The following is a 144179-nucleotide window of genomic DNA, read 5'->3' on the forward strand; positions in this document are numbered from 1 at the left end:
ACAATAATCAAATTCAGGAGGTTGGTACAATACTACTAACTAAATGACAGACTACATTCATATTTCAACTTAGTCTTTAATTTTATTTATATTAATTTATTCTTCAACTTAATTATTTATTGATGCTTCCTTAGGAGAAGTTTCAACATGTTTCTGTGTAGCTGTCAATAGGTGTCAATCTTTATATTTACAGTCAGAAATTAGGAGTGGAATAGAAGACTTTTTTCTGGGGAGTAAAAGAAAATTCTATGAGTTATTCCACGGGGGAAAAAAAAAGGGAGATCTTGTCTTCCCTTTTGTGAACTAGCTAATACAGAAACTTCCATCTTTAGGCTGGCTCACTATAGCCAAAAGAATAGAAAGAAGAATAAAAACACAATCCACATTGAATAGAATCTCGTTTACAAAACAATAAAATATATTAAAATATAAAATATATTATATCATCATTAAAAAATCATTAGAAGACAAGCAAGAATTCCTTATGGAAATTGAAATACATAAAAGCTACTGATAGAGGCACCACTCAGATTAGGCAATGAGGCAGGGTTATTCATTTATTTTAAGAGAACTTCATGATATGCTTTTAGGAAGGCCAGCTTCTCTTGGCTGTTCTCTGGCTGGAACACCTGGGGCAGAAAACTCTTAACTGGTGACAGTATCATTGCAATTTAAATGTCCAGAATTAACTGTAAAATCACTAATAAGATCATAATTTGCTTTTAAAATCCCTGTCCCTGAATTTTAAACTTTCATTTGATTATACTTTTGATCATTTCTCTTGTATTTTTCAACACTGAAAACTATTTAACCTGCAATATTGAAAGTATACTATTATAAAACAATCATTCAGATTGAAGTTATTCAGTTCACATCAATATAATCAATAAACGGCACAACTTTCTGTATGTTAAAACATTTCCTGATTGTGATACATAGCCAAATAGTGGTTTAGTTCTGGAAAGAAAAGGTCAATAAAATCAATATTTTGATATCACCGGTCTTGAACCAAGCAATGATAATTTTCAGTAGAAAACTATTCAAATATATTAGAAATGTTAAGTTTGGCTCTATACAACTGATTTGCTCATTAAAAAAACTGAGTTAATTTTTAATTTTATTTACTCAGCATTACTTAAAATTTTATCCCAACTTGCAGAGGGCTATTTATATGTCTAAACTAGAGAAAAATAACCTTTTAAAGCGCACACTACATAACAGAAATTATTCTAAGCATTTTACACAGACAACTCAATCATTCTAAAATCATCCAAGCAGGTATTTTTATATTTTCTTCATTTTTTTCGGATGACTATACTAAGGCAAAAAGGGACTGAAGGGAGGATTCCTCATATTGGTTGGAAGATTGGATTGGGTGAATCTGTAATCTCTTTTAACTCTAAGATTCTGCAATGTTACTAAAAGATATGTATTAACAACAAGAAGGATGGGAGGAATACTAAGTATCACCACACACTTATCCTGTTAGAAACAGATCATCAGTTACACTTGCTGATTTACTCACAAGAATTTGAAATTAGTTCTGTTCTCACTTTTTGGGAATGAGATTTTTAGTAAAGTAGTCTCTACAATAACATCTTCTACAATTAAGGCCTAGGGATCTGGCCTCTTAAACTATTTCTCATAAATAATAATTTAAAAAAATATTAAGAGTATAGAAAGAGTGAATATAGAATGCCCATACTTCCCAAAGCCATCTATAGATTCAACACAATCCCTATGAAAATCTCAATGGCATTTTTTCCCAGAAATGAAAAAAGAAATTCTAAAATTCATAGGAAATCACAAAAGACCTCAGATGGCCAAAGTAATCCTGAGAAAGAACAAAGCTGGATGGATCACACTTCCTAATTTCAAACTACACTACAAGCTATAGTAATCAAAACAGTATTGTACTAGCATAATAATAGATGCATAGGTCAACAAAATAGGATCAAGAGTCAAGAAAGAAACCCCCACATATGTAGTCAACTAATATTTGACAAGAGAGCCAAGAATATGCCATGGGAAAAAGGTAGTCTCTTCAAAAAGTGGTGATGGGAAAATTAGATAACCACAGCTGAAAAATGAAATTGGACTCCTATCTTACACCACTCACAAAAATTAATTGGAAATGAATTAAAGACTTAAACATAAGACTTAAAACTGCTACAAGAAAACATAGGGAACACTTCTTGACATTGGTCTTGACAAAGATTTTTTTGGATATGACATCAAAAGCAAAAGCAAAAATCAGTAAGTGGGACTACATCAAACTAAAAAGCTTCTGCACAGCAAAAGAAATAATCAACAATACTAAAAAAACAACCTATGGAATGTTAGAAAATATTTGCAAACCATATATCTGATAAGGGGTTAATATTCAAAATATATAAAGTACTTATACAACTCAATAGCAAATAAACAAATGATCTGATTAAAAAATGGATGGTGAATTAAATAGAAATTTTTCCAAAGAAACATACAAATGTCAACAGAATACATGAAAAGGTGCTCAGGTACTCAACATTACTAATCAACAGGGAAATACAAATCACAGACACAAGAAGATCCCTGTTGGAATGGCTGTCATCAAGATGACAAGAGGTAACAAGCATTGGTGAGGATGTGGAGAAAGAGGAACCCTTGTGCAGTGTGAATTGGTACAGCCACAATGAAGAATAGTATGGAGATTCCTCAAAAACTTGAAAATAGAACTACCATATGATCTAGCAATCCCACTTCTGGGTATATATCCAAATGAAATGAAACATGATTTTAAAGAGATGTCTGTGTGGGAGGGAGGGAATATGGGGATATGTGTATAAATACAGCTGATTGACTTTGGTGTACCTCAAAAACTGGTACAAGAGTGTAAAGCAATTATATTCCAATACAGAGCCAAAAAAATAAAAAAGAGAGATATCTGCACTCCCATGCTCATTGCAGTATTATTTATCATAGTCAACATAGGCAAACAACCTAAGAGCCTGTCAATAGATGAGTGAATAAAGAAGATATGGTATGTATATACAACAGAATATTATTCAGCCATAAGGAAGAAGAAAATCCTTCCATTTGAGATAAATGGATGGATATTTAGGGTATTATGCTACATGAAATAAGTTAGAGAAAGACAAATATTATATGATCTTACTTATATGTGGAATCCAAAAAAGCCAAACTATAGAAAGAAAGTAGAATGGTGGTAACCAGGAGCTAGAGATGGGGAAAATGTGGAGATGTTGGTCAAAGTGTATAAACTTCTTGTTAGAAGATGAGCAAGTTCTGGGAATCTAATATACAGCATTGAGAATATAGTTAACACCACCATATAATATACTTGAAAATTGCTAAGAGAGTAGATTTTAAATATTCTCACCACAAAATGAAATGGAATTTGTGACACTGTGGAGGTGTTAGCTTAAGCAGTGATGGTAATCATATTGGACTATATAAATGTATCAGGTCAACAGGTTGTACACCTTAAACATACACAATATTATATGTCAATTAAGTCTCAATAAAGTGAGGGAAAAAAGAAAATACATATGTAATAAATACTAGATTATTTTTCAACCATACTGAAAAGAATTAAATGAACATTTTTTAAATTAATATGTCTGTATGAAATAAATTATAAGTTAAATAATGCATAAAAAAAGAATCAAAACAACAGACCTGGGTGTCATCCCAACTTTGTTCTGCAAGTAATTCACTTATCACTCAGCTTTGATTTTGTCTTTTATAAAATATAAATCATGATACAAATCTTACAGGACTTTTTTGAGGATGAAAATTAAATAAGTGTAAAAAACATGCCTGATAATTAGTAGAGAATGTCTTTCCTAATCATTATTACGTGCTAAAAGAATGTCATTACAATGGAAACACATTAATGTTGGATGAAGAAGACTTACAAATTCACATATTTAGAAAGGAACCACTTGTCCAAAGTAACATGAAAAATGAATAAAACTTGTCCTCCTGAGTTTCAATTTATAATTTCAACTGTGAGACCTCAAAATTTTGGTATTTCTGCTGTATTTTAAGGTGCTTTATTGTATTTATTCCCATTTCTTAACAAACCTTAGAGTTCATCTGGGACGGAAAAAACATATTTCTGATCATGCTAGCACATTAAAATTGGCATTTAATCATCATAAAACTGGATAAATTTTGAATTCAGCTTTAAATCCAGAAACTTACTGAAGTGGAGGGCATTCTGTGCTTCATCGTATGTTGTTCAAATATTCTTCCCTCTTAGGATTGACTCTATATCATCTTTCTTAGATATTAAATATTTTAACTTGGTTCATGATTTATTCTTTTATGGAAATATTGTAGAGAGAGCTACATTTCAAGAAAATGATGTCTTGCTTATGGAAGGGAATTCTATATAGGAAAAACTGAAGCAATCTTGTGCAAAGAAATACCCCATGGAAATTTTCCGTGTGTGTTAAAATTGATAGAATATTTCTAAAATAATTTTTTTTAATTTAGGAAATGTTTCATCTAGTAGACTCTATAAATCAGCTTGAAGAGAATTTAATTTATCTCCAAGTGGGATGAAAAATAAAAAGACTGCCTTCTCTGTCCTCCTACATAATACTCAATATTCTAATAAGTAGTTCCAAAGCAGTATTTCAAAACTGGATTTTAGGCAACAAGAGCTTATGTCAGGGGGCTGTCAATGCCTTTAGGATGTTAACAAAAAAGTTCGTAGGTTGGTTGCATAATATTTTCTAGTTTACTTTTGCTCTTTCATCCAAAAGAATGTCCTTAATGTACACTTTTTCAGTCCATTGACATTTCTAATTTCAATCTTGAAGTTCATTTATTCTCTTCTCATTTTTTTCCCCAGTCATCATCATGTTATGGATACATGAAATGCATAGCTCTACAATACAAATCTTTATGAATTCCTATAAAAGCCAACATTTTTATTTCTATGTTAGAGAAGAAGAGATGCTCATAAATAATTGTGACCGAACTTGATTGCTGGGTAAACCAGTGAGAGGATGGAAATAAAAATTCAAACAGCATTTTGAAGACAGAGTTGTTGGATAGACTAACTGCTTCAGTAGGAAGCTGTATGCAGGAATTTTACAGAGACAGGTCAAACTCAGCAGAAGGTGCAACTGGGAAAAACATGGGACTGTAAGTTTAGTGAAACAAGTTTTATTTTTGGTTGCACTATCTGTGACCTTAGCCAAGTTACTTAACTATCTTGAGTTTGTATTATGCCATATATGAAAGGATAGAGTTGGATTCATAGAACTTTAAATACATTTACAACACAAAAATTTATATTAGTGTTGTTCACTGAGGCAATAAAATGTATCACTAAAAGAAATTTAAATTATATAGTTTTTTTGCACATGAAAGGAAAGAAAGAAAATTGAATGAAGACTTTTGCTACATATTGCTTGATTTGTTTTATCCTCATTTTCAGATAGGTAATATTTAGAAAAGAGCATCTTATAACTTGCTTAGGATCACACGGCTAGTAAATTGATGGACTGCCATGCAAAGTCTTGAATTGTTTCCCAATACCAATCTCCTTCTATTATATAGCAATTACTCTCAAAAGTCAGTGACTATGCTTGTTTTACAATAGAAATTCAAATTTGTTTCAATGTTTTCACCTACTGGGGTGTGTTTGGGTAGTCAGGAGTTAAAAGTCTTTAGTTCCACTTTTCATGTTACATTTCTTAAAAATTAAGAAAGTAGATGGTTATTAATTAATAAATTTAAATTGTATTAAATGGTTTAAACTAGGTTGGCATTAAGACTTTTACTATACATTTTACTTAGAATAACAATCTTTACATTTTAAAGACAGTTTAACAATAGAAATTGTTTATGAGCCTTGTTATATAGTGGAGTTGCACAGCAGAATTTCTTGTATTATTTGATAACAAGTTCAGATAGAATGGAAAACTCAATAACTAGGTCTACTTTATAGGAATACAAACTTTTTTCAAATTTTGGCAAAATATATATTTGATTCGAGCCTCAGAAAGTGGATATAGATTAAATATAGCTCCTAAAAAGAATATTATTTTGTTTTAGTTTGTTCTCAGGAAAAAAAAAAAGAATTTATTAGGATTCTAGATGTGAAGTTTTTACTTCATACAAGGGAAGACTCCTTCAGAAATGTTTCTGATTAAGGTTACTTCATTTGCATTGTGCCTTTCTTTGTTTCTGTACTCGGAATCTTGTTAGGAAATTCCTTTGGATTATGCCTCATGTCCTAAAGCATTTAACATTCGTAACCCATTTTCTTAGAACTCGCTTTTCATTTCCTGTGCTGAGCAAGCCAGTAAATTTGACCTTTGATATATAAAGAATGTACTTCAAGAAAGATCGAGCAAGGAGAATTATGGTGCCCTGTCATCTTTTATACATTGAAAAAAGAAGATTTTTAGAAAAATTGTGAGCATGCATACAACTGAACAAAATATATATTTAGGTTCATAGCACATCTTCTTCCCAGCAGATTTATTTATGGATTAGATTACAGTCAATGCCTAATGCACTTTTTAGATTACTACAAAGATAAATAGCATTAATTTTCATTCTTATTGTTTTCATGTATTCCTCTAGCCATCTTAATTATTATTCAGAAGACAAGAATATTTAAACAAGTAACTTTGTTGCTATGTATTTCTAATATATTTAGTTTACTCTTCAGACAGAATATACAAGCATTGTATGTATGCATTTAGGTCTTGTAATTGAAAATAAATTCAAGGCATTTTAATAATAAATATGTTTTGTTCATTTGAAATATTCTAAGAAAGCATCTACTTGATATACCCAAATGTAACAAAATTTCTGCTTACTTTTCTTTGCCACATATGTTCAATATAAATCACACACAAAAAAAGGAAAGAAAGCATACTTAAGTAGCAACATTTACTAGTTTTATTTTACTGTATAAGAGTAACATTCAAGCAGGTGGCTCTGCCATGGTGGTGGTGGCAGTTGCAGAGGCAACAAGGCTGGAGGCAGAGAATGAGGGACAGCGGGCCCACCATCACTGTGGGCGGGGTCACAGCCAACAGCAACCTTCCTCCTGTGCCCCGTATGTCCCTCTGTTCCACTCCAGCATAATAGCTCAGCAAGTCCAAGGATACCTCCCTCTGATGACAGCCCTTACTCCAGGTCTGTCCACCCTTTGCAGCCACCCTTCCCCACCCTGGACCACCGCTGGAACACATGGAAGAAAACAGGAGAGAGGGAAGAAAACAGGAGAGAGATAAGAAAGATGGCAGTGAAGTAGAAGGATGTGGAATGCATCTCTCCCCACAGGTTCATCAGGAAAACACCAAAAGATGCACTAATTCTCACAGAGAACCAGCTGAACACCAGCAAACGACCATGGACACCAGAAAGGACTGTAAAGATCCTGATATAACCAGGACAAGCAACCTCTGAAGTCTGGACAATTCCATCAGAAGTCAAGTAGGAGGCTCTGGGGAGGGGGCACTGAATCCAGGATGCTAGACTACTAGGGAGTCCGCAGACACAGGGAAGATTAACTGCAGAGAACTCTCACAGAGCCCTGTATCAGAGTCTAAGACTAGGCTTCTTCCGACTGTCTGCAACTGCCAGTGCTGGACACCTCACATCAAACTACAAACAAGACGGGAACACAAAACCACCCATCAGCACACAGACTACCTAAAGCCATATTAACCTCATAGATACCCTAAAACACACAACCTGACACAGTCCTGCTCATCAGAGAGAAAAGACACAGAGCCACACACAAGAAAGCAGACACCAGACGCGCCCACCAGGAAGTCTACTCAAGACACTGGACAAACCCCACCATAAGGGCAGAGGGCAGAAACAAGAGGAATTACTACTAGGCAGTATAGGGAAAGGAGACAGCAAATACTATAAATTAGACAAAATGAGAAAAAAAAGAAACACCATGAAGGCAAAAGAGCAGGAAAAAAAACCCACAAGACCAAATAAATGAAGAGGAAATAGGAAAATTGCTTGAAAAAGAATTCAGAGTAATGATAGTAAAGATGATCCAAAATCTCAAAAACAAAAGAGAGAAAATACAAGAAACAGCTAATAAGGACTTAGAAGGATTAAAGAGCAAACAAACAGTAATGGACAACAAAATAACTGAAATTAAAAATACTCTAGATGATATAACCAGCAGAACGACTGAGGCAGAAGAACGAATAAGTGAGTTGGAAGATAGAATGGGGGAAATAACTGCCAGAGAGCAGGAAAGAGAAAAAAGAATAAAAAGAATGGAAGACAGTCTCAGAGACCTTGGTGAAAACAATAAGTGCACCAACATTTGAATCATACACATCCCAGAAGAAGAAGAAAAAAAGAAAGAGTCTGAGAAAATATTTCAAGAGGTTATAGTGGAAAACTTCCCCAACATGGGAAAGGAAATAATTAATCAAGTCCAAGAAGTGCAGAGAGCCCCATACAGAATAAACCCAGGTAGAAATACACCGAGGCACACAGTAATAAAACTAATGACAATTAAACACAAAGAAAAAATATTAAAAGCAGCAAGAGAAAAGCAACGAATAACATATAAGGGAAAACCCATTAAGATAACAGCTGATCTTTCTGCAGAAACTCTGCAGGCCAGAAGGGAATGGCAGGATATACTGAAAGTCCTGAAAGAGAAACACCTACAGACAAGAATACTCTACCCAGCAAGGATCTCATTAATATTCAACTTTTCTAAGTAGGAAACACAAGAGAAGGAAAACACCTACAAAAACAAACCCAAAACAATTAAGAAAATGGTAATCAGAACACACATGTCACTAATCACCTTAAATGTAAACAGATTAAATGCTCCAAACAAAAGTCACAGACTGGCTGAATGGATACAAAAACAAGACCCTTATATATGCTGCCTACAACAAACCCACTTCAGACCAAGGGACACATATAGACTGAACGTAAAGGGATAGAAAAAGATATTCCATGCAAATGAAGTCAAAAGAAAGCTGGAGTGGCAATACTCATATCAGACACATTAGACTTTAAAGTAAAGATTATTACAAGAGACAAGGAAGGACACTACATAATGATCAAGGGATCCATCCAAGAAGAACATATAACAATTGTAAATATCTATGCACCCAACATAGGAGCACCTCAATACATAAGACAAATGCTAACAGCTATAAAAGGGGACATCGACAGGAATACAATAATAGTGGGAGACTTGAATACCCCACTTACATCAATGGACAGATCATCCAAACAGAAAATAAAGAAGGACACCCAAGTTTTAATGACACATTAGACCATCTCGACTTAATTGATATTTATAGGACATTCCATCCAAAAACTGCAGAATACACTCTCTTTTCAAGTGCACACAGAACATTTTCCAGGATAAATCACATCTTCGTTCCCAAACCAAACCTCAGTAAATTCAAGAAAATTGAAATCATATCAAGCATCTTCTCAGAGCACAATGCCATGAGACTAGATATTAACTACAGGAAAACAACTGCAAAAAATACAAACACATGGAGGCTAAACAATTCACTATTAAACAACCAAGAAATCACTAAAGAAATCAAAGAGGAAATCAAAAAATATCTGGAAACAAATGACAACGAAAAAACAACAACCCAAAACCTATGGGATGCAGCAAAAGCAGTTCTAAGAGGGAAGTTTATAGCAATACAGTCCTACCTTAAGAAACAAGAAAATGATCGAATAAACAATCTAAACTTACACCTAAAACAATTAGAGAAAGAAGAACAAAGAAACCCCAAAGTGAGCAGAAGGAAAGAAATCATAAAGATCAGAGCAGAAATAAATGAAAAAGAAAGGAAGGAAGCAATAGCAAAAATTAATAAAACTAAAAGCTGCTTCTTGAGAAGGTTAACAAAATTGATAAACCATTAGCCAGACTCATCAAGACAAAAAGGGAGAAAATGCAAATCAACAGAATTAGAAATGAAAAAGGAGAAGTAACAATGGACACCTCAGAAATACAAAAGATCATGAGAGACTACTAAAAGCAACTATGTGCCAATAAATTGGATAACCTGGAAGAAATGGATACATTCTTAGAAAAATACAATCTTCCAAGACTGAACCAGGAAGAAGTAGAAACCATGAACAGACCAATCACAAGTACAGAAATTGAGGCAGTGATTAAAAATCTCCCAACACACAAAAACCCAGGACCAGATGGATTCACAGGCGAATTCTATCAAACATTTAGAGAATAGCTAACACCTATCCTTTTCAAACTCTTCCAAAATATTGCAGAAGGTGGAACACTCCCAAACTCATTCTACGAGGCCACCATCACCCTGATACCAAAACCAGGCAAAGATGTCACAAAAATAGAAAGTTACAGACCAATATCACTGATGAATATAGATGCAAAATTCCGCAACAAAATACTAGCTAACAGACTCCAACAGCACATTAAAAAAATCATACACCATGATCAAGTGGGGTTTATCCCTGGGATGCAAGGATTCTTCAATATATGCAAATCAATCAACATGATACATCCTATCAACAAATTGAAAGATAAAAACCATATGATCATCTCAATAGATGCAGAAAAAGCTTTTGACAAAGTTCAACATCCATTTATGATAAAAGCTCTCCAGAAAATGGGCACAGAAGGAAATTACCTCAACATAATAAAAGCCATATATGAGAAACCAAAAGCCAACATCGTTCTAAATGGGGAAAAACTGAAAGAATTCCCTCTAAGAACAGGAACAAGACAAGGGTGTCCACTCTCACCATTATTATTCAACATAGTTTTGGAAGTGTTAGCCACAGCAATCAGAGAAGAAAAAGAAATAAAAGGAATACAAATTGGAAAAGAAGTAAAATTGTCACTCTTTGCAGATGACATGATAGTATATATAGAAAACCCTAAAGACTCTACCAGAAAACTGCTAGCACTAATTGATGAGTTTAGTAAAGTAGCAGAATACAAAATTAATGCACAGAAATCTCTTGCATTCCTATACACCAACAACGGAAGAGCATAAAGAGAAATTAAGGAAACTCTCCCATTCACCATTGCAACAAAAAGAATAAAATACCTAGGAATAAAGCTGCCTAAGGAGGCAAAAGATCTGTATGCAGAAAACTATAAGACACTGATGAAAGAAATCAAAGATGACACAAACAGACGGAGGGACATACCATGTTCCTGGATTGGAAGAATCAACATCGTGAAAATGACTGTACTACCCAAAGCAATTTACAGAGTCAATGAAATCCCGATCAAATTCCCAATGGCATTTTTCACAGAACTAGAGCAAGAAATCTTACAATTTGTATGGAAACGCAAAAGACCCCAAATAGCCAAAGCAATCTTGAGAAAGAAAAATGGAGTTGGTGGAATCAGGCTTCCTGACTTCAAACTATACTGCAAGGCCATAGTGATCAAGACAGTATGGTACTGGCACAAAAATAGAAAGGAAGATCAATGGAATAGAATAGAGAACTCAGAAGTAAGCCCAAACATATATGGGCACCTTATCTTTGACAAAGGAGGAAAGAATATACAATGGAAAAAAGCCTCTTCAATAAGTAGTGCTGGGAAAATTGGACAGCAACATGGAAAAGAATGCAATTAGAACACTTCCTAACACCATACACAAAAATAAACTCCAAATGGATTAGAGACCCAAATGTAAGGCCAGACACTATAAAACTCCTAGAGGAAAACATAGGCAGAACACTCTATGACATACATCAAAGCAAGATCCATTTTGACCCACCTCCTAGAATCATGGAAATAAAATCAAGAATAAACAAATGGGACCTAATCAAACTTAAAAGCTTTTGCACAGTGAAAGAAGCCATAAACAATTCTGGAAGGCAACCCTCAGAATGGGAAAAAATAGCTGCCTATGAAACAACAGACAAAGGATTAACCTCCAAAATATACAAGCAGCTCATGCAGCTTCATACCAAAAAAGCAAATAACCCAATCCACAAATGGGCAGAAGACCTAAATAGACACTTCTCCAAAGAAGACATACAGATGGCCAGCAAACACATGAAAAGATGCTCAACATCACTCATCATCAGAGAAATGCAAGTCAAAGCCACAATGAGGTATCACCTCACACCAATCAGAATGGCCATCATCACAAAATCTGGAAACAACAAATGTTGGAGAGGGTGTGGAGAAAAGGGAACTCTCCTGCACTGTTGGTGGGAATGTAAGTTGGTACAGCCACTATGGAAAACAATTTGGAGGTTCCTTAAAAAACTACAAATAGAACTACCATATGATCCAGTCATCCCACTCCTGGGCATATACCCAAAGAAAACCATAATCCCAAAAGAAATATGTACCATGATGTTTATTGCAGCACTATTTACAATAGCCAGGACATGGAAGCAACCGAAATGCCCATCAACAAATGAATGGATAAAGAAGATGTGGCATATATATACAATGGAATATTACTCAGCTTTAAAAAGGGATGAGATGGAGCTATATGTAATGAGGTGGATAGGCCTAGAGTCTGTCATACAGAGTGAAGTAAGTCAGAAAGAGAAAGACAAACATTGTATGCTAACTCACATATACAGAATCTAAAAATGGTACTGATGTACTCAGTGACAAGACAAGAACAAGGACGCAGATGCAGAGAATGGACTGGAGAACTTGAGGTTTGGTGGGGCGGGGGGTGAAGGGGAAGCTGAGACGAAGTGAGAGAGTAGCATAGATATATATATACTACCAACTGTAAAACAGATAGCCAGTGGGAAGCTGCTGTATAACAAAGGGAGTTCAACTCGAGGATGGATGATGCCTTAGAGGACTGGGACGGGGAGGGTGGGGGGGAGTTGAGGGAGGGAGGGAATATGGGGATATATATATAAAAACAGAAGATTGAACTTGGTGTACCCCCCCAAAAATAATAAATAAATAAAATTTTTAAAAAAAGAAATAATTACATGTATTCCAACATAAAAACTTTAAAGCGATCTTAACTTGACATTTGGTGTCCCAGGATCCCATGCACTTTAGCATCTGTTCCAGAGTTTTTAATTTTTCAATGAAATATTAATTTTGTTGTATTATGATAAAACAGGATGTGTTGTATAGATCAACAATATGTATCATCAGCCTTGGTCATGGTCTGATTTAGTGGCATAAGATACATGTACAGTGAACAATTTTTATTTTAACTAGGTAAACCTGAAAGATGACCAGAGAAACTTTCCTAAGTGAGGGAAAAATGAAGTAGCTAACATCTTCTTTTTAAGAACAGTGTTTACGATGTGAACTGATAAATGAAGTGCTTTCAAAATTAAGCAGCCAGATGAAACTAATTCCTTCTAGTCTAGATAGGATTAGGAATTCTTGACTCCATTGCCCCTGCAATGTACCAACCAGTTTAGCTGTGGCTTCTGTTGTACCCTCTGAGATTCACTAAGTCATTTGGTCACTAGTCAGTGAAGGCAATGAGAAATGGGTGAAAATTATACTTTTGAATTGTATACTGAATATATTTAGAAATTAGAGGTTGAGCAGTCCTGTCCTACAGCCTATAGAGAAAAAGCTTGATGCCGTTGCTACAGTGATTTTCTCAATTTTTCTTAATTTACAAATATTTATTCATTTTTGGTTTGGTAACACATATCTTTATTTTACAGTAAACTCTTTTGGCAACAATGAATTCATGAAGTAAACAGAAGTCAATGTCTAGGAAATGTCTACTCCATTTTAATTTCTCTAGAAAGTTGATAATAAACATGTAACTTTCACAAAATGTTTGCTGATGTTTACCAATTACTATGGGACCCACAGTGATACTGCTGAACATATGAAGACCAGAAACTGCTGCAAAGCCTCAGCATTCTACTTCAAAAGTTAGAAGTTATTTTAAGAACCCAGACAACTTCAGCAAGTATGTTTACAATTTAATTTGTGAAGATTGATTTTGCATTTAGATCAAATTGCTTGTTTTCAATTCTAAGTTTTATGGTGCACATATGGAAAGTGAAGTAATAGCTGTTATTATGCTAGTTCTAGTAACAGAATTTCACAAACACTCAAAAAATATAAATTTTATGTCATTAGATACTTCAAACAGAATGTCAAAAAACTAATTCTGATAAATGTGATATTGTTTTATCCAATTCATGTAATCTAAGTAAAGTTTTAGGGTATTCATTGGTTCAAAGGTGAAATATGACATTATTTTGAATGCTAATGTAAACTCAATTAGTGCTCAAAATCGAAAATGATGTTTTTTGAGGTGACAATGTGGATACAATTTTGGGTAGAGCAATTGTGAAGCAAAACCAGATTCTTATTAATTAAGAAAAATCTAAAAAATAGGAATGCACTTAAAATTGATAGTGATGAACACCTAACTTGTAATTGTATAGAAACTAGCAGTAATATACCAATCCAAAAAGAAGTTGAAGTGTCAAAATGTACAATTATGTTTGTATATACATAGCGAAAGTAACTTTGTTAAACTGAAATCAATGTTGAACACAAAAGCATACTTCAGTTTTATGGTGTATGCTTTCTGACCTAAATTCCTTTCATCAATTTGATTTTAAACATATATGAGCTTTTGAAGTTGACTTTGTAAATCAACCTACATGTACTATGATAATTTTTAATTTTTTTGGTATATCAGCCCTCTACATTGTGTTTAAAATTTCTTTGAAATTTTTAATCAAAGTATTAACAAATAGAGTGCCAAATAACTGGCTTTTAAAGCTTTTATTAAATCAAAGCTTTATTTAAAATAAAAGAGGCAAACATTAAAATTTACCCCCACAAAATCAAGAGAGGAACTGAACAAATTAGATGATGAAAGTTTACTCAGTGTTTAAGATTTAATTTCATAATTGTACTTTAGAATAATTCTACCTGTACAAGTGTCTTTTGATTGCATTCCTATTTTTAATTTGATAAATTTATATACTGTAAAGGGAGGAACTGAAATTAAGAAGCCCTACAATTTCACAGCACCTAAGTTTGGCAAACCAATTAAACATAAATAGAGATATCTGATGAACTTTATCTTGCAAAATTATTTGTCCAAGAAAGGCATTCAGTGAGTCAAAAATACAGTACCTATGAAAACTCATGAGCTAAAATGTTTACCCATTCAATTGAAAACAACTAAAAATTGAAATTTCATTTCACAGAATTTGCTATGATATTGCTAGATATCTTAGCACCTATAGAGGAAGTAATTTCGTCAACTGAAGATGCCAGTTTTGTTTTGGATGTCAACCAGTCCTAGTTTAGATGATCTGGTCATCCTACTCTGAATAGGCTGGACATTTAAAAGTCTGGAGCCCTTCAGCTTTTGCATGGGCAATAATGCACATTACACTGGTGGGTGTTTCAGTGGGAGGCATTAATAATCTTACACTGCCTTTTTTATGTTGAAGTACTTTTTATTATGCACATATAAAAATGCACAAGTTAGAAGTGTAGTTATGTGAATTTTTACAAAGTGGATATATCTATGTAACCCAGACCATAAACAAGACATAAGCAACATTCTGGAAACTCTCTCCTGTTCCCTGTCAGCTACTACACTATTACCCTCAGGGTAATCTATGGTGTAATTTCTAAGAACATAGATTTTCTAAACGCCTGTTATCATGTGCAGGTTTTTGAGCTTTCCATATATCACACATTATGCTTTTTGCATCTTATTTATTTTATTACATCTTATTTTATAAATAAGAATAAGGTTTACTCACATTGTTTTGAATATTAGTAGTTTTTAATATTCTCAATCCTGTATGGTATTCCACTGTAAAAATAAACTACAATTTGCTTATCTATACTACTCTTTTTTTAATAGTTGTATATTTTAAAACCCCATTTTTAAAAATACTACTCAATGACATTAGGCTGTTTCTAGTTTGGGGCCATTGTGTACAAGATTATGAAAAATTTTGTATCTGTCTTTTAGGAATTTATGCATTTCCCTAAAGTAGACTTTCAAAACCTTGTTTTATTTTAAAATTTTATTGTAAATAAATTAAGTCCTTTTTAAAGCAACTTCTCTCCGCCCCCACCCCCACCCCCCATCCCGGGTTAAACAGAGCAGTTTAATGCCTTGAGTGCATTGATAAACATTTTATACTTTTTTATTTTTATTTTTTTATTATTTTTTGGGGGTACACCAAGTTCAATCATCTGTTTTTATACACATATCCCCATATTCCCTCCCTTCCTTGACTCCCCCACCCTCAAGTCCCCCCCACCCTCCCCACCCCAGTCCTCTAAGGCATTATACTTTTGACTGTAGCCTCTTCTGCCATGAATTTGTTTTTACACACATCCATGTATTCACTTATTTTATTTTCTGCTCATACATACATGGTATCTCAGTGGCAGTCACCTTATAGTGGAGAGGCTATTTCAGGAGCACCCTCAATCTTCAACTGATCCTCAATCAATCTTTAATTTATTGCTTTCATAGTTTTGCAGAAAAAAATCCATCTACCAGTATAAATCTCAATGATAGTATTTTGGCTCCACCAAAATATAGGTTTTGCTCTTTCGGAGCAAGGTGAGTTATAAATAAATAAATTAGTCATACAAACAGGCTGTCTGAAAAATATTGATTATACCTTTTTCTGCAAATGCCGAGAATAGTTTAGGTGGAACAACTAAATTATAGTTTCTAACCCTTTATACAGCATCTTCAGGAAAAAAGTAGTTACTCTTACATAAAATATATACCAATATAGGTTGGATATTGAACACCTGGGAATAATTTATGATTCAGAGATTTTTTTCTTTCATCTTCTGAGCAGCAGGGATTTTTAATTGGAATGGCATCAGTTGTTTTGATATTATACTTTATCATTATTTTAGCATATTTACCTCTTTAAAATATGAAATTACTTGTTTGAAATCACATGAACTTTTTGGAAAATCAAGTCCTGGAAATGAAGTCTGTTTCCTCAAGATATTTCTGTCTCTAAGAGTCATGTTAGAAATATAATGAAGTTAAGGAAGAAACTACCAGTAATTGATTAATTATAGGGAAAATTCAGCCAATTTAATTTTGTTTAACTATCATTTTACATGCCTGAATCACGGTATACTTAGTAATATTCTGTTTATACATTTTTAGTAAATTCATTTCAACCTCTATATTATTGAATTTCAGGTAAACAAAGACATATTTGGCCATTCTGATGTAAATACAAGTTATGAAGTCAAATAGTATTATATAAAATATTAGTTTCCCGATATTTGAACAAAAAATGATGGAGTTTATGCAAATATTTTTTAGAATAAAATAGAAAAGCTATATCAAATCAAATCAAATAGATTTGGATCTGACAAAATAATCATAAACATAGTAACAATAAAAACAATAATAATTCAAAATGTTTATTGGGAGACTATATCTACCTGCTGGGCCTGATGCTAGCACAGCTTGCTTTTACATTGACTGATTTTATTCCAGCAAAAACTGAGATTCAGGGAAGCTAAGTACTTGCACAATGATACATAGCTTGTAAATAGGACACCTACAACTGGAGCTAAGATTATCTAATTTCAATGTCTATTCTTTTTTTAATTATATTTTTATTTTATATTAGAGTATAGTTGATTTCCAATGTTGTGTTAGTTTCAGGTATACAGCAAAGTGATTCAGTTATACGTATACATATATCCATTCTTTTTCAAATTCTTTTCCCACACAGGTCAGTGTCTATTCTTTTAATGAGTGCTAATCATTATCATTAGAATCAAGAGGGATCTTTAATAAGAATCAACAGAGGGAAGAGAGAGTTTGTTTTTTTTTCTGTATCATGGTTTTTTAGTCTTTATCAAATAATTCTACATTTCATAAAGTGGCCATCGTGGAAGGATGAATTCATTGCTCGAAATTACAATGGTAGACAAATTTTTCATGCCTGCTGTGAGGTAAGCGGGTGTGCAGCACCTCTCACAGAGCTGGGAACAAGTTCTAGTGCTGTTTCCACGTGCACTTGACATTCCTCCGTCTTTAAAAACTCAGTTTTCTTCTAAGCGTCTCATATTTTTAATTCCCGTAAGACATTTCCCTGCCTACTCCCCACCACCCACATCAAGGTCGAATATCTCTTTGCCACTGCTGTGCTTTTGCTCCTGCCTGCATCATTCACTCATTCCTCCTACCTACTTTTCTAATGTCTCCCATCATTTTAAACAATCTACCTGCATGAAGATCTGAAGATTCCCTTAGAGAATTCTAACTACTAGTACATAAATAGATATATTTTCTCCAGACCAACTTACTCTGAAAAGTGGTGTTTGCTTTTCCAGTCAACTATAAGCCCAATATTCTATATATATTCTTCTAAATGCAAGTAATAAATGAATACACTTCCTAATTGAGTCTTAACATTAAATTCTGAAACTCTTCTTATCATTTAATATAATCATGACTTGTTAGTTTATTCTTCACCCTTTATAATTAAGAATAAGAATTCTACTACCATGTTTTTGTATTAGTAGCTTTCAGATAGTTCATGATTCTTATATTACCCCATTATTAGCTAACAATGACAAAAGGTTGAATTTTACTTATTGATATGTCATTCTACATAACTTTCGAATTTCTAAAACTGTTACTGCAAATAAAAGGACATTTTCTATAAGACGGATTTTATACTCTGGTCAATTCAGTCATTAATTTATTCAACAAGTATTTTTTGGCACCTAATAAGTGCCAGGCAACATTGTTTGTGCAAGAAATACAGTGGTATGAGAGCCTGAAAGTCCCTGCTTTTATGAAGCCTATAGTCTAGTAGAGTACACAGTAAAAAGTTAACAAAAACACAAAATAAGATATTTAGTATATTAGAGATACTAAATTTTTTTCAGTTAGTGATAAATGGCCCAAGGAGATAAGGAGAAGGAGAGGGATGGAGTATAACAGTGGTATGATAAAGTACAAATAGTTTATTGCTTAATTTAATAGGTAGTAACTTGCAGTTTTTAGATTCTTTTAAGGACCTAACAAAGCACTGCTATATGTAATGTTGTCCAACAGCATTTCAATGTACGGCCCCTCTTGTACCTACTGTATGACTGTCTTCAGAGATTGTGTTTTGGCCTTTCAGCACTGGACTAAGAGTAGGGAGAGTAGATTTCCCTTCTCACCTAACTTACATAGACAAATCCATAAGATGTAAAAAGTATTTTTTACCCACAAAATGCGGGACTTGGACTAGTCAGGGTGTTTAACCAAGGCACCATAGAATCCTACAGTGTCTTCAGGTAAAATTCATGGAAACTATGAAATTAAATGAGAAAAATTATCTTTATTTTCTAAAACCTCCAATTGAATTTTAGCATTTCCTTCAATTGTGAAAAAACTGATTATCATATCAGCACCCACCTCTCAGTTTTTCACCAATAGAAATCACAGATATTTTTGTATTATATAATAGTTGTTATGGATATTTCAAGCTGTCATCTACTCCCATCACTATTAAAAAATTATGATAATTATTAGACCCATAGCAAGATCATCTCATTAAATGCATTAATAAAGAGCAGCAAAGATGGCGGCGAAGTAGAGAGACGTGGAGTGCATCCCTCTCCACAGATGCATTGGGAATGCACGGAAGGACACAGTCATTCCCACAGAGAACCAGCTGAACACCAGCAGACGGCCTCGGACACCGGAAAGGGCTGCGGAGAACCTGACATAGCCGACTGAATATTCGTCTAATCCAATACTTGGACATTAGTCTGAGGCTTGGACAGTCTTCTATAAACACCTCTATCACCAGGACAAGCAACCCCAAAAGCTTGGACAACCATGAGGAAACAAAGAAACACCATGCAGGCAAAGGAGCAGGAAAAAAACCCACAAGACCAAATAAATGAGGAGGAAATAGGAAAAATGCCTGAAAAAGAATTTAGAGTAATGATAGTAAAAATGATACAAAATCTCGATAACAAATTAGAGAAAGTACAAGAAACAGTTCATAAGAACTCAGAAAAACAAACAGCAATGGATAACAAAATAACTGAAATTAAAAATACTCTAGATGCTCTAACCAGCAGAATGACTGAGGCAGAAGAACGAATAAGTGAGTTGGAAGATAGAATGGAAGAAATAAACGCCACAGAGCAGGAAAAAGATAAAAAAATAAAAAGACTAGAAGACAGCCTCAGAGACCTCAGTGATAACCTTAAACGTACCAACATTCGAATTATAGGCATCCCAGAAGAAGAAGAAAACAAGAAAGGGTCTGTGAAAATATTTGAAGAGGTTCTAGTGGAAAACTTCCCCAACATGGGAAAGGAAATAATTCACCAAGTCCAAGAAGCACAGAGAGTCCCATACAGAATAAACCCAAGGAGAAATACACCAAGACACATATTAATCAAACTAACGACAATTCAACACAAAGAAAAAATATTAAAAGCAGCAAGAGAAAAGCAACAAACAACATATAAGGGAAAACCCATCAGGATAACAGCTGACCTTTCTACAGAAACTCTGCAGGCCAGAAGGGAATGGCAGGATATACTGAAAGTCCTGAAAGAGAGAAACCTACAGCCAAGAATACTTTACCCAGCAAGAATCTCATTCAGATTTGAGGGAGAAATCAAAAGCTTTCCAGACAAGCAAAAGTTAAGAGAATTCAGCACCACCAAACCAGCCTTACAACAAGTGCTAAAGGAACTTCTCTAAGTAGGAAACACAAGAAAAGGAAAACACCTACAAATACAAACCCAAAACAATTAAGAAAATGGTAATTGGAACACACATGTCAATAATCACTTTAAATGTAAATGGATTAAATGCTCCAACCAAAAGACACAGACTGGCTGAATGGATACAAAAAAAAGACCCTTCTATATGCTGCCTACAAGAAACCCACTTCAGACCAAGGGATACATATAGACTGAAAGTGAAGGGATGGAAAAAGATATTCCATGCAAATGGAAGTCAAAAGAAAGCTGGAGTAGCAATACTCATATCAGACAAATTAGACTTGAAAGTAAAGACTATTAAAAGAGACAAGGAAGGGCACTACATAATGATCAAGGGATCCATCCAAGAAGAACATATCACAATGGTAAATATCTATGCCCCCAATATAGGAGCACCTCAATACATAAGGCAAATGCTAACAGCTATAAAAGGGGACATCGACAGTAACACAATTATAGTGGGAGACTTGAACACCCCACTTACATCAATGGACAGATCATCCAAACAGAAAATAAATAAAGACACACAAGCTTTAAATGACACATTAGACCATCTCGACTTAATTGATATTTATAGGACATTCCATCCAAAAACGACAGACTACACTTTCTTCTCAAGTGCACACGGAACATTTTCCAGGATAGATCACATCTTGGGTCACAAATCAAACCTCAGCAAATTCAAGAAAATTGAAATCATATCAAGCATCTTCTCAGACCACAACGCCATGAGACTAGATATCAATTACAGGAAAAAACCTGCAAAAAAGACAAAAACATGGAGGCTAAACAATTCACTATTAAACAACCAAGGAATCACTACAGAAATCAAAGAGGAAATCAAAAAGTATCTAGAAACAAATGACAACGAAAACACAACAACCCAAAACCTATGGGACGCAGCAAAAGCAGTTCTAAGAGGGAAGTTTATAGCAATACAGTCCTACCTTAAGAAACAAGAAAATGATCGAATAAACAACCTAACCTTACACCTCAAACAACTAGAGAAAGAAGAACAAAGAAACCCCAAAGTGAGCAGAAGGAAAGAAATCGTAAAGATCAGAGCAGAAATAAATGAAAAAGAAAGGAAAGAAACCATAAGAAAAATAAATAAAACTAAAAGCTGGTTCTTTGAGAAGATTAACAAAATTGATAAACCATTAGCCAGACTCATCAAGAAAAAAAGGGAGAAGATGCAAATCAACAGAATTAGAAATGAAAAAGGAGAAGTCACAACGGACACCTCAGAAATACAAAACATCATGAGAGACTACTACAAGCAACTATATGCCAATCAATTGGATAACCTGGAAGAAATGGATACATTCTTAGAAAAATACAATCTTCCAAGACTGAACCAGGAAGAAGTAGAAACCATGAACAGACCAATCACAAGTACAGAAATTGAGGCAGTGATTAAAAATCTCCCAACACACAAAAGCCCAGGACCAGATGGATTCACAGGCGAATTCTATCAAACATTTCGAGAAGAGTTAACACCTATCCTTCTCAAACTCTTCCAAAATATTGCAGAAGGCGGAGCACTCCCAAACTCATTCTATGAGGCTACCATCACCCTGATACCAAAACCAGGCAAAGATGTCACAAAAAAAGAAAACTACAGACCAATATCCCTGATGAATATAGATGCAAAAATCCTCAACAAAATACTAGCTAACAGACTGCAACAGCACATTAAAAAAATCATACACCACGATCAAGTGGGGTTTATCCCTGGGATGCAAGGATTCTTCAATATACGCAAATCAATCAACGTGATACATCATATCAACAAATTGAAGGATAAAAACCATATGATCATCTCAATAGATGCAGAAAAAGCTTTTGACAAAGTTCAACATCCATTTATGATAAAAGCTCTCCAGAAAATGGGCATAGAAGGAAATTACCTCAACATCATAAAAGCCATATATGACAAACCAAAAGCCAACATTGTTCTCAATGGAGAAAAACTGGAAGAATTCCCTCTAAGAACAGGAACAAGACAAGGGTGTCCACTCTCACCACTGTTATTCAACATAGTTTTGGAAGTGTTAGCCACAGCAATCAGAGAAGAAAAAGAAATTAAAGGAATCCAAATTGGAAAAGAAGAAGTCAAATTGTCACTCTTTGCAGATGACATGATACTATATATAGAAAACCCTAAAGACTCTACCAGAAAACTGCTAGCACTCATTGATGAGTTTAGTAAAGTAGCAGGATACAAAATTAATGCACAGAAATCTCTTGCATTCCTATACACTAACAACGGAAGAGCAGAAAGAGAAATTAAGGAAACTCTCCCATTCACCATTGCAACCAAAAGAATAAAATACCTAGGAATAAACCTGCCTAAGGAGGCAAAAGATCTGTATGCAGAAAACTTTAAGACATTGATGAAAGAAATCAAAGATGACATAAACAGATGGAGGGATATACCATGTTCCTGGATTGGAAGAATCAACATCGTGAAAATGACTGTACTACCCAAAGCAATTTACAGATTTAATGCAATCCCGATCAGATTACCAATGGCATTTTTCACAGAACTAGAGCAAGAAATCTTACGATTTGTATGGAAACGCAAAAGACCCCGAATAGCCAAAGCAATCTTGAGAAGGAAAAATGGAGTTGGTGGAATCAGGCTTCCTGACTTCAAACTATACTACAAGGCCATAGTGATCAAGACAGTATGGCACTGGCACAAAAATAGAAAGGAAGATCAATGGAACAGAATAGAGAACTCAGAAGTAAGCCCAAACACATATGGGCACCTTATCTTTGACAAAGGAGGCACGAGTATACAATGGAAAAAAGAGAGCCTCTTCAATAAGTGGTGCTGGGAAAATTGGACAGCAACATGTAAAAGAATGAAATTAGAACACTTCCTAACACCATACACAAAAATAAACTCCAAATGGATTAAAGACCTACATATAAGGCCAGACACTCTAAAACTCCTAGAGGAAAACATAGGCAGAACACTCTTTGACATACATCAAAGCAACATCCTTTTTGACCCACCTCCTAGAATCATGGAAATAAAATCAAGAATAAACAAATGGGACCTCATGAAACTTAAAAGCTTTTGCACAGCAAAAGAAACCATAAACAAGACTAAAAGGCAACCCTCAGAATGGGAAAAAATAATTGCCTATGAAACAACGGACAAAGGATTAACCTCCAAAATATACAAGCAGCTCATGCAGCTTCATACCAAAAAAGCAAATAACCCAATCCACAAATGGGCAGAAGACCTAAATAGACATTTCTCCAAAGAAGACATACAGATGGCCAACAAACACATGAAAAGATGCTCAACATCACTCATCATCAGAGAAATGCAAGTCAAAGCCACAATGAGGTATCACCTCACACCAATCAGAATGGCCATCATCACAAAATCTGGAAACAACAAATGTTGGAGAGGGTGTGGAGAAAAGGGAACTCTCCTGCACTGTTGGTGGGACTGTAAGTTGGTACAGCCACTATGGAAAACCATTTGGAGGTTCCTTAAAAAACTACAAATAGAACTACCATATGATCCAGTCATCCCACTCCTGGGCATATACCCAAAGAAAACCATAATCCCAAAAGAAACTTGTACCATAATGTTTATTGCAGCACTCTTTACAATAGCCAGGACATGGAAGCAACCTAAATGCCCATCAACAAATGAATGGATAGAGAAGATGTGGCATATATATACAATGGAATATTACTCAGCTATAAAAAGGGATGAGATGGAGCTATATGTAATGAGGTGGATAGAACTACAATCTGTCATACAGAGTGAAGTAAGTCAGAAAGAGAAAGACAAATATTGTATGCTAACTCACATATACGGAATCTAAAAATGGTACTGATGAACTCAGTGACAAGAACAGGGAAGCAGATACAGGGAATGGACTGGAGAACTCGAGGTATGGGAGGGGGCGGGGGGTGAAGGGGAAACTGAGAAGAAGCGGGAGAGTAGTACAGACATATATATACTACCAACTGTAAAATAGTCAGTGGGAAGTTGTTGTATAACAAAGGGAGTCCAACTCGAGGATGGAAGATGCCTTAGAGGACTGGGGCAGGGAGGGTGGGGGGGACTCGAGGGGGGGGTGTCAAGGAAGGGAGGGAATATGGGGATATGTGTATAAAAACAGTTGATTGAACCTGGTGTACCCCCCAAAAAAATAAAATAAAATAATAATAAAAAAAAAAAAAAAAAGAATCACATATATTACTCTATCAACATTTCTTTTAAATATCATAATAAAATCATTTTGATATACTTTGTTTCCTTTATAATCTCATGTGTTTCATTTTGTGAAATCAAAGAACACGAGAGAGAATGGTTATATGAAATGAAAACATATCAATATGAAAAAGAATATATATATATTTTATTTTAAATTGTCAGTCATAGAGGGGCTGTGTAGGAAGTGGATATTTGAACTGAGAGCTACAGAATGAGGAGCAATGAGTAGTATAAAAAAAGTGAGGAAATAGATGCCAGGTCAAGGGAATAGGACAAAGGCCCCAAAACAGAAAAAAAAATATAGTGAAATTTATGGGTGGCAGGGAAAGACAGTGTGACAAGGTCGAGAGTTGTGTGTTTGTCTCTGGCCATGCTCAGCTGCATGGGTGTACCAGGAGAATTGTGGATAGATTAACCAGGGTTGTGAGTTAGCCAAGAGTTTGGCAAATCAGGAGAAGAGGATATATGCTTTAGGTTGATAACAGTGATCACCACTGAAATTACACAAACTAAGAACTGTGAATAATGGAGATGGAGAGGTAAAAGAGGAACAGTAAGAGGATGGTAAGATTAATGAGTTGTAATTTCCAGTGAGTTCTAAGGATTGCTGGAGGAAATAGGTAGGAAGCCTACTTTAGTCCTATCAATGAGAGATGACAATGGCTATTGTAATCAGCTCAGGTTGCTGTAACAAATACCATAGACAGGGTGACTTAACAGAAATTTATTTCCCATAGCTCTAGAGACTAGAAGTCCAAGATCTGGGTGCCAGCAAGGTTAAGTTTTGGTGAGAGCCCTCTTCCTGGTTGGTAGATGGACGGCTTTTTGCTTTTTCTTCATGAGGCAATGAAAGAGATCATGTCTGTCTGTCTGTCTCTTCTTATAAGGCCACTAATACCATTCATGATGGCTCTACCCTCATGATTTAATTACCTTGCAAAGGCCCCCACCTCTAAATACTATCACATTTCGGGTTAGGGTCTCATTATATGAATTTGGGGGGGAGGGACACAAACATTAAGCCCATAGCAGCTATAGAGATTCAGAGAAGAATATAATTAAAGGCACCTTTGTGTTATTATTGCTAGAATACTGGAAAGTAAGTTCAAGTGAGGTAAGGAGTTTTTCCTTTACCACTTTATTCCCAGCTCTTAGGTTGTGCCTGACACACAAGAGAAGGTGCTTAATCAATGTTAACAAATTAAATGAACTGATATATGTGTAAGCAAGATGTAGAATGATTACCAGCTTTCCGAGTGGATGCAATTTTTAAATTAGGGAGGAGTGGATGGGAACACTGGGAACACTTAAACACTGATAAGAAATCATATATATTCTCATCATCTTCTAATCAATAACACTCTTTTTGGAGCACCTATTCCAACACAAATACCGTGATAGGCACCATAGGAAAAAATGTATGAGCTATATAATTCCTTCTTTCCTAGAAGTCAGAACATGTGGGGTTTTTAATTAATATTTAGGCAGGCATGGGAGAAAAGGGCAACAGATTTCTCCACAGCAAAACTGAACACTTAAAGAGAATGCAGAAATACCTTCAGTGTCTTCACTGAAACTGCTTTGAATTTTGAATTCCATTCCCAGCTAAACTATCAATCAAGTTTGAGCAAAATAACAACAGTTTTAGAATTTGAAGAATAAGAAAGACGGGCACACTTCTAAAAATTGTTATTTGAAGAAACACTTTAGCAAAGCCAAAAATAATTCAAGTGATCAATAAATTTTGGAAAGGTCTCAAAACTTCAGTTAAAGAAAATTTCTGGATTATAGACTTTCCGAAGCCTAAGTAGTCTTCCTGTTATTGTCCTTTTTAACAAACATCTTATTAAACAATGGGTCAACAGTGATTTGTTGAAGATAATTACTTATTCTATAAACAATCAGGAAACAAAAGAAAACCAAAAGGAATTAGAAATTCCAGGAAAAATAAACAACTATTTTAGAAAGTCATGATCCAAATAAGAAGTACAAAAAGTGTACTATTATTTTTAGCAAATTAATTAAATATAGAAAAATATAATGCATTTGGTTTTAATAATTAAAGCGTCTCATTTAAGTGACACAGATATATCAAGGTAGACTTTTCTCTTCAAATCCCACTAGTTGTACAGAATTTCAATATTGTATATACTTGGTATTGCAAAAACTATTTTCATATTTAATAATTTAACTTATCCCCAAGTGAGGAAGACTTACTCCACTAAATTGGAGGTTCTTAGAGTACAGAAAGTCTTGTTCCCTGCTATGTGGATATCACCAAGAGCCGTGCCTGCCCTGAAAAACAATAGGCGCTCAATAAATATTTCTTGATATAATCATGGGACAGAATGTACCTGTTATTCACTGTGATAGAAGTTTAAGGCAAGGGAGATGGAGAAAAATGTAGGAAATAATTTTTTGTAAGTATTCCTTGGTGAAATGAACAACTATAGCAAGAATATTGATTTAAAAAGTTAAAACAGGACATAGCCCCTATCCTTATGGAACTCACAGCCCAAACAGAGACCATATATTAATAGCTGAAAAAATAAAATGTGACAAGTTCTATGATGCTGGCATTTAACAAATCATAATAGCCAAAAATAAAAGGAAAGGTTAATTCACTCAAGAGAGGCTAAGTTGGCTGAGGAAGAGAGACACATAAGATAAACCTTGAAAATGAGTAAGACTCCCAAGGAAGTTTAACGTGGAATGTGGCAAAGAAAACAGCATATCAAGAGGAATATCACAAGTAAACAGCACAGTATATAAATAATTTGGTGTAGAGCAAGGGCTGGACACAAGATTGGGGCAGGAGAGGGATGGGAAATGAGGACTAAGCCAGCACATAGAAGTTTAAACTATATGCTTTGTCCCTCTGCACAAATACAGTTCTTTCTAAAAACCTGTGAACTTATAAAAAAATGTTTGTGGGGACTTCCCTGGTAGCACAGTGGTTAAGAATCTGCCTGCCAATGCAGGGGACATGGGTTTGAGCCCTGGTCCGGGAAGATCCCACATGCCATGGAGCAACTAAGCCCGTGCACCACAACTATTGAGCCTGAGCTCTAGAGCCCTCGAGCGACAACTACTGAGCCCAAGTGCTGCAACTGCTGAAGCCCATGTTCCTAGAGCCCATGCTCTGCCAGAAGAGAAGCCACCACAATGAGAAGCCTGCGCACTGCAACAAAGAGTAGCCCCACTCTCTGCAACTAGAGAAAGCCTATGCACAGCAACAAAGCTCCAATGCAGCCAATAAATAAATAAATTTACATAAAAAAATGTTTGTGGAAGATATTCCCAGAGAGAGGCAACTTGGCAAATGAAGTTAAAGCTCTCACTGAAATAAGTGTAAGAATGGAAGAAAGACATTTATACAGATGATCATGATAAGAGGGATCACTTTCCTCAAAATAGTGACTTAAATGATCCTTCATAGAAAGATACTTATATATAAAGAACAGCTTCTCTCCTTCAGACAAAACACAAACAAAACACCATACGCATATAACAAATACACATTATTTATGAAAGTTACTCCTGGACCCAATGGTTCTTGAAACTCAATTTTGTTATATGTGTTTTTCTTAAAATTCTCTACGAATGTAGGATTGTAGTGCATCCATGTCTAATATCTATCCCCTCTAAACGCCCTTGTATTACAAAAGTAGAAGCCACCACTAAAGCAAAAGAAGTAAAGAAGGAAGAGAGGCAGAAAAAAAAGAAAGAATAAAAGACACAACAAAAGAAGAAGAAAAATCAAATTGATTAATGTACCAGGAATTCTGCACATTGCTATACTTAAGCATTTATTGGCAGAAAGGCAAATATGCATCTTGCTTGCTTTCATTTTCCCAAAGCACAACTTAATTAATGCTGTCATATAGCTCCTGGTAACAGACTCATACCATAACAGTCCTCCCACGCCACAAGATCAATGGAACCCTGGAAGCTACAACAGAAAGAAATTAGAACGTGCATCAAATTTGTGAAGCTCATAAAGAAAACACATTTGCCCTTCATGTATTTTTAAAGAGATTCCTGCTTCATTATATCTTGTAAATGGTTTCTCTGTTCAGTACAGCTGATAGAATTGAACTTTGGTGGTGTCCTATTTTTCAGAAGAACAGAATGCCATTCAATTTTAATAAAGATTTTAGTGGTGATGTTATTATGTTTAGGTGCCCAGTTATTCTATAGAGGCTTTGTAATGTCTGAGAAAGAACTTGGCATATGAGCTCACTTATGTGCCTCATTTCCTTCTTTCCTTACTCTTTAGCACTCAAGAAACAAGTCTTATTTCTAACTTTAGGATTAACTTTTTGATCAGCTATACCTCATGCTTTGTTTTCAGTAGCATATTGGATTATATACAAGAAAAATAAAACTGATAATTTAGGACAGTACTTAAGAATATATATTCACTTAAATCAGTTTGCCTTTAGATTATATAACTTTTAGATGAAAATACTAGTTTTAGAGCCATGACATTTAATTAATTAATTTAACACCAGGACCAAATTCTCAGTACTGATGGAATACACTGTATTTTAAAATACCATCTCATGCAAACAAACAAAAAATATTGTCTCTCTCTCATTCCATATGTAGTTATTTATTGCATTAACACATTTCTTTTTCCACATTAGGTATTTAACATTTGCTTTCCCCACACTGTGTCATTCCAAAATGGTACGATTAGTTGAAAACCAAATAATTAGTTGGAAAATTCTATTTTTAATTAGGTTATTTTAATATTTTATGTTATTGTCAGCAAATATTATGTGAGAAAAACAGATTTAACTTATGCTTTATATTTTTGAAATTGTTGAAAAGATGTTGGGCTCAATATTCTTAGATTTATTGAAAAAAAGGTTTTTTTTGATTAAAAATGTTTAAAACAGTACATGATTTGTGACATATAAAAATTGTTTATAGCTACAACAACTATTCTAAAGAGATATGATATACCTACTACCTCTATTGATGTGAGATTTCTTGAATTGGTTGGACCATCTAGCATTAGGTCAAGACCCCTCCACATACAGTTTAGTATTTTGGAGTAATAATAGCAATTGCATTATATGCTCATCTTTGTTGTTTTTGACCTCTGCCAGATTTGTTTCCTTATTCAATGACTAATTTTAGTGAGCTATAGGATTTTTAATAATAGATTTTATGAGTTTGTATCTACATATTCTGCAGAGACTATTAAACTAATTTTACTTCATGCTATCAGCATAATGTAGAAAAGAAAAGAGGTCCATTAGCTTTCTTACTACCAATTTAAGATTAGGTTTCCTTATTTTCCTTCTATTCTAAGTAATGATGCACAACTTCAAGAATGTAGTTTGCAAAAGCTGTTTCAGTTATTTTGGAGCAATAACTTAAGAATTTTAAGAGCCATTCATTTATAATATTTCTAGCATCTCCATAACATTGATAAAAATATTGACTTTTTTTCTGTAGTTAAAAGAACCACCATTAAAAATGATCAGAAAATGTATGTCCTCTTGATTAATACCAGCTACTGTTAATTTAATATATGAAATCAATATTTTGTCAGAGCAATGAAATTCAGGTTTTATAGTTGAGTGTGAATAGGAAAAATGATATCAATAATGCAATGAAAAATTATACTGAGTTAAGACATTGCACAATTGCATTATTGTATTACTTCATTACTGCATGCAATGAAAAATTAATGCTTAAATATCCTAATGGCTGCATTGCTCTCTTTTCTGAGACTGTGTGAAGACAATAGATAAAATTTTCATTTTTCTGAAATAATAATAAAACACATGAAGAAAATAAAGTTTTTCAGCTATGTTTTTTCACAAGCTTTATGCATAGATATTGTGTATACAATATATATATAAATATATATATTTTTACACACAGAAAACACAGTTCTTAATTTTCTGAAATTATTTAATAGTTACATTTAAGAAATGTAATAATATTAAAAACTTAACAAATGTAAGTGCCCGTTTTATTTTTTTCTATTTTTTCACCAATCTGCTCATTTGATATCCTAACATTTGACTAAAAACGGACCAGTTTTAGGGGTAGCCTAGAAGAACTAGTTGTATAGCATATAGCTGAAGCTGTGGAGTGAAGACTGAATTATTTGGGGGGATATTAGTAGCCTACCAAAAATCTTAGCTCTAAGTTAAAATTTAGCAGGCAAACTCTTTACTTGTTTAACCAGTACAATTTAGGTGGAGTACACCTATAGTATTGACAGCATGAACCATTTTTACTGCACATGAGCCACCTGCTATTATTTTCTGTCAACTTAATTTATTTTTTGTTAAAAGTGCTTTCCAAGCAAGTGTGTATCTGTGTATATATACGTGCATGCTCGGCTGTGTGTGTATGTGTGTGTCCACATCAAGGATTTGGGTTGGGGTTTAGATATTCCCAAGTATTTCATGTATACCAAAACATGTTGCCATAACTTTGACTTTTCATGGCAGATATAGTTAAAACCGGAAGTTCCATAAATAGAGGAGTTCCATAAAATGTCATTTATAATGGATTCTTGTCTGGTCTCAAATGGAAATTCAGAGAAAAGTTTTTCCTATGAAAGCTTAAATAAATAAAGCTGAAGGAAAGGCTAGAGATGGTATAGAAACAAATTAGGAAATGTTGAACCTGACAGTCTATATTTATTTTACTAATAGAGGCAGCACTTACTAATACCACTTAATAAGTAAATACATACTATATGTCAGGTATTTTAATAAACTCCTTACATTTATTATGTCATTTAATCCTCACAACAAACTCACAAGATAAAGTATTATGATTACACCCATTTTACAGTTGACGATACTGAGACACAGAGCAGGTAAGCATTTACAATGCCTGGAAGTGTCATTCACATTCTTAAGAATACAATATTCAATAGAATGTAAATTCTACCCTCTGATATTACACAAGTAACCCTACCAGATGACAGCTAGTAAGAGAAAGAAGCTTAAGTTGAATCTGTGTAATCCAAGTTCTGAGTCTGTATTCTTAAATACTTTACCCAGCCTAGAAAATATTGCTATTCTAGAAATGTAATTTTATTTTTTCACTCTATTTTTATTTAACATTTTATTGGTCATATGCAATATATCATATAAATCTACTATATATCCATATAAATTTAGTAATGTTGGTAAAAAATTACTATAGTTACTTCTTTCCTATTGCAACCACTGTGATTATTGAATTGAGGGATCCCATGGTCTGTCAGTTTGAACATCAGTTCATCAGCTTTATTCTAGCAAACTATAGCTCATCCTCCATACTATTTTAGGTGTCTCCTTCATGAAACAATTTTAAATATTGAGAAAAATTGCTATTTCCCAGAATTTAGAAATATTCCTACAAAACACTGTGCAGATCCATAATTCATAGTTCATCATACATTATTTTCATTATTAATTTTATAATTTTGTGCCTCAAGCCTTGGCCAGGAACTGTAACATCATTTAAAAATCATGCTTTTCATGAAAAAGAAATCTGAGTTTATTTTTACTTATGCCTCCTTTTAAGGAACTCTGACGGCTAAGTTTTTGAGAGTTGATGAGATACATGGTATCATAAGGACAAAATAAACAGAACTCTTTAAGAAAAAAGAATTTAAAATAGTGATTTAGGAAGCTGTTCTTTAAGGTTATTGTCAGTCATTCTTCTGTGCTCTTTAAGGTACTAAAACACTTTTTTTTTTTTTTTAAGGAGAATCCTTGTCTATGAAGATTATTTCATTTACTTTTCTACCTATTTAGGCACAAGTTCTCATCAGGCATTTCAAATTTCACAGTAACCCCAAATCTAGTTGTTCATTAGGCATAAATATGTACTTACCTGAAAACACAGAACTATTGTAGTCTATATAGTTTCCAGAGAATATGTCACTATCTTGTTAATAGTCAACTTTTATTGATCACCTGAGAAAAACATTATTATAAAAGGATAATCTAAAAGGCAAGTTCTTTACAAAAAATTGTGAAATGTATCCTACAAGTGTAATATTCTTGTTGGAAATTTTTTTATTAAAAAAGTACATTTCTAGCTTACAATATAGTCAAGGTTCACTCTGATGTTCATAAGACTTTAATGAGCAGGTTGACTCAAATGTGCCATTCATCAGACCTAGAAGAATGTAACTAATTCACAAGAATAAAAAATTCCCATCATGACAGTATGTAATTTATCAATCACTGATATTAAAAAGAGATCAATATTGATTATCAATAGAAACTTGAATTTAAATGGAAAAGATTATATGTACTAGAAGAATTGCAGAGTGGGCAAATAAAAATTTAAAAATATTTTATTATTCGAATGTGACATAAATAATGCATCCTATTAATTTAGCTACTCTTGACAATTGCTACAAATATCCATGCATATCAACAGTAATACAGGGACTAGTGGCTCAGTGATTATGAATCCGCCTGCCAGTGCAGGAGACATGGGTTTGATCCCCAGTCCCAGAAGATCCCACATGCTGAGGAGCAACTAAGGTTGTGCACCACAACTACTGACCCTGTGCTCTAGAGCCGGCGAGCCGCAACTACTGAGCCCATGCACCACAACGACTGAAGCCTGTGTGCCCTAGAGCCCATGCTCCACAATAAGAGAAGCCACTGCAATGAGAAGCCAATGCAATGCATCGAAGAGTAGCCCTTGCTCGCCACAACTAGAGAAAGACCATGCACAGCAATGAAGACCAAAAATAAATAAATAAAAATAAAATTTAAAAAAAAGTTAAAAAAAAAAAAAACCCAGTAAAGCAAGTGTATGTGTTGTAGATATTGCCCATTGCTCAATGTCTACCGAATGCTAGATATTCAGAAGTGGATTGAATTTTACTTGAGGTGTCAATAGCCTGCTTAAAACAAATAAAAAACTTGCTTCTTGATTTCCTTGCAAATATGGCTGGTCATATAACATATTTCTGGGTTAATAAGACATAATGTGATTTATTGCAAGAAAGCACCACCACTTCCTACTCACTCCTCTTTCCCCTCATATAACTGTGGTTAAGTGCCAGGCTTAGAATTTCAACAACCATTTTGTGATCTTAAGGATAAAAGTTAGATGATAAGGGTAGCAGAACAGCATAAAACAATTCTAACTGACATAGTACATAAAGGACAATCAGAAAAGAGTAGAGTACTGATCAGATGATGTCAATTTAGGGAGCAGTGTCAATGGATCCTGTTTTGCTAGACTCCATAATATTGTGGGAAGGCTGAGTCAGGGCCTGGGTTCTTCCATTTATGAATAGTGCAACATTTGACAAAATAGCACACTTCTCCACAACTTTTATTGTGTCTAAAATCAAGACATTAATCTAAATAATTTATTTTTAACTGAGAAGATGGAACGGCAACATTTCTAGATTGTAGTTTTCTATCATATATTCAATATTATGTTCTCTTAGTTCCAAAATAAATTATGTGTATTAAAACTTTACCTCTACACCAGTTTGAATAGGAAAACATATTCCAGTAATTATCAATAAAAAGCAGCAAATATCCCATGGAAGAGTTACCATACTCTGACAGAACATCACATTTTCAAATTTATCAAAAGAAGACATAGCTTATAATACACTGAACCATTATTCTGATGTTTTTTTTGGCCATACCTCGTGAGATGCAGGACCCAACCAGGAATCAAACCTGTACCCCCCGCAGCGGAAACGCTGACTCGTCTCTGCCACAGGACTGCCAGGGAAGTCCCCTATTCTAACCGATTTTTAAGGAACATTTAAAATTCCATAATTTTGTAATTAATGATTATGATCAATATCACAATTAGTTGGTGATGGACTTGGAAAATTCTTGATTTCAAGCTCAAAATTCATTTCTCTGCCTAGTATATTTATGTATTTATTTATAACAATATAAGCCTTTATTTACAATTGGATTCAGAGCATAATGTGGACATATGAAAATTTGGAAATCATTTCTTAGAAATTTGAATAAGGGATTTCTCTAATTCTCATTGCCTTTTAACTTTTATAGAGATGGAGTGGCATATTTTTGTTTAAGAACTTACAAGTAGACTAGTATAAAAGTTGAGACCTGGATCCTTTATTGCTATGACCTTGCATTTCTCTATGAAAGTGCTTCTTTATGTGTTTTTCAATATACTCTCAAATTTTTACAGCCCAATCTAATAACTGTCACAGAAAGGTTAGAGGAAATATGGGCATATATAACCAGCAATCTGGAATAGTGGCTTTGATTTCAGATGAGCTTCAAATGCTCTTTTGTTCACATGTAAACATTATGTAGTGCATGATGTGCCTTCTCTCAACTTCACAGTAAATATCTGTGAAAATATACAAAAAGACCAAAATGTCAAGGACTGAAAACAGAGTAAACTAAATGTAAAGGAAAACAATAGGGATCTATTCCTATTTAGTGCATATCAATGGTTATGTGTTGAGAAATATATCCTTGGAATACCACACCACCATCCTCTGAATTAGAACACAACAGAGAACCACCTCTCTCCTTACCCCCATTCACGTCCCCAAACTTAAAAAAAAAAAAAGAGAGGCTGAAAAAGATATTGATCTCAGCACAATTTGCTGATATTTGCCTGTTGACCCCTCTAGTTCCATGACACACAAAATTGTCATTCATACTCCCAAACAGGAGGGGACAAACTGTTGACCTAATGAAAAATACAAAAGCTAAGTGCTGTGATTTTATTTTATTCAGGGTCTTACTGAGGACTATAGCCAGGGAGACAGCTCTGATGAACTGCTCTGAAGAGGTAGGGGAGGAGCCAGCATATATATGAATTTTGAGGGGATAGGAAATACATGCACTCAAGCAAATATTTTGGTAAAAAATTACAGCTAATCACAAAGAACAGATATTTCAAGTTCATGATTTTAGTGCTTTTCTATGTACGGGAAGATGCAAGAATCTGAGGTTATTGAAATTTTTACTGAGATACGCATCTAACTATCTAGGGACACTTAATCCAAAGAACAGATTAACTCATCTTGCTTTTTCCCTCTGAATTCTCCACTAGGTACACTGTCTTGGGCAACTGCAGTAGGTTGCAGCTTAACCCTTTTGGAACTGAATGATGAGCAACCCTCTTTGTTCCTTTTTTTGTTCACATATCTTTGCAGACAGAGCCAGTCACCTTCAGCCACTTCTATTAGCTGTTTTTTGCCTGGACTCCTTCAATGATATAACACCTAGTAGGGTGACACGGCAGGAAATTGGATATAAGATATAGAAACACATTGTAACATGTAATACTAAATTGCCAAAGAAGAAACTGTTGTCAGGAAAGATAGGAAGAGCATCAGAAGCACTGCATGGTTTGGGGTATAGTGTTTCATATCTTTAGTCTTATAGTGTAAACTCTTAACAGTTGTGTTTTGTTTTGTTTTTTTGTCTTTTTTTTAATTTTCATGAAAATGCCTGACAAGCTTTGAGTGCTGAGGCGTCCACTTGAAAGAGGCATCCACTTCAGAAATGTCTATCTTGAATAAATACATTGTCAGCCACATGTCTAGATAAAGAGTCAGCCACTATCCCACACCACCCCCACAGGTTCTTTTATTTAAAAGATCTTTGTTGATTTCAATAGCTGACCATTTGGACCACTTGTTTCTTCTCTTCTTGCACTTTAAATTCCCACTCTTATGTTTTAAATTCATCAATAAAGAGTGAGCTGCTAAAACCCTAGACCCTCATCCTTGACCTTAATAAAAGCAGAACCGCTGGCCCATAGGCGCACTTCCTCTCCCCTCAATCTCGCTCTGTGGCCCCAGGTGTACCATGTAATTTTCAGGACTTGTAAGTAATAAAGCTTGTCTCTTTCAAAGTTTCCTAACAGTTACTGCTGAGGGCATCTTGCAATCATAGTAACCACAAGGACTGGTTCAGCCATAACATTAGCTATAGATAGGCTGAGACCAGCACAAAATATGAGTAATTCAATAGAAAAGAACAGGAAATCTCTCAGTTTGGAAAAACCAGCATGAGGTTGAACCTCAATCTACCGGTACCACTTTCAATAAATCTCTACTGAACATCATATAGTGAGCTAGAATCCTTGTGCATCAACCTGGCCTCCTGGTCTAGTTCTGAGTGGGGACACTTGTAGTACCCTAGAGCAGAATAAGTACACAGTGAAAGGGCTGAAATTCTCAGCTCCACCAAATTCTAAGTCCAAACTCAGCACAACACATCCAAGGGTAACTAAATATTCAACTAACAAGCAAACAATGAAATGAGGCCCTAGAAAAGGCAAGAACTCTCATGAAGAATTAGAGTAAGAGCTTAATTTTGAAAAATTGTTTTCTGAGAGAAAAAGGACCTTTAGAATGACAATTTAGAATGTCAATTGCATGTTCTCCTCAAAACACAGGAAAGATTGGCATCTATAGGAAAGAAACATAAATCAGCCAGTGGAGACAGGGCTGAAGTTGGTTATTCAACAAATATTTATTGTGATGTAGGAGATACAAATACAAGCACACAACTTAATTCCCAAAATTTCAGATTTATTTCCAAAAACAATATAAGAAATTAAAATATGTAATTGTTGTTAAAGGCAACAATTGACGTTGCAAGGAGTCAATTTGGAGGAAGTGTGAAGGGAAAGGACAAAATATGAAAGCAAGGAAAGAGAAGAGAAACTAAAAGCAATTTTAACTCAAATACTTGAAAAGTATAATCAGAAAACAAACAAAAATCCTTAGATGAAACAGAACAAATTGAAAGAAAAACTACTTCTGTAGGAAAGGAAAAGGGAAAAAGAGTCTACACACAGTAACTATCATTCCTAAAAACAGAAATAAGGCTCACATATCCTGATAACTTTCTCTTACTTTCAAGGCTACCAAAAATATTCTGTATTTACCCACAATAGGATTCTCCAATTGAACCGGCTTCTAATCTAGAAGTTGCATCTCAGCATCCCATTGCCTTGTTCTCATGAATGAGAGCATAGTCATGGTTTGCTTTCTTTATTTTACAAAGAGCAGAACAGAGGGCATACCTAAACGATAAGTTTAAATAGTCAGTTAGAAGCAGAGCAGAGATTACATGCCTGGTTCAAATGAATGTTTGTTCAGAATTTTTTCTGCAATATGCAATCCTTTCCTACTTGTTTACTACAAATCTGTTCAACAAACGATTTTGGACATGAAATCTACTTTAATCCAACTGATTTTTCCAAAATAAAACATATAAATGAAGAAGAAGGAGAACTGCATTTAATATGCTGTTGATAAAGAACAAAAAGACTAGCTTTTCCCACCTTTGTTATTTATTTTCAGTGATAGTTTTCCATACAGCAAAATTTAATGTTGTTCTTATGTCTACTGTAAGTACTCAGAAATTTGTAAATGACATGTCTAATTCATTATTACACTTGAATCATAAGAACATTGATTGAAAAATTATATAGGCCAGTGTACTTACTTCCAACTAATGAAATCAAAGTATGCACTATAAGATTTCTGTTTTCTCGAGAGCATTACTTTAAAATGAATATTTCTATACACCCCTGAGCAACAGTGAATTATATGAAATATTATACAGAATATTAAGTGCCGACCATAGTTTCTGGTGTGTAGTCAATTTTCAACAATTGTTTGTTTAATTATCATGTGTTTTAGTAGATGAAATATCTTGTGACATAGCCAATTCACTTTTGAAAATTGCCCTCATATGGTGGAAACCTGGGTGCTATTGAAAAGAGTCTTTGAGGGATACTCTATTCATATCTTCTAATAGAATGTCTTCAACTCATTCATTGTTTTCCACATGGAGTGAAATAATGCACCATATTTTTTCCTGTCTTAAATGTGCAAATAGTAACACATTGTAACTACTGTTAATTTATTTCTTTTTCATTTCTCCTGTCTAATGAAAACCATGAAGCTCCCACATAGGTGATTTGCCATAGAGTTTGTCTTTGTGAAACCAACAGATGTTAGAATCTTAGAAAAAACGTTACTTTTATCTCTGGTAAGAATAAGTGGAAACTGTTAGCTGTTTCATAATTTTTTTTCATAAAAATTTCTGCTCTATTCAAAGCTTACTTCCTCATTCTAATAAAAAAGAATCAGCAAGCATTGATATGAACTAACAAAAATTGAAAGAAATAAGAACAATTTGTCTTTTTTCACATTTGTTTCCTACTCCCTTATCCTTGGTTTGTTTTTCCCCCCTTTTGGTTTCCTAATTTTACAAAGGGAATTTTTGCTAACTAAATAGAAAAGAACAAGTGTTACTTAAAAAATTCACAGCCAATATTTTCACTGTACTTTGTATGCATGTGTTTTTAAATTTCATCATGATACTTTGTTTTAATAATGCTAGAAAGTCAAGAATTTGAAAATAAAACATCTTTAATCTTAAGAGTAAAGATGATACAAAAAATGTTTCATAATAAATTCATTTTTAAAAAACAGATTTTAGATGATTAGGTACAGCATGATCTCATTTTATGAAATAAAAAACGTTTCCCATGTAAACACACATATATGCATATGTAAACCTATATATACTTGGTCACACATATATGATCTATATAATTATAGGATAAACTCCTTAAATCACTTTTTACTCTTAACTCACAAGCTACCATATTCAGCTAGTATTTTCCTTAAATCTCTGGTTCCTTATTCTTGTTTTCCTTTGCTAATTTCTCTACTCCTTCCAGTTACCTAAACTTTAAAGTTTGCCAAAGATCTGTCCTTAAATCAGTTCTCATGTCATCTACAATCACATCCTCGGTAACTGAATCCATTCTCTGTCTTTAAATACCATCTAAATGTTTAAAACCCAGACTTGTAGCTCCATTCTGAATCTCTTCTCCCCTGACTCAAAGCTCACATCCAATTGCTTACTTACATCTCCACCTGAACAACACATAATCATCTCAAAGTTAACATGTCTAAAATTGAACTTCTGATCCTTAAGCCATCCCAAACTTGCTCTAACAGTTGCCCCATCTCACTTTATGACAACTCTGTCTTTCCAGTTCTTTAGACTCAAAATGTTGGGGTCATCCTTGAATCCCCTATTTGTCTCATGCCCCACATCTAAACTATTAAGAAATCCTTTTGGCTTTACCTTCAAATTATACTCAAAATTCAATTACTAGGATTCCTAAGACTACACTATTCCAAACTCATTCCTGGCCTTAATTTTTACAAATTTTTGTTGCCTCTCTCCTTCACACTTTGCCCCCTTTAGTATTTTGTCAACACAGCCATCATGAGCCTTTAAAACTAGACTGAGATTATGTCACCCTATTTTCAAAGTCTTCCAAAATATCTTTCATCTGCCTCAAATAAAACTCAAAGTACTTTGACATATATCCTTGGCCCTCCCCCATCCCACTCCCATCTGCTAATAATATCACTTCTTTTTTACCTTTACCCTCCACTCCATCCACACAGGTCTTCTTGCTGTCCTCAGAAATTAAAGTCACACTCAACTCAAAGCCTTAGTTCTGGCAATTTCATCTGCCTGGAACGTTCTTTTCCAGAGGTTTGTATGGTTTGATATATCAATCCCTCTGTCAAATTTTCCCAGCTTCACAATCTAAAATTTCAGTATATACTCCCTAACACTTCTTTTCTCCATCCCAACGTTATTTTTCTTCTTACCACTTATCATTATTTTTTCACTTTTCTTCCATTTGCATTTTTTCCCAATCAAAATATAAGCTTCATGAAGGTTTTTTGTTTGTTTGTTTGTTTACTTCTATATCCTCAGGGCTTACAGCAGTTCCTAGCACAAGATAGATATTTGATAAATACTAACATTTTCTCCAGGCAATAGGATTAGAAAGAGTAGAGGAAAAAACTTTCAGTTCTTTTTCACACCATTTTAAAGAATAAGATCATGGGTGAACTTTATTTTCCTTTCCTTTTTGTTTCAAAAACAGTATGATGCAAAACTTCTTTGTGGTAAAATCAGAAGTCCTGATAACATTTTTCTCACTGGTTGTTAATTTCAGAATTTATGGTCTAAATACTTATTATTCTTGTCAGATCATGTTCTCATAGATCCAAAAATGGAAAGCACTGTTAATTGCTTCAATAGGTGAAACCAATGTTACAACTCAGAACAACTTGGCAGATGTGATGATTTATTTATATCAAGCTACAGAAGTTTTAAGCTGGCTTTCATGTCAGGTCTATCTGTAAGTGGAGATTCCCTCAGAGGAGCAAGGCAGCAAGAAGGCTGCATAGGAAGGAGTTCCAAAAATAGCCACAGGATGGAAAAGGCAGGTATGTGATATTCAGAACTCTAGGCAGATAAGATAAGTATTAGAAGGAGGAAACTGAGGACCATGGATAACAGGACCTTGCTTTAAATTGGAATTTAAGCGAAGGGTTTCTATACACAGTTATAGGAATCTGAAAAAGCTACTCCTGTCCCCAACTACAACTGGGACATGGTGGAAGCTGGCAACTTAGTGTAATCATAATGTATAGGAGTGACCAAGGTAGAAACTTGACTCTGAGTGACACTCATAATAATGGGGAGATAGAAGACTCGGGCTCTGAAATAAGGCAGCAGAGGGCATTACCAGCAAAAGAGGCTAAGCTTTGGTTAATGCAGAAACCTACTCATCAGCACTGGGATTAAATGCTTCTACTCAATGACTGGGGAACCAATGTAGGAATGCAGTGGTCACTCATGGACACAGTGCCTTGGGTTGAGTCAGAGACTCAAAATCCACCTCTTCTCTGCACTGGCCTGCATCCTCTGAGAGTGGAGATGACATGGGATCAAAGGAAGCTAGTGCAGTATTTTACCTTTTTTTTTTCCTTTTTTTTTTTTACAAACACTTTTTTTCACTGTAACAAAGTATATGCATTTATTCGTTCAACCAGTAGTTATTTGATTGCTTCTTATGTGTTGCTCTGGGTCAGGCACTGGAAAGAGAGAAATAAATAAGATAGACTTATTCCTTGCCCTTTCTCTGTAATGTATTTTCCTATATGGAATAAGTGTTTAAAATATTCCTTTTAGTTTGATGCTTATTCTATCTTGAAACATTTTTATATTCCAATCTGACATGAGATGCCTTTAGAGGGATTTCACAACGGACGAGAAATTGCCCAATGGTCAGAAGGCTCTTTACTTCTGTTAATAGTTTGTCATTCCCAACTCTACATGGTCATAGACACTCATATTTGGAAGGGATGTTAAATATTTTCTAGATGAACCTTTTCATTTTATATGTCTCAGGCCCAGAGAAGATATAACACATGCCAGAATTTATGTAAAAAATAGTCAGCTCAGCTGGAATTAGAATGGAGATCTCCTGATATCATAGATGAATGCATTTTCCTCCACTATGCTTTTATACTAAAAATCACATCTTAGAGTAGATTCTGTGCTTGCCAATTACATTAATACACACCCTGCCATTCCCTTTAAATTAGAGCTTTCCTGTTATTTCTCTGGAGGAAAACTGCCTTTCATTTTTCTGGCTGTATCTCTATACAACACATAAAAGGGATTGCTGAAAAAAATGAGACCACTGAAAGCTATTAAAAAAAAAAAAGTTATGCTATACATTTCAACCTGAGACATTAAAGTTTGTAGTTAGTCTTTGTATACTGAAAAAAGTTGGCACTGTTAAATAGCAGATTTTTTTAAATCAAAAGACTTTGCATAGAAAAGTTGTTTGAGTAAAAGATCAATTGTATTCACAGCTGCATCCCTCATCAACTTACCTCTTTGTTTTCTTTTTTCTTTTTTCTTTGCATCTGAGTTTTTTATTCCATAGATGATTTTTGTTGTTGTTTTGTTTTGTTTTTTAATTTTTAATTTTTTCATTTTTTTACAATAAACTGCACATACTTAGAGCATACAATTTGGTATCCCAATCTCCCAATTCATCCCACACCAACCCTCCCCGCTTTCCCCACTTGGTGTCCATATGTTTGTTCTCTACATCTGTGTCTCTATTTCTGCCTTGCAAACCGGTTGATTTGTACCATTTTTCTATAGTTCGCATATATGTGTTAATATGCATTATTTGTTTTTCTTTCTGCCTCACTTCACTCTGTATGACAGTCTCTAGGTCCATCCATGTCTCTACAAATGTCCCAGTTTCACTGCTTTCTACAGCTGAATAATATTCCATTGTATGTATGCACCACAACTTCTTTATCCATTCATCTGTTGATGGACATTTAGGTTGCTTCCATGTCCTGACTATTGTAAATAGTGCTGCAATAAACATTGGAGTGCATTTGCCTTTTTGAATTATGGTGTTCTCTGGGTATATGCCCAGCAGTGGGATTGCTGGGTCATATGGTAGTTCTATTTTTAGTTTTGCAAGGAACCTCCATACTGTTCTCCATAGTGGCTGTATCAGTCTACATTCCCACCAACAGTGCAAGAGCGTCCCCTTTTCTCCACACCCTCTCCAGCATTTACTGTTTGTTGATTTTCTGATGATGCCCATTCTCACCGGTGTGAGGTAATACCTCATTGTAGTTTTGATTTGCATTTCTCTAATAATTAGCGATGTTGAGCAGCTTTTCATGTGCCTCTTGGCCATCCGTATGTCTTCTTTGGAGAAAGGCCTATTTAGGTCTTCTGCCCATATTTTGATTGGGTTGTTTGTTTTTTTGATATTGAGCTGGATAAACTTTATATATTTTGGAGATTAATCCTTTGTCTGTTGATTTGTTTGCGAATATTTTCTCCCATTCTGAGGGTTGTCTTTTTGTCTTGCTTATAGTTTCCTTTGCTGTGGAGAAGTTTTGAAGTTTCATTAGGTCCCACTTATTTATTTTTGTTTTTATTTCCATTATTCTAGGGGGTGGATCAAAAAAGATCTTGCTGTTATTTACATCAAAGAGTGTTCTTCCTATGTTTTCCTCTAGGAGTTTTATAGTGTCTGGCCTTACATTTACATCTTTAATCCATTTTGAGTTTATTTTTGTGTATGGTGTTAGGGAGTGTTCTAATTTCATTCTTTTCCATGTAGCTGTCTGGTTTTCCCAGCACCACTTATTGAAGAGGCTGCCTTTTCTCCATTGTATATCCTTGCCTCCATTGTCATAGATTAATTGACTATAGTTTATCTCTGGGCTTTCTATCCTGTTCCATTGATCTGTATTTCTGTTTTTGTGCCAGTACCATACTGTCTTGATCACTGTAGCCTTGTAGTATAGCCTGAAATCAAGAAGCCTGATTCCACCAACTCCATCTTTCCTTTTCAAGATTGCTTTGGCTATCCGGGGTCTTTTGTGTCTCCATACAAATTTTAAGATTTTTCGTTCTAGTTCTGTAAAAAATGCCATGAGTAACTTGATAGGGATTGCACTGAATCTGTAGATTGCTTTGGGTAGTATAGTCATTTTCACAATGTTGATTCTTCCAATCCAAGAACATGGTATGTCCCTTCATCTGTTTGTGTCATCTTTGATTTCTTTCATGAGTGTCTTATAGTTTTCTGAGCACAGGTCGTTTACCTCTTTAGTTAGGTTTATTCCTAGGTATTTTATTCTTTTTGTTGCAATGGTGAATGGGATTGTTTCCTTAATTTCTCTTTCTGATCTTTCATTGTTAGTGTATAGAAATGCAAGAGATTTCTGTGTGTTAATTTTGTATCCTGCAACTTCACCAAATTCATTGATTAGCTCAAGTAGTTTCCTGGTGGCATCTTTAGGGTTTTCTATGTATAATATTGTGTCATCTGCGAACAGTGATAGTTTTACTTCTTTTCCAAATTGGATTCCTTTGATTTCTTTTTCTTCTCTGATTGTTGTGGCAAGGACTTCCAAAGCTATGTTGAATAGCAGTGGAGAGAGTGGACATCCTTGTCTTGTTCCTGATCTTAGAGGATGCTTCGAGTTTTTCACCACTGAGAATGATGTTTGCTGTGGGTTTGTCATATATGGCCTTTATTATGTTGAGGTAGATTCCCTCTATGCCCACCATCTGGAGAGTTTTTATCATAAATGGGTGTTGAATTTTGTAAAAAGCTTTTTCTGCATCTATTGAGATGATCATGTGGTTTTTATCCTTCAATTTGTTAATAGAGTGTATCACATTGACTGATTTGCATATAAAGAAGAATCCTTTTATTCCAGGGATAAACCCCACTTGATCATGGTGTATGATACTTTTAATGTGTTGTTGGATTCTGTTGGCTAATATTTTGTTGAGGATTTTTGCATCTAAATTCATCAGTGATATTGGTCTGTAGTTTTCTTTTTTTGTAGTATCTTTGTCTGGTTTTGGTATCAGAGTGATGGTGGCTTCATAAAATGAGTTTGAGAGTGTTCCTTCCAATGCAATTTTTTGGAAGAGTTTGAGAAGGATGGGTGTTAGCTTTTCTCTAAATATTTGATAAAATTCACCTGTGAATCCATCTGGTCCTGGACTTTTGATTGTTGAGAGATTTTTAATCACAGTTTCAATTTCATTACTTGTGATTGGTCTGTTCATATTTTCTATGTTTTCCTGATTCAGTCTTAGAAGGTTATACCTTTCTAAGAATCTGTCCATTTCATCCAGGTTGTCCATTTTATTGGCATATAGGTGCTTGTAGTAATTTCTTATGGTGCTTTTTATTTCTCCGGTGTCCATTGTAACTTCTCCTGTTTCATTTCTAATTTTATTGATTTCAGTCCTCTCCCTCTTTTTCTTGATGAGACTTGCTACAGGTTTATCAGTTTTATTTATCTTCCCAAAGAACCAGCTTTCAGTTTTATTGATATTTGCTATTGTTTTCTTTGTCTCTATTTCATTTATTTCTGCTCTGAACTTTATGATGTCTCTCCATCTACTAACTTGGGGTTTTGTTTGCTCTTCTTTCTCTAGTTTCTTTAGGTGTAACATTAGATTGTTTATTTGGGATGTTTCTTGTTTCTTGAGGTAGGACTGTATCACTACAAACTTCCCTCTTAGAACTGCTTTTGCTGCAACCCATAGGTTTTGGATCATTGTGTTTTCATTGTCATTTGTCTGTAGGTATATTTTGATTTCCTTTTTGATTTCTTCAGTGATCTCTTGGTTATTTAGTAGCGTATTGTTTAGCCTCCATGTGTTTGTGTTTTTTACAGTTTTTTCCAAGTAACTGATTTCTAATCTCATAGCGTTGTGGTCAGAAAAGATGCTTGATAAAATTTAAACTTTCTTGCATTTACCAACGCTTGATTTATGACCCAAAATGAGATCTATCCTGGAGAATGTTTCATGTGTACTTGAGAAGAATGTGTAATCTGCTGTTTTTGGATGTGATGTCTTATAGATATCTATTAAATCAAGCTGATTTATCGTGTCATTTAAAGCTTGTCTTTCCTTATTAATTATCTGTCTGGATGATCTGTCCATTGGTGTAAGTGGGCTGTTAAAGTTCCCCACTATGACTGTGTTACCGTCGATTTCTTCTCTCATAGTTGTTAGCATTTGCCTTATGTATTGAGGTGCTCCTCTATTGAGTGCATATATATTTATAAGTGTTATCTCTTCTTCTTGGATGGATCCCTCGATCTTTATGTAGTGTCCTTTCTTGTCTCTTGCAACATTTTTTATTTTAAAGTCTATTTTATCTGATGTGACTATTGCTCCTCCAGCTTTCTTTTGATTTCCATTTGCATAGAATATCTTTTTCCATCCCCTCACTCTCCGTCTGTATGTGTCCCTAGGTCTGAAGTGGGTCTCTTGTAGACAGCTTATATATGGGTCTTGTTTTTGTATACATTCAACCAATCTGTGTCTTTTGGTTGGTGCATTTAGTCCATGTACATTCAAGGTAATTATCGATATGTATGTTCCTATTACCATTTTCTTAATTGTTTCGATTTTGTTTTTGTAGACCCTTTTCTTCTCTTGTGTTTCCTGCTTAGAGAAGCTTCTTTAGCACTTGTTGAAGGGGTGGTGTGGTGGTGCTGAATTCTCTTAGCTGTTGCTTGTCGGTAAAGCTTTCGATTTCTCTGTTGAATCTGAATGAGATCCTTGCTGGGCAGAGTATTCTTGGTTGTAGGTTCTTCCCTTTCATCACTTGAAATATATGGTGCCACTCCCTTCTGGCTTGCAGAGCTTCTGCTGAGAAATCAGTTGTTAACCTGATGGGAGTTCCCTTGTATGTTATTTGTCATTTTTCCCTTGTTGCTTTTAATAACTTTTCTCTGTCTTTAATTTTTGTCAGCTTGACTACTATATGCCTTGGTGTGTTTCTCCTTAGGTTTATCCTGCCTGGGACTCTCTGTGCTTCCTGGACTTGGGTAGCTATTTCCTTTCCCATGTTAGTGAAGTTTTCAACTATAATCTCTTCCAGTATTTTCTCAGGTCCTTTCTCTCTCTCTTCTCCTTCTGGGACCCCTATAATGTGAATGTTGGTGTATTTAATGTTGTCCCAGAGGTCTCTTAGGCTGTCGTTAGTTCTTTCATTCTTTTTTCCTTATTCTTTTCTGCAACAGTGATTATCACCATTTTGTCTTCCAGCTCACTTATTTACCCTTCTGCCTCAGTTAATCTGCTAGTGGTTTCCTTCTAGTGTATTTTTCATTTCAGTTATTGTGTTGCATATCTCTGTTTGTTTGTTCTTTAATTCTTCTAGGTGTTTGGTAAACTTTTCTTGCAACTTTTTGATCTTTGCATCCAATCTTTTTTCAAAGTCCTGGATCATCTTCACTATCATTATTTTGAATTCTTTTTCTGGAAGAGTGCCTATCTCCTCTTCATTTAGTTGTTTTTCTGGTGCTTTATCTTGTGCCTTCATCTGGTACAGTCTTTTGCCTTTTCATATTCTCTTTCTTTCTGTGGCTGTGATTTTCAGTTCCACAAGATGAAATTCTACTGACACTGCCTGATTCTGCTGTCTGCCCTCTTGTGGAGGAAGCTGTCTAGGAGGCGCATGGGTGCTTCCTGATGGGGGAGACTGATGGTGGGTTGGGCTGGGTGTACAGAGCTCAGTAAAACTTTAATCTGATTTGGTGGGTGGAGCTCAGTGACACTTTAATCTGCTTGTCTGCCAATGGATGGGGCTGTGTTCCCACCCTGGTGGTCTTTTGGCCTGAGGTGACCCAGCACTGGAGCTTACAGGCTCTTTGGTGGAGCTAATGGTGGACTCTGGAAGGGCTCATGCCAATGAGCACTTCTCAGAACCCCTGCTGCCAGTGCCCCTGTCTCCTTGGTGAGCCACAGCTGCCCCCCACCTCTGCAGGCAACCCTCCAACACCAGCAGGTAGGTCTGGTTCAGTCTCCTATGGGGTCACTGCTCCTTTCCCCTGGGTCCTGGTGAGCACACTTTTTTGTGTGCCCTCCAAGAGTGGAGTCTCCATTTCCCCCAGTCCTGTGGAGGTCCTGCAATCAAATCCCACTGGCTTTCAAAGTCTGATTCTCTGGGGTTTCCTCCTCCCATTGCTGAACCCCCAGGTTAGGAAGCCTGACATGGAGTTCAGAACCCTGAGGACTTCTGCGGTATAACTGTTCTCCAGCTTGTGAGTCACCCACCCAGCATTAACAGGGTTTGATTTTAACACGATTGCGCCCCTCCTACGGTCTCACTGTGGCTTCTCCTTTGTTTCTGGATGTGGGGTGGTATTTTGGTAAGTTCCAGTGTCTTTCTGTCAATGGTTGTTCAGCAGTTAGTTGTAATTCTGGTGCTCTTGCAAGAGGGAGTGAGCTCACGTTCTCCTACTTCGCCATCTTGATTCTTCCCATCTCCTCTTTGTTTTCACTAGTCAGAAACATTTCTGTGTGAGAACAGAAGAATCTGAGGAAAATCAGTGTGGGGAAAGAGGAGGGGAGAGGCAGGTACCTCTTTGCTTAACTGGCCATTGGTATAGTTTTCTGTTGGTTGTTGGTGTTGCCTCTGGTAACCATGATTGGCCATGGGTAGCCCTACACAGCAGGTGAACAGTCTACACTGCAGGTGAATGGTCTACACAGTAGGTGAATAGTCTATACAGCAGATGAATGGTCACTGGATCCTGTAAGCACTTGTGAGGGTTCTCCTGATGTCCTACTCCCTTGAGGTGACCCTCAGTCTTTATCACTACTTTATCAATCTGCCCTTATCTTCTTTCCCCTCACATTTCCACACAGGAGAAATCAGTTCACATTGCATGCAGCTCAAGGCCAGTATGGAAGGTAAAGGAGGCACCAAAATGATAATATACACTTATTACTGCCTCACGTCTCATTTGAGCTGTATATTTTATACAGCATCTTGGTTGGTCCTTTCTCAGAAAGCTTCATTGTCGATTATTCTGAGGAGGGAGCTCCTTGGTACTACAGAACTTTCCCTCCAACCACCTGATCAGAGTTGTCTTCAGGGTCATTTGTTTCTGATCACAATCCAATTTTTAGCATTGAAGTCTGAGGCCTCTAAACCAATAGGTGTAGCTGTTGATTCCACGGAAAGAAGCATTTTCAGTGCTAGTCAATTATTCAAGTTTTTATGCTAAAAACCCTAGGCCAGGAGAACTTCTCTGAAAAACATCTTTTGGAACTTGGAGTGGACTGCTGTATAATCATACCAGGTGTCTGAATACTTGATTTTCAGTCTGAATATGCCTATAACATCAAATCTAGCTTCTTCCTCTGTTCTTTTCATTACATTATTCTCAACTACCACCCAAAAGGCAAAGTCCCATAGTCATCTATACTCTATTTCATGCAGATTCTGTTGTAAGCATTGTGGATACAGAGGTAACACAAGGGTACATGGATCATACACATTAAACTAATAAGCTGTAACTAGTGTATTAAGAATGTCAAATCTATGATATAAAAATATGAATTTTTTCTCCTATCTGATTTCTGTTGAATTCATTTTTTGTAACTTAATCCTTTCTTGGGAAGATTCCATATTTCCCTGGTAAATATTGTTTATTAAACATTAGCTTTTTCCAATTTAAAACTCCAGCATTATATTTTATTCAGATCATTACAGTTCTCCTTTCCTTCTATAGGTAACAGCTCATTAAATTCTTGGGAGCAGGAAGGAGTGAGGGGCAAAAAGGCAAGTGTCTCTTTTCCCAACTTGTGTTTGTTTATTGTCACTTTTCTGACAGGTATTGCTTGGCAGTTGGTGCCTTTCATATGGCAGTATCCAAATTCTGCCTTTCTTGTCAGGGTATGGTATGAGATTTTCACATAAAATCCTGAGGTCTCTGACCATAGAACCCAATAATTTGGGAAAATATATTTCTAATGCTACCTCTTTCATTGCCTCAGCTCCCACCGCTACTGATACACTCCACAGCCACTCACTGCTGCTATCACCAGTTTGGATGCCATCAAAATGACTAAAGTCCGCCTACAACATGGGGTGTCTGCTCAAAAGAAATATCCATATACTTGCCTCAACAATTAGTAAGATTGCAGGTGGGTCTGATGCTGTCCTTCCTTTCCTTTTGCCAAGTCACTTTCCTCATCTTTAGGTAGGCACATTGTCACTATAGCCTGAGTCGACATACAGTGGGGAATGGAATACTAATACCTCCTTCTTGCAGACACCCTCAGTTTCTACACTTTATCATATTTGGCTTTGGGAAAGGGGTGAGGAAAACACTTCCCTGTCTGTTCCCTAGTCATCTTTATATATTTTTTATGGGATGTTTGTATATTGTGGTATTGAGAGTAGGGCCAGTTTTATTGCCTTTGAATAAACTTTAAAAAGAATTGTCTGCCTCTAGTTATAGATTCAAAAAATTTCTTTAACAAAGAAAAATAATACAGGGAATTTAATATCTCTTATTTTCAACTATGAGAGCAAGTTGCCAATTCTAGAATAGCAATAAATCCCAATCAACATTCTATACTGACCAAATAATATACACACAAATATCAGATAATAATAGATATATGAAGATAAAGCAACACTATGAGACAGAGCTATTGGGCTGAGAGATTATAAAAGCTCTCATTGAGAATACATTTAGCTGAGACCCAAATGACCAGAAAGGTGAATAATATAGAGAGCTGGGGGGAGGAGGGCAAAGATAATTGTAGGCAGAAGAAATAACTAGTGAACCAGTAAAAACTTGAAAATGAATCTAGTATATGTGAAGGAAGGAAAAAATCGATGTGGCAGTAGCAAGGTTTCAGACTATAATAATATAAGAGTAGTTGAAGAGGCAGACAGAGAGAGATGACAGTGGCTTAAGGCAGGGATGTAGAGTCCACTTAATTGAATTGGGATATATTCTAAGGTAGAGTTAAAAGAGTTCGCTAATGGATTAGATGTAGGTACAAGCAGCAAGAGTAAAGGAAAATTTTTAAAAAATTGCTCCTTGGTTTTTTACTTCAACAGCTGCAAAGACGATCATACCATTTACTGAAATGACAAAGACTAGAGGAAGAACAGATTGGTTTTGGAGTTTGTATTAGTTCACTAGGGCAGCCTTGATGAAGTACCACAGACTGGATGAATTAAACAATAGAAATGTATTTCTCACAGTTCCAGAGGCTAGAAATCTGAGACCAAGGTGTCAGTACGGTTGGTTTCTTCTCAATCATTTCTCCTTGGCTTGCTGATGATTATCTTTTCCCTATATTTTCACATAATCTTCCTACTGTACCTATGTCCAGATTTCCTTTTAAGGACATCAGTCATACTGGATTAGAGTCAACCTTAATGATCATTTTAACTTAATTATCCCTTTAAGACCCTGCCTTCAAATACAATTACATTCTGAGGTACCATGGGTTAGGACTTCAATATATGAATGTTTAGGGGATACAGTTTGGCAAATAACATTGTTGCTGTTAATTGTATATATTTTGGTGGGAAGAAATGGAGGAAACCAAGAGCTCTGCCTTGAAAATTACTTTAGGACATTTAAGAAGAGATAAAAAGTAGGATGACATCTTAAAAGAATACCTCATACATCAAATACTATAAGTACTGTTGCAATTCCTCTATTTCCCCAAGTATCACCAACAATCTAACTTCTTCATGGAAAACTCTTTATATGCAGCTTGTGCCAGCAGTCTAAACCAGTCTACATATAAATGTCTTCTTATGCTTTGGGTTCATACTTTTTTCTCTCCTGAGAACGTTGACACCTGATTCACAATTTTCCTCTGCACTTTAACTACTCCCATTACTATGCGTGTGACTTCAACACTGAAGGGGACAAACCTACCAACAGTATATTCTAATTATTTGAAAACCACAGCCACAGATAGATAGAGAAAATGAAAAGGCAAAAGACTTTGTACCAGATGAAGGGACAAGATAAAACACCAGAAAAACAACTAAATGAAGAGGAGATAGGCAACCTTCCAGAAAAAGAATTCACAATAATGATAGTGAAGATGATCCAGGACTTTGAAAAAAGATGGGATGCAAAGACTGAAAAGATGCGAGGTAAGTTTAACAAAGACCTAGAAGATTACAGAACAAACAAACAGAGATAAGCAATACAATAACTGAAATGAAAAATACACTAGAAGGAACCAACAGCAGATTAACTGAGGCAGAAGAACAAATAAGTGACCTAGAAGAGAGAATGGTGAAAATCATTGAGGCGGAAAAGCATGAAGAAAAAAGAATGAAAAGAAATGAAGACAGCTTAAGAGACCTCTGGGACAACATTAAATGCACCAACATTAGCATTACATGGTTCCCCGAAGGAGAAGAGAGATAAAGGGCCCAAGAAAATATTAGAAGAGATTATAGTTGAAAAATTCCCTAACATGGGAAAGGAAATAGCTACCCAAGTCCAGGAAGCACAGAGAGTCCCAGGCAGGATAAACCCAAGGAGAAACATGCCAAGACACATAGTAGTCAAATTGACAAGAATTAAAGACAAAGAAAAGTTATTAAAGGCAACAAGGGAACAATGACAAATAACATACAAGGGAACTCCCATTAGGTTAACAGCTGATTTCTCAGCAGAAACTCTGCAAGTCAGAAGGGAGTGGCACCATATATTTCAAGTGATGAAAGGGAAGAACCTACAACCAAGACTACTCTACCCAGCAAGGATCTCATTCAGATTCAACAGAGAAATCGAAAGCTTTACCGACAAGCAAAAGCTAAGAGAATTCAGCACCACCAAACCAGCACTACAACAAATGCTAAAGGAACTTCTCTAACTGGGAAACACAAGAGAAGAAAAGGACCTACAAAAACAAAATCAAAACAATTAAGAAAATGGTAATAGGAACATACATCTCGACAATTACCTCAAATGTAAATGGACTAAATGCTCCAACCAAAAGACATAGAGTGGTTGAATGGATACAAAAACAAGACCCATATATATGCTGTCTACAAGAGGCCCACTTCAGACCTAGGGACACATACAGACTGAAAGTGAGGGGATGGAAAAAGATATTCTATGCAAATGGAAATCAAAAGAAAGCTGGAGGAGCAATACTCATATCAGATAAAATAGACTATAAAATAAAAAATGTTGCAAGAGACAAGAAAGGACACTACATAATGATCAAGGGATCCATCTAAGAAGAGGAGATAACACTTATAAATATATAAGCACCCAATACAAGGCAAACACTAACAAGTATAAAAGAGGAAATCGACAGTAACACAATAATAGTGGGGGGCTTTAACACCCCACTTGCACCAATGGACAAATTATCCACAAAAAAAATTAATAAGGAAACACAAGCTTTAAATGACACAATAAGCCAGCTAGATTTAATAGATATCTATACAACATTACATCCAAAAACAGCAGATTACACGGTCTTCTCAAGTGCACATGGAACATTCTCCAGGATAGATCTCATTTTGGGTCACAAATCAAGCCTTGGCAAATTTAAGAAAATTGAAATCATTTCAAGCATCTTTTCCAACCACAACACTATGAGATTAGAAATCAATTACTGGGAAAAAACTGTAAAAAACACAAACACAAGGAGGCTAAACAATACGCTACTAAATAACCAACAGATCACTGAAGAAATCAAAAAGGAAATAAAAAAATACCTACAGACAAATGACAATGAAAACACAATGATCCAAACTCTATGGGATGCAGCAAAGGCAGCTCTAAGAGGGAAGTTTATAGCAATACAGTCCTACCTCAAGAAACAAGAAACATCCCAAATAAACAATCTAATGTTACACCTAAAGAAACTAGAGAAAGAGGAGCAAACAAAACCCAAAGTTAGTAGCCAGAAAGAAATCATAAAGATCAGAGCAGAAATAAATGAAATATAAACAAAGAAAACAATAGCAAATATCAATAAAACTAAAAGCTGGTACTTTGAGAAGATAAACAAAATTGATAAACCTTTAGCAAGACTCATCAAGAAAAAGAGGGAGAGGACTGAAATCAATAAAATTAGAAATGAAACAGGAGAAGCTACAATGGACACCACAGAAATCAGAGAACAAAAAGAAATAAAAGGAATCCAAATTGGAAAAGAAGAAGTAAAACTGTCACTGTTTGCAGATGACATGATACTATACATAGAAAATCCTTGGTACCTATATACAATGGAATATTACTCAACTGAAAAAAGGAATGAAACTGGGACATTTGTAGAGACATGGGTGGACATAGAGACTGTCATACAGAGTGAAGTGAGGCAGAAAGAGAAAAACAAATATCGTATATTAACAGACATATGCAGAATATAGAAAAATGTTACAAATCAATTGATTTGCAAGGCAGAAACAGAGACACAGATGTAGAGAACAAACATATGGACATCAAGTGGGGAAAGCGGGGAGGGTTGGGGGGAATGAATTGGGAGATTGTTATTGCCATATATACATTACTAATAAGAAAAAAATACCAAAGTGTACACTCTAAATATATGCAGTTTATTTTCTGTTAACCGTATCTCAATAAAAGTTCTTAAAAAAAATAAATTGAATAAAAATGTAAAAAAAAAAAAAGAAAATAGAAAATCCTAAGCATGCCATGAGTTTGCAGATGACATGATAGTATACATAGAAAATCCTGAAGATGCCACAAGAATACTACTTGAACTAATCAATGAATCTGGTAAAGCTGCAGGATACAAAATTAATACACAGAAATCTCTTGCATTTCTATACACTAACAATGAAAGATCAGAAAGAGAAATTAAGGAAACAATCCCATTCACCATTGCAACAAAAAGAATAAAATACCTAGGAATAAACCTAACTAAAGAGGTAAACGACCTGTACTCAGAAAACTATAAGACACTCATGAAAGAAATCAAAGATGACACAAACAGATGAAGGGACATACCATGTTCTTGGATTGGAAGAATCAACATTGTGAAAATGACTATACTACCCAAAGCAATCTACAGATTCAGTACAATCCCTATCAAGTTACTCATGGCATTTTTTACAGAACTAGAACGAAAAATCTTAAAATTTGTATGGAGACACAAAAGACCCCGGATAGCCAAAGCAATCTTGAAAAGGAAAGATGGAGTTGGTGGAATCAGGCTTCTTGATTTCAGGCTATACTACAAGGCTACAGTGATCAAGACAGTATGGTACTGGCACAAAAACAGAAATACAGATCAATGGAACAGGATAGAAAGCCCAGAGATAAACTATAGTCAATTAATCTATGACAATGGAGGCAAGGATATACAATGGAGAAAAGGCAGCCTCTTCAATAAGTGGTGCTGGGAAAACCAGACAGCTACATGGAAAAGAATGAAATTAGAACACTCCCTAACACCATACACAAAAATAAACTCAAAATGGATTAAAGATGTAAATGTAAGGCCAGACACTATAAAATTCTTAGAGGAAAACATAGGAAAAATACTCTTTGACATAAATCACAACAAGATCTTTTTTGACCCACCTTCTAGTGTAATGGAAATAAAAACAAAAATAAATGAGTGGGACCTAATGAAACTTCAAAACTTTTGCACAGCAAAGGAAAGTATAAGCAAGACGAAAAGACAACACTCAGAATAGGAGAAAATATTTGCAAATGAATCAACAGATAAAGGATTAATCTCCAAAATATATAGATATTTCATGCAACTCAATACCAAAAAAACAAACATCCCAATCAAAAAATGGGCAGAAGACCTAAATAGGCCTTTCTCCAAAGGAGACATACAGATGGCCAAGAGGCACATGAAGAGCTGCCCAACATCACTAATTATTAGAGAAATGCAAATCAGAACTACAACTCAGTATTTTTTTCAATGAATAAAAGTGAATGAGGTATCACCTCACACTGGTTAGAATGGGCATCATCAGAAAATCTACAAACAGTAAATGCTGGAGAGGGTGTGGAGAAAAGGGAACCCTCTTGCACTGTTGGTGGGAATGTAAATTGATATAGCCACTATGGAAAACAGTATGGAGGTTCCTTGAAAAACTGAAAATAGAACTACCATATGATCCCAGCAATCCCACTAGTGGGCATATACCCAGGGAAAACCATAATTCAAAAAAGCACATGCTCTCCAATGTTCATTGCAGCACTATTTACAATAGCCAGGATATGGAAGCAACCTAAATGTCCATCAACAGATTAATGGATAAAGAAGAAGAAGATGTGGTACATATATACAATGGAATATTACTGAGCTGTAAAAAGGAATGAAATTGGGACATTTGCAGAGACGTGGATGGACCTAGAGACTGTCATACAGAGTGAAGTGAGTCAGAAAGAGAAAAACAAATATCATATATTACCACATCTATGCAGAATATAGAAAAACGGTATGGACCAACCGGTTTGCAAGGCAGAAATAGAGACACAGATGTAGAGAACAAACGTATGGACACAAAGTGGCAGGGGGAGGGTTGGTGTGGGATGAATTGGGAGACTGGGATTGCCATATATACTAGTAAGAAAAAAAATATCAAATTGTATACTTTAAACATATGTAGTTTATTGTATGTCAATTGTATCTCAATAAAAGTTCTTAAACCACAAACAAACAAAAAACAAATGGTCATTCTGTTCATGCAATGCATCATCCTCCTGGAAAATGCTGGGGGTATACAAAGATGATTAATAACTACTCTATGCCTTCCAGGAGTTTTTAGTCTTGAGGAGGAAAGAGATAGGTAAAAAAAAAACTTTACTATACAATAAATTTATTATTTTTACTTATTGACTTACTGAAGAAATATTAAACAATAATAGCCAACACTGTTGAGTGTTATCATTGCTCCATGTGCTTGACATATATTAACTCTTTTTTAATCCTCACAAACACACTGTGAGGTAGGACCTGTCATCATCCCTGTTTTACAATTGAAAAAACTGAGCTATTCAGAGGCCAAGTAAGTTGTCCAAGGTTGACAAAATGACACACACAGCTTACAAGTGTCAAAATTAGAACTTGACCGTAAGCGGTCTGGCTCCAGAGAAGTACAATTTCTGTAAGTACAATTACATCACAAGTCTAAATTATTATCCTTGAAATGATACCTATATGCCTAATGTTGCCTGGCTTAAAGAAGTGGCAACCATGCCTATTGGTCAGGCCAGCCTAGGGTCCAGAGCCGCCCCTACTTCCCGTCACTAGCCTGATGATTTTGCAGACATCCATGCCCTGCCAATAATACACCAGAGAGACAAAAAGAGCTTTGAGCATTGTGAGGTTAGAATTTTGGTAAAGATTAACCAGAATAACATGCAATAAAATTGGCTGGAGCTTTAGGGAGTTCACCACATTGTCAAGAAGAGCTCTCCTTTATTATCACAGGCAAGCCAGGACTTGCCCCAAGAGTGTAAATTGACTTGAGTCTAAGGGTAAAGGGAGCAGAAACACTAGGGTGAAGAAACCACAGAAGAATGGAGCTGACCATTCCTGATAATGGGTGCAACCTCAAAATACTTCCCTTATTTGCGTCTAAATTAAAATGGATCCCATTTCTCTGCTAGGAAAATTCCTTCTCTGGCTCTATACTGCTTGTATTCAGCAGCAGCATTTGAATTTAAAATTAAATTTGGAAGCTATGAAAAAGAAAAAAAAAAGAAAAAGAAAAATTGGACACAGGCCAGGGGCAGTCAGAAAGTGAATGAAGATCTTTCTGAAAATTTTGTTGATGATGGAAAATCTGGCGCAGGAAATATGTCTGGCAGCAGATCCTTTTATAACAAGGAATCAAAAGTGCACGACAACTTTCTTTGTTTTATAATAGATTATTTATGCCTCTGCTATTAATGCTTTCAGAAAATATATTTATTGAGGGATAATCACCTTTGTATCTCTATACTAGGCACTATGGCAATACGAATGAGAGCTGAGGTATGCATTTGAGGTGGAAGAGCTGTGTTGGAGGAGGAGGCATGTGACTCATGCCTTGAAAGAGGAGGGATATTTGGCTAAGTGACAAAGCACACACGTTAAGAGAGGAAACAGCATGAACTAAGGCACAGAGAAAAGAATAAGTCAATACTAAGTATGTGGAAGAGTCTGGTCTGGTTCCTTTAGACTGAGTACAGAGGAGGTTTTGAGGCATGTTTGAATATTGTGAAGTTTGGAGCATAGTGGAAGGTTAAGAACAGTGCTTCTGAATCACATAACCTCAGATTTGACTCAACTTCGGAACAAAAGAAGTAGGACACAAACCAAGTTTAGGTTACCTCTCACAGCCTGAGTTTGCTCATACATGTATTTTTTAACCTCTGTGAATTAAATGAGATAATGTGGCATATTTCTAGCATAATACCTAGGGAAAATATTAGCTTTTATTTTTTTTCACATCATCCTTACTATTTTAAAAGCAGCAAGGGCTAGTATGTGAAGGCCTTGAGAAATGTTTGAGGTTGGATTTGATATTGTAGACAGTGCTAACTTCTTGAGCAGAATAAAGTGATAAATTCTGAATACAGTGATAAGATTTCATCTGATAGCACACTGAAGCTAAACTGAAGAAGAATAACATATGACTTCGATCTCTTGCCAGGGATGTGAATCTTCATGAAGACAGATTCCTTAATTAGAAGTTGGAAAAACCACCTCTTGGTTTTTCAGAAATACTTTATTTAAAATTTCTAATTTTCAATAATTTAGGCACTTAAACTGCTCCCCTTTTTCTTTGTCTGTTTGGGGCCATTTTATTAAGTATACACATCTTCAAAGGCACAGAGTAGGGGCTTGGAAAGGAGGTAGAACACAAACTAGAATTTTCTACTTTCCTGGAGAAGTATAACACTTTTGACCAACTGAAGAGTTCTTTGTGGTTCTCAGTGTTTCTTAATATTCCGTTCTCCCTGAATGTAACATATGGATTACTCTCACATGCTTTGGAGGAAGGCACAGTGAAGGAAATGACCACACAACGGACAATTATGCAATTTCAGAGTACAACATTCTGGTACATATTAAGTTTTTTGAATTTAATTAGTATCTTAATAGATCAGATTGCATATTATCCCAATTATGCAAAGCTGTATTCAAAATAAATGATGCATGTATCTCATTCTTTTTATAAGAACACTGCTAATTACTAAATAATGGTTTAAGGATTTGCAACTGGGTTAACCACACACATGGCATATTGTAATATGTCAGTTTTATATAAATCCCAGGCAGTAAACAATCAAACATATTCTTCAAATGCATATATTTAATACAGAACCACGATTTCCACTAGATGGAAAATAGGATTATCCAATTATACTCATATTTAGTTTAAAAAAATCCTATTACTACCAGAGTAATTAAATTTTGCTTTAGCCAATTCAAATTTTCTTTATATATTTTGGGGCTTATTTTTGTCTTAAATGTTGATTCTCTATTTGAAAAATTTGAGAAAAAAAATCATATCATGAAATGATTTGAGAATAGAAACTATTTAATATGTTTCTGATGATAGCTGTGAAAAAATTAAGCCTCTAGCCTAACTTAAATGAATTTATCTGTTTTTGCATTGCTATAATGGCATATCAATCAGGCAGGATAGCTTATTTTTTTTCTTAGTAGTTCATTTATTTGTGCAAAATTTATATTCAAATCCATGCTGTTGGAATCAGAGTCATTGTCAGACTTATGGAAGACTTCCTTAAATATTCCTTGCAATCTTATTGGGTCACATTTTGTGTCCACATTCCGGTTCTATCGTTCAAAAATTTTATTGCATTTTGATTTGCACAGATGTAAGAAAAATAAGTAACTAAGATATTGGTTGAAAAATAAAACATTTCTGTCTCTTCAAAAAAAATGTTAAAATATTAGAAGATACAAAGACCTGTAATGATTTTTCTTACCTTTCTCAGCAGTGTGACATTAGGCATTTATACTCCTAGATGGCATCAGTACAGAGTGCGAGCATCTCTTTGAAATCAGGTATTTCCGTGGCTCGTCAGAATCTAGGGAGGTTCAAAAAAAAAGAGCTGCCTGGGTATAATGAACATACTGAAGAATTATGGGAAATGTAGTAGGAAATAGTAACTCAATACCAGAGATAAAAGAAAAGAGGAAGGGACAATAGCATGTGAAATGTAGAGATCCTAATATCTAAACTGACGTGGCTGTGCCGTTGCTGTGCTCAATCAGGAGGGTCAAATATAGGAAACAAAGCAGAAGATTATAAAACTATTTTATATAAGCTATTATCACCATGCTTCTGGACTCAGTACCCTGGGAACCGGATCTGAATATGCTTATGTGTTAGCCTGGACTCTTGAGACAGCCTGGCATGAAACTAAACTTCCTTAAGAACTTATTGAGATTTGTCAGTCCTGCAAAGAGCACTTAGAAGGCTTTAAAACTCTGCTGGTCTCTGTTCCACATTCACTGAGTGTCTTTGGTTTGGCTCACACTATATCTTTAAAAAAAAAAAAGCCAACATGTTAATACTGTGATATGTCATATAATAATAAATATAAATACTTAATTTCTGGCTTTTCTTATAAATTGGTACTAGCAATACTGAACCCAGATTTCCTTGTTGCCATGATAGGTTGGAAATGAGAGAGACATATTCTTGGGCCAGGGAATGCATCCCCACAGTACACATTATTCCCTCTTGTGTCCGTGATACTGGGACTAACTATTGATTGAGGTCTATCATCAACCTTATAGTTTATCTTGCAGCATTTTTATTACTAGAAAAAAATTTCTTTTTAAAAATTTGTCATATTTTTGTCACCTTCTTAGGAACCTACTAGGAATCTGAATTTGCAACACCTGTTTTTTTGGCTTCCCATTATTCACAGTCCATGATTAAACTACTCAGCCCGACATACATTTAATGTCCTCTGATTGTGTCTCAGTCATTCATTTAGCATCTGTCGTGGTGCTACAAACTGGAATAGTGGTGGTGGCATGAGTGGAGGGGATACAACAGTGAAAAAGGCACAGTTCCTGCCCTCAAGAATCCCAGAATCTATGAAGGCAAATTTCATAGAATTTTAATTCAATAAAGTGATGTTTTCTAAAGGGGCATGTTCATAAAATATTATTGTTATAGAAATACACAGAAGATCAATGTCAATTCACACTCAGGCTGGGAGATTTAGGAAACTTTGACAAAGGAGATGACACCTGGACTATACTCTGAAGAATTTTATGAAGGCTTATAGGTAAGAATTTAAGGTCTATAAAAATAATAATAATGTTCACAATTTTTTGATACTTCCTTTTTTTGAAACTATTCCTTCTCTTTGTTACAGAAGCAGCCAGATACTCTGGGTCCTCCCCATCCTCCTTCCCTCCTCTTCAGGATAAAATCTCTGGAGGTTCAGCACTGCTTCCACCTTCAAAGTGGCTCTATGGTTCTCAACTCATTCTTGTTTAGCTGTTGTATGGATAAAATTATCTTGTGTTGGGCAGTCTAGAACAATTTGCATGAGTATATGTTTTCTAAGTTCTGACCAACTGTCAGATAATTTAGGATGTGTTTGTGTGTGTGTGTGTTTGTGTGTGTGTGAGTGTGTTTGTGTGTGTGTGTCCGTCTGTGTGTGTGTGTTTAGAGAGTACAAAAATAGACATGATGGAACATCTTCTTAACTCTTAGGGGAATTTGAGATTTAAAAACACTGACATTGAGAAATTATTTCCTAACACCTGGAGTTACCATTAAGTAAGCTCTTTGTCCTGTAGGATCAAACAGTATGCTTTTTCTTATATTCTATTTTTCTGAGTTAATTCAAGAATGATTATTTATCTTTAGTAGTTTATAATGTACAAGACAGAATTAATGAATCTTGGGCTATTTTGGTTTTAAATGATTTGTTTATACATTCCGGAAGAGATGGTATTTATGAAAATAATTGACAGAAGATGAATGGCCAATGTTAGAATCTGTAGCAGGACTGACAAAAGTATGATGCACAGCCTGGGAAATGGATTTGTTCGCCTTTGATATGAAGCACATACTATTAGTTTGCCCAAGTGTAGACTTATTTATTATATCTTAACAGATATTGAATTATTAAATTCATAATTTGAAAAAGTGTAATTTTTATATCTATATATACTCTTAAATAATCAAAAAGGATTAAGAAAATATACTTTTCAATTCTCCAAAGACATATATAAAGTAATATAGGTATTATATATCAAATATCTATATAATATCATATATCTATATAATATCATATATCATATATATATGTACATATATACACATTCTTTTGTTTTGGTTTGTTGTCTATTATGAAAAATACCTCAAATGAACTGTATAAACATTCCTTTAAAAGTGAATCATAAAATTAATAATATTTTCCTAAAATATTCCTAAATTTAGATATTTTAATAATTTTTGTTGGCCCTTTACATATCAGAAAAGGTATCAAATGTACTTCAAATTCAAGAGTTTTAGCTACTTAACCTCTAAACAGTATTTATAAACATATGGACATATTAAGCCCTGTACTTATGTTCCTTTTTCCCAATAATTCAACTTAATTCAACGGCATTAATTAATGAAAATGTATGTACTCTTTGTGAGGCACAAGTACTACTAATATACTTGGTCCTGAATCATAATTTGAACGCTATCAATCAAGGTACTGGAAGAAGCAGCCTTGGCTCTACCATTTTGAAATAAGACCAATACTTAATGGAGGAAGATTGAGTGGAGAGCACTTTCCACTCAATTTTGGCTTCTTTGTAAGATACAATTCACAATTGGTGCCAATGATTTTAGAATTCAGAGAAGAAAAGGAAATTCCACTTAGATTGCTGCCCACATTCTTCTGTTTCTCCAATTGAATTGCTTTGTATTGTTTGTACTATTATCATGTTTACACTCTTGATCCCACTGTGTGGTAGAAATGCACATCTTTTAAGTGTCTATTGTTAGAATATGAAACAGCCTTGGTTGTGAGACATCATTGGTTACTTGAATAAGCATAAAGTGGTAGCCGGGGTTATAAGCAGGAATCTGTTGTTCAAGATAATTACGAGCTAAAAGAAACTGCTTTGGTTTGAGGGACCAATTCCAGAAAGGTTGACGGGCTTCCCCAGGCTTATAATATATTGCCCAAGTGTCCTATGCTTATGTAGTGCCAGGATATCCAATCATATGAGCAGGGTACAAGACTGGAAAATTTAATAGAGTGGTAATTATTATCCCACATCATCTGGCTATACAAAACCAAACTCCAATCAGTAGACTAGGGAAGGTCTGGAACTAGTCTTATGCAAGTGAGTGGCAAGACATAAGTAGGGTTCAACAGATACAGGAAAATGAACTGAGTTTCAAGGTAAGTCTCTGTTACTTCAAGATAAGCAGTTTACTCATTTGAGACATATTTATAGATGATTACTGTTAGTCAAGTATCTGCTATATCTGGGAATGAAAAGGAAGACACCAGCCCCAGTTCTCAAGGACCTCATAGTTTAATGAATTATTTAGGCACTTGCACAGATGTTTGTGTATAATCAAGCAAATTATTGATTGACAAAGGAATGAGAGATTATGCATGTTTTGATGAGAGACAGCTAATTCATCCTGAGGGGTTATGGAATAGGAAGGTGAAAGGTGTTCCAGATTAGAAAATAGAATGAGCAAAGACACTGTACATTAATTTTGTATCCTGCTACTTTACCAAATTCTTTGATTAACTCTAATAGCATCTTTAGGGTTTTCTATTTATAGTATCATGTCATCTGCAAACAGTGACAGTGAATGGAGTGTTCAGGGTACCAGAAATGTTTCACTCTTGGCCAAGTGTAAAGTAAAAGTCAGTGAGTATCCAGAGTTGAAGCTGGTGAAATAGGCAGATTCCAAGTCAGAAAGACCTTATTTTTCTATTCTATGATATTTCTACCTTGAATATAATGGGAAGTTATTAAGGGGATTTAATCAGGGGAATTTTATAGGTAAAATTTTCATTTTACTTGATTATTCCTGCAGCTGTGTAGATGACAGACAGGAAGGGTTAAACCAGAAGGGAGGTTAAAATCTATTGCAGTGGTTCTTCTGAGAAATTATGAGGTCAGACCCATGAGAATGGGTTTAGTTGGGTAAAGACAGAGGTGGTAGCAGGCTTGAAATTTATTCAAGAAGTGAAGGAGAAAAAAGAAAAATTGGCAGGCAGCCATTACGGCAGAGACGATGCTGTGTGTTTAGCACACCCCTTTACTTTTCCTCCTAGGCTTATGGACTGACTACATTTTACAGTCCTTATTACAGTTCAGGTGGCCTTATGACTTGGTACTGACCAGTGGACTATAGTTAGAATTGCTATTTACTACTTCTAGTCCTGGCTCATCTAAACCTTTTGCAATCTTGCTGTTATTTCTCTCACTCTTTTGGGTGCATAGGTTTCTGAGAAAATATTCCAAGACCCCAGCACTTGATAGAAGGAGACTGCATCCCTGAATGACTCCAAGAAGCAAAGCTTCACTAGTGACCTGTTATGAACTTTATTGCATTTAATTAGGTGTTTAACAGTGAATTACCTTACATAACTTAAATAAGTGAAAAAAATGAACCCACAATGATCATATTTAGATGGAAAAGGATCATTTCAGTTTTGATATGGTGAATTTTAGGTAATTATGAGGTGAATAACAAAAAGGTAAATACTGTAAGAATAGATAAGGTTATTCAGGAGAGTGGCTGACTAAGGAAAATAGTAAATAAAGGATGAAATTCTTGGAGCACCAAAAGTTAGGAGTCAGAAATATAAAAAAAAAAACCAACAAAGCAAGGAGCTAAAGCTGGAGAAAGAGTCAAGGTCAAATCTAGAGGGACTTGACTTTTACCTTTTTAAGGTATTACCATTTTACTCTTTAGGTAATGGGATGTCTCTGATTGATTTAATCAAGGGAGTGATTTGGTAAGGTTTGCATTTCAGATTACTTCTGTAGCTCAGGAGATGACACGTATGGGCCTTAAAAATTAAAGAAGAGTTGAGAGTCTACTACAGTAGTGTTTATGTTTAATGCAAAGTTGTCTTGGAAACAAAGTAAGTAAAGTTTCAAGGACAGAAAACAGAATTAATGGAGAGAATGATCAGAGGTGCCTAATACAAGAGACAGTTTCATTTTCATAATATTGAGTTTGGCAAAATGACAATCAACAGGGACGTTAGCCATATTGGGGGGCGGGGGGTGGGGGTGGGCGGTGGTTAAGAATGACCAGCAGTAAGCAAACAGAAACTGCAAAAAGTAGACAACTTTTTGATGATGTAATGGAAAAGGATAAAAACAAAAACCTGGATCTTAGCCAGAGGTATGTATTTAGGGTTAAGTGATTTTTATTGTTGATTTTTGTTGGGATGAAAAAGATGGTTCCTATGCTAACGGGAAAAAGTCAGAAGAGAAAAAAAAGAGCTTAAAGATTCTGCAGGAAGAGGAGAAAACTGACATAGCAAAGTCCCAGGAGTAGGAGAGGGAGTGGAATCAACATCCAAATCGGTGGTGGGTTAACTTGAATAGGACATGAAGTAAACATTATCATCAGAGACTGGAGGAAAGGAAGTAGGGAGCTCCAGCATTAATGTCTGTCTGCATGGATAGTAGAAAGGTGAGATGGTTCATACCCAATTTCCTCTATCTTCTGTAGAAGAAATGAACAAAGATATTGAACAAGGTGCTGTAAAATGCATGTACAGAATGGTCATTGAGGGCACCAGAACACTGTAACCAAGGACAAATAAAAAGATCTATACAGAATACTGAAATGTATCTATTTTTACCTAGAAGCCAAGGACAATAATTGGTGTGAACTTTCCAAATTGTAATGTTTAATTCAAGCGTTAGATTTCAGTTTCTAAAATCAATTATTTGGCAGTGCTTTGGGGGTTTAAATATGATGATATTTTATGATGAACACTGTCATTACTGAGCTACCTTTTTCATTGACCATGTGTATAAGATATATTTACCTTATAATTGAAAAATAGCTGGAACTATATAGTCACTTACATGGGCCCCTTTCCTATCTTCACTTGTAAAGCCTATCTGGGAACACAGGTACATAGGAATTCACTCTGTTAGTAACTCTACGTCTCAATTCTCATTTCTCACATATCATCCTAAAGCCTGAACATAGGGCAAGAAAAAAAATTCTCCTAAAATAGAATTCAAAGGATATCCGCTCTTTGTTTATGGAAGAATTTCATGAAATGAAATCGCCTATAAAATAAGCATCAGGTGGTGTTGATGTCAAAATCAATACCATTACGGAACTGTCAAACATTACCTCCGAGAGACTTTTCCTGAAACACTCAGGTTAAGTTGGAAGCTTCTGCTCAGTGTCCTCTTATCAAATGAAACATGCCTCTGACATGGCACTCTATGTGACAGAATTAGATCCCTTTATCTGCCTTTCATAACAAACTCAGTCTCCTGAGAATTGGGACTGTAAGTTGTTCATTTATATTTCTAGCACTTTGAAGGCTGCTTGGTACTTGTAGGCAATCACTGACTGGTAATTGAATAAAATATTGGAAATAAGCGATTTACTGAATAAATAAGAGGATGAATAATCTCATATTCAGTGAAGATATAGATTCATTTGATTTCATGCCAGAACACAGTTTATTTCCTCAAAACAAAAATGAAACAAAAAAAGAAACTAAATGAATAAACTTTTCCATTGTTGGCATCAAGAAAACACAGAACATATATCTCATTTATGCATACAATAGCTGCTATGATATTCTTTCCTACTTGTTTAGAAATGCTAAAGAAATAAATAGGAGAAACGCCAAGGAGTAAAACGTGTACTGTTGCATTCAAGAGCAACTCTTCATTACACAATACAATCAGCAAAAGACATCTTTCCAGTATTCTATAGCTCAGGAAGAGAAACTTCAATTAACAGTTTAAGTCACTGCACTGCAGTACGGATGTAAATCACACTAGACAATGCTCATAATGGTTTTCTGGGTTTGCTAAGCAAAGAAGAAACAGAAAAATTTTCTGCAGATTCTCAAGGGTTACCAAAACTTAGTGTCCATTTTTTAAGTCTATATTTTGAATTTAACTTATTTTGTGAGAAAAGATGAAAAAAAGTAAGTGAATACTTAGTTTATAGCAAAGCCATTAGACCTAGAAAAAATAATTTCATAAAATGTATTGCTTTATAATATTAATAAAGATAATACTACTTCTACTAATTGTTGTGATTAGACACACGAGCTCTTATTAAAATGAGTTCACACTGAATAATTTTTTACAGTATCAAATATTCAGAAACTATGTTAAAATTTGAAAGCTGTAGATTTTCCAAATTGGTAGTTTTAGCCCAATTTAAAAATTATTGATAATTTTCACACATTAGTCAATGCACTGGTACTTATTTTGAATTATTTTAGAATTATTTTCTCTCTTCTCAAGTGAGTTCATAGTGTTAGTATGGCTAAATTTAACCTGTCACAAAAAGATAAGTACAAAGAATATCAGACATGTAGATATTAAGGGAGCTACACCACTCTGTGATCTGAGGCCAAGCTACTCTGAGTTTAATTTTTTTGATCTATGAAATTACTGTCCTATGAACAGTCCTGTATCCTTTGGAGAGTTTTCATGATAATCAAATGATATACTTAAAATGCTATCTACCGGGAAATTATTTTTAAATACTAGATGATTACGTTTCCCCATATATTTAAAGTAATTTGGAACTAATGATCAATTGCTTGCATTTTTTTAAATATAAATTTTATTTATTTTATTGGCTGTGTTGGGTCTTTTTTTTTTTTTGCTGTGCGCAGGCTTTCTTTTTAGTTGCAGTGAGTGGGGCCACTCTTCATTGTGGTGCACGGGCCCCTCATTGCCGTGGCTTCTCTTGTGGAGCACAGGCTCTAGGCGCGTGGGCTTCAGTAGTTGCAGCACATGGGCTCAACAGCTGTGGCTCAAAGCGCAGGCTCAATAGTTGTGGCGCACAGGCTTAGCTGCTCCGTGGCATGTAGGATGTTCCTGGAGCAGGGATCGAACCCGCGTCCCCTGCGTTGCCAGGCGGATTCTCAACCACTGCGCCATCTAGGAAGCCCCCAATTGCTTGCATGTTAACTACAATTTGTTTACTTTCATTATGTTTTTGGGATTTTCTTCCTAATTGAAAACATCAATAAATTGAAATTACACACACACACACACACACACACGACTCTATGCTTTTGCTCCAGTCAAATTTGTTTATTCTATTTTCCTTAAGTACTAATTATATTATGAGAAAGTTCAAGAAAGAAAAGAAGCAGTTAGATACTTCTAACAATGGCACCAGGCTGTTCTGGAGATAGACTAGAATATTCCTGATTTCTTATTGATTCTAAGAGTGGGAACTAAAATTTGTCTTTGAAATAGACTCTTTATTTTATCCTAGTGGAGGCTGATTTATTAAGCCTAAAAATGTACTGTATCATTATTCATTTACTTGAAGAAGACCTGAGTCAGTAAAGTAATCCAAGTATGGCTTCTTTAGATTAATAAATCCATCGTTCCACATGATAATGACGATAGCTCACTTCACTGGTAAAATAGTATGTCTGTGAAGAGATTACTATCATGCAAACTTGGGTTTTTTTGGGGGGGTGCAGTTTGTATAATCAGTGAGGTAATGTTGAGCAGCAGGAACAGAAGTCAGAGAATATACTGAAAGAGCACCAACCCATTTAACATCCTTCAAATACACGTTGATCTTCTACTGTTGGGTAGAAGAGGATCCCAGTAACATAATGTCAACCTATAGACTAAAGAGGAAAACTGCTGATAATAAATTGCCCTGTGAATGGACATGTCTATTGGCCTTTTAGCGGAGCTGCATCTGAAGTTATGTTTTAAGTCTTCCTTTTTTGCTTTATAGTTAGACGTTACTATCTTCAACCCATAGTAAAAGTTAAAGAAAAAAAACTTCTCTGTATTAGTTTCCTGTGGTTGTTGTATCAAATTATTGCAACTGGGTGGCTTAAAATAACAGAAATGCATTCTTTCATGGTTCTGGAGGCCAGATATCCCATATCAGTATAACAGGGTCAAAATAAAAGTAACAGCAGGAACACACTCCCTCTGGAGGCTCTAAGGGAAGAACCTGTTCCTCGCTTTTGCAGCTTCTGGTGGCATTCCTTGGATTGTGCCATTCCTTGGATTGTGACATTCCTTGGTCCAGTCTTCAAGGCCAACATCCTGAAATTTCTTTTGGCTTTGTCTTCACATCACCTTCTCCTCTATGCATGTGTCAAATTTCCCTCTGCCTCTCCTTATAAGACCCACCCAGATAATCCACAATAATTTCTTCATCATGCAATTATTAATTGTATCACAGATGTAAAAACCCTTTTCCTTTATAAGGTAACATTTACAGGCTTCAAAGATTAGGACCTCATATCTTTGAAGAAGCATTATTCTGCCTGTCACACTTTTCTTCTTTACATCTTTATAGCTGGTAGCCAAAGTTATGCTGACCATTTAATTCAAATCTTCCAACAAGCCCTTAAAAACATGAAGAAGAAGGAGAAGGAGGAGGAGGAGGAGGGGAAGGAGGAGAGGGAGGAGGAGGAGGAGGGGAAGAAGAAATGAAGCAATACCCACATCCACAGCATAACTAAGAGAAAGAGAACATCAACTTTCAAATTATCTGTAAAACCTCTCCCACTGCATGGAGAGGCAGTGCAGCTTAGAAAAAAAAAAACATAAAAGAGAGAAAAGGAGCTTTAGCCTAAGATTGATCTAAAACAGCTCCCAACAATGAAAGCCTATCTTAAGTGAAAACAATACTGAAAAGGAGTCATAGGAGATTAGAACACTTATTTTGAAAAGGGATATAAACACTATATGTCTACACAACACACACACAAACTTGTACATGAATGTTAATAGTAGCTTTATTTATAATGTTAAAAATTTTAAGTATCATAAATGTCTATCAACAGATGAATGGGTAATCAAATTATGGTATATCCATACAATGGAATATTCAGCAATAAAAATAAATTCCCTTCACTTAAATACAGTTTCTCTTCTTCTAAGTTTATGCTAACCAACCTACACCATGCCATCCCTCCACACACACATAAAGTGAGCAAAGAGAAAGCAAACCTACTGTAAAATCAAAATTCACCTTCATATCAGCTGCTCAATTATGCTATTTGAGCTTTGCCAATACAGAGCTTTAAAATTTACCCATATTTTTTTTCCAAATTATCTGATTTTAAATTTACTTATTTATTTATTTATTTATTGGCTGAGTTAGAACTTTGTTGCTGTGCACGGGCTTTCTCTAGTTGCAGTGATTGGGGGCTACCCTTCGTTGAGGTGCACAGATTTCTCATTGCGGTGGCTTCTCTTGTTGTGGAGCTCGGGCTCTAGGTCTGAGGGCTTAAGTAGTTGTGGCTCACAGCCTCAATAGTTGTGACATGTGGGCTCTAGAGCACAGGCTCAGTAGTTGTGGCGCATGGGCTTAGTTACTCTGCAGCATATGGGATCTTCCCGGACCAGGGCTCGAACCCGTGTCCCCTGCATTGGCAGGTAGATTCTTAACCACTGCGCCACCAGGGAAGTCCCTATGCATATTTTTAAATTAGCTACGTTTAGGGATATCATCTATTGTCACTCATACCTTAGTGATTTAACTACCTAGCCATTACAGCTGTGTGCTTCTCTGGACTCACCTAACAATTGTTCCTATAGAATTCTCCTGGTGAGCTATGATTTGAGTGTTGTCACTCTCGATGTCAGAGTATCCAGTCCTCACCATCCACACTGCTGTAACTCTGATCCAAACCACTATCGGCTCTCACCTGCAATATTCTTTTCCTGCTTCTGTGTTTGCTCCTCTACAATCTATTCTTCATTTTAAAATTCAACTCATATTATATTATGTCATTGCTTATAACTGTCTAATGATCACATCTCATTCAGAGAAAGAGTAGTAGTCTCTCTACTCCTTCAGAGAAAGAGTCTGCTATAAGTCCCTTAGATAATGTACAAAGAATCAGATTGTCAAATCAGACTCATGTGAATAAAAGGTCTTAGTACCAAGCTTTATTAATAATTTCAAGGATAAAAGTAATCATGAGGGACAAGCAAAGAAAAGAGTGGTTTATGATACAACGCCCTGCATCAGAATTTGATCTGCTGTAGATTAACATGTGAAATCTGTAAGTAAAACAAGTAGCTATAAGATAATATTTACTCAAAGGCTTATGTTTTGGTAATGAAATATCCCTATTTTATTCTCAAGTTCATGACATTTTTCCCAGAACTATGTCCTAAAAATCCATCAATTCTGGTTTGTTTATCATATGCAATTCTAAATAGATCAGTTATATCCCGCTGAAGGATTCTATAAACAAAGACTGTCCCACCAGCAAATACAGAGTTGCTTTGCCAGAAGGTTTGTTATTGGCAGGTTTACAATCATATTTGATTGGTTCATCTTTTTTATGCCTCACAGGTGTTCCCTGATAAAAGGAGAGAACGGGTAGCAAACCTGCTCCTTATCCAATTTTTCCCCAGGCCTCTACTGGATTTGTCTTTCATTTTCCTGATAGCTTCATCTCCCATTTATCTTTTCCAAGTTCATTCCACCTCAGTTAGCCCAGACTCCTTTCTTGTCCTCTAAGATATCAAACTTCTGTTTCAGGACTTTTGCACTTACTAATCTTTTACCTAGTAAGTTTTCCCAAATATCTGCACAGCTAGCTTTCTTTTTTTATTCAGGTTTGCTCACAAGTGTTCTCTCTGAAGCCTTCCCTAAACATCTTATTTATATTAGAATCACCTTTCCAATACTCCCTATCTTCTTCTTCTACTTTATTTCTCTCCATATTCTCCATCATCTAATGTACCGATATTTTCGTTACATGTTTTTATTGTACATCTCTCCCTGCTAGAATTAAAACCATGAGACATTCTCTTTTTTTGCTATTTGTCTGCTGTTACATCCCCCACATTTTGATTGATGTCTGGGACAAAGTAGTCCTTCAATTAAATGTTTATTGAATGAATGAACAAAATAATCATTCAAAAATTATATTATAAACCACATTAGCCATAACTCTCTAATTCTTCCTTCATATCTTATATCTGAGATCATTTCAAATCCTTCTCCACACAGTAATTGTACTAAACAATATCATCTCATTTGGTATGCATTTACTTGGACATTTTTTTTTCCTGAATGTCTCTTCCATCTGGTTAGCAGACTGTTTCTCCTTGCAGGACATTTGGTCCTGCCCAAAATGTCCATAATATATTTGGTCCATGCTAAAAGAACCTGGAAGTTTTGAGCTGGACCAAATGTCTGCTAACCAGATTTTTTTGTTTTAATCATGGGAATTGCACACTTTGCTTTCTACTGAACTTCCCTTATTTGTAGTTCCTTCATTCTGAGACAACACTTGCTTTATTTATTTTTACTGAGGTATAGTTGACTTACAATATTATGTGTTCCAGGTGCACAACATAATGATTCAAAATTTTTATAGATTACACTCCATTTATAGTTATAAAATATTGGCTACATTTCCTATGCTGTACAATATATCCTTGTGGCTAATGTATTTTATACATAGCAGTTTGTATTTCTTAATCCCGTATCCCTATCTTACCCACCCCTTCCCCTCTCCCCACTTGTAACCACTGGTTTGTTCTCTATATCTGCGTGTCTGCTTCTTTTTTGTTATATTCACTAGTTTCTTTTATTTTTTAGATTCCACATATAAGTGATACCATACAGTATTTGTCTTTGTCTGACTTTTTCACTAAACATACGATCGTCCAGTCCCATCCATGTTGTTGCAATTGGCAAAATTTCATTCTTTTTTTATGGCTGAGTAGTATTTTTTACCCATTCATCTAATAATAAACACTTAAGTTGCTTCCATATTGGCTATTGCAAAGAATGCTTCTAGGAACACTGGGGTTTATGTATCTTTTCAAATTAGTTTTTTCATTTTCTTCACATATATACCCAGAAGTGGAATTATTGGATCATACTGTAATTCTATTTTAAGTTTCTTAAGGAACCTCCATGTTTTCCACAGTGGCTGCACCAATTTACATTCCTTCCAACAGTGTGCAAGGGTTCCTTTTTATCCACATCTTTGACAACATTTGTTATTTGTGATCTTTTTGATAATAGCAATTCTGACAGGTATGAACTGATACCTTACTGTGGTTTTGATTTGCATTTCTCTAATGATTAATAATGTTGAGAATCTTTTCATGTGCTTTTTGGCCATCTCTATGTCTTCTTTGGGAAAATGTCTAGTCAGGTCCTGCCCATGTTTTTAAATCTTTTTTTTAATATATATATTGACTTGTACAAACTGTTTATATAGTTTGGATATAAGTACCTTATTGGTCATATCATTTACAAATATCTTCTCCAGTTCAGTAGGTTGTCTGTTCTTCTTTCTTAAGACTGTTTTGGCTATTTGGGGTCTTTTGTGTTTCCATACAAACTTAAAAATTACTTGTTCTAGTTCTGTCAAAAATGCCCTTGGTATTTTGATAGAGATTGCATTGAATCTGTATATTGCTTTGGGTAGTATGGTCATTTTAACAATATTAAGTCTTCCTATCCATGGACATGGTATATCTGCCATCTGTATCATCTTTAATTTACTAGCTTTGTCTGTGGTTGATTTATTACTTTACTGTATATATGCTTGATGCTGTCCCAGAGGTCTCTTAAACTGTCCTCATTTCTTTTTATTCCTTTTTCCTTTTTTATGTTCAGCTTCAGTGATTTCCACTACTTTTCCAGCTCCCTTATCCATTCCTCTGTATCACTTAGTCTAATATTGATTTGTTCTAGTGTATTTTTTATTTCTGTTATTGTATTCTTTGTCTCTGTTTGGTTGTCTTTATATTTTCTAACTCTTTGTTGAAAACTTCTAACTTCTTACTCTGTTCATTCATTCTTTCCCCAAGTCCTTTGATCATCTTTATTACCATTACCTTGAACATTTTCTTGGGTGGATTGCCTATCTCCACTTCACTTCTTCCTTCTTTTAGAATTTTATCTTATTCCTTTGGAACATGTTCCTCTGTTTCTTCATTTTGCCTAACTTGCTGTCTTTATTTCTATGTACCTGGTGGGTAGGCTTCATTTCCCAAGCTTGGAAAAGTGGCCTTTTGTAGGAGACATACTGTGCATTCCAACAGTGTACTGCCCTCTGGTCACCAGAAATATATTCTCTAGTGGTGTCCCCAGTGTGGGCTGTGTGGGTCCTTCTGTTGTGGCAGGCTGATTACTGTGGGTAGTCTGGTAGGCATGACTCATTCATGGTCCAGTTTGTTGCCAGGCTCTGCCTTGTGTTGAGGCTGCTGCCTGCTGGTTGGTGGGGCCAAGTCATGAGGTGGCTGACTGTGGGGCGCTGGGGGATCCCAGGGCTAGTTCTGGCTCACTGGTGGGTGAAGTCAGGGTCCAGCAGATCCTGGGCCTGGTGCTCACCCAGCCATGGGTAGAGCCAAGTCATGGGGCTAGTGCGGGCCCACTGGTGGGGAAGGCCTAGTTCTGGGGTCTCGCTGTAGGGCCCAGGGGTCCCAGAGCTGATGTTGGACTTTTGGTGGGTGGGGCTGGGGTCCAGCCAGTCCTAGGGCTGGTGCTAGCCTGCTGGTGGGTGGACTGGGTCCTGTCATGGCTGCAGTTGTCCTGGGGCTGGTATCTGCCTGCCAGTGGGTGAAAGCTGGTCTCAAGTCTAGAGCAGGCTGGCTGATGGACAGAGCTGACAGCTGGTCTCAAGGCTAGGGTTGGCTTGCTGATGGGCAGAGCTGGGTTCCAGGATCTCTGGCTGCAGGGCCTTGGCAGTTCCAGGTTTAGTACCCATGAACTGGTGTACAGGGCCAAGTCCTGGGCCCTCTGGTGGACCAGGCTGTGTTCAGGGGCAGCTGTGACCTCAGGGATTCTTGAGGCAGCCTGTATGTTAGTAGGTGGAGCTGTATTCCTGCCCAGTTAATGGTTTGGCCTGAGGCACTCCAGTACTGGTTCTTATAGGCTTGTGGGTGGGGGCAGAGCTGGGTCTTGAGGCTAATAAGCTAGAAAGAGGATTCCAAAATGGCATTTTCTAGCACCAGTGTTCACATGGTAGACTGAGTTTCTCAAAATGCTTTCTGCTAGTGTCATGCCCCCAGATTGAGCTCCAGTTGTCTCCTGCCTCTCAGGGAGACTCTCCAAGATCAGCCAGTAGGTCTGATCCAGACTCCTCTCAAATTATTGCTTCTGCTCAGGGTCCCAGAGCATGTGAGATTTTGTGTGTGCCCTTTAAAAGTGAAGTCCCTTTTTCCCCCAGCCCTTTGCAACTCCTGAAAGTAAGCTCCACTGGCCTTTGAAGCCAAATGTTATGGGGTCTCATCTTCCCAGTGCAGGACCCACAGATGGGGAGCTCCATGTGGAGCTCAGACCTCTCACTTTTTGGGAAAAACCTCTGCAATTGTAATTATCTTCCATTTGTGGGTCATCCACCTGAGGGTATGTGTCTTGAATATATAATGACTCCACCCTTCCTCCCAACTCACTGTCCTTCTTTATATCTTTAGTTGTAGAAGATCTTTTCTGGTAGGTTCCAGTCTTTTTCATCAACAGTTCTGTAAATTGTTGTAATTTTGGTGTGGCCTTGAGAGGAGGTAAACTCAGGGTCTTTCTACTTTGCCATCTTGGGAACTCCCACTTAACACTTGCTTTAATTTCTATTGCCTAAAATGTATCCTGGTTGTTACTAGATCTTACTGGAACACTTTGTAAACACTAAAGCTTTCATTAAAGTTACCCACTAAGAGTCTCATCAGCTTATCCAGTCCTAGTTTTTGGTAATATGGCATAAAAACCTTATGTATCCAATAGGGACATCATGGAGAATGTCAGTTTCTTTCTCTTGTTTTTGTTTCTTAACAATATGTTTATTCTTGAGGTTGTCATTCATTAATTTATTGAGCTGAATGTATATAGGCAACACTACAGAGAATCTGATACACACAAGGCATTTTACTATATTCTGGTATTTACAGTTGGAAAAAGTATGGTAGGGTACTTCCTGCTATTTTTTTTAACAGATACTAAACTCATAAATAAACCACTGCAATTCAGTTTAATTGCTATATTTGTAATATATAGAGAATTGCTATGGGAGCTAAAAGGAAGAATTTATTTGGTTTGGGTCAATTTTCTCTATTTAGTCATTTAGTCCAAATTAGAAATAGTAGGTAAAGTCCCTCTTACATATTGCTTCATTTTTTATCTCCATGTGAGCATAGAACAATGGATATACATTCCATGGTTATTCTATAATACAAGTGGGGTTTATAGCCTATCTAGCATGTTTTAGGTCATGAAAGAAAGGACCCATATTCAATTTTCTCTTCCATAAAATTGATACAAGTGTGCAACTGGCAGTGTTGTGAGCATTAAATAAGAGAATATAATTGAAATATGGAGTACAGTCTCTGACCAGCAAAAGTTGCTTGTGAAACCTGTATATAGCATTGTGACTAACTGCCCAGGCTCTGGAGTCAGGTACCCTTAGTCCAAATTCGTGCTCTACCACTTACCATCTGTGCAACCTTGAATAAGTGGTTTAATCTCTCTGATCCTAAGTTTCTTTATGTATAAAATTAGTGTAATAAAAGCACACTGTTCATAGGGATTTCTGAAGATTAAGTGTGGTAATTGCCTGTAAATCACTGAGAAAAGTGTTTGACACATAATAACTAAGATAATGTCACCCTTTAATAATCATCTCTTTCTTTACTTATTTTAAGGAGTATTATGAAAATAATGATCAAAGACAATGCCACCTAAAAATACAATGTGAATAGGCTGCTACTATGTACAAATATTCTGTTCCTGTTCTGTTTTTTGCTTATAAACACCTTTACTCTGACTAATGCTTAATCTTCCCACCTTATCCATATGAGTTTGCCTTTTTATTTTCATTTTACCTCCTGCCATGTAATTTAACTCAGCATTGAACTCATTCTTCTGTAATCTTTTTATGCTTTCCTGTCTGCTTATTGGGTTGTCTGTTAATAAATACCAATTAGCACTTCCAAATATATCTTTTTAAATGCAAATATTAAAATTGTTTAAAAAGCTGAAAAATGCCCCAAAGAAAGAGCATAATACTGTAACATATTTTCATTAAGACAAATACATTTTATTTGAAAATTTACTTATGGCATTAAGTCATTATTGTTCTATACTTTATTCTATTTCTGCTATCCTCTCAACAAATGTATAAGCATAATGCATTTCTGATATTACCTAACCCTGTCTCCTTCTTAATATTACTGACTTAGCTTAGTAGGAACTAAGGAAAAAAACTGATGGCACCCTAATAAACACTTCTCAGATAAATAAAAGATGGACTTGGGGATATTTAAATAATTCCACAGTTTTATTGGGGCATAAAATAAAAATGGAAATAGTTTTATGGGCCAGTGCTAAATGTTCAATCCGGGTAGAAAAAGTCCATCCCAAAGCTATTTAGAATCATCTCACAGGAAAATCCTTGTCTTTCCAAAGTATATGGTAAGTGCCTTACATTAATTGTATTCTCTGGTTTGCCCTGGTTATCAGGAATCTCAAAAGCAAACACACAGAGGAGTGTGTTAACTATAACAAAATGTATTCATATGTATGCATTACCTCTAATTTTTTAGCATAATTTCTATTTAAATTGACCTTATTGTTATACTTTGTTATAAACTGACTCAGTCTTTTGGAGAGGGGAAAACATTAATCCATTCAGTAAATTAATAACAATTTCAAGATCTGGAGAACTTAATAAGTGAAGACATTTAAGTCTCTTTCCACATCAATAAACTAATACCTACTGTTGACACCAATGAAAATTACAGGTATGACAATGAAACAAGAAATATACCACAAATAATATAAAATTTCTTCATAGTCCCATATTAAACTGTCAATTGCTAGTTGCATTTTGAAAGAATTAGTCTGAAGTCTAATTTATAGAACAAATTACTCTGGTATTTGTGCTCTCAAAATGAAAAAAGGTAAACTAATAATGCTTTCCTCTTGACATACATGAAAACTTCTATGAGTTTCTTTTTCACATCAATTATTCATTTCAAGAAGAGCCCAACATTATTTTTCTAGGCATAAGACTACACCACTAATGAAGTTTGAATTGGTATCATTCATTAATATTATAAAGCTTTATCATACTTAATAATGTTGGCTAGAGTTGGATTAAACCACTGAAAGGTATACATAGCTAGAGTCCAAGTGATAAAAAAAAAAATCACCTAAAATATTCATAGTAAATATCCTTTCTCAGTATTGCACTGCCACACATTCATCACCATAAATAAAGCAAAGCAATAAACTAGCAGATAATATGTGCAACTCTTAAGGTGGTCAAACTGTCCTACTATCAATAATACACCTACACATACACCAAATTGTAAGAAAAAAATCCAATGTAAAAATGAAAACAGTATCTAGGCAGAATTTTTACAGAAGAAAAAGTGTAAATACAGAAGAGGAAATGTGAATACCCAATAAACTATGGTCAACATCATGCATAAATTTTAAAAACGAGGTGCCTATAGTCTTTATTTATATTAGCAAAATTTGAAATATCACGGAGATTTAGAACATTCTCATACATTGCTTATGGGAGTATGAATTCCTACATTTTGGGGAAGAAACTTTGCATTATGTCTTTAAAAATAGAAGAAAAGAACATATTTTGACCCCACAATCCTAAATTTTGGGATCATTCATGCCATATAAGAGTATCAGTATACTGTATAAGTGAACAAGAATGCATATTGCACCATTGTTTGTATAATGAAGAATAAAAATTAAAGACTGATGGTCATTGTGCCATTTGAACACCAGTGCCTTTCATCAGTCTCTTTACTTGCTCTGTGACCTGGGAGGCTGATGTGTACAAATTGCACCAGGAATTCCCTTGCATTCTCAGAGAAGTTTCTAGTTGGGTTTAGATAGTGAGGGGAAGGAAAAGAGGAGCATAAACCCAGAATATTTATTCACAGATTCATTTTCCACTAGATTTCCATGGATTGGTTAGATCCCTTGACCAAAAGCCACAGCTCCTGTCAAGAATCACTCTTCTTCTTGCTATTTCTCTGAATTCTAATATCTGCTCCCTTCTCTTTGCCATTCAGGCTTTCTGGTGTTACTGGTTCCCTGCTATTTCTAGCCCCCTGTTGCTATTAGCACCTTATTTTTTTCCTAACACCTTTAAAAATAGTCCCTTTATTAAATTATCTTCACCTTGAGTGTGTGCCATCTACTTCCAGCAGGGATCTTGACTGAGATATCTATCAATAACAAAATGGTTCAATAAATTCTAACATAGCTTTACCATAAAGCACTAGATCTGTATGTTTTGGCTTACAGGAATGTGTGTAATATAATGAAGAATAAGAGACCAAATTTAACAGCAAAATATGCCACCAAAAAAGAGAAAAGTCAGCACACTACGAAAAGATATACATAACACAAATAACTGAATACACATTAGTATCCAAATTATACGAGATCTTACAAATCAATTAGAAAAAGACAAAACCCCTAATTTTTAAAATATACAACAAATAATATGAGCTAATTATTCACATAGAGAAAGGATCAATAAATGAATATATGAAACACATGCATGACAAATACATATGAGAATGCTCTATTTTACTTATAATCAGAGATATATAAATTAAAAGGAATGCCATTTCACACACACATCAAAGCGGTAATTTTTAAAATATGAAAAAGCTAGGTGTTAGAGATGATATGGAGTAAACGGGGCTCTCACATATAACTGGTTAGAGTGTAGTACCAGTAAGTAAAGAACTAAAGAATATATATTTAATAAAACAAGTATGTATGCATGCTTGATGCAGGAACTTCATACCTATATAAATTCTCCCAAGCAGGAGTCAGCAAAGTTTAGCCTGCATCAGAATCAATTAGAGGGTTGATTAAAACACAGATTGCCATCTCTACCACCAGAGTTTCTAATTCAGTAAGGCTGGGGTGAGCCTCAAGAATTTCCATTTCTAAAAAGTTCCCAGGTGATACTGATGTTGCTGGTCCAGGGCTCACACTTTGAGAAGCACTGCTCTAGAGAAACTCTTAACTATGTAAAAATGATGTATGAGAAAGACTGTTTACTGCAGCACTGTTTACAAGAGTGAAAACTTGGAAACAAAGCTCATTTCTAGAATAGATTCATAACTTGTAGTATACTTATACAAATATATACTATAGACTGATTAAAATAAGTGAACAAAATCCACCTGTAAAAATGTCAGTAAAACTCATCAACATAATAGTGAATTTTAAAAATCTGTTTTCAAAAGCATAAATTATATTATTTATTTATGTTTTGTAACAGGTAAAATATACAAATAGTTATTTGTGGAAAAAATTTGTGTACAATTATTTAAAAAAATGTGGGAATAGCACACTCTAAATTTAAAATTGTGGTAAACTCTAAAACAGGATAAAATGGGAGGAGTATACCACAAAATTCATCTGAATGTGTAATATATTGTATCTTGAGCTGAACTGAGGGGTTACATGAGTGTTTACCACATTAGTCTCCATAATTTTTTATGTATGGCATAGTTCATGAAGTAAAAAGAAGTTACACAGTAATGTGCATTTTGTCACATTTACGCCACTGTCCTATGCTGGCATATAGGAATGTAATTATTTAGGTATATAGGAATATAATTGACTTTTACATATTGAACTTATATCTTGTAACCGTGCTACATTTACTCATTAATTCTGGGAGGTTTTTATACATTCTTTGGGATTTTCTACATAGACATACATGTCATCTGTGAACAGAAATAGTTTTATTTCTTAATATCTAAAACAAGAGAAAGAATTGATCCTTATTATGATGTTCTACTCATGTCTGTAAAGGAGAAAGGTTGATGAGAAATGTAAAAAAATGTTGACTGCTTGTGCATTCATGCAAATCTTTTCACATAGGTCTAAGATATTATCAGATTAGCAAGGGTAGTGGAATACATATTACCATCTTCCTATGCCCTTTGTTGATTCATCTAAATTAATCCGAGTTTGACTCAGAGAGTTCGGAACCATAACAACTGAGATGCAAAAAAAAAAGGAAAAAAAGAAAGACAAAATGTGATGAGGTAATTAACAAACAAAAACAATGTGCTTATTACCTGCTAAATGTATAACTAATTTACTAGTGTTTTAATGAAAACTAGGGAAGGCATATTCTGAAATTTTCTAATTAAAGAAAAAATAATGACAAATACATGAATATACTAAATCAGAAACGTGAAATCAGAACAAGAAGCTAGGAAATATTTCCTAGTCCTACCAACTATTTTGTACTTGTTGGTAGAATCTGAGAGTTTAGAGATATAAAACAGTCATGTCAGGATGAAAACTGAATATTAATTTAAAAGCAATAATAACAAATATTTCAATAAAAGTTCATCACTTTCGAAAGGAAGAAAGATGGAGGCGAAGTAGAAGGACGTGGAATGCATCCCTCTCCACAGATGCATCAGGAATACATCAAAAGACGCAATAATTCCCACAGAGAACCAGTTGAACACCAGTAGAAGACCTCGGGCACAAGAAAGGACTGCAAAGATCTCGACATAACTGGGTAGGACAGAGGGAAAAAAAAAAAAGGAGAAAGAGGAGGAGAAGAAAGAAAAGGGACGGGTCCCACACCCTGGGGTGGAGAGATATGAAACAAAGGGGAGATTGCCGACTTTGGGGAAATGTCACTTATCTGAAAGGGAAACCCCTTCTCCAATGGGGAATTTCCCTGGGTCAGAAAGGAAGCATTTGGGACTGGTCAAAGAGGGTGAAGCAGCTGAGCTGTGGCAGATGGGAAAGAGTGAGAAACACACAGAGGGTCCGCATCACGGCTCAGTGTGTCCGGGCTGAAACATCAGTTCACAGCTGAACAGGGGGTCTGGGAGCTGGAACATGGGAACTGGAGACCTGGTTCAGGGTGAGAAATATGTTGGCAGTGGGGAGATGGACTGAGAGGACAGGAGGGAAGAAATCCGCAGCAGAGAATGCCTACCGCAGAAAGCTGGGTGGCCATGGCAGCAGCACGATACTGCTGACTCACAAGCAGAGGGGAGGAGCCGCGGGTGTAGCCACTCTCTCAGTGCCTGTGAGGGACAAAGGAAGGACCCCTCTGGGCCTGGCTAATGCACTCAGGGATAACAAAGGCCCCTGGGTGGGGCTGGCCTAGGGTGCCTGCAACCAAGAGCCAAAATTCTGCAAAGTGGCACAGCTCTGGAGACATTCTGTTTACACCTGAGCTGCCAGCATCCCTCTGCAACAGGCACTACTCTACCCACCCAAGCTGCTACAACCCAGGCAGGATGTCACTGCTCACTCACTCCCAAGGGAAGGAGCCACTATTGTACCCTCTCTCTCCCAACACACTGGCACTTACAGACAAAAAATAAAGGAAGCTCTGCTCGTCACAGAGTAATACAAAAAGTCCAAGGTGGGTAGAAGGACACTTACAGCTGAGACTCCCAAGAAACAGAAATATTATTATTAATTCTATTGATCTGGTCCAGTTGGGGGTCAGTTCTAGGTTTTTTTCTTTTTTTTTTTTTTATTAATTACAATCTTAGTCCTAAGGGATCTACATGTTTTATAACATATTTTTTATTCCATTTTTTATTCTATTTTTATTTTTAGCCTTTTTATATATTTCTATTTCCAGCTAAGTTTTTTGAAGTGGTGACTGTATCTCTTCTACCTTCTTTTAATCTATATCTTTCATACATTTCTATTTTTTTCTTTTTCTTTACATATTTCCAGTCACACTATGCTCTTCTGTTGCCCTGTCTTCTATCCTTTTTTAGTTGATTTTATCTTAATATACTTATAATCAATATTATCGCTCAGCTCTGTTTCCTTGCTTTACTCTTCAGATGACACACTGCTTCGGTTTTTATTATTAGGTTTTGTCTTTATTTTAGTTCTAAGTGTAACTGCCTGATTTCATTCTGAGAATCTTCAGTCTGTCTGGTGGTACTCTTGCTCTTTATTATATTTGATCCTAGCTTTCACAATCTCCCTGAATTTGTGTTTGTGTGGGTGTGGTATTTTTTTCTTTGTTTGTTTCCTTTGATTTTGAATTTCTGTTGGTTTTCTCTTTGCATACTGGGGTTCTTCTGTCAGGTCTTTCAAGTGCCTTTTATCCTACTGGATTCAGTATTTGTGTGCCATGTATATGTATGTGTTTCCTTGACTTAGTATTTTTTTTTTGACTTAGTATTTGTTTGACTCAACACTGCCATCAGTCTGGGGCTTGGACAGTCTTCTTTAAAGCCCTATATTGCCAGGACAAGCAAACTCTGAAGTCTGGATGACTCCATCAGAAGTCAAGTAGGAGGCTCTGGGGAGGGAGCACTGAATCCAGGATGCTAGACTACTAGGGAGTCCGCAGACACAGGGAAGATTAACTGCAGAGAACTCTCACAGAGCCCTGTATCAGAGTCTAACACTAGGCTTCTTCCGACTGTCTGCAACTGCCAGTGCTGGATACCTCACGCAAAACTACACACAACATAGGAACACAAACCCACCCATCAGCACACAGACTACCTAGGGCCATATTAACCTCACAGATACCCAAAACATACAACCTGACATGGCCCTGCTTATCAGAGTGAAAAGACACAGAGCCACACAACAGAAAGAAGACACCAGACTCCCCCACAAGGAAGCCTACTCAAGACACTAGACAAACCCCATCACAGGGGGCAGAGGACAGAAACAAGAGGAATTACGACTAGGCAGCATAGGGAAAGGAGACAGCAAATCCTATAAATCAGACAAAAGGAGAAAACAAAGAAATACCATGCAGGCAAAGGAGGAGGAATAAAACCCACAAGACCAAATAAATGAAGGGGAAATAAGAAAATTGCCCTGAAAAAGAATTCAGAGTAATGATAGTAAAGATGATCCAAAATCTCAACAACAAAATAGAGAAAATACAAGAAGCAGTTAATAAGGACTCAGGAGGGAGTGAGAAACATACGGAGGGTCTGCACCGCAACTCAGAGTTCCCGGACCGAGACGTCAATCCACAGCTAAACAGAGGGTCCAGGTGTGGGAGCGTGGGAACCAGAGAGCTGATTCAGGGTGAGAAAAGTTGTTGCCAGTAAGGTGACGGACCAAGAGGACAGGAGGGAAGAGGTCCACGGTGAGGAGTGCCTGCCCCTGAGAGCTGCCTGGCCATGATGGCGGCTGGATGCTGCAGGCTCACGAGCAGGGGAGAGGGGCCGTGGGCATAGCCTCCCTCTCTCTTTTGGTGCCTGCAGCAGGCAGTGGAGAGACACCCTGTGGGCCACCTAAGGTGCTCAGGGATAACAAGGACCCTCAGGCCCTCAGGCGGGGCTAGATTAAAACCCCTTGGAATGCTGGTAGCAGGGAGGCTGCCAAGGGGGAAAAAAAAAAAAAACCCAAGAGAGGCCTAACTTTGAGACTTTCTGTTTACACCTGAGCCACCAGCGCCCCTCTGCAACAGGCACCTCCAAGCCCAACTGAAACAACAGTGCGCCACTGCTCACTCACTCCCAGGGGAAGGAGCCACTATTGTATCCTCTCCCTCCCCACACACCAACGCTTACAGACGAACAATAAAGGAAGCTCTGCTGGTCACAGAATAATGCAAAAAAAACCCAAGACGAGTAGAAGGACACTTACAGCTGAGACTCTAAGGAAACAGAAATATTAGTATCAATCCTTTTGAACCAGTCCATTCTGGGATCAGTTATGGATTTTTTTTCCTTTATTAATTACAATCTTATTCCTAAGGGATTTACAAGTTTTATAACATAATTTTTTAATACTATTTTTTATTCTACTTTTATTTTTTTGCCTTTTTATATACTTCTATTTCTAGCTAAGTTTTTGGTAGTACGGACAATATAGTTCTCATACTTTCCTTTCATTCCTATCTTTTATACATTTCTATTCCTTTCTTTTCATTTGCATATTTCCAATCACACTACACTCTTCTGTTCCCCTTTATTCCATCCATTTTTAGTTTATTTTATCTTAACATACTTATAAGCAACACTATTGATCTGCTCAGACTCCTTGCTCTATTCTCCAGATGATGCACTGCCTTAGTATTTAATATTAGGTTTTTGTCTTTATCTTACTTCTTAGCACAACTGTCTAATTTCATTCTGAGAATCTCCATACTGTCTGGTGGTACTCTACCTCTTTTCTATATTTGATTATAGCTTACAAAATCTCCCTGGATTAGTGTTTGTATGTGTAAGGTGTTATTTGTTTGTTTGCTTTTGCTTTTGTCTCTGATTTGTTCTGTTTCAGTTGTCAATTTCTGTTGGGTTTCTCTTTCAATATCTGATAACATACTGGGGTTCTGTAAGGTCTTTCCAGAGCCTTATGTCCTAATGGATTCAAAAACAATGTGTCTTATACATGTATGTGTTTCTTAGACTAAGTATTTGTTTAACCAAACACTTGGACATTAGTCTGAGGCTTGGACAGTCTTCTATAAACACCTCTATCGCCAGGACAAGCAACCCCAAAAGTTTGGACAACCATGAGGAAACAAAGAAACACCATGCAGGCAAAGGAGCAGGAAAAAAACCCACAACACCAAATAAATGAGGAGGAAATAGGAAAAATGCCTGAAAAAGAATTCAGAACAATGATAGTAAATATGATGCAAAATCTCGATAACAAAACACAGAAAGTACAAGGAACAGTTCATAAGAACTCAGAAAAACAAACAGCAATGGGTAACAAAATAACTGAAATTAAAAATACTCTACATGCTATAATCAGCAGCATGACTGAGGCAGGAGAACGAATAAGTGAGTTGGAAGATAGAATGGGGGAAATAAATGCCACAGAGCAGGAAAAAGAAAAAAGAATAAAAAGAATAGAAGACAGTCTCAGAGACCTCAGTGATAACATTAAGCATACCAACATTCAAAGTATAGGCATCCCAGAAGAAGAAGAAAACAAGAAAGGGTCTGAGAAAATATTTGAAGAGATTATAGTGGAAAACTTCCCCAACATGGGAAAGGAAATAATTCACCAAGTCCAAGAAGCACAGAGAGTCCCATACAGAATAAACCCAAGGAGAAATACACCAAGGCACATATTAATCAAACTAATGACAATTAAACACAAAGAAAAAATATTAAAAGCAGCAAAAGAAAAGCAACAAATAACATATAAGGGAAAACCCATAAGGATAACAGCTGACCTTTCTACAGAAACTCTGCAGGCCAGAAGGGAATGGCAGGATATACTGAAAGTCCTGAAAGAGAGAAACCTACAGCCAAGAATACTCTACCCAGCAAGAATCTCATTCAGATTTGAGGGAGAAATCAAAAGCTTTACAGACAACCAAAAGTTAAGAGCATTCAGCACCACCAAACCAGCCTTACAACAAGGGCTAAAGGAATTTCTCTAAGTAGGACACACAAGAAAAGGAAAACACCTACAAGTACAAACCCAAAACAATCAAGAAAATGGTAATTGGAACACACATGTCAATAATCACTTTAAATGTCAATGGATTAAATGCTCCAACCAAAAGACACAGATGGGCTGAATGGATACAAAAACAAGACCATTATATATGCTGCCTACAAGAAACCCACTTCAGACCAAGGGATACATATAGACTGAAAGTAAAGGGATGGAAAAAGATATTCCATGCAAATGGAAGTCAAAAGAAAGCTGGAGTAGCAATACTCATATCAGATAAATTAGATTTTAAAGGAAAGACTATGAAAAGAGACAAGGAAGGAAACTACATAATGATCAAGGGATCCATTCAAGAAGAACATATAACAATGGTAAATATCTATGTCCCCAAAATAGGAGCACCTCAATACATAAGGCAAATGCTAACAGCTATAAAAGGGGACATTGACAGCAACACAATAGTGGGAGACTTGAACACCCCACTTACATCAATGGACAGATCATCCAAACAGAAAGTAAATAAAGACACACAAGCTTTAAATGACACATTAGACCATCTCGACTTAATTGATATTTATAGGACATTCCATCCAAAAACTACACTTTCTTCAGAGTGCACACAGAACATTTTACAGGATAGATCACATCTTGGGTCACAAATCAAACCTCAGCAAAATCAAGAAAATTGAAATCATATCCAGCACCTTCTCAGACCACAACACCATGAGACTAGATATCAATTACAGGAAAAAAACTGCAAAAAATACAAACACATGGAGGCTAAACAATTCACTATTAAACAACCAAGAAATCACTAAAGAAATCAAAGAGGAAATAAAAAAATATCTAGAAATAAATGACAATGAAAACACAACAACCCAAAACCTATGGGACGCAGCAAAAGCAGTTCTAAGAGGGAAGTTTATAGCAATACAGTCCTACCTCAAGAAACAAGAAAATTATTGAATAAACAACCTAACCTTACATCTAAAACAATTAGAAAAAGAAAAACAAAGAAACCCCAAAGTGAGCAGAAGGAAAGAAATCATAAAGATCAGAGCAGAAATAAATGAAAAAGAAAGGAAGGAAGCAATAGCAAAAATTAATAAAACTAAATGCTGCTTCTTTGAGAAGATTAACAAAAATGATAAACCATTAGCCAGACTCATCAAGAAAAAAAGGGAGAAGATGCAAATCAACAGAATTAGAAATGAAAAAGGAGAAGTAACAACGGACACCTCAGAAATACAAAACATCATGAGAGACTACTACAAGCAACTATGTGCCAATAAATTGGATAACCTGGAAGAAATGGATACATTCTTAGAAAAATACAATCTTTCAAGACTGAACCAGGAAGAAATAGAAACTATGAATAGACCAATCACAAGTACAGAAATTGAGGCAGTGATTAAAAATCTCCCAACACACAAAAGCCCAGGACCAGATGGATTCACAGGTGAATTCTATCAAACATTTCAAGAAGAGTTAACACCTAACCTTCTCAAACTCTTCCAAAATATTGCAGAAAGCGGAACACACCCAAACTCATTCTACGAGGCCACCATCACCCTGATACCAAAACCAGGCAAAGATGTCACAAAAATAGAAAGTTACAGACCAATATCACTGATGAATATAGATGCAAAATTCCGCAACAAAATACTAGCTAACAGACTCCAACAGCACATTAAAAAAATCATACACCATGATCAAGTGGGGTTTATCCCTGGGATGCAAGGATTCTTCAATATACACAAATCAATCAATGTGATACATCCTATCAACAAACTGAAGGATAAAAACCATATGATCATCTCAATAGATGCAGAAAAAGCTTTTGACAAAGTTCAACATCCATTTATGATAAAAGCTGTCCAGAAAATGGGCATAGATGGAAATTACCTCAACATAATAAAAGCCATATATGAGAAACCAAAAGCCAACATCGTTCTCAATGGGGAAAAACTGAAAGAATTCCCTCTAAGAACAGGAACAAGACAAGGGTGTCCACTCTCTCCATTATTATTCAACATAGTTTTGGAAGTTTTAGCCACAGCAATCAGAGAAGAAAATGAAATAAAAGGGATCCAAATTGCAAAAGAAGAAGTAAAACTGTCACTCTTTGCAGATGACATGATAGTATATATAGAAAACCCTATAGACTCTACCAGAAAACTGCTAGCACTAATTGATTAGTTTAGTAAAGTAGCAGGATACAAAATTAATGCACAGAAATCTCTTGCATTCCTATACACTAACAATGGAAGAGCAGAAAGAGAAATTAAGGAAACTCTCCCATTCACCACTGCAACAAAAAGAATCAAATACCTAGGAATAAACCTGCCTAAGGAGGCAGAAGATCTGTATGCAGAAAACTTTAAGGCATTGATGAAATACATCAAAGATGACACAAACAGGTGGAGGAACATACCATGTTCCTGGATTGGAAGAATCAACATTGTGAAAATGACTGTACTACCCAAAGCAATTTAGAGAGTCAATACAATCCCGATCAAATTACCAATGGCATTTTTCAAAGAACTAGAGCAAGAAATCTTACGATTTGTATGGAAATGCAAAAGACCCCGAATAGCCAAAGCAATCTTGAGAAAGAAAAATGGAGTTGGTGGAATCAGGCTTCCTGACTTCAAATGATACTACAAGGCCACAGTGATCAAGACAGTATGGTACTCGCACAAAAATAGAAAGGAAGATCAATGGAACAGAATAGAGAACTCAGAAGTAAGCCCAAGCAGATATGGGCACCTTATCTTTGACAAAGGAGCCACGAATATACAATGGATAAAAGACAGCCTCTTCAATAAGTGGTGCTGGGAACATTGGACAGCAACATGGAAAAGAATGCAATTAGAACACTTCCTAACACCATACACAAAAATAAACTCCAAATGGATTAGAGACCCAAATGTAAGGCCAGACACTATAAAACTCCTAGAGGAAAACATAGGCAGAACACTCTATGACATACATCAAAGCAAGATCCTTTTTGACCCACCTCCTAGAATCATGGAAATAAAATCAAGAATAAACAAATGGGACCTCATGAAACTTAAAAGCTTTTGCACAGCAAAAGAAACCATAAACAAGACAAGAAGGCAACCCTCAGAATGGGAAAAAATAGCTGCCTATGAAACAACAGACAAAGGATTAACCTCCAAAATATACAAGCAGCTCATGCAGCTTAATACCAAAAAAGCACATAACCCAATCCACAAATGGGCGGAAGACCTAAATAGACATTTCTCCAAAGAAGACATACTGATGGCCAACAAACACATGAAACGATGCTCAACATCACTAATCATCAGAGAAATGCAAGTCCAAGCCACAATGAAGTATCACCTCACACCGATCAGAATGGCCAGCATCACAAAATCTGGAAACAACAAATGTTGGAGAGGGTGTGGAGAAAAGGGAACTCTCTTGCACTGTTGGTGGGAATGTAAGTTGGTACAGCCACTATGGAAAACCATTTGGAGGTTCCTTAAAAAGCTACAAATAGAACTACCATATGATCCAGTAATCCCACTCCTGGGCATATACACAAAGAAAACCATAACCCCAAAAGAAACATGTACCATAATGTTTATTGCAGCACTATTTACAATAGCCAGGACATGGAAGCAACCGAAATGCCCATCAACAAATGAATGGATACAGAAGATGTGGCATATATATACAATGGAATATTTCTCAGTTATAAAAAGGGATGAGATGGATCTATATGTAATGAGGTGGATAGAACTACAGTCTGTCATACAGAGTGAAGTAAGTCAGACAGAGAAAGACAAATATTGTATGCTAACTCATATATACAGAATCTAAAAATGGTACTGATGAACTCAGTGACAAGAACAAGGATGCAGATGCAGAGAATGGACTGGAGAACTTAAGGTTTGGGAGGGGGCAGGGGGTGAAGGGGAAGCTGAGACGAAGCGAGAGAGTAGCACAGACATATATAAACTACCAACTGTAAAACAGATAGCCAGTGGGAAGTTGTTGTATAACAAAGGGAGTTCAACTCGAGGATGGAAGATGCCTTAGAGGACTGGGATGGGGAGGGTGGGGGGGACTCGATGAAGGGTGCGGGGGGAGTCGAGGGAGGGAGGGAATATGGGGATATGTGTATAAAAACAGATGACTGAACTTGGTGTACCCCCCAAAACATAATAAATAAATAAATAAATAAATAAATAAATAAATAAATAAATAAAACTAAAACAAAAAAAAATAAGGGCTCAGAAGAACTAACGAGCAAACAAACAGTAATGGACAACAAAATAACCAAAATTAAAAATACTCTAGATGGTATAAACAGCAGGATAACTGAGGCATAAGAAGGAATAAGTGGTTTGGAAGTTAGAATGGGGGAAAAAACTGCCACAGAGCAGGAAAGAGAAAAAAGAATTAAAAGAATGGAAGACAGTCTCAGAGACCTTGGTGACAACATTAAGCACACCAACATTCAAATCATAGGCATCCCAGAAGAAGAAGGAAAAAAGAAAGAGTCTGAGAAAATATTTGAAGAGGTTATAGTGGAAAACTTCCCCAACAAAGAAAAGGAAATAATTAATCAAGTCCAAGAAACACAGAAAGTCCCATAGAGAATAAACCCAAGGAGAAATACACCAAGACACATATTAATCAAACTAATGACAATTAAACACAAAGAAAAAATATTAAAAGCAGCAAAAGAAAAGCAACAAATAACATATAAGGGAAAACCCATAAGGATAACAGCTGATCTTTCGACAGAAACTCTGCAGGCCAGAGGGGAGTGGCAGGATATACTGAAAGTCCTGAGAGAGAAAAACCTACAGCCAAGAATACTCTACCCAGCAAGAATCTCATTCAGATTTGATGGAGAAATCAAAAGCTTTACAGACAACCAAAAGTTAAGAGAATTCAGCACCACCAAACCAGCCTTACAACAAGAGCTAAAGGAACTTTTTAAAGTAGGAAACAAAGGAGAAGGAAAAGACTTACAAAAACAAGCCCAAAACAATTCAGAAAATGGTAATTGGAACACACATGTCAATAATCACCTTAAATGTAAATGGATTAAATGCTCCAACCAAAAGACACAGGCTGACTGAATGGAAACAAAAAGAAGACCTTTATATATGCTGCCTACAGGAAACCCATTTCAGACCAAGGACACATACAGACTGAACGTAAATGGACGGAAAATGATATTCCATTAAAATGGAAGTGAAAAGAAAGCTGGAGTAGCAAAACTCATATTAGACAAACTGGACTTTAAAGTAAAGACTATGAAAAGAGACAAGGAAGGACACTACATAATGATCAAGGGATCCATTCAAGAAGAACATATAACAATTGTAAATATCTATGCCCCCAGCACAGGAGCACCTCAATACACAAGGCAAATGCTAACAGCCATACAACGGGATATCAACAGTAACACAATAATAGTAGGAGACTTGAACACCCCACTTACATAAATGGACAGATCATCCAAACAGAAAATAAAGAAGGACACCCAAGCTTTAAATGACACATTAGACCATCTCGACTTAATTGATATTTATAGGACATTCCATCCAAAAACTACAGAATACACTCTCTTCTCAAGTGCACACAGAACATTCTCCAGGGTAGATCACATCTTGGGTCACAAATCAAACCTCAGCAAAATCAAGAAAACTGAAATCATATAAAGCATCTTCTCTCACCACAACACCATGAGACTAGGTACCAATTACAGGAAAAAAAGTGTAAAAAATACAAACATATGGAGCCTAAACAATATGCTATTAAACAACCAAGAAATCACTCAAGAAATCAAAGAGGAAATCAAAAAATACCTAGAAACAAATGACAATGAAAACACAACAACCCAAAACCTACAGGATTCAGCAAAAGCAGTTCTAAGAGGGATGTTTATAGCAATACAGTCCTACCTCAAGAAACTAGAAAAATATCAAATAAACAATCTAAACTTACACCTAAAACAATTAGAGAAAGAAGAATAAAGAAACCCCAAAGTAAGCAGAAGGAAAGAATTCATACAGATCAGATCAGAAATAAATGAAAACGAAATGAAGGAAACAATGGCAAAGATCAATGAAACTAAAAGCTGGTTCTTTGAAAAGGTCAACCAAATTGATAACCCTTTAGCCAGAAACATCAGGAAAAAAGGGAGGAGATGCAAATCAACAGAATTCAAAATGAAAAAGAAGTAACAACTGACACTGCAGAAATACAAAAGATCATGAGAGACTACTACAAGCAACTATATGCCAATAAATTGGATAACCTGGAAGAAATTGATAAATTCTTAGAAAAATACAATCTTCCAAGACTGAACCAGGAAGAAATAGAAACTATGAACAGACCAATCACAAATACAGAAACTGAGACTGTGATTAAAAGTCTCCAAACAAACAAAAGCCCAGGGCCAGATGGATTCACAGGTGAATTCTATCAAACATTTCAAGAAGAGCTAACATCTATCCTTCTCAAACTCTTCCAAAATATAGCAGAAAGAGAAACACTCCCAAACTCATTCTACAAGGCCACCATCACCCTGATACCAAAACCAGGCAAAGATGTGACAAAAAAAGAAAATTACAGGCCGATATCACTGATGAATATACATGCAAAAATCCTCAACAAAATACTCGCTAACAGAATCCAACAGCACATTAAAAAGATCATACACCATGATTAAGAGGGGTTTATCCCTCGAATGCAGGGATTCTTCAATATACACAAATCAATTAATGTGATATATCCTATCAACAAACTGAAGGATAAAAACCATATGATCATCTCAATAGATGCAGAAAGAGCTTTTGACAAAATTCAACATCCATTTATGATAAAAACTCTCAAGGAAAATGGCATAGAAGGAAACTACCTCAACATAATAAAAATCACATAGGAGAAACCAAAAGCCAACATCATTCTAAATGGTGAAAAACTGAAAGCATTCCCTCTAAGAACAGGAACAAGAGAAGCGTGCCCACTCTCTCCATTATTATTCAACATAGTTTTGGAAGTTTTAGCCACAGCAATCAGAGAAGAAAATGAAATAAAAGGGATCCAAATTGCAAAAGAAGAAGTAAAATGGTCACTCTTTGAAGATGACATGATATTAGACATAGAAAACCCTAAAGATTCTACCAGAAAACTGCTAGCACTAATCAATGAATTTAGTAAAGTAGCAGGATACAAAATGAATGCACAGAAATCTCTTGCATTCCTATACACTAACAATGAAAAAGCAGAAAGAGAAATTAAGGGAACTCTCCCATTTACCACTGCAACAAAAAGAATAAAATACCTAGAAGTAAACCTACCTAAGGAGGCAAAAGACCTGTATGCAGAAAACTGTAAGACAGTGATGAAAGAAATCAAAGATGATACAAACAGATGGAGAGACATACCATGTTCCTGCATTGGAAGAATCAATATTGTGAAAATGACTATCTTACCCAAAGCAATTTACAGATTCAACACTATCCCTACCAAACTATCAACAGCATTTTTCACAGAACTAGAACAAGAAATCTTATGATTTATATGGAAACACAAAAGACCCCGAATAGCCAAAGCAATCTTGAGAATAAAGATGGAGTTGGTGTAATTAGGCTTCCTGACTTCAAACTATACTACAAGGCCACAGTGATCAAGACAGTATGGTACTGGCACAAAAACAGAAAGGAAGATCAATGGAACAGAATAGAGAATCCAGAGATAAACCCAAACACATATGGGCACTTTATCTTTGACACAAGGATGCACAAATATACAATGGAAAAAAGACAGCCTCTTCAATGAGTGGTGCTGGGAAAATTGGACAGCAACATGGAAAAGAATGCAATTAGAACACTTCCTAACACCATACACAAAAATAAACTCCAAATGGATTAAAGACCAACATGTAAGGCCAGACACTATAAAACCCCTAGAGGAAAAGATAGGCAGAACACACTATGACATATATCAAAGCAGGATCCATTTTGACCCACCTCCTAGAATAATGGAAATAAAATCAAGAATAAACAAATGGGACCTAACGAAACTTAAAAGCTTTTGCACAGCAAAAGAAACCATAAACAAGACAAGACAACCCTCAGAATGGGAGAAAATACTTGCCAACGAAGCAAGGGACAAATGATTAATCTCCAAAATATACAAGCAGCTCATGCAGCTTAATACCAAAAAAGCACATAACCCAATCCACAAATGGGCGGAAGACCTAAAGAGACATTTCTCCAAAGAAGACATACAGATGGCAAATACATGAAAGGATGCTCAACATCACTAATCATTAGAGAAATGCAAGTCAAAGCCACAATGAAGTATCACCTCACACTGGTCAGACTGGCCAGCATCAAAAAATCTAGAAACAATAAATATTGGAGAGGGTGTGGAGAAAAGGGAACTCTCCTGCACTGTTGGTGGGAATGTAAGTTGGTACAGCCACTATGGAAAAGCATTTGGAGGTTCCTTAAAAAACTACAAATAGAACTACCATATGATCCAGTAATTCCACTACTGGGCATATATCCAGTGAAAACCATAGTCCAAAAAGAAACATGTACCATAATGTTCATTGCAGCACTATTTACAATAGCCAGGACATGGAAGTAAGCTAAATGCCCATCAACAGATGAATGGATAAAGAAAATGTGGCACATATATACAATGGAATATTAGCCATCAAAAGGAATGAAATTGAACCAAATGTAATGAGGTGGATAGACCTAGAGCCTGTCATACAGAGTGAAGTAAGCCAGAAAGAGAAAAACAAATACTGTATGCTAACTCACATATATGGAATCTAAAGGGAAAAAAATGGTACTGATGAACCCAGTGACAGGGCAAGAATAAGGATGCAGATGCAGAGAATGTACTGGAGGACACAGGGTTGGGGTGGCGAAGGGCGAAGGGGAAGCTGGGATTAAATAAGAGAGTAGCATAGACATATTTACATTACCGACTGTAAAATAGATAGCTTGTGGGAAGTTGCTTTATAATAAAGGTAGATCAACTCGATAATGGGTGATGCCTTAGAGGGCCAGGACATAGATACTGGGAGGGAGTTGCAGGAGGGAGGTGATGTGTGTATATATGTATAAATACAGCTGATTCACTTTGGTGTACCTCAAAAGATGGTACAAGAGTGTAAAGCAATTATATTCCAATAAAGAGCTTAAAAAAAAAGAGGTCACCTAGTGATGCATGCAGAATGAGAAGAAAAATGAACCAGAGATGGAATCCTGAAATGCACCAAGAATGGGTGTGCAGAGAAGAGATGCTCCCCACAAAAGATTAGTAGATACACTCAGAAAGTACAGAAGAGAACCAGAAGAGAGGGGTGTCATAGAAGTCGAGGAGTAGAGAGCATAAACAGCCAATGGTGTTAACTGTACCTAATAAGAGGAGAATTGAAAACTGGTCATGAGATTTGGACTCAAGGACATCAGTGACATTGGCCAGAGATATCCAGAAGAATCAGTCCTTTGGTAGAACCAATTGACTCCTGATTTCTTTTACATTTTTTTTAAGAACTTTTATTGAGATATAGTTAACAGACAAGAAACAGCAAATATTTAGAGTGTACAATTTGGTATCCCAATCTCCCAATTCATTCCCCCCCCAACACTCCCCACTTTCCCCACTTGGTGTCCATATGTTTGTTCTCTACATCTGCCTTGCAAACCCATTGATTTGTACCATTTTTCTATAGTCCACATATATGTGTTAATACACAATATTTGTTTTTTTCTTTCTGACGCATTTCACTCTGTATGACAGTCTCTAGGTCCATGCATGTCTCTACAAATGTCCCAGTTTGTCTACTAACTTCGGGTTTTGTTTGCTCTTCTTTCTCTAGTTTCTTTCGGTGTAAGGTTAGATTGTTTATTTGGGATTTTTCTTGTTTCTTGAGGTAGGATTGTATTGCTATAAACTTCCCTCTTAGAACTGCCTTTGCTGCATCCCATAGGTTTTGGATTGTTGTGTTTTCATTGTCATTTGTCTCTAGGTATTTTTTGATTTCCTCTTTGATTTCTTCAGTGTTCTCTTGGTTATTTAGTAGCATGTTGTTTAGGCTCCATGTGTCTGTGTTTTTTACAGTTTCTTTCCAGTAATTGATTTCTAATCTCATAGCACTGTGGTCAGAAAAGATGCTTGATACGATTTCAATTTTCTTGAATTTACCAAGGCTTGATTTATGACCCAAAATGTGATCTATCCTGGAGAATGTTCCATGTGTACTTGAGAAGAACTTGCAATCTTCTGTTTTTGGATGTAATGTCCTATAGATATCTATTAAATCAAGCTGATTTATTGTGTCATTTAAAGCTTGTGTTTCCTTATGAATTTTCTGTGTGGATGATCTATGGGTCTTGTTTTTGCATCCATTCATTCAGTCTGTGTCTTTTGGTTGGTGCATTTAGTCCATTTACAGTCAAGGTAATTATTGATATGTATGTTCCTATTACCATTTTCTTAATTGTTTTGTTTTTGTTTTTGTAGGTCCTTTTCTTCTCTTGTGTTTCCCACTTAGAGAAGTTCCCTTAGCATTCGTTGTAGGGCTGGTTTGGTGGTGCTGAATTCTCTTAGCTGTTGCTAAGAAATATCACAATAGGAAACTGAGAGGACACAAAAGATGAAAATGGGCAATAAGCACATGAAAATATATTCAACCTCACTAGTAATAAAAAAAAAATAAGTTAAAATAATTCCATTGGGCAATATGAAGATGAATTATAATATTTATTATAATGAGTAAGGTTGAAGAAATGGACATTTTCATGTAACATTGGTGGGGGAATAATATGGTATGTTAGAAGCACAGTTTATAAATGCATATCAAAATGAAGATTATACATGCCTTTTGAAACATTACTACTTCCAGGAATGCATCCTGAAATAATCCTGTAATTGCATGATATGCAGATAATGTTTTTGGAGGTTATAAAAGCAAAGGTCTGGAAACAATCTAAATGTCAATCAATAAAGAATTAGTTAAATTATGTATTATCTATATATGGGGTTATCTTACATATAATAATGTGGCTCTATTTTTATTTTTAGAACAAGCGCAATACTATATTAAGTAAAAAATAAGTTTTTAAAATAATATTCCTATTATGATCCTTTTAAAAAATATTTGTTTAGACACGCCTAGAAAATAGTTTGGAAAGAGACCCAACACAAAGTTGACAGTGAGTCTTTTGGGCTATGTTATTATAAGGACACTTTATATTTTTCTTTATACTTTATACTTTATGTATTTTAGATTCTTTCACTATACCATGTTATTAGCTTTTACCTCCTTAATTATGAAAATCTCTCTTCCTTACAAATGAATATGGGTGTTACTTTTCTGTTCTTAATTAATGTTTCTTAAAAATTATACCTCAATACCTTTGTAAAATTGTGAGGTACTTAAAAAAAAAGTTCATCATTTTCTCAGTCATGTTGGCTGTGTAGGGACTGAATGAAGTTAAGTACATGAAAGGACGTAGTATAATGTAACCTGCTATAAAAATGTAAGGCATCGCTATTTAAAAAAAAATCTGTTGTACTAAACAGCTACTTACACTATTGGTATGAAAAGGTGTGCACAAGGCAAAATTCATGACATAAATGAAAGGAGGTTCTCAACAATCTACAAATGTGAAAATTTTTTCTAAAATGCCTACTAATGAACTATTTGTTTTTCTTTTATTTAATTACTCCTGAGGCTTTTCTTCCATACAGTTTTAGGGTTTCCCCCCTTCTGTTGCTTACTCCCTTCACTGTTTTCTGTTGAATTTATTTCAATTAGCAATTTTTCCATTTCAGTATATTACATACGTGTTTTGAATCCTACTAATAAAACAGAGAATACTCGCTTTCTGCCTCAAATTAAATCAACTTTTAATTTTGTTTAATGAATTATTCTTACTAACATGTCACCATGGAATGAAAGCATTTAGCCAAAAACAAAACAAAACAAAAAACAATTGATGGGTTGACAGTTGCCTTGTATTTTATTTTTTGATGCAATGTACCATCATAGACAATCATCTTGCAATATGCCTTCAAGAATTGTTTTATGATTTAATGATTCCCATCCAGACTTAGACTTAAGCTAAACAGCAGATCCTAATATAGGAAAGAAAGCAAGCTCTTTAGGTGTTAAGACGCTAAAGGATTTCGGTTTTTCATTAGTGAGATATCGAAGCACTTTATAATATTTTTTAAGGTGCACAAGACATCTAGAATACATTGACTACAAAAAACAATGTCTCTTTGAAGAACACTTGGTTTCAAATTTAATGTTGTAAAGAAAATTTACCTGGAATGGATACTAGGTAAATGTAGTAAGTTTCAAAAGCATAAAGGTCTTCCTACTGTTTTATCTCATCCAAGTTAAGAAGACCATCTTGTTCATTTTGCTTGTAGACGTCTGAAAAGAAAATTTATAATTACTTTGCAAACACTTTCCTGGAGTAATACTTTTTCAAGCTGGCCTTAGAAAAATCTACAGATTTTTTTTTTTTTCTATTGCAAAGTAATAGAGGAAAAGTCTTTAGCCTTTCTTAAAAATTTTAACAGTCTTGTTCTAATTTTGTCTTTGACAATTACCAAATCCACATAGCAGGTTCAAATTCCACTATCAAAATGTTTGTCTTCAGTTGTGAGGAACAGAGATATTTCAGATTCTTTTTTTATAATTACATTGGGTATTTAGTGCAGTTAGTTCTACATAAATTTGGCTTTAATTAATGTAATTATATAAATCATAGTAAAGCATATTAGAGCTCCTTGGATTAACAAGCTAATTGTAATTTATTACTTCTCAAGAATTATTTCCTGTCAACCAAGCCAAACAATACACCTTACAATGAACATTCAACAATTCTTTGTTCAATATAGTTCAATTGTTCGTTTTTATTTTAAATGTTCTCAACTCTATGGCAATAGCCTTTCCTCTTTTGCTTTGAATAAAAGATTAATGATAATTACTTTTAATGAAAGGTAGTGTGTCTCACTACACTTCGCACATAATAAGACAGTATATTTCTGAGTCACTGATTAAAAGTGATTAGTACATCACCATGAAAAATGCGACTAAATTTACCAGGCTGTGTGAAATGGCCATTAACTATATGAATGACGTGTTCTATCAAAAGTCCTAGGAGGGGGATAATTATTCAACCAAATATAATCTGAATCCAGTACTTAATTATCCCTGATAATCAGTCCTGTACTGAATCTTCTGATTCAATGACAGATGAAGCCTTTTATAAAAAAAAAAGAAATCATACCTATAATACCATAGTATTTTTTGAGATAGTCAAGTAAAAAATAATGTCCAGGAGGGAATATATAAATTTACACGCACCCAACAAAGTTTGGTATTTGCCTTTGTAAATACTTTGATGGCATGTCTATCTCACTTTTCATAGCATAAATCAGTATCTATATCCAGAGAAATATACACAGATTTTGGTCCAAAGTCTATTTTAGCAAAAGGTAAAGAACAGACTTGTATTGCTCCTAGTTGACTACTTCTTCTTACCATTATTATTTTTGGTTTATATCTTCAGACAACCTTGTAATGCCGATCAATGTTAAAAATGGCAACAGCCTGCTACTCAAAGTCCTGTGGAAAGCTGACATCATTGCATCTCCCTAGCAATAGCAGGAACATTACATCATATGCCTGGATTGACCAATATACAGTAGCTAGGAGAAGCTTTCCATTTATACAGAAATAACTTTCAAAGCAAGAAAAAGAAAATTATCAAATGAAAATAATACCTGGATCACTAAGACCTTAGGTTGCTCTGTCATGTCAACTAATCTTCAGAGATTTAGCCTTTTCGTTCTTTTGCTTAAGATGGCTGTTCCCCATCTATAACTATACTGTTATATCAAGAAGGGACACTGCTGACAGATAATAAGAGATTAGCCATGTTAACCAAAGGATGAGGACCTTTGATTACTGATATATTCCTTTTGTTACAAGTGTTTTTGTTAAAAGTAATACAGTATCTCTTGTCAAGATTAAAAACAAATAAAGGTGTTTCTAATTAGAGCAAGGTCTTCTATATACTATTCAGAAATAGGTACTTCCATATTGTGGATCTGCGTTCCTTTAGGGTCCCATAGTCCTCTGCATTCAGCCCATGAGACAGCCATGATTCTCAAACTAATGTTTGTCAGGATCATTCAGAGGGTATGTTAAAACAAAATCACTCAGTCTACCCTGAGAGTTTGTGACTCAACGCATCTGAGGTGAAGCCCAAGATCTGCATTTCCAACAATGTCCTGGTGATACTATTGCTCATCTGGGGACCAGATTTGAGAACCACTGAAGTGGAGATTAAACACAGTGATCACACTGGAAAGGATTTCATGGGTCAGTCCTTGGAAATAGCACATAATTCTTCTACTCAGCTCATTAAATATCACTCAGGCAAGAGGTCTCATCTACCTGCAAGGGGGGCTGGAAAAAATATGGTTTAATTTTATGTCCTGTAAGAAAAGTAAATGGGTTTTTATAAGTAGCTGATGATCTCTTCCACAGGTGACAATTAGTTCATACTGTTATTTTTGCCTTCCAAGGCTTTTGAGTGGAATAATAAACCTATCTATCCATCTATCTAACATCTATCTATCTATCTATCTATCTATCTATCTATCTATCTATCTATCTATCTATCTATCATCTATCTATATCTGTCTATCTACCATCTATCATCATCATCTGTCATCAATCTACTTATTTGTATTCAATTCCTTTTTATCTAGGCCATGAAGAAAAAGAATTATAACACATAAAAGGAAATGTTAAAACAAACAAAAACAGGTTATCTTACATACTCTTGAAATGTATTCTAAATTTCTAGTAAAACCCAGCAAATTCCAGAAATTTGAAGGAATGTCATACTAAGGATATCTTGGAAAAATATGTATGTTCAAGGTTAATCAATACAGCACTATTTACAGATGCTGAAGTCTGAAAACAAACCAAAGCCTAACAGTAAGGAAACTGATTGAATATCCTACAATAAATAAGGAAATAAAGGTAAAAAATTTCTTCTGAAATTCTCTTGTGGGATAAGTCTTCCTTACAACTCCTAGAAGCTTTTAATTAAATATCCTCTATAGAAGTTGAGAAGGGGGCAGTGAGGAGTAACTGCCTGGTCACACAACAGCTTAATGATGAGACATGTACCTTAGCTACTTGTACTTCCCTGCACAGATTCATAAATGTTGTTTAACTACTTTCCATGGTAGATTTAAGTTGGAGAGGCTGATTTACAGTCATTAAAACTGAAGTGTATAACCAGAATACCCATTAAGTATTTTACAAAAATGTAATTTTTTTAAGGAGACCAGATATTTGCATCGGCTCAACTCTGACATTCTCCTCTTGAGAGCCACAGAATATTGGGATTTTTCTGAATTAAAGTGTATGAAAGCAGTGGTTTATATCAATATTTATTTTTACCTGTTTGTGTGATGAACTATCTTCCAGCATTACAATTTTCCTGTTGAGTTCTAGTATTTCCACTAATTATGGTTTATATGATTCAAAGACATTTACACTGGAAAAGTCTCTGGCAAATTATTTCCCTGCTGTGATTTTTACCATTTATTATTACAAAATATTAATCACAATCATCTTTACTTTCTGCCATGACTACATTTTGCCTAGTATAACTATTATAATCATTGTCTGATTCCATTTTGTTTACATTTGCCTTAAATTATTTTGCATGATGTCTTACATTTATAATTGGTGTTCTTCCTAACTATGATTTTGTTTAGTTATGAGCTGTAATTATAACTAAGAGACTTTAGTTTAATTGGAAAAACTTATTATTAGCATTTTTATTATAATCAGTATAATGTCCATCATCTTGTTCTATAATAGAGAGCCCGTATCAAAATATGAACTGTCTGGATTTGAATCCTATCTACAACACTTACTAGTGTATAATCTCAGGCAAGTAAATGAAACTGTCCATTTTACCATTTGTAAAATGAGATGAGTAACAACACCTACATCATACAGATATTGTGAGATTTAAATGAATCATTATATGTAAAGCATTTATAACAGAATAAATATCATTTAACAGCTATTATGATTTTTGTTTTTTATTTTATTCTTACAATGTTTATACCTGTTTCTATATGGTTCACTTTATCTGATTTTTATTACTCAGTATTTAATATGCATATGCATATGTCTTATTTTTTATTCAACCGGCAAATACTGTTAAGATTTTCAATATTATATTTACTTTCTAAAATCTTACTCTCAAAATTATGGGTGGGAGAATTTTCTACTGAGTCTTCCCTAACTGAGGTGAGGAATTCAGAACATTCTGTCCTTCCCCATCACCATCCTTACTACAATTAATGCTCTGTTAATAACTCTGGAATCTTATATTTATAAAATCATTATTACACATCATTGTTTCATGTTATTGCTCTGTTTTTATAAAGAATTTATGTTTCATTGAGTTTTATAACCATATTATTATAAGACTGACCGATTAATCTTAGTGCTCAATGTCACTAATAATTTTGAGACGATTATATCTTTATATTTTACTACACTTTTAAATAACATTTTCCATATCTACAAAAGAAAAACTTCCCAGATTTTGATAGGAATCATATTAAACCTGTGTATTAATTGGGGGATAACTGACATCTTTGCTATGTTAAATCTTCCATGAACACAATATGACTATTTATTTAGGTTATTTGATTTTTCCATCAATTATATAGTTTTCTGCATCAATGCACTATATATACTTTTGTTAGACTTACATCTAAGTCTTTTTCCCCCATCCTTCCTCCCTCACTCCCTCCCTCCCATCATTTCTTCCCTCCTTCCTCTCCCTCTTCTTTTTCCTCTATCTCTCCCCCTCCCTCTCCCTTCCTCTCTTGCACTCTCTCATCTTCTAGTGGTTGTACATGGTTTGTGTTTTAAATTTGAGTTCCCTGTGTTTATGGCTAGTATATAGATAAAACTGACTTTTGTATGTTTAACTTTTATCCTGTGACCTTGTTAAATTCATTTACTAATCCTAAGTACATTTTTGTAGATGCCTTGGGATTTTCTGTGTGCATTATTATGTTTCCTGCAAATACGGAGAATTCTATTTCTTCTTTTCTATCTTCATAGCTTTCATTTCCTTTTCTTGCCTGATTGTACTGGCCAGAATTTCCAGAGCTATGCTGAATAAGAGTGGAGAAAGTGGGCATCCTTGTCTTGTTCCTAATCTAAAAGGGAAAGCCTTCAGTCTTTCATCACTAAATATAATGTTACCTGTAGACTTTTTGTAAATGTTTTTTAATCAAGAATGGAGGTTATCTACTATTTCTAATTTTTTTCTGAGAGTTTTTATCATCCACGGGTGTTAAATTTTATCAAATACTTTTTCTCCATTGTGTTGTAATTGTGTAATTTTTTCTTCTTGGTCTGTTAATACAGTAGGTTATACTGATTCATTTTCAAATAATGAGCCAGCTATGTTTGTATCACTGGAATAAACTCCACTTGGTCATGATGTATAAGTATTTTTACATATTGCTGAATTCTATCTGCTATTTTCTTAAAGATTTTTGTAACTATATTCATGAGAAATATTGGTCTGTAATCTATTTGTTTTGGTGCTAGTTTTGGTATGAGGGTAATACCTGCTTCACAGAATAAATTCGGAAGGGTTTCTCCCAGCAGATTTTCTACAAAACTGGTGTAAACTATTTTTTAAACCTTGGGTGGAATTCTCCACTGAAATCATTTGGATCTGGATATTTTCCTTTTTTTTTAATTCATAAATTATAAATTCAGTGACCTTAATTATTATGGTACTATTCAAATTATCCATTTCAGTTCAATGAGCTGTGTGATTTTGGTCCATTTCCTCTATGTTGTTAAATTTATATGTGTAGAGTTTATAATAACTCCTGATTATTCTTGTGATGTCTTGTGATTCAGTGTGTATAGATATTCTCCGTTTTATTACTGATATTAGTAATTTGTGTCCTCTGTTGTTCTCTATCAACATTAATAGAAGTTTGTCAATTTTATTAATCGTTTCAAAGAACAAGCTATTTGTTTTAGTGATTTTTACGTTGTATATATCTCTTTTCAATTCCATTGTTTTCAACTCATATTTAGTATTTTCTTCCTTTTCCTTGGGCAGAGGGGAGGCTTATTTTGAGCTTCTTTGTGTATGTTATTGCAGTGGGAGTTGAGATTATTGATTTGGGACTTCCTTTTTTCTAATATATGCATTTAGTTCTATAAATTTCCCTCTAAGTAGTTTTAACTGTGTCACACAAACTTTGTTATGATGTATTTCCATTTAAATTTTGTTTCAATTTAATGCACTGTTTTTTAATTACCCTTGAGACTTCCTTTTTGACCCATGGACTATTTAGAAGTGAGCTGTTCAGTCTCCAAGTGTTTTCTTTATTTATTTAATAAATGGATGTTGACTTTTTCTGATTTTATTGGGATGATCATATGTATTTTCTGGTCTTTTCAAGGAAATAGGTCTTTTAAGTTTACCAATCAACTTTATTTTGTCTTATGGAATTAATTTCTGATTTCAACTTTATGTTTTTCACTGATAATCTCATATGTGCTAACACTTTTATTGTACTGTTCCAGTTACTTATTTTAAAAAATAGTGTTTTCCATTTTTCAATTATTTTAATAACCATATTTAGAATTCTGTATTTCTGTCTGATTAGCTCTTTGACTACAATCTGTAGACTTTTTAATAAATGTTTCTTTCATTACAATTAAATTATTAAAGCATCACTTTTTTAGTAACCAAAGAATTATCTAGATTTTTTTTAATTATCAATAACATGAATTAATTCTATCTTTTTGAGGTTGGTTTCTAATTTTATTGCATTTTGATTGATAAATGCCACTTTTTGAAGCTTATTTGTGAGAATTATTTACATATTCTTGATACTTGACTTTTTTCAGTTCCTTTCAATAAAAACTTCTTAGATTTAATGATGATAAATATCATCTTTTCCTGTGTGTTTAGACAGCAAATATCAAGCTATAAAGTAGGATATTAGTAAATTTTATAACATGACATTAGCATAGTTAGGATAATTGCTTGTTGCAGCACCTCACCAGCAAGTACACAACTGCAAATGATAATGTTTGAATGACTTAGAATAACTCCAGACCTTCTAGAAGCATAAATCTCTGCTTCCAAGCCAGGTAAGGTAAAAGTAGTCTTGTACTTAGTGTAGCTTAGATATCTGCCAGGGACCATCTCACATTGCTCAAGAGTACTTGACCATGTGCCCTTGTACATAATGAATACTGTAAGACAGGAGACACAATAAATCCAAGAAAGAACCAAGCTAGGACAGTTCAGTATGGGTACATTCCTGAATTCCCCAGGTGTCTCCACAATTCCTGTTAACAAGACCTTTGACCAGATAAAGTGCTTACCCTAAACATGTTCACCATGTGTGTTGTACAGGGAAGTGTGATCAAAGAAGGCTTTTTCATCATACTAATGTTTTAATTTTTAAAGGAAAACAATTTTTGTTATAATTTTAAATGCATAATACAAAGGCAAAATAGTATCTCTACTATTTAGCAGCTCTCTTGCAATTTAATAACTTTTATTTAACAATTATATCACTTTATCACCCTCAAAAAGTTACTATGAAATTCTGCATATCTTCACAAGGCTGATCAATATAATGAAGTGATTAAGAGTTTGAATTCTGAAAATAGACTGCCTTCTTTGAATCAAGGCTTATCTATGTAATGACTGTGTAATTTGTGGCAAAAATTAAACTGTAAAGTGGCTATCATAACAGTACCTGCTTCACTAGGTAATTTTGTACATCAAGTAAAATTCTGTACATTAAATCCTTAGCATATACACTGGCACAAAAGCACTCAGTAAAGGTTAGGATTATTAGAGAATAGATACAAGAAGATAAATCAGGCAAAAATTAGAAACAAAATTTTAATGTTATAATTATTCATGTCAACAATGGCAAATTTATTTTTATGTCTAGTCCTGTTTGATCCACTGGGAAACTTTTCAACTACATGTCAGAATTATGTTTTTATTTTAAATTGTTAATTGTTGTAAAGATTATAACTGGCCAAGACAATTTGGTAGCTTAAGAAAAACTGAATGTCTCTTAGCAACGGGGACTGATGATTTCTCTGAGAAGAAGCATTTTATCTGTTCTGTTCTCAAATCTCCTTTCTCATTACTGAAACAATATAGATATAATTAAGGCTGTTGCCTGGGATTCAAAATGATATAAGAAAATAGAATGACTGCAAATTGTCCTTGGATGGGGTGACTTGCTCTTAGTGAGCACATTGTCTATATATTTGAGCAGACATGAGAGTCTTATTTTTTTTTCCTATAACCAGTATATTAAGGGCTGAAAATTTGTAGACCTTGTTTCTGTGCTTCGTTCTTTAAGTACTGAAAAAAAGGAAAATGACTCTGAAGTTTTTTTGGAGGAGGCTTAGTTAGGTATATAAAGCAAAACTTTTTTCTCAGAATGCTTGATCTTTAAAAAAAATAAGACTGGGGGAGTCAGAATATGAGTGCAGTTTTCTGGGGCTACAAAAAACTGCATGTTAAATAAATCAATGAAATTGAATTGAAGTACTCCTTTATAATTCAGTGTGAAAACTCATTATGAGAAAGGAAAGCTAATATTCCAAAAACAATAATGGCTTGGTTTTGCAATAAAAAGAATCATGTTCAACTGTCTCATTCCCCACATGTTTTTTGAAATAGTTGATGAGGAAATGAAAACTAGGGTGCTTTTTGTTCTTTTCATATTGAAAATTCCAAGCAGGCACTCATCAAATAAACCTATATTTATTTTACTTCCAATATCCATTAAAGTATGTGAGGAGCCTCAGATTACAATGGGAACTAAAGGAAGCAGTTACTACAGTAGGCTTTTGAATAAGTGCCAGCTGAGCACTCTGCCTTTTCTAAGTGAAACCACTCTTTGAATTAAATTATTTCCATGGTATTTAGCAGCATGAGCATTTAGAAAAAATGGTCCCTAAAATAACTGTTATTATGTACATCTATAGAAATGGTGAGTCAAGATAGAGAGACAAGGTTTTACTGAAGTTTGAGGTTTGGAATATTGATTAAGGTTCAGAAGAATCATAGAGGAAATAATAATTAAACTCAAAGAGTACAGAAAGGCTTTTTTTTTTTTTTCTGGCTGATTTTCCCATTGGTAATGCCAAACAATCTTGAGCCTGTGGAATTCCATTAATTTCTAGAAATATTTTTGACAGCAATATCCTCAAACTTGGAAAAATTACCAATGGGATTCTTACTGTTTTCTTCTCTTAGCTTCTGTCTATAATGGAAAATACAACTGATTTTTTTCTACTCAAATCCTTTTTCTCCTTAAATATTTGTTGAGAGTACACTTTAGTCCCCTGATTCTTGGTAAAATATTGTCATTTAGATATTATACTAGATATCTTGGTTTAGATATTCTTCATGGATATCTTTCCTTTAAAAATTCAGATTTAAGATAATACCCAATTTTTTTTAAGAACTTTTATGGAGATACAACTGACATACGATACCCAATAATTTGTGAATATTGAAGTTCATAGAACTGTGACAAAAGCTATTAATAGGCTTCAGATGATTTTAAATATCACTAAGTTTTGGGAAATTGATGACAGGAGGTCCCTGAAGTATTCAAATATTCCAATCTGCATTACTTGTCACTTTGATTTTCAACAAATAGATCAAACACAATGAATTTAACTGGAAAAATTTGTACAACACTAAAAAATTTTAACAATTAAATGTGTGTATACATAAAAACAGATATAGATAGACAGACAAATGATAAACAAACTGGTGATCATATCATTCTAAAATATTATCTCTTTTCCCCTTCTAGTTATTTTTCTAGATTTCCCCATTTATTTCAATGGAACTATCATTTTTTCATATCTCAAGTCTCCCCTAATTTCTGTTAATTTTAGCTTCATGGAATTTTTTTTTCAGCCATTGCTTCACAATATTGTGCATTATATTTCTACCCTCATTTAGCACTCTTTAGAAATTCCTTAATTTTCATTATTCATAAAATATACCCTGAATGCCTAGTATGTACTAGCTGCAAATACGGAGAGTGAAAATATAATAGTGAACAAAAAAGGCTAAATTCTATTTTCACTGAGCTTACATTTTAATGGAGATATAACAAATATAAAAAATATGTTAAAATGTTAAATAAGTGCAATATATCGAATATTAGTGATGAGGCTAATGGAGCATAAGAGAAAAAGTTGTAAGAGGTTTGAACCCTCAGGTGGAATGACCAGGGAAGGAGCTTTTGAGAAAGTGACTCTTGAGTAAAAACTAGAAAAAAAAGAAAGTTAATGATACTAAAGGCTAAGCAAGGGAAAAGGCTGTGAGGCAGAAGCATGCTTAATGTTCCTGGAACAGCAAGAAGGCCAGTGTGGGTGGCTACTGTGCAGAAGATGAGGGGAAAGACTTTATAAAATAACTCCTTAGCCTGGCATTTAAAGGTATCCTTAGTCTATTCCCCCTCTACTAACTCTGTTAATCAGCACTATGTTCATGCCTAAAGACTCCACAGCACTCTCATCTTCAAGATTTTATTCTTTTCATTCTCCTTGTCTATTTTATACTCCTTTCTTTACCTAGGTAACCAATCTGTACATCGACAAGTAAAATACTATCCCTGAGGAAACATGCAATTTTCCCAACCTACAATGAATTCTCTTTTCTCCGAACATCTTAAGAGCACCACTTCCCCCTTTCTCTCTCCCTCTCCCCCGCCACATACACACACATATGCCTTTATATGAGCATAATGTATTTATATTTTTCTATCTCCAGATCTAAAATTATAAGCTGAGAAATGGGAAACTCTTAATAGCTTTTTGTATCCTATAGCAACCAGAGTGCCTTGCAGTAAGTCAATTTTTTAAATGGATTTAGTCTTGTCTGTAGGATTGAAAGCTCAGTAAAGGGAGTGATTTAGTCTTTCATTTGACAAACACATATTGAATCCTTACTAAATATTGCACTGAGGATATAGGGGAAAAAAAGGCCCAATCTCCAGTGATGAAAAGATGACAATCTAGCGTAGAAGACCAACTGGTAAATGTGCAAGTACAATACAGCCTAATGGGTGCCTAGTTAGAGATATACACAGGGGCATGTATGTGTTACCCTGGGTCCTCCAAGAAGCAGATGCTAAGATAAGATTAAATGTGCAAAGATTTTCCTAAGGGGAATGCCTGGGAGAGAACACAGGGAGGAAGTGGAGAAATTTGAGAAGCAGTCAGATTATGAGGCAAGTCTGACCCTGAGTGAAGAAGAGACGCAGGGATGAGTGGGTGCAAGTTTCCTGGACTTCTGTATAGTCCAAGGAAGTTCCAGCAAGCACAAGAGTCACCGAGGCAAAGCCAGAATCTGAAGGGTACTGTGTCTGCCAGGATAGGTCTGCCTTCATCTTACTTCACTCAGTCACTGACTGGACATGGTCTACAAGAAGTGTGGCCTTGGCACTGATGCAGCCATGAATTCAGAGCACATCAGCTGGACTCTAGGTCAAGGATGCTGCCTGCAGTGGAAGGTCTGCCAGACAGTCTCAGGGCTGCCACCCTGCAGGAGCATGCTGGATCCAGAGTTGAACTGAACCAACAGAGGGTTCTCCAGTGTAACCCACAATTGAGTTGTGTCGTGAATCTGTATCAAGTTAGTTCCATGAAGAAGAAAAGGAAGAAATAAACTGGGAAGGCACTGAGGCAAGAGGTGCCCTATAGGTTCAGAGAACCACACAGAGTAGGTGGCTTGAGTGTAGCACATAAAGGGAGAGTGGTGAGTGAGGAACGTGAGAGTGAGTGGTGAGGAAAGTGAGAACGCAAATGTGGCCAACAGAGGGCATGTCAGTAAGAGCCTCATGAACTGCACATGGGTTTGATCTTGAAGGAGAATTGTCAGAGAAGGATTTTCAGCCAGGGTAATTGCATGACTGCCTGCTCTAATACTATTAAAGAACAGAAAGTAATCCTGCTACCATTTCAGCACTTGCCAGGTTTTCCACTTACATTAAACAATAGGTAGGTTGATTTTTTAAAAAGAATCTTAATTTTAGTTTTTTATGGGTTTTAAATTACTTTGAAAGAATTAACATCCAATCCCTGTACAAATTTAGACTTTAAAACTCAAGGGTCCTAAAAGAAAGCATTTAGAATTAATAAGTTGAGATTCTCTTGTATTAAAGGGTATTTTGTTAAAAAAAAAACTGAACAACTTTACAAAAATATCTCAAGAGTTTTGGGAAGGTATAGAGAAGCTGATATACTTGGACAAGGGTTTAGTCCAATAGAGATATGAGCTGGAGTATCTGTGAACCTATTCGGCATCCTTTGCTATTTCGTTAAAGGACTTTCAACACCTTCAATCTTTCTATTACAGAACTGTCACAGAGTGTGATACTCACCATCATTAAACACAGTAGGATATGTTTAATCCTACCATAGTCAGGGATTCCCTAAAAAAGAGTTTCCTGTAATTCTGGCAACTACCATTAAATGGTAATATAAATGGTCCTGGGAATGCTACTCAAGGATTATTTACTGAGGGGAATTCCTAGGTGGTGCAATGGTTAAGAATCTGCCTGCCAATGCAGGAGACATGGGTTCAATCCCTGATCCGGGAAGATCCCACATGCCGCGGAGCAAGTAAGTCTGTGCGCCACAACTACAGAACCTGTGCTCTAGAGACCATGAGTCACAACTATTGAGCCCATGTCCCATGACTACTGAAGCCCATGTGCCTAGAGCCTGTGCTCCGCAACAAGAGAAGCCACCACAATAAGAAGCCCACACACCACAACAAAGAGTAGCCCCTGCTCGCCACAACCAGAGAAAGCCGGCATGCAGCAACAAAGACTCAATGCAGCCAATAAAAAAATAAATAATTCTTAAAAAAAAGGATTATTTACTGAGTATAGTTATTTGAGACATAAGAGATTATTCACACAATTGAAAATCTTAATTTGTTGCTTCTAATGGAATGCTTTACTAAAATAAAAATGGTACCATGATCCCCATCACTAGCTATGGACTGAGAGTCTTAGTAATTAGCCAGACAAGTCATTGAGAAAGACACAGAGAATTCTGAATAAACCAAAGGCAAAATGCTTTCTACCGGCTACAGACATAGATACATACATACATAGAAGCATCCATGAAATGAAGCCACACAAAGAACAGTTTTGCACTGCATTTGAGTGGCTACAGGGCAGTGGTTCTGAACTGAGGGCGTGGAGAGATTTTATAGCTACCCCTAGGGACATCTGGCCATGTCCAGAGACATTTTCGATTGTCACATTAAAGGGGGTTGCTACTGACATCTAGTTACTAAAGGCAGGTATGCTGCCTCCCCCAAGAAAGAGTTATCTAACCCCAAATGTCAATAGTTTACAAACTGAGATATCCTGTTGTGAGGTGTTCAATCAAAGTGATTCTAACTATACATCATCAAGCCCTGATCTGAGAAACAAACACGCCCAGGTTGGTTCATAGAAGACTGAGACAAGACGCAATATCTTCACCTCATATAATATACGGATATTTTTCACCTAACACATATATCTCTGTGACTCGTAAAACAGCTGACTGTTGTTTTCAGCTTCAGTGACAGAAAGAATAGGGACAGTGTGGACAAAGTTCACTTGTATTTCTGGGGAGAAAACTACTGCATAGGAAATCTCATCATCCCAAATGGCCAATAGACTAGGTCGTCCCACTATGTATCAAACAATTGATGGACTCTAATTTATTAAATATTTACTACAATCCTTTAATATGTATTTATATAAATTATATATATATATTACTCACCTTAATATTACACATATGTATACGTCTATATACTGATTTTACTGAGGAGAAAACTGAGGAAGAGTGGTTTGTTAGTTTGCTCAAGTTCTTGTAGCTCATACACAGAATGATTTAACTTGTATGCCATCCAAGCAATATAATTTTAGAGGTTTTCCACCCTTGCAACTACTGCTGCAGTTTTTGTGTTTTTTAATTTTGAAGCCATTTTTCCCTATACATCTCTGTTTCAATGAACCCATGCCTCCTTCCAATAAGATCCCCCAATTATCTTCTAGTCACCAAATCCAATTACCTTTATCTCAGTTTTCATCTTCTTTCACTGTTCTGATTCATTTGTTACTCCTGAGACTATCCCCAGTGACTCTATAGTTGGCTCGTTTTATTGGTGTCACCATCTGACCCATCAGCCTTTATTCTGTTTCCTTCTTGTCTGTTATGGCTATTTTTATCCTCCCATTCTCCAAATTTGGCTATCCATGATTTTATTTTTGAAGCTCTTTACTTCTCTATAATCATATTATCGACATCTTAACCTCATCCCTCTCTTCAGTGCAGTTAACACAGAAATCAACTTTAATATAGCAGGATGTGATTACACAAGCAGTTGCTGATTAAAGGGGTATCTCAACAAGTGATTTCTAAATAAAATGTAAATATTATTAAGGTAACAAAGAGAGCTAAAGAGTAAAAACTAGAAAAGACTTACTTTGATGGGTGGGCAAAAGCATATTTATTGAGGGAGTCTGTTATGGTTAATGTTTTGGCTAGGCCGTAACCCAGATATTTGGTCAAACACCGGTCAAATATCTCTGTGAAGATAGTTTTTAAGATGAGATTAACACTTAAATTAGTAGACTTTGAATAAAGCAGATTATCCTCCATGATGTGAGTGGGCCTCATCCAATCAGCTGAAGGTTTTATGAGAAACCAGATTGAGGTTTCCTGAGGACAAGATAATTCTACCTCCAGACTGCTTTCAGATTCAAGCTGCAACACACACACACACACTACGCACACACATATCCTATTAGTTTTGATTTTCTAGAGAACCTTAATACAGAGTCTGATAAAAATGGCTAAAAAAAGTAGTGACAAACCCAGGAGAGATCACCTTGCAGGCCACTGATGGAGTTTCAAGTGTTAGGTGTTCAACAATGTCAAATGCTACAGAAAACCCTTCATTTTGCAACAGAGAAGAGATCAGTGAAAAATAATCTTTCATCAATGGTAACTTAAACAAGAGGAGTTCCAGTGGTGTGCTGGAACAAAACTGTAATGGGTTAAAGAGTGGGTAGTTATGAGGATTGGAGATATTAGCTTAGACAACACTTTCAATACATTTGAAAAAGTCAGATATTATTGTATGTATCTCCTCTTTCCATTCTCATTGCCAATTCTCAAGTAAAAGCCCTTCTTCCATGTTCTACTCTACCACCTCCTAACTTTCTTGATTTAAATAACAGCTTTATTGAAATACAATTCACATACCACAAAATTCACTCTTTTAAAATATACACATCAGTGGACTCAGTATATTCACGTAGTTATGCAACCACCCGCCAACTCCTTATCACATTTCTGCTGAGTCTCCCTTTCTACATCTATCCACTCATGGCTTCCATATTTATCTTCCTAAAGCACAGAATAATTAGATCTCCCCTGGTCCAAAAACCTGTAACAACCTCTGCTTACTCAATCATCTGTTACTTTTCAGTCTGGGTTCAAGGGCCTTTGGACCCTGGCCCTCTTCACATCTCTATTCCCACAAAGCTGGATGATTTTTATTTTTTAAATTTTCTGAAAAGCCATTTTACTCTCTAGCACATGCTGTTCCCTTAATCCAGAACACTCTACTCCCACCAATCTAGCATCATATATAATTCCTGCTCATTATTCATACTTATATGTCATCAACCTCAAAAGGTCTCTTCTTTACTTTATAACTGATTATCTAAAGGTCAGTTTGGCTGTGCCTAACAGAAATCATAAAAATGGTGCTTTACAAAGATAAAAGTTTAAACCTTTCTCATAAAAAGTCCAGATCTGAGCAGTCGCTAGGGTGGAAATGGTCACTTTCTAGCTTCATGTTTCACTAAAACCAGGGTATGACCCATGTCCCCATAGACCAAAATAGACTCACTTACAGAAGGAGCATCCTAAACAGCAAGATGGAGAAAAAAGGAAAGACAAAATACATTCTGGCTCACCTTTAAACAAATTACCTGAAAGCTCTACATAACACTGCAATTTCCAACTCATTGATCAGCATGTATTTGGGCAAATGATAACACCTAGCTGAAAGGATGTTGGGAAATGTAAACTTCCTTCTTGACTGTCAACATTCTGAAAGGGCATATTGGAAACTGGAGCAGGAAACCTACAGTCTCTGTTACAACCTATATTCTATGCTTTACTTTTTTATTTTTATTTATTTACTTATTTAATTATTTATTTATTAAGAGACAATAAACAGCATATATTTAGAGTGTACAATTTGGTATCCCAATCTCCCAATTCATTCCCCCCCAACACTCCCTGCTCTCCCCACTTGGTGTCCATATGTCTGTTCTCTACATCTGTGTCTCTCTTTCTGCCTTGCAAACTAGTAGATTTGTACCATTTTTCTGTAGTCCACATATATGTGTTAATATACGATATTTGTTTTTCTCTTTCTGACTCATTTCACTCTGTATGACAGTCTCTAGGTCCATGCATGTCTCTACAAATGTCCCAGTTTGTCTACCAACTTTGGGTTTTGTTTGCTCTTCTTTCTCTAGTTTCTTTAGGTGTAAGGTTAGATTGTTTATCTGGGATTTTTCTTGTTTCTTGAGGTAGGATTGTATTGCTATAAACTTCCCTCTTAGAACTGCCTTTGCTGCATCCCATAGGCTTTGGATCATTGTGTTTTCATTGTCATTTATCTCTAGGTATTTTTTGATTTCCTCTTTGATTTCTTCAGTGATCTCTTGGTTATTTAGCAGCATATTGTTTAGGCTCCATGTGTCTGTGTTTTTTACAGTTTCTTTCCAGTAACTGATTTCTAATCTCATAGCATCATGGTCAGAAAAGATGCTTGATACGATTTCAATTTTCTTGAATTTACCAAGGCTTGATTTATGACCCAAAATGTGATCTATCCTGGAGAATGTTCCATGTGTACTTGAGAAGAACATGTAATCTTCTGTTTTTGGATGTAATGTCCTATAGATATCTATTAAACCAAGCTGATTTATTGTGTCATTTAAGGCTTGTGTTTCCTTATTAATTTTTTTTGTGGATGATCTGTCCATTGGTGTAAGTGAGGTGTTAAAGTTCCCCACTATGATCGTGTCACTGTCGATTTCCTCTTTCATATTTGTTAGCATTTGCCTTATGTATTGAGGTGCTCCTCTATTGGGTGCATATATATTTATAAGTGTTATCTCCTCTTCTTGGGTGGATCCCTTGTTCTTTATGTAATGTTCTTTCTTGTCTCTTGTAACATTTTTATTTTAAAGTCTATTTTATCTGATATGAGTATTGCTACTCCAGCTTTCTTTTGATTTCCATTTGCATAGAATATCTTTTTCCATCCACTCACTGGCAGTCTGTATGTGTCCCTAGGTCTGAAGTGGGTCTCTTCTGGACAGCATATATATGGGTCTTGTTTTTGTATCCATTAAGCCAGTCTGTGTCTTTTGGTTGGTGCATTTAGTCCATTTACATTCAAGGTAATTATCGATATGCATGTTCCTATTACCATTTCTTAATTGTTTTGATTTTGTTTTTGTAGGTCCTTTTCTTCTCTTATGTTTCCCGCTTAGAGAAGTTCCTTTAGCATTTGTTGTAGGGCTGGTTTGGTGGTGCTGAATTCTCTTAGCTGTTGCTTGTCTGTAAAGCTTTTGATTTCTCCATCAAATCTGAATGAGATCCTTGCTGGGTAGAGTATTCTTGGTTGTAGGTTCTTCCCTTTCATCACTTGAAATGTATGGTGCCACTCCCTTCTGGCTTGCAGAGTTTCTGCTAAGAAATCAGCTGTTAACCTGATGGGAGTTCCCTTGTATGTTATTTATCGTTTTTCCCTTGTTGCTTTTAATAACTTTTCTCTGTCTTTAATTTTTGTCAATTTGACTACTATATGTCTTGGCGTGTTTCTCCTTGGGTTTATCCTGCCTGGGACTCTCTGTGCTTCCTAGACTTGAGTAGCTATTTCCTTTCCCATATTAGGGAAGTTTTCAACTATAATCTCTCCCAATATTTTCTCAGGTTCTTTCTCTCTCTCTTCTCCTTCTGGGACCCCTATAATGCGAATGTTGGTGCATTTAACACTGTCCCAGAGGTCTCTTAGGCTGTCCTCAGTTCTTTGTATCCTGTTTTCTTTATTCTTTTCCACATCAGTGATTATCACCATTCTATCTTCCAGCTCACTGATTCGCCCTTCTGCCTCAGTTAATCTGCTATTGGTTCCTTCTAGTGTATTTTTCATTTCAGTTCTTGTGTTGCATATCTCTGTTTGTTTGCTCTTTAATTCTTTTAGGTCTTTGGTAAACTTTTCAATCTTTGCATCCAGTCTTTTTTCAAAGTCTGGATCATCTTCACCATCATTATTCTAAATTCTTTTTCTGGAAGGGTGCCTATCTCCTCTTCATTTAGTTGTTTTTCTGGTGTTTTATCTTGTCCCTTCATCTGGTACAAAGTCCTCTGCTTTTACATTTTCTCTGTCTTTCTGTGGCTGTGGTTTTCAGTTCCACAAGATGAAATACTGCTGATACTGCTTGATACTGCTGTCTGCCCTTTTGTGGAGGAAGCTATCTAGGAGGCTCAAACATGCTTCCTGATGGGAGGGACTGATGGTGGGTAGCACTTGGTGGGCAGAGCTCAGTAAAACTTTAATCTGCTTGTCTGCCAATGGGTGGGGCTGTGTTCCCACCTTGATGGTCGTTTGGCCTGAGGCCACCTAGCACTGGAGCCCACAGGGTCTTTGGTGGGGCTAATGGTGGACTCTGGGAGGGCTCATGTCAATGAACAGAACCCCTGCCACCAGTGCCCCCATCTCCTCAGTGAGCCACAGCTGCCCCCCACCTCCACAGGCAATCCCTCAACACCAGCAGGTAAGTCTGGTTCAGTCTCCTATGGGGTCACTGCTCCTTCCCCCTGGGTCCTGGTGAGCACACTTTTTTGTGTGCCTTCCAAGAGCGGAGTCTCTGTTTCCCCCAGTCCTGTGGAGATCCTTCAATCAACGCCTCTGGCTTTCAAAGTCTGATTCTCTGGGGATTCCTCCTCTCCTTGCTGGACTCCCAAGTTAGGAAGCCTGACGTGGGGCTCAGAACCCTCACTTTAGTGGGTGGACTTCTGTGGTATAACTGTCCTCCAGTTTGTGAGTCACTCACCCAGCATTTATGGGATTTGATTTTAACGCGATTGCACCCCTCCTACCGACTCATTGCAGCTTCTCCTTTGTTTCTGCAATGTGGGGTGTCTTTTTTGGTGAGTTCCAGTGTCTTTCTGTCGATGATTGTTCAGCAGTTAGTTGTAATTCCGGTGCTCTTACAAGAGGGAGTGAGCTCACGTCCTCCTACTCCACCATCTTGATCCTATCCTATATTCTATGCTTTTAGACATTTTTGTCATGATATTGCAGCTATTTGGGTAATAACTGTGGATAACAATTTTATCCCTATTTAGTTCGCAAACTCTGAGAAGGCAGAGATTGAATTAACCTTTGTATACACTTGTGTTTAACTTTTTTTTTCACGTCAAAGTGTATTAATGTTTAGATGACAAATCATAACTTACTCCCTTCTGAATTCAGAAGCAATTATAACAGAGACACAGGAGTAATATAATAATAACTGCGAAAGCTGGATTGCAGTATGAAAACCCAGCTTGGACCAAAGGCCATAGTTGTTTTCCTATAAATATTTCATAATTTTACCTCAGGAAAGAAATCACACAACTACAATTTTACAAAATTAGATCTTGCTTGATTGCTTTTTGCATGGAAGATAGGAATAGAGAGGCCTTATGCTCTTTAAGGAAGACTAGTTCAAGAGATGGGTTCAGAGAATGAAAGAGACACATTGAGAGTAAGTGAGATAAGACATTATTAACTCTACCAGCAAGATAGGTTACTGATTTGTTTGTGGTATGGTCATGTAAGGGCAGGAAGAAAGACCCAGAAATATTTTTTTAAATATTTTTATACCTGGGCAATGCAGTGAAACTCAACTGAAGCAGGAGTGGGTAATTCGTGCTTCTCTTAACAAAGTGTGTAGTACGTACACATTTATTGCAGTCACTGACCTGGGAATTTCAATAACTTTGTCTAAAGACGTCTCACATGCTGTGCAGTAATTACAATAAGAGCTTAGCATCATACGGATAATCAATGCCTGCACTTCAGGTCTGATGATCATTTTAGTGATTTCTTAAAGAAATAAGAAAAGAGGGAGGGTTAACTGCTTTTACTTAAAAGTATGTTATAACTTCTCAATAATTTGCCAAAGGAAATCAAAGAATTAATATTTGAATAGCAAACACATTTTTTTCTTTGAATTCCATTGTCACTGACAAATAGGGACTCTTAGATCATGAATGACCAAATTACAAAATGGAAATTGATAGAAGGTGTAGTAGAGTTGTGGAACATTAGATGATAGAGTCAGTTCTTGACAATTTTTAACCCTCTATTTTAGTTCTTATCTGATTCTCTTATTGTGTACTCTTTACAGTTATGTTTCACTGACCAGGCTGTGAGTTGAGTAAAGAAAGTAGATTTTAATTAATGTTGGGGTTCCCAGAACCTAACACTCCTCTCAGAACAAAGCATATTACTTAATATAAGACTAATGAATTCCCTGTTTGCATGTGTGTGCATGTGTGTCCATGTGTGTGTGCGCATGTGTGTGTGTGCGTGTGTGTGATGAAGAAAATAATAGATCTCTAATGCAGAAACCTCATAGTTTCCATCTATCTACTTGTCTATGTATCTGTGAACAAGAATGACAACTACAGAAAAGAGAAAATAATTCTCTTTAAGTTTTAAATTTATTTATGCCTTAGAGTATGTAAGTAGAGAAGCAATGAAGTTTGAATGAAAAACAAAGTTTTTAACACACTGAGAAATACTATTTACAGGAATAAAGGAAGAAATGTTAAGTACGATACTAAAAGCATAGGGGCTAGAAGAGGTGGATACCTACGCATACCCAAGACAGTGCTGCAACCATAAATTCTAACGTAGATGCTTACGTTGATGAGTGTGTAGAAGTCCCATTACTCTAAGTCATCCCAAGCATGTAATGTTATATTGTTGATTCAACTCACCTTGCTTGAGGCTTTTTTTTGAACCAGTTCTTGGTTTTGAGTACATAGCTGAAAAAGACAGGCTTTCACGGAGATTGTGCTTAGTGATGGCAGTGAGCATGCACAAATACGGAAAACTACTGAGATTTGATAGATACTAAACAAACAAACCAACCAAAAAAAAAAAAAAAAAAAAAACCACAAACAAGAAACTGATACTTTATAACAAAGCTTCCTTCCTTAATCTATTTTTAAAATTTTTATTTTATATTGGATATGGTTGATTTACAATGTTGTTTTATTTTCAGGTGTATAGCAAAGTGATTCAGTTACATGTATACATGTATCTATTCTTTTTCAGATTCTTTTCCCATATCAGTGATTACAGAATATTGAGTAGAGTTCAGAATCTATTTTGTACAGCAGAGTTTAAATGCAAAGTTTGGAAAATTCTCTCACAATTCATTAAATCCTACCAAACCCACATACACATTGCCTATAAAATAGATTTAGGTGTTTTATAAATCATAAATCATCATGTTTCTACTCTTAACGAGATAACACAAGAATAGATGGGAGAATAGGATATTTTTATTGATTTTTCTCCCTGACTTCCGAGATTCATCATAGTTGGAATTGCTCAAATCAGCCCTTACTCAATTAGTCTTTCTTATCTCTTGCCAATTCTGAGCAAGACAAAAGGAAATTAGCAACCTCTGTTCAACCAGAGGATATAGCCTAGGATTAGTCTTTCTTCAATGAAACCAATATCTTGAGTAAATTACCTATAGAGCTCCTTACTTACCTTTGCAAGTATATCCAGACCTTCTCTTTCTCTTCTTCTTTCTCCATCCTTCCATCACCAACTGGGTGGACATATCTATATGACTCTTACTTTTTCTTCAGTGTCTCTACCTGATCCTTTAATGATATGCTAGGAATAGAACTCTGTCCTAAAACCATGTAACCAGACGAAACTGTCACTCCCAGAAACTGAGTCCAATTTCCATTACCCAGTGCCTGACTAGGGTTCTCCTTGAAAAAGTCACCACTGACTTTGAGTGTTAGGTCTAATCTGAAAAGCCCAATTTTAATTAGTTGATAAATCTTTCTTTCTCACACCAAAACCTGCCTAGACTAGGTCTGAACTTTCAGCCCTTTGGACATCGCTCACTATCCTAACAATTTGCCCTTAAGCAAGCCAGCTAAGGGAGCACACATTTGTTTTAGATACTACACAAACCCAATAATCTCTCTCTCTCACCCCATTGCTCATGTTCCTGAGAACTCAGCGTATCTAAACATGCTCACATTATGACTGTATGTAAAGAAATTTTGTATTTTACACTGCATACCCCCCCCAAATACAGAATTAACATACACAAAGAAAGAAAAAAAATAGTCATGCTGGTACAAAATATATTTACTGACATTGACTAGCAAAGAACAAGACTCTGAGTTGTTATTCTTCTCAGACACACTGCCTGAGTTAAGCAAATCTCAACTAGTTTTGCAGCATTAGTCAGACCTTCAAGCTTAAAATGTTGCATTGTTTAATATTTTCCATTACTGTGAAGGTAAACACAGTCATTAATCCAAGATCCTGGCAACAGCAATGTTTTGTTGTGAAAAAGTTGATCACCAAGACTGTGGTAAATACAGGAGTGCATAGGAAATTTTGATATACAGTGTTTGGGAGACTGGATAAATAATGTTCTTGAAACATACTTGACTGGATGTTTATTTTGTAAATCACCATAACCATTTAAATAAGAAGCTGAGAATGAAGTTAAAATATTTTTGAAAATAGTCCAAAATATCTTCACATATAATTCAAATTTATTTTCCAGCAATCATAAGAATCAGATCATTTTCTCCAATAAAATGGTATTTTATCCAGCAAAGAAAATAAAGCAGTGTTATAGAGTCATTTTTTTAAGAGGGACATATTTGAGTATAAGCCAAATATCTAAGCCAACCTTTGTTTTTGAAAGTAAAAGAAAGCAAAAAAAGTAAGTTTGAGTGCTTTATTTCAAACTTCAGTTTTATAAGCTGTGTACTCTAGTAACAGTAATTATTAATAATTCTTTAAGTGATTTTATGTGGCATAAGCTTAATTCATAATATAATTATTTGGACTTTTAATGATTCCTAGGGTTTATCTAAGAAGAAAAAATAAAATTTAATGATACATAATTCTATTACTGACTTTTCTATTACTGACATTTTAATATATGTTTTGGAGGAAACACATATAACATGTTATATATATATAAGAAACAGAATAAATAGATAGATAGATGTTAAATTATGAAAGATTTGCCATATCTGTACTTCATTTCCTTTTTGTTGCTGTGTTGCAAAGATTTGTCCAGGATTATGACTAAAGTGAGCCAGTGGAGGACTGTGTGATGAACAGAGCAAGAAGAAACAATTTCAGGATAACTAGTTAATGTGTCACTTTGGCTCCATAAACTGAAGAATGAAAAAGCTTCTCAGTGCCACTTACAAATGAAACGTTTAAAAAAATGTTGAATCTTCCTAATGGAAACTTATGTGGCTAATTTCCTTCTGATGAGACTGAATTGGCACATACATATATGACTAAAATTCTTCAAAATGAAACACAGCATTTTTTCAAACCATGTCTTTCTCCATTTTTATTATCTTGTTAATAAATATCGGAGACAGACTAGAGAGCCAATTGTTTACAATATGTGGGAGAAATTGTGGCTTAAGCCTGAGTCATCTAAGTTTCCTGGCTTTTTGATATAACAGATTATATTTTCCATTGTGAAAGATAATGAATTTTGGGAAACTCTTAACAATATTCACTTATGATAAACTTGTATTTATACGGAAAGGATTTGAGGAAATAAGATTTGCTATAGTTATTACATAAAATTCACTTGGTTCTTTGAGGCACAATGCAAATATGGAGTGGCCATTATGATGCCATTCTTCCCAATCAACTGAAACTATGACGATTAATGATGATTGAAGACAAGGAACAAAGAGAAGGAAATAAAAACCACTCTCCTTTCCTCATTGATTGATTTCCGGTTTGTATCTTCGTAGTCTGAACCCAGCTAGGAGGTAGTAGAATGTGGGGCCATGTGTAAATAACTTCTCCATTCTGAAATACTCCTGGTCCTAGTTATAAAGTGAGGATTGTGTCTATGTAGCTTCTAGGATCCCTTCCAATGTAACACTGAATTACTATGTTATATTCTTGTGGTAGCCAAATAAATATAATTCCTGTGGAATCATTAGAAACAAAGAAGATTGATTTTTCAAACATGTGAAAAATTAACACTTTAAAAGAAAAGATTAACTCTTGGCAAAATTTCACTAGAATTAAAATATACTGAAAGGGAAGAAGCAAATATAAAGAGAGAATCAAATGGGAGACATCCCTAACAAAGCAATTAGAACAAATAGAATAAAAAGCATAGAAGGAGCTATTTGCTGCAAAGCAAATCTTGGTTATGTGGATGGAGAGTTTACAGTATGTCAAAAAAGAAAGAAAGAAAGACCGACCCCTTGAGAATAAGACATAAACTGGTATGTGTTCTAAACGTAAAATAATATGTGATTATCATTCTGTACCCAGACTATTTCAGCACATTAAAGTACTGAGCACAAAAACCAATATCTAATGAATGTTTGGGGGGAAATATTAAATATGTTCTAAACAAAGACAGCATTCACAAAAAAAGAAAATAAAAAGACATTTTGAAAATAAAATAAATATACATAGCATTTTTTGAAAAGTATATCTGAAAATGCAATGCAGTTCAATAAATAATGAATCAAAATTAAAAACAATGAATCAACAAGTCAAAGAATGAAAGGATAAGAAGAGAATTCTGAACCCAGGTAAACATAACATTAAAGCCTAAAAATTATAAAAACTGGCTGCAAAATGGAATGTGTTTTAATTATAGAAGTAAAAGTTAATACATTGAAAAATAATAGGCAAAAATATCCCAGAGCATGCAAAAAATTGGGAGAGCTGGCCAGAGAGGGAAGGATACTGTTTACTCTCTGTAGCTGATAACTAAAAAAAGTTTAGGCAATATAAAGATATAGAGATAATCACATTTAGATTAAAAAAATGAATAGACTATATTCCTTCCAAATTAGCAAAGACAGAAGAGAAAGAATAGCAAAAACAATTAAAATAAAGGATGCACACATTAAATTACACAGACACACACAAGTTTAGACTTAAATACTTGAAGAAAAACAAATATCTGATAAGAATGCAAATGAAAATTTCACCAAACTGAGATACAGTGCATCCTGAAAACTTCTAAAGGAAACACAATAAGCTGTAAAAGTATAATAATCAGATCAACTTCATTATTTTTCATCAGTAAAAGTAGATGCCAAAAAACTGAAACACCTTCAAAAAATTATAGGGAAATTATAACCTAGAATTCTATACTCTTGTGGTAGATTGTATAGTGACTGAAAAATATTCACTCCCTCCTCGTAATAGGATTATACATCCCCATCAATCGATCTGTGATTTTTCTGAGCACATGTTGCCAAGGCACTGACCACAGATTTTGACCAGGTAGATGCACTTTGGCAGTTGAGATGTGAATGGACATGGTATTTGCCAGATCTCAGTTGGACGCTTTAAATATTACTGCATGATTTGGTTCAACACTCTCACATCCCTGCCTTCTGCTGTGAGAATGCACATCCTAAACAGGGGCTACTCTATCAAGCTGAAGCTCTGAATGATAAGATAGTGAGCTGCTGAGCCACCTTGAGCCATGCTGAGTCAAGCAGAGCTGAAGCTGATCCACAGCCCTCATACTATGTGAGCCAGAAATAAATATATGCTGTCGTAAGTCACTGAGTTTTTGACACTGTGTATTACCATAGCAAAACTGGAAATATAGACATAAAAAGGAGTTTTACCCCATGAGGAGGAAATTTATTGCATTCTCAGCATTCATTTACCTATTGTTCTAATATTAGCAAAGAGATTTTCATCTGGGAACTACTCCTTTTCCAAGCTCCATTCAAATGGTTTGGGTGATTCTCCTTACAAGTCCCAATTCCACGAAGTAGGGATAATGTTCTCTGTCCATATTGATTCGATCAGAAGTGGGTACATGACCCCCTTCAGCCATGAGACATGCTTAGTAGCTTTTACATATTGGCATGGTTACTATTGAGAAAAGCTTTCTATGGACTCAAGCCTGGACAGCTGTAAGTCCAGATTTTTCATGGCCATCATGAGAAAACAGACTGTTTTAAACATGAAAGTGAAATTGAGACTGAGCTATATGATATTATTAAGACCTCGAATACAACTATCATATTCCTGGACTTTTCTTGAACTAATACGTAATTCTTCTTTATGCTTTAACAATTTGGGTTAAATTAATTTTTACTTATAGCCAAAATAATGTGTATTACTATAGCTCCCATTCACTGTTTTTTTTTAATTCAATGAAGTACCCAAGTAAAATGAGTAAATCAAGAAAGAGCAAAACCTTGAATTAAAAAAAAAAACCATAAACCTCTGTGAAACAGTGAAGTTCAAGGAAACAGATATGTATTTTGTGAAGTAATTGGTCACATGGTGGGAAAAAAATTGCCTTCAAGACCTAGAGTCTGTCATACAGAGTGAAGTAAGTCAGAAAGAGAAAAACAAATACGGTATACTAATGCATATATATGGAATCTAGAAAAATGGTACTGATGAAACTAGTGACTGGGCAGGAACAGAGATGCAGATGTAGAGAAAGGGCTTGAGGACACAGCAGGGGAAGGGGAGGCTGGAAAATAGTGAGAGAGTAGCACTGACATATATACACTACCAAATGTAAAATAGCTAGTGGGAAGCTGCTGCATAGCACAGGGAAATCAGTTCAGTGCTTTGTGAAGATCTAGAGGGGTGGGATAGGGATGGTGGGAAGGAGTCGTGGGAGGGAATATGGGGATATATGTATACATATAGCTGATTCACTTTGTTGTACAGCAGAAACTAACACAACATTGTAAAGCAATTATATTCCAATAAAGATGAAAAATATATACATAAAAAATAAATAAAAGCAATTTGAGAAAAAAAAATAATTCAAGAAGGATTTCTTCAAAAATGTGTCCCAAGCAACAGAAAACTTATTAAGAAATTGGAAGACATCAGTAACGGAGTAAAGACTGTGTATGTTTTATTTTTCTTATTCTCGCAATAAGATAAAAGAAAGGCAGTAAGAAATTTCCAGCTCTACCACAAATAATGATACAAGAAAGTCATCATTTTTAGTTGATGCAAACTAGAAAAGACATTACTTGGGAAAGTTGATGGAATATAGGAGAGGGGGACCCATTTGTCAATTTTGCCAAAAGCTAAATGTGTTACCGATATTAACACAATTTTTTGGTAAAATTGACAAAAGTCTAGAGATGGAAAATTCTTCGTTTAGGAAATATTTATAAATAAGAAGTTAAGAAGTCAAGAAATAGAAATTTAAATATACTGTAACTATAACCATGTCAATGAAAGGTATCTAATTGTAAATATTTATAAATGTGTTTTGAAAGCTAAATTCTCAACTAGCACAACAGAAAGTGAATACATAAGATCAAAAGGAAAGATAAATCAATAAAAATAAACCTTCATCAAGTGGGGAGGATTGGGGGGGGAATGAATTGGGAGATTGGGATACCAAATTGTATGCTCTAAATATATACAGTTTATTGTATGTTAACTGTATCTCAATAAAAGTTCTTAAAAAATTAAAAAAATAAAAAATAAACCTTCATCTAAATCCTCTATAGGTGTGAACTCCTCATTACAACTAAAGTCATGAATAGTCAAAGGAATTGCCTCTTACAAAAAAAGGCATGAGAATTCAGAGGGTTAGGAAGGACAGGGGAAACTGGCTTTCATCACAAGTAATTTTGTACAAACTTGCACAGCTGGATTTCCTACTTGCTTTTGTGTATTATTTTTATTTTTTAAAAGTAAATGAGCTAAACAGCTATTGAAAGAAGAAAGTTTTAATTAAACTAAATTTTGAACTACATGATACATGCAAGAATTCACAATGAAAAACAATCTACCCAACTAACATAAAATCACAGAAACAAAACAAAAATAAGACTCTGAACTCTAAAAACATATTAATAAGAAAACAAACACCCAATTTTTAAAAAAAATGTACAAAAGATTTGAAAAGATATTTAACCAAAGATATAAAAATAAGCAAACAAATGAAAAAATGCTCAGCATCTTTACTCATTAGGAAAATTCAAATTAAAGCCACAATGAGGACTTCCCTGGCGGTGCAGTGGTTACGAATCTGCCTGCCAATGCAGGGGACATGGGTTCAAGCCCTGGACTGGGAAGATCCCACATGCCACGAAGAAACTAAGCCCATGTGCTGCAACTACTGAGCCTGTCTCTAGAGCCCTCGAGCCACAACTACCGAGCCTGTGTGCCACAACTACTGAAGCCCGCGCTCTTAGAGCCTGTGTTCCACAAGAGAAGCCACTGCACTGAGAAGCCTGCACACCTCAACGAAGAGTAGCCCCTGCTCTTCGCAACTAGAGAAAGCCGGTGCGCAGCAACAAAGACCCACTCAGCCAAAAATAAAAAAATAAACAAATTAAAAAAAAAAGCCACAGTGAGATACTACTACACTCACCATACCAAGTATGGAAGACACTGTGAGGCAGCTAGAACCCTTAATCTCTTCAGATGAGAATGCAAAATGCTGCAAACATCTTAAACAGTTTCATATGTCTTAAAAAGTTAAACACATACCTGCCCTTTAACCTGACTATAACCCAGTCTTTCCACTCTTAGATATTTACCCAAGGGGAGGAAAAAGCATATGCCCACACAAAAGACTTGTACAATAATGTTCTTATAGTTTTATATAAATGTAGTTTTTTTATATATGTAGTAGTCAAAAACTGGAAACAGGACTTCCAGAATGACAGCTTTGTGAGCCTGTTCCTCAACAACATAACTGTAATGGTAAAAATTATAAAAGCCAAAAAACCCCAATCACTTAAACTCACTGGAAACTGTCCTAAGGATATACAGAAAATAAATAAATATTTAATAAAATCTAAATGTCAGTAAGAACAATGAGCCATTGTGGTACTTGCGTTATGCCCTATTCCCTCTCTCTCCACCCCCAGCTCAGCAGAACAGAAACTCCACTCTGGTCAGGTGTGGCCAAGATGATGGGGCTTTCTCTTGCTCCAGATCTTTATCAGAAACTATACTATCTCCCCAGGAGGAGAAGGCGGCAAGCATTTCTCATCCTTCCAAGTTCTGTCTTGCAGATGCTGAATTCTGAACAAATGCAGCTAAGAGGTAGAGAGCTCTGTTCTCCCATTCAGCTCTCACTCATAGGGTGGAGGCTCTACCCAGGCAAGGCAGATTAAGAATAGTGGGACCCCATATGTTAATACTATAGTCCTTGCCCCAGCTTGCTCATGGGGCAGAGATTCCATGCTAGTACAGGAAAGTTGACAAAACCAGAGGCTACCATCTTCACCCAGCTTCCTGCTCCTAAAGTAGAGGAGTCACCTCAAGAGAGGTTGTCCATTGTCCTCTCCCCCAGTTCTGGGGCAATGACTCAAGAGATTTTGCCCATGGGGAGAGGCAAGCCATAAGATCAGAGGGCTCCAAAGCTCTCTTCAGGTGAACTGACTTTATTGGGAGTAGAGTATGAGAAAATTCAAGCCTAAGGACATTCTTAAAATCAACGTGGATTTGGAGTTCTAGCATATAACAGGAGGCTGGAGGCTCTAAGAGAGCAAGCAGGTAAAACATAGGCCAGTTAATCTGCCAGGGAAAGAAACTACTAAAATGATCTCTTCTAGTTTCAGAACAAAGCACAAAACTGATTTCAAAAACTACTCCTGAAAAGGGATCTGCTTTTAATTGGATCAGACCATGGAGCAATTTATACTGCAAGGCATTGCCAAAAAAATTAGAGCAATCAGCTGGCAATTAGGGAGCCTAACCACTGGGTGTAATATCAAAAGAGGCAGATAGTTTAACACAAAAAATTAGAGAAGAGTCAAAGAGGGCTCTGCTAAGACACTGTCATTTTTGACTGTGCACATATCTAAGCCTGCACTGTCTGAGCTGTGGTATCAGAAGTATCATATTGCAGGGAAATGGACTTTGCTAAAATAATCCAGCCGAAACTTTCATCAAATGAACACGCGAGCAGAGCAACAAGAAGTCCTGAACAAGGGAGATCAGCATCCAGAGCTACTACAACATGATATCTGAACAGCCAGTTTTCAACAAAATATTCTGAGGCACATGAAGAAATGGGAAAATGTGAACCATACACGGGAGAAAAACAAGCAAGTAACAACAGAAAGAGCATGTGAAAGGGCCAGATGTCTGAATTAACACAGTCTTCAAGGCAACTATAAATATGTTAAATAAATAAATAAATAAATAAAGGAAACCATGCTTTAAGAAGTAAAGAAGGAGTTCAACTTCTGGTTGACAGTGTGAGGAGCTCTGAGGATGTACTTCCCAGTGAAACTGTGAAAATTATGAAAGGACAATCACTTAAATTGATTATCTTGAATGAAAAATGCTAGACAAAATTAAGTACATGATATAAAAGAAAATGTAAATGTGATAGTGACAGGGATAGTCAGATCAGGGGTTGCCTGGCCATGCGGAGAGGAAGAGGGAAGGGTGTTGAAACTTTTGGGGGTGATTGATATGTAAATTCTTTGGATGGTGGTGATCCTCTCATAAGTTTTATATATTGTATATATATATCAAAATGTATCAAAGTTTACACTTTAAATATATATAATCTTTTCAATGTAAATTCATAATAAAGCTCTCAAAAAATGTTGGACAAAAATACAATAGGAAAAAGCTAACAAAAAGAATGTGGGGAATCACAATTCTATGGAGTTTTATCATAAGAGCATTTAAGTCAGGAGATATCTTTAGATGCTACCCTCCCATAAGATGTACTCCAATGTCTTATTATTCAAACTGTTACTTTTCTAAAAATACTTATATAGGATTAACCCTGAAACAGCATAGAATTTACCCTGCAGGCAGACAGAAACATTTTGAAGTCCTCCACCCATCCTCATACCCCTTTGCAATCTGAAGGTTATTCTAAATGCAGAGTGGTGTGATTACCTGAACATCTGCAAAGAGATAGTTTGTTCCTTTCTCAGATTACTGTTTATCAAACTTCAGTGTGCATAAGAATTACTGTACGTATTTTACATACAAAATAAAATTTAGGGGGGTTGCAAGTGTAATTTGGTTAAGGTGTGATTTTGACCTTACAAGCATGAATACAATCAAAATCAAAGCCAAAGGCATTAAATCAAAGAGTCCACCATATCATAATGGATATAACAGAATTACATGCAGTAAAGAAACTTCATTCCCTCAATAAGTTATCATCCTTTATATGAAAAATAATAGTAGGAAATACAAAGAAGTAGCAGAAAAATACAGAAGTGGAAGACTTTCTACTCCTTGTTCACGACCATTTAAATCTTGAAGAGTGGTCACAGAAATTCAAATTGCAATAAATAATCGATATAAGCTCTACTTTCAAAAAGCTCATTTTTGTTTGTAGTACCTTTAGTAATGTAAAATACTTTGTAAATCACTTTAAAAAGCATAATTTGTCATTAAAAAATCTTAATTTTGGAGATATAACTGACTCTACTGAGAACTACTGTCACCGGCAAAGCCCATTAACAATTCCCAGGAAATAAAAATAGAACCCAGGTAATAAAATAAAGTCTAACCTTTTGTTTTCCTTTGTGCTGCATCTAGTTTCACTTGCTCATAGGTTGCTGTGGGCAGAAGCCTTGAACTGATGCTACAGACCAGAGTTCCCGGCTAGAAACGGCTGCTCTGATGCATCAGCTCAGATGGAGTGCAGAAGCACTGCGCAGAACTCTGGACGCGTGGGGCGGGCCGTGCGCAGGCGCGGTGTAAGCAGCACAGCGAGCCCCTCCCCCAGCGAGAACCCCAACCCCTCCCTGCCTGTCTGGCGAGTGTGTGCTCTAGAGCTCAGCTCCTGACTCTCCATTATTTGTTCAAAGAATAAAGCTTTCCTTTGCTTCTAAACAGATCTTGGTCTTGTTGTGTTGGCTCCAACAACACAGGACAGGAGGACCCTTGTTGGGGCCCAACTTGAAACTGTCTATAACACTACCACCAGTGTTAACTTATTAGCATTTGCATTGGCAGTCATTGGCAGGAAATGAAGATCATATCAGACTATTAACTATCAACTACTGCTCTATAACAAACCCCTCCAAACCTCAGTTGCATACCAAAAAAAAAAAACATACAAACAACAAAACAAAAACCTGGCACTTTATTATTTTGCAGTAACTGTAAGTTGGCTTCTTACAGGCTCTCTTAAGCAACTGCGCTCAGGTGGGGGGTTAGCTGCGGCTAGAATATACAAGATGGCCTAACTTAATTTTTAGGCAGTCAGTACCGATCTTTGGTTCGGTCACTTTAGTGCTTCTTCATGTAGCCGCCATCCTACAGTATGCTTGACTTGTTTCTCAATGGTGATTCTCAGGGCAGCTGAGAATGGCAGCTGCAAACACTAAAGGCCCAGGTCTGGGAATCATTTTCTACTGGCCAAAGCAAGTCATGAGGTCAGCCCATTGTCCAAGGGTTTGAATCTGCTGAGGTACCATGCCCTCAAGATCCTTAGAAACAATTTTGGCAGACTAAAAAGGTAAATGAGGCGCTGACTTAAATCTCTCAGAGGTCTTAAAAATCGTATAGGCACAGCCTTGGTGAGATCTTTGTCCCCTGCTAGGCAGGATGGAAGCAGCCACTTTCAACCCAGCACACTCCCTGGGCCTTCGGTATTCTTTCTAAATTTTAATTGCAAATCATTTCCTCCTTTAGCTCATCTTTTCTTCCAATATCTTATATGCAGCTAAATACACACTCTAAACCAATCTGCATTCTCAACCTTCTGTCCATAGATGTCCTCAATCATTTTCTGTTTATTATGTATATTTTTTACCTTAAGTTCCTGCAGTCAATATTTTTGTAATTGTTCTTCCACTATATCACATGGATTACCCTTTCTCTAGCCTCCAACACTACCTTTTCCAGCCATCTTCCCTGTCTTTGCTTACAGATTTCTCACTGCTTTTCCAAGTTCTCCTGTCATCCAGTCCTAAAATCAATGGCACAATTATTTCAAGATTTTGTTATAGTAGCTCCCAATTTCTAAATACCAGTTTCTATAACTATTAATAATTGGTACAAAACAAACCACCAAAACTCAGTGGCAAAACCCACAAATATTAATCATTTTTCATCAACCTGTGGGTTGGCAGGTAATCTCCCTGCTGATTTACCTGGGTGACCTCACCGGATACTGGAGGATAAACTGGGCTATGTAGGGGAGAAAAAATACCTTTCCACCTACCCTTCTAAGTTATTACTGGGTCCCTGTAATAAAAGACAGATTAACAAGAGAAAAATGAACATAAGATTATGAAAATGTATACATCATGAATACATGGGAGATACCCAGAAAAAATGAATAATTCAAAGAGGTAGTTTAGAATTTAGACTTAAATGTCATTTTAAGAGAGAAAGGAAAGGAGAGAGTAGGCCTCTCAGGGGAGAGTAAATAACTTTTTGGAAATATAAACGGACCCTTAGAAGAACAGATGGAAGATATGATAGTTTGTGATAGTTTTTCTGGATGTGGTGTAGATTTCCAGTCTCCTCTTGTGTGATAAGAAGCAATCTTTCCTGGTTGATGAAACTCTCAGGGAGGGAATTAATGACAACTGAGCTTCTTTTAAAACACATGTCTTTAGACAGATAGGGGAGTTCATAGTAAGGCTATCTCTGCAGTTGATGTTTTGTAAGTGCCTGTAGTTCAAAATAATCAATATGCTGAAGTGGCATATTTGGGGGTGGTGTATTCTGCTATACCCTTCAGCTATAAGGTACAAGACAGCCTCACTTAACTATCTGAAAGTTGGTGCTTTCTCTCCTCTGTGACAACTTAGTTCTCCCAATTTGGGCTTTCTTTGGGCTAGACCAGCTTCCTTATACAATGGTCTTAGAGCAGCAATTTAATGGAGCAAAGGCAAATACTGCAAATTCCCTTGAGGCCATAGCTGCTGAACTCACACAACATAATTTCCAGCACATTTTATTGGTTAAAGTGTGTCACAAGGCCAGCCAATATTCAAGGCATGAGGAATTAGACTTATCTCTTGTTGCCAGTTACTACAAAGAATTTGCGGTCTTATTTAATCTATCATAAAGATTCATAAAACCATAAAAGTGTCTGGAAGCATAGTATTCTCACTAAGTTTAATTTTAAAAATGTAAATACTAAAAGAGAAAAAAACTCGCAATATTTATATTTAGCTTTTGCAGAAATAAAAACGGGTAGTTAACTTCTGAAAAAGAGGAAAACTTTCTCCACATTAAAGATTTTCTTTATTTTTTCTGTGAATTATTTGACAATATTTTGGTTTTAATTTTCTTGTATGATTTAGGCATTCCAAAGATGAAAATTGTAATAAAAAGTTTCCTGGCTTGGAGAGTTCTGCTTTTCACAATGAACCTGAGAGAGAACCAAAAAAAAAAAAAAAAAAAAAAAAAAAAAATATATATATATATATATATATATGGCTTTGATGGAATTCATAAAACAGCTTCCATTAGTGCTGCCAAAAACATAATATGGATGAGTTAAAGCTGTCAAAAAAAATCATTTGGCTTATGTACATGTAATTACATGTATAAGGAGATTTAAAATCCATTTGACATTCTATTATATATACTGCTAGAAAGTATTTTCATTTTCTTCTCTGCATATAAAGTCTTTATAATTTTTACATTTTTTTTTCTTCATGTGAACTTCTTTGCAGCTTGGTTTCGTTTACTCAATATTATGTTTGTGAAGTTTGTACAAATTGACATGGGTGACATTAATTTGTATAACCATTTTAAAGTGTCCCATTTTGTATAATATATTTCAAATGGTTTATCTATTCTTTTATTCATGTTGTTTCAAAATTTGCTGTTATAAGCAACTCCATTATAAATATTTCTTTTATATCTCCTTATGTATGCATGCAAAATTTTGTCTAGCAGTAGAAATGCAATTATGGGATGGGAACATATTCAAGCATTATAGACATTGCCAAATTGTTCCCCAAAATGGTTGTGACAAATTACCTTCCCACTCATCCAAGGAGGATAGCTGTCCCGTGGAGTCCACATCATCTCCTAACACTTGACATTGCTGGATATTGTGACTTTTAATTTAAATGTGTGAACTGATATCTCATCGTGTTTTTTTAATGTGTGATTCCCCTTATACCATTGGTCCAAAGATGATTGCCTTTTTCTTGTTAATTTGTAATTCTTTATATATTCTGTTATATACAAAGTAATCATATATATGACTATTTTATAGTATATTAAATGGTATGGCTCAATGGGAATTGTACTTCTAAGCCACAAATGTCAGTAATATTTGTCTAGGCACTGAAAATCTTCACTGTTTTCAAGGCATCCTTAATGTAAAAAAAATAATTGATTTTAAGCTCATTCATTTATTGAACAAACATTGATCTAGGCTTCTTCACTGTGCTTATGACTGAGGATAAAGAATGAAAAAGATACTCAAATTGCTCACAAGCTAGGAAAAAGTAAACTAAAATATGAATAATGTATGTATAGTGTGAGGAATACAAATGCTGTTTAGTGAATTAATAATAGAATCACATAAGTAAACTGATGAGGTCAACTAGTGTTGTTAATGGAGACGGCACCGAAGTCAAACCATAAACAGTAAGGTGATATTAATTGGTCAAGTGTTTCAAAATCACCCCGATTATCTCAGTCCCCTGTGAATCTTTTATAAACATGAGATTTTCAGGTCCCACCAGAGATCTACTGAATCCATATCTCTGATGCTGGGTACTTGGAATGTATTCTTAAAATTTCCCATGTGATTTTGAAGAGCAGCTGTGTTGTTGAAACACTGAACTAGAAAGATGACAGGCAAAGGGCATTCTTGGCATGGAAATAGGATAGGGAAAATATGGAAGTGTTACTAGGTTGAGCCTGTTCTGGGAACTGCAAGCAGGTCAGGATGGCTGTAAACAGGAACATGGTAGGATAAAAGCCTAAAAGCTAAATAGAAACCAGAAGAGCAATACAACTAGTAAAGAGTATGACATATAATAGCTGCTCAATGAATACTTGTTGCGTGATGGCTAAATCAATGAATGAATGCGTTATTACAACTTTATGCCTTGGTTAGAGTTTATGTCTATCTTGAAGTTTATGAGGAACCAATGACAGATTTCAAGCCAGGGAGTGGAAATCGAGATTAAATTAACACAAAGGAAATATTATTCTAAAATGACAAAGAAGCCCATACATTTTGTGAGTTTCCTGACGACTATCTGGAGCTGTGACAATGGACTCATAAGTGACGGTTTTCCTAATGCTTATTAATCTTTTATTTAGGGTGCTTAAAATCAGTGCAACTGCTTATAAAATTTCACTAAACCTATTAACAGAAGAAACAATTCAGGCCTGCCACAAAAAGAACTGACTGTCCTATTTTCCACATATTGTGAGAAACATGACATGCACCACAGAGGGAAAATAATCATCTTAATTTTCTGTCATTGTAATGCATAATTTAAACATATAAATGATACTCTGAATATTTTATTTTATAATGGAAATCATCTCTTTTGGTCTTGATGGCATGCTCTTTTTTTTTCCAATTCAATTTTTGAAATGTTGTACCTTGGAAGAGCACTTAGCTGATTACAAAAATAGAGTAAAAACACTTGTAGTCCTCCATGAATAGTAGGTAGAATAAAAAATATGAAGAAAAATAGAGCTAGAGAAGGAAGAAACGAGTGGGAATCACAGTCACCTTGAACCTTAATTAATCTACTGTTCAATGCGCCTCCAGGGCTTTGGGGTGAAGAAGCAACTTAGAGGCCAAGATTGCTGTTTTAGTTATTTGGAGTGCCTCCCCTCCCTTGGGATGGATACCACTGTAAGGATGAATCACTGTAAGGATGCCTGAGAAAGAAGCCCAAGAGAGCATATGCCCAGGAGGAGTATGACATTAACTCAGGATCTACAAGTAAATGAAGGACTAGGGGAACTTTGTCCTGCAAACCAAACGCAATTGGACTCAGAGGAGTAGACACTGTCATCATCAAACCCTTGATTATCTTCAAGCTAGCTGTTACCTGGGAAGATATGAGTTACCATTAGTATCAACCCTCTATTTTAAAGATAAGTTCCAAACTTCTTATTATGGTGTAAAAGGCCTTTCTTAATCTGGTTTCAGACTCTCTCCTTCAGATTTTATCTCATTTTTTGCCTCTCTATTCTCATAAAGCTTTGCTACGTGCTCTGCTGCAACATTACCTGCCTCTAGCTGCTACGTCTTTTTATGTGTTTGTCCCTTTGCCTGCGGAACATTTTTCTCTTCATTTTCTTTTTCACTGGGATAACAGTTACTTGTTTCCCAAAATTTATCTCAGTCTTAATTTATACCAAGATCGCTAGGATGCCCTCCTGCTTGTTCCCACAGTACCCAGTGCTCTGTGCAGACCAATTTATTCAATGTGTTTAATTAAAGAGCCCCAAAATAAAGACTCTCCAATCTATTCTAAACTTGGATTAATCAGTTCAGTGCCTTTAGGGGGAAGAGACAGGGATACAACTAGTAGAGGTTCAGGCGTAATAAACAGGAAATGTAGTGGAGGGCTATGGACTTAGGTATGGCATACCCTTCACGGAAAATTGATACTCAGCTTCTCTCATAGCCTTCCTTCACAAACAAAAATATATTTGTAAATCAAATGAGGGATGACTTTTAAGTATTCAGTACCAGATAGGTATAAGCTTTGGAACTTGGATATACAAGTTACAAATCTTGAAGTTTTTAACTAGAACGAGACTTTTAAAAATACTCAATTCTAGCCTGAAAAAAATAAGATAAGATAGGATTTCTAGCTAAGAAATAATTAGTATAGGTTAAGGTAGCTTCTATTTTTTAATTATCTTTCTACTAAAGTCAGAATACCATTCATATTTCATATCCTAAAAAGTCAGCATTTTGGAAGAGTCTTGAATCATTATTCAGTTCTTCTGTATCTAAGTTACTTATTTTGAAGAAGATTTTGTGTACTCAATAAAATAAGCAGAAAACTGTAACTAAAATAATTATTTTCTGAAGTATTAAATTCTAACTGGATGCTGTTGCCTGAAGGAGATTCTGAGCTGAGGTCTGCTCTCATTGTTATAATGGACAGTTAGCAAATATTAAAGAGGTATTAACTATATATTCCAAAATAAAAAAAAAAATACAAGATCTAATTATGAGGTCAACCAAAAGATTAAGAGAACAGAAAATTGAATATTCTTCACTATGTGAGTCAATGTTATTTAATGCCATGTCTTTTTTGTTGTCAATTTCATGTACAGCCAAGAATACACTTCCCACATTTTGAAAATACGAGGGCGAGGTGAAAATCACTGACCTGATCTAGCAGAACTAAATTAGGTTCTTGGACTCAATTCTAATATGTGTGTGTGTGTGTGTGTGTGTGTGTGTGTGTGTGCGCGCGCGCTTGTGTGAAGGCTTCCCCATACCGGCATGCAGTTCTCAGAAACAAGCTGCATATCCTACAACTCAAATCAATTCTGACACTGTCTCTCGGAGTTAGCATCTGGTTATACGAGTTTAGGGTTCAGTCCTATAAGACTGCCACCCCACCCACCCCCATACTTCAGATGCTAGTTGCAAGCCCATGTTGCTACCTGTACTTCTGACAACTGGCTATGAATCAGAGGTTCCCAAGCCCCCTTCCTCGGGTTTAACTAATATGCTGGAGTGGCTCACAACTCAGAGAAACATTGTACTTACTAGATCACCAGTTTATAATAAAAAGATATTACTCAGGAACAATCAGATGGAAGAAATGCATAGGGTAAGGCATGGGAAAAGAACATGGAGCTTCCATGCCCTCTCCAGGAGCCACTCTCCCAGCACCTCTAGATGTTCACCAACTCAGAGGCTCCCCAAACTCTGTCCTCTTGGGTTTTTACAAAGGCTTCATTACATAGTCATGATTGATTAAACCATTGGCTATTGTCAATTGATTCAACCTCCAGGCCCCCCCCTTCCCTGGCTATCTGCGGCTGGAACTGAAAAGTTGGTTCTCCTGGCAACCAGCCCCCAACCATAGTGCTTTTCGAAAGTCACCTGGCTAACATAAAGTGCTGCAGACAAATGTAACAAAGACACCTTTATCACTTTTGACACTTATGAAATTCAAAAGTTTTGGGGAGCTGTGGACCAGCAACTGTGGATGAAGACCAAACATATATTTCTTATAAATGATATTACAATGCCACATACCCTTTTATAGTTTCATTATCTTGGCTCTTATTTTCCCTCTTCTGAGAAAGTAATATCACTGCTGAGAAAGTATTATCCAGGTGTATGTGGGGGTGTTTTCCTTATTCCTTTCTAAGGAGTATCCTTGTACACACAAGAATTGAACAGCTTTAAGTAACTGTGCCAGTGGAAGGAGGAGGAGGAGCTCTAGTAAAGAGGATTTATACCTCCCTTATCCTTTTTCAATGATTTCACAATGTGGCTATAAAGGTTTTTTCTCATTATTTTAACTTAGTAGTCTTTTTTGAAGCTATACAGGTGGTCTTCTTTAATCGAACATTTTGCTGAAAGCATGTGATGCCTGTCCACCAGTGCATGGTCAACTGAAGCCATTTCCAGGGCCAGGCAATTGAATTAACTCAAGGACTTAATGAATTAAATTAAGCCAATAGTTAGCTCTACTGTTAGTAGTGCTAGATAGTTCTACTAGGATGCATGGTTTATGAATGTAATCAGGTCCAAGGGAATGAGGTTGTTTTACCCAGAACACGCTTCCTTCAGACTACTTACTGCCTTTTGGTTATTGGATTGAAGTTGGCTATTCACGTTTAACTAGGTTTCAAAGATAAAAAAATATTGGGGGTAGACGAAAAATGGTGTAAATAGGATTAAGTGTGAAGAAAAGCTTGATAGACACAGGGTCCTGTAAGCCCCACGAGGGAGAAATGCAGCCATGAAGATGTGGCATTAATTTATTTACTCACAGCAATTTGCCATTAGCTGACAACAAACCAGTTTTTCACTTCTAGATGTTTCATAGACACAGAGTGTTTGAGCATATTTTAGCTTTGTCATTTAGCCCTTACTCATATAGCCACCATAGATGCATTGCTGTGACTGCAGCAAACATTTAATATAGATTTTTTTCTTACAAAGCTCTGTACACAATGGATTTTTCCATTGTGAAGGTGTATCTTTAGTAACTCAGAATTCTTAGGCATGTGTTGTGAGTTCAGGTTCGGAGCTGGATACTTCAACATTGTCATCTACTAATTCTCTCACTATTTTCTTAAACTTTTTAGGATTTTCATATATATCATAAAAGATGTCATTTGTTTACCACAATTTATTATGTCATTCTCAAAAAGCCTTTTTGATGTTTCCCTCAAGTTATTTCAATGATAAAGTGATTCAGTATTCTTGTAGGACTCAGACAGCCTTAATGCACTCTCATTACCTGAAAATTTGGGTTAAAGTTCAGGGAGAAGTTTTAAACTTGAGTTATAAAATACAACCTAACCTCAAATAATTGAAAAGGAAATAACTGGGCTAAAATGTTTCTTTAAAAATTTACCTCCTAAATATAAGTCCACATTACTCTTTCTTTTAAAAAGATGGTTTCATAATTTTCTTAAAAACAATTCCTCACTTTTCCTACATATAGGATATTCAGTCTAAAGCTATTTTTTTTGGATAAGAGTAATTTTCTACACATAAAGTTAAAATCATTTTATAAGTTATACATGAAATAATATCAAGGATGCAACTCATTAAGACAGCCGACTGATAAAACATACATCTGATGTAAAAGTCTTTTTCTTCAAGTCTTTATATTCAAGTTTAAGAGATTTTAGATCTTTTAAGTCTTCACTACAGAAGTTCAAGAGGCCTAAGATTCCACCTTGAATGCTAAAATGTTAAGGCCATGTCTTACATTTCTATAGTTTAAATTACATGAAAGGAGCTCAAAATATTATATTTACCCACAAGAACTGTTTTAGTACACCTTCAAATCCTTCAAAAGTTACCTACTGATTCTTTTTTAGCACAATGTATCATGTCTGGATGGCAGAGACAAGCTCAAGTCAGAGACCAAGAATATTTTTTTCAAATTATATCTTTGCTCTCTCTTTATAGACAAAAGCACTGTCCAACTGAATTGCAGTTAGAAGTGTGTGTGTGTGTGTGTGTGTGTGTGTGTGTGTATTTGAGTACACGTGTGCATCTCTGTTTTGCTGTTTCCAAAGGGGAAACATTTCCTTTCTGGGATTTTTGGTTGTAGGTATATAAAGTACTTTCAGGAATTCTGGCTTCACTAATCTTTATACCCTCTATCCTCAGCTCTTGGGAAATGAGGTTTGGTGTTATGCCTCTTAGCCATACAGGAAAATATGACAAAGTATAATGACTTTTGCAGTAACTGATTACTAGGTCAGGTAAAACTAACATGAATGAAAGCTAATGTTATTTAGGGGACTGAAAGTATTTTCATATTTCTTTTCAATGTTTTAATATACTCTAAATAAATATTTTAAAAATGGATCCTCAAAGTCCCTGAGGAAGCACTACGGCTTTCATTATCAAAGGCAACAATGTAATTCAATACTGCTGAGCCTCTTTCCTAAGAGTAGCTTTCAGGTAATAGGTGGCTTCTCCTTCTGTGTAGATTCTTAAAAAACAATATATTCTAAAAACAATCTCTAAAAAGAATTCTAAAAACCAATCTCTCCATATTTTTAATGTTTATATTTCACATTGGATTTCAGCAGGGAGAATAACTGGAAAATGTCTACTTAGAAAAAGAAAAAAGAAAGAACGCCTACTTATCAACCTCAAAAATGTATAGGTTAATATTAATAAAATGACACAGATGTTTACAATGAGTTATTACCAAAGAAATTAATAACGGTCAATTTTCACCCAACATTGCAAGAAATCTCAAATTATAGAACTCCATAGACCAGATCCATATAATGGTTTTTCTTTCAATGTTCAAGTTTTGTCCTTAAAGATTGATTTGCCACTATAATTGCTGCCAACTTTCTGTTCATCATTGTTCCTTCTCTAGATTTGGCAGCCCTATCTTGCATAGAGTTTAGATAAGGTAAGAGTCACTGTTGAACATGGATTCCTGGTCTCAAAGTAATGAATATGGAAGTAAGAAATGAAGTACTTCAGAGACAGGATAACACAGCTGAGAGCTAAATACCATGCTACCTATATATTTGAGGTAATCTAACATACAATCCCTTTATTTTATTAGTGAGAGCAAAGGATCCATAAAAGCTACCTGACTTGCTCAAGATCACAGAGATGGTGGTGTCAGAAAGTGTTAAAATCTGGGTGTCTTTGCTAATAGGAATCCTTTCCATTAAAACAGTAAGATGACCATGTGTTTACTATGGTCATCTACCAAAAATTAGCCATGTTTAAATCAATTTATTCATGTAATCAGTCATCCATTGGACATTTATCTGAACCCCTTTTACTCGAGGTTATGTCAGATAAATAAAAATGTGCAAGATTTTTGGTTGGTCTCAGGGAGAGTTTACCAGATTGTGAAATTTCAGGTAGAACGTGTTATTCACACAGAAGAGGGGTCAAATTCATCCAGGAGTTTAAAAATAAATAAATCTCCAAAGAAAAACAACAATTTTGAGTGAATCAAATAACAATTTCTTCTATTTAAACTCACATTCAACTCAAATGGCCTCAGTTTTCTTTTATAAAGTATATTTGTGTTTTCCTAAATGAAATGATATGATGTCTTAGATTTGCTTCAGAATAATACAGTATGAGTTATGTGGGGAGAGGGTGGGGATATAGAGGAAAGAAGACTGGTAATGGATACATGTGAATTTATTGTAACACCCTCTTTTATAACAATTCAAGTGTTTTCATAATAATGAGTTAAAATATATGGTTCTCCATATATTTTAATGTTATCTGGACTGTTTCTAACCAAACATTAGAGATCTCTTGGGAATTATCTTAAGTATAATTCAATTGTTAAGCTCACAACACATCTTTCTTCCCCCATAATGGACCCTTCTGCATTCATCTCTTAAAAAGGCCACCTGACACAGAAACAACATAAATGTCTTCTTATTTTTGGTAATGGTTTGCATTTTCTGTATTTTTTCAGATTTTCCAACTCTAGGGAGAATAAATGACACATGTTCTACACACTCCCAAGGCAACTGTGAGATTTGAGAAGTACTAGAGATGAAAGCACTTTGCAGTCTGTGAAGAATTAAAAAATGTTACTCACCATTAGGATAAAGATGGGTATAATGATGAAGATGTTGGTAATTGCTCTAATTGTTTTCCTTTCTGTTTTATCTCATGCAGACACATATGCAGTTAAAGCTCTTATTAAATCAGTGTGGATGTTGATCAGTTGCTTATAGCAATGTACTAAACCAGTAGAATTCTGATAATAACTTTCATTTAAGTTATATGAACACTGGTAAGTTTCAAATCTGCTGCATTTGAGCAATCTTTTTTATACCTAGACTAAAATTAAAAAAAAAAAAACCGACCATTTTATTAGATCTCAAGATAGAGTGTGATTCATTTTAATTCTGAAACACTTTTTACTTAGTCCTTGAATGTTTTTGGCTAACGGAAATTTGGAGGCTTTCTATTAAAGATCATCATTTATATGAATGAAAAAACTAACATTTGTATTCATTCCATTTTCTATCATAGTTTTTTGTCCTCAAAAGATCAGGTACCAATTTTTAATGTGTTCTTCATACTTTAAGAAAATTTTCTAAACTACCTAAAGTCTATTCTAAAGGAAAGAAATTGAAAACCATTTCATGGATTTTCCAGTTTTTTCTAAATAACCATCTTTCCTTTATGGAATCTAACTGAAATAAGACCTATTCTACAATGATGCAGTGATATAATTGTGACAATCCACTTTTATCACCCTCAGTGTCATCTTACTTGATATAATTTAACATGGAGAAGAGCCCTAGTATGTATATTTCACAGTGAAATCATTTATTTCTAAATTTAAAAACACTAAGATAATCAGTATTAAAATTCATATTTTAAAATTATAAATTTACATGAGGTAACAAATGTAACCCTATTAAGGGAGATGAAGTCAAAATAGTAAGACAGTGTCAAAGTTAGATTACTCAACTCACAATTAGTTCCAAAAAGTGAGTAGGATTTTTTTAAACCTAAATTAACTGAGTGATTTAGTTTACATATAATAGTTACTGCCTAAAAGTTTTTAAAAAGTTAATAGAACTTAATATTACTTTGCAATCTTGTAATTCATTTTTAAAATATATCTTTAAAATCTCACTTAAAATATTTTAATATACAAAAAATACAACAAACATGTTAATATAGTCCGTGCTTGCATCTCATCCTTAATAATAAATACAGCTAACAACAAAAGCCACTCCCAGCATCCCATTCTTTTGCCTCCCCAGAGGTAACTGTAGTCTGACATCAGCATGTACCCCTTCTGTGTACATTTTTGTATTGTTACCACATATATCTATATCATGCATAATCACATTGTGTTGTATGTGCTTTAAATTAGTGATTTTATATCATACATAGCACTCCACTCCCTCAGTTCTCCAAAATCATAAGTAAAATCACAATAAAGTCCGATGACACTGTTAGCTAGGCCTATCCATAGAGTAGATTTAGAGAAAAGCTCCTTCTTTGTCACCTTTTCATCAAAAGGATATTTGAGAACATGAAACAAGAAAGGTTTATATTCACCGTTTGTGGTACTTACCGTAGCCCTTCTGGTAGCTTTCCTGATCTAGTGAACAATCACTCACTCCCTGGCTCTGTCTCCTCTTAAGCAACATGAAGGTGAGCAAGAAATGCATTAGTGTGAGAAATTATTAGGATCCAATAGGATACATGTAACCAAGTCAGCGACTTAGCATCATT

At 35.5% G+C, this 144179-nt stretch overlaps 1 long non-coding RNA gene across 4 annotated transcripts; it reads right to left on the reverse strand.

The window, feature by feature from the left end:
• Positions 1 to 39010: 39010 nt before the first annotated feature.
• On the reverse strand, positions 39011 to 121269 carry LOC130856563 (uncharacterized). 4 transcript variants are annotated; one of them, XR_009054621.1, is made up of 5 exons: positions 120827 to 121269; positions 120043 to 120104; positions 99118 to 99228; positions 60136 to 60237; positions 39011 to 41919 (listed from the first exon to the last, which is right to left on the reverse strand). It is a non-coding gene; the product is annotated as an uncharacterized LOC130856563 (long non-coding RNA). The 4 variants fall into 4 exon arrangements; XR_009054619.1 differs by lacking the exon at positions 120043 to 120104; XR_009054620.1 differs by lacking the exons at positions 99118 to 99228; positions 120043 to 120104.
• Between the last annotated feature and the right edge of the window lie 22910 nt (positions 121270 to 144179).

Source organism: Hippopotamus amphibius, chromosome 7 (genome assembly GCF_030028045.1).
Source record: "Hippopotamus amphibius kiboko isolate mHipAmp2 chromosome 7, mHipAmp2.hap2, whole genome shotgun sequence".
Lineage (NCBI taxonomy): Eukaryota > Metazoa > Chordata > Mammalia > Artiodactyla > Hippopotamidae > Hippopotamus > Hippopotamus amphibius.